Below are 125916 nucleotides of genomic sequence, written 5' to 3' on the forward strand. Positions count from 1 at the left end.
AGGGTTAATTCTTCACAATTTATAAATAAAAGTACCTGGACCGGAGCTTTGCTCGGTATATTTTGGAAATTATATTTAAGTACGAATTACATACTAATAAAATGATGAAATATGAATATAATTATCGAATTAAGATAATTATATATTCAATTCTCACAATTCTATGTGTAAGTTGATGAAATACGAATAAAATGACATTTTCTAGAAATGATTCCCAGCTCGATTCGATCGATTTATCGCCCCCGAAACCCTCTAAATTCATGAAAATCGTTGGAGCCGATTCCGAGATTCCAATTATATATATACAAGAATTGCTTGTTTAAAGTTATAAGATAAGATATCACATTTGATTTGACAATTCTAATAATATATTAATCATCTTAGTATTAGTACTAATAAGAACGGTATTTAGATAACATAGTGTTAGTGTGTTTCTACAAATCCTATAACAAAATTTATAATAGAATACGAGCCCATAGAAGCTCCATCCACAGAGATCATAAATGTTTACTTTCCATATTTTGTAGATGTTTACCTAAGCCGCTGCCTGTCTGGGGTGGAAAGTGGTGCAGCTATGGACAGCTTTGGTTTCTTTTGATAATAGATTCGCTTTAAATTAAAAATTTCGAAGCGCCTTTATTCTCTTTCAACAGTGTTTCCAGATCCATAATAATCAAAGTTATTAGTTAGTTACTAAAAAATATCAATATTATATTTAATATGAAAGAAGAGATTGTAATTATAGTACTGATCAAAATATGAGAGTAAAAAATTACTATAAGCTTATTGAAATCTTTAAAATACTATAGTGGTTTGGACTCTGCATTTAAATAAGTTGTAATTGCTACTAACATACAAAAAAGGTCCATAAATAGTTTTTAGTTTATTCATTAATACGGTAAACGATAATACCACTTGTGAGGTCGTGTTCAAAGTATTAAAGCAATTGCGAAATTAAAATGGATTAATGGTTTAAATCGTGCATAATTCAGATAAATTGAATTGAAATCATACCTTAAAGTGATTTCGAGTTAATAGATGAAATGAGTGAAATGGAATATGAATTTAAAGTGCCTTCCCACTAACCAGAATCGTAATTCAGTTATAAATGAACTATGAAAACTTGCGGTTGCTCAATAATTTAAGTTCGGGAGGATGTTCTTATGTATATATAACAGTTATTTTTACTGCCTTAAAAATGACAACTGAGAACATGCGATACATTTTATAGCGTAGTATGTTTAGATGGGACTTTATATTACATACCTTTATATATATGTAATCAGTTTTAAATCGTTTTTTTTATAAATCTGAATACACTCTGACTAATGTGTCAATTGGATTTTTGATCAATGTTCGAACTATTCGATAAAAGAAAGTTATATATTTGTATTATTTATAATTTCACTAGTCTAATCGATATAGCAGAAATACTGTTCTATCTCGATAGCAATGCTATTCCGAAATCTTAGATTTGAATGGAAGACAAACGAATTCCGCGCAATGTATCAAGACGCAAAAACAAGGTCAGATCTTAAATAATTCAAATTTAGTAAAACAACAACTCTTGGCCTCCGAAGATAAAGCTATAAAAACAAAGTATTCATCTTGTTTAGCATAAACAAAAGTAAGTCATACCATGTTACTATTAATATTTTCATATTTATGAAATATATCGGATAAATATTTTGTAAATAACATTTCATTTCAAAATTTGTCACACCATTTGTTTTATACATGTATTTTGTAGTTTTGAAATCTTCGTAAAATTATGTGCACAGAACATATACGTTATATACTTAGCATCTACTACTACTAACAAACCGGCCACTATATTTTCTGAATTAATAATCTTTACTAATAATAGTTTAACTATTACTTCGGCCGGTATGGTTAAGCGCTGGTATGGTAAAGAAAAGATAAATCAATAGGTGCTTTAACTTTTTTTTCATTTGATTTGGCTTTCTTTTCTATGTTCAACATTACCTGTACCCTTATGTACAACCACTAAGGTGCTTAATCATGTTATTCCAAGACCTTAAGTAGCCTAGAAAAACTTGTTTCTAAATTTTAATTTTAATCCTAGCATCACTTAAACAAAGAATACCGAGAAGAACTTTCTTAAAAACAATCATTAGGTCTGCTTGGACTGTCCCGATTAGGTTTAAAGTTGAGGTATTTTTTATATAAGTACTGAAATACTTAATCAAAGTATAGGATTTAGAAAATTTAATTGTATTATTATTATATTAAAATACCTTGATGACTTCATGGATCTATCAGGATATCACAAAAATTTAAATTCTTTCAGTCAATCTGTTTTGTATAATAATGTTAAAGTAAGTGCGAGAAAGTCGAAGCGGAAACTTCAGGTTCTAGTCTGAGGGATCTATATATAAAGTTTATCGTTCATAGTTATCGTCCAGAAAATTGTACGATTTCCTCAAATCCACATAAACTGGAGTATTCTATATAATGAGTATCTATAGTAACGGTCAGAAATTCTGTAGTTAGATTTTGAACTTTACTTTTCAATTCCATTTAAACAAGAGAATAACTCAAGAAAAGTTGTTAAGAATTTTGTCTAGCTACGTAACACACTATGAGGCATTTCATTTGCTTGCCTCGTTCAAAGGGAATAAGTAACATTTACGCAAAATAGCTGCTAGGGTTTTGTGCAAGTAACACAAAGGTTAAGGAAGGTGGACGTCAATAGTAATATAATAAAGAGAAATGCTTTAGTAGACTTAGTATTTGGTAGTAAATTAAGTGCAGTCCTTTGTGCCAGTGAAATACGTTTATCAATTTTAGTGTCTCTGATAAACAGTATTTGAATTCAGTATTTTATAGTATTGTCTTTTATTAACATAACTTTTACACATTTAAAGAAAAACACTTTTTTACGGATTATAGTTATGTATTATTGTATTTAAACTTATAATTACTTAGACATAATTTTAAATTTAAACCGACGTTTCGCGTGCTTTACAGCGTGCGTGGTCACGGTGACTGAAGACAAAGGTGTTTAATGACAAAAAGTATTACAGCTGTAGAAAATGTTGTGTTATCTGTATTTATTTCCCCGGAGTTGGTATCGACTAAAAGATGTAGGGTTTTTGCAGAAATTGCTCACGGTGTCCTCCATTTTCGCGGATTGTTTATTTTGAGATTTTAATTTGGATATTATTGGATCCCAGGTGTTTGATAATTTTAGCCGTCCTCTTTATAGAAATTGGCGTGTTTTTTGATTTCAATGGCTTCGCGTACCAATCTTGGGAAGAATCTTTTTTCTTTCGCAAGTACTTTCGGTTGGTCAAAGCATGTAGTGATTAGGCCTATCTAGTGTGTGTTCACAGACTGCTGATTTTGTGTGTCGTCTATGTCTTATGTCCGCAATGTGTTCCTTGAGTCTGCTGGACATATTGCGTTTAGTTTGCCCTATGTAAGACAGGCCACAGTCGCAATCCAGTTTGTATATACCTGCATCTTGCAATGGGGTGTTACTTTTGATTGGTCTTAGGAATTGCTGAATCTTCTTGTGCGGCTTGAAAATTGTATTAATGGAAGCTCGTTTTAGGACCCGGCTAATTTTATCTGTAACTTCCTTCACATATGGCAGGTAAGCTGGCTGGCGAGGAACTGTTTGTGTCTTGTTTTTGTTTCTGTGATGCAGCCGGGGGATGCGCAACTTGTTTCGGTGTAGCACCTGTTTGACATGCTGTAGTTCCTCCTTGAGGTGGGCCGCATCACAAAGACGTTGGGCTCTCTGAAACAAACATTTACCGACAGAGAGCAGTTGTGATGGGTGGTGGTGGGATTCACCATTGAGGTACCTATCTGTGTGGGTTGCCTTTCTGTGTATTGTGTGACCTAGTGTGCCATCTGCTTTGCGTATAATTAAAATGTCCAAAAAGGGCAGACAGTTGTTTTTTTCTTTTTCAACAGTAAATTTAATGTTCTTGTGTATTGAATTTAAATGCAAAAACCCTACATCTTTTAGTCGATACCAACTCCGGGGAAATAAATACAGATAACACAACATTTTCTACAGCTGTAATACTTTTTGACATTTAACACCTTTGTCTTCAGTCACCGTGACCACGCACGCTGTAAAGCACGCGAAACGTCGGTTTAAATTTAAAATTATGTCTAAATAATTATAAGTTTAAATACAATAATACATAACTATAATCCGTAAAAAAGTGTTTTTCTTTCAGTATTTTATTTTAAATCAAATCAAAAATCATTTATTCATGTAGGTAACACAATGTTAAGGCCGGCAACGCACTCGCGAGCCCTCTGGCATTGAGAGTGTCCATGGGCGGCGGTATCACTTAACATCAGGTGAGCCTCCTGCCCGTTTGCCCCCTGTTCTATATAAAAAAAAACAATGTACCTACACTTATGAACGTCAAAAAAGAAACATACATTGAATGCTAATTTTATATTTACTGCCAGATCTCAAATCAAGGTTAGTACGGAAGAGAAGTGGCAATAAACTCTCCGCCACTCTTTTTAATTAAGTTTTTTCATTTGACATCGTTTGTAAGGAGCTGCAACCATTACATCATGTTCCATATGACACTTTACTTTAACTAATAAAGAATTATAAAATAAATTAAAAACAAAGATTTGTCCTCTATCAGCAGGAGGCATGGTGTAATAGGAGCATGCACTTAAATTCTCGTGGGAACATCACGCAAATACATAGTCGAAACAACTAATATCACCGCATACATGAATTCAAGTACGACAATGATTATAATTCTATTGTCTCCGTTTATTATGGATTTTATGAATAATAGCTAATTGGTTTGAATGCCGAATATTCAGGAATAAAATGTATTATGCTGGAAATTTATCTCCGATAGGACTTTTATTTAGACAAAAAAATCTACTGCTGATCTACATGCCCTTAAAGAAAAGTATAAATTTGGGCTTCCTCACCATAGATTATATTAAAGAAATATATTAGGTACTTTTAATTTTCAATTTCACTATTTCAAGCCATCTATTCTATTATAATTTGTGGTAGTATAATGGTGATGAAGATTTATTTTTAAATTTGAGTCCCCGCTTTGTCTGATAGACTTTAATATGAGCTCATGTAATCCTAGAATCATCTGTAACACCTAGAATCATCGTGATAAAAATTCTAGAGATAAATAATATTAGTTTAATAAAAACAGCTTTAAAAGTATAAATTATTTACATAACCCGATGTTTCTCGCACAATAGTAGTCAGCAGACTGTCCGCCAGTGACTTGGTGGCGACTTATATATAACAATCTTGTTTCATCCATTTAAATTATATAAGTTACTCACGTAACCCAAGTATATTTTAAATTATTAACACATATTGCGTTATTTTTGTTGTTGTTTATATCATATCATCGCGTTTTCTTGATGGAATACGAAATGATAAATGTATTATTAAATTTATAATTTAAAGTAGAAAAGCATTAGCTACAAATTCGTATAGCACAGTATTAATACAATTCAATTTAAAACCTCAATCATTTATATCTTAAATTTTTATTTTCTATCGACATATGGAATTCATTAAAAAATAATAAATAAATATTAATATTTATATATTTATAATTAATTTATTAGACGAGAAATTAATCATTTAAAAAACAACATAATACAATAATGTTCTCCGATGAAGATTGATAAAGTTAATGAAGCCAACAATAATGTCTGAGTAGGCAGCGCAGGGCAACGCTTCCACTGGTTGATCGCAAGCGTGGTCGCGAGGTCGTGGCGCGTTGCTCCGAAAGTGGCGCTGCAAGTTGTCGGCGGGTAAAGTTTGTGCGGCATAGTGCGAGGCACCCGCCTCCCGACACCCGCCACCCATACCGATCGAAGGCGCGGCGCGCGCACCACCCCATGCTCAATATATATCACGTATCGTACGGTCGACCCTCACAACGCAAGAAGAACGCGTGCGAACGCCTATAACGCCGCTCGCCTGGGGCGCCGCTCTCTCTCTTTCTCTCTTTTTCTCTGTTCGTCTGTTTCTCGCTGATGCGGTCGCACTGAGGCCGATGCAGGCTCCGCCATGCCGCGCTGCCTCATGGCCAAGAAGTGGAAGGTGGCTCCGGCGGGGGAACTGGTTGAGTCTGATGAGGAGATCGACGTGGTCGGCGAGGGGCGCGGCCGGAGCCCCGCACCCGCCGCCACCGCGCCGGGCCCTTCACCTCGCGATCCAGAACCGACGCTACTCTACAACGGTAAGCACACCTTCATTATTTTTATTGTCAATCCCCTGAGGCGCCGCACAACCATAGGACCAGCCATATAAGCTGTGAAGAAACTTTGAACCTGATTAAGTATGGTAATGTTACGAAGCTCTCTTAGACGAAACAAAAGACGCGGATGCCTGTCCTGCCTACTGGAGAAAGTAAATAACAAATGGTATTGATTTCATAGTAGTTAAAAAGTTTTATTGATTATCATCCATCAACCATCGTTCAAGCTTGGCGAGTGCTATTTGGTTGCGAATTTCATACGTATCTTTTTTTAATCAATTGCTAACGCTTCGCGCGCGATATCATTTGTAACCTTAAAAATAACAAATATAAGTAGCCTCCCAATTCACTAAATCTATCCGAGTTTAGACAAACAACCGATCATAAGGATTTAATATCCTCATCGACATATTGGCCTTCTATATATAACATTTTGGAGTAAATCGATTTTAATCATAGTTCAAAGTCAGTCACTTATCAATCAATTTGACTTCAGTAACAATTACGAACTAACGTACCTATATATTATGTGTGACTTAAAACTTAAATATGTAAACGCGTTTTTACTTTTTTTCACATTAAATATGGATACTAAACACGCTTCTCGTGACGTCGCTAAAAATATATAGTAAAAAAGGTTTTAATTTTCGACAAATAACGAATAAGGCAGGGTCGTTATCAAAAAGCTATAGGGCAATAGTAGTTTTGTTTAGAATCGTAGCAAATACGTTACGTCGAACTATGTATTACCCATCCTTCGTAGATCCCCTTTAGATGAGTCGTAGTTGTATTTAAATCACCGTAGTTCGTTTCTCTAGGCTACGTCTCTTTAGTCGTAGCATTTTCGCTACCACCATTAGTTTATATTAAAATATGTATTCTATGATACATAACAAATTTTTTATGAAGCGCCAAATACAGCTATACGCATATAATACTTTATTTAGATAAACTATTTAGGCTAATTTTGCTCACTAGTAAATTTGTTAAATGGAGCTACAATCGAGTATTTTTCTTACTAGTAACTTTTGACGTAAGTGGTTATTTTAACGCTACATATTATTTGTTTTTTTACCAACCAATCAACAGTTAACCATTTCAAACTGTCAGATATATTGGTTAATCGGTTTTTGTTTCTTTTTATGTTTTTTTTATAGGAAACCCTATGTTACCTTTTGAGCAGTGTTGGCCTAGTGGCATCAGCGCGCGACTGTAATCTCTAAGGTTGCAACTTCGCCACTGACTTTGTCGGTGTAAGCAACTAACATTCGCTCATAGGGTACAGGAAAACATCGATTTAGTCAATAAGTTAATGGTGTGTCAGATACAGAAGGTTGATCACCTACTTGATAATTCATCTCTATTAGAAATCATCACGGTATAGATACGGAAATCTGATGCTCAGACCCAAAAGTTGTAGCGCCACTGGTACCGGTACATCATATGGTAATTAAAATAATTCTTCGATTAGTAACTCATATTAATAATATAATATAGTTTATGTGTAAGACGATAGGCAATCGATAATTAAACACACAATCGACGTAGTCTGTACTCACGTGTTAAATACAAAAAAATCATCGATTTGTAAATCTAAGCCATAATCACCACAAAACAATTTTCCTCAAAATTTATAAATAAAAATCTAAAAGCTTATTTTACTTCAGATCTGTATACGTGATATATTAGAAAAAGTATTTTTTCTTATTAAGCATAACTAAGACATATAACTATCGTATAATGAGGGGAAAAATTAAATAGTTTCCATACCATTTGAATTGATTTTATCTATTTATTATGGAATGAAGGGTTAATTTCTAGCCTTCTAATAAAATGAATGAATCGTTTGAAGATCTCTTGAAGTATTATAGCTAAATCAATACTAAACGCTTTGCGTTACAGCATTCATTGCTAAAACGTGCCTGAATAGAGACTAGCAATATTGCAGATACCGTTCCATTCCATCTACCTAAGTCGGATTAGTGAGTGTGCACGGTTTCAATGTTAAAATGGTTACTATGTAGCGGATTGAATAAGTTTCACTTCTGTAATAAAATGTGTATTACTCATTATATAATAACTAGCGACATCTCCGGCTTCGATTGTTTTAAAATATTTTGTAATATATTTAGTCATGATATTAGGGATAATTTAGCACCCAATGGTGAAAGAAGTTGTAGTTTTGGAATTTGAAAGTTCACTAGTTGTTTTTGCTGCCACCATGGAAACCAAATTAAAATTCCTTATAATAATAATTTAAATATGTTTTCACTTAATAGTTAATATATAGTTTTGTACATAAAAGTGCATTTTATAATGCCTAATGTCTTGCCATGTATAGTTGTAACATGGGTAGTTGCAACTCAAAGGTTCTTTTAGTAATGTATTTAATTAAAATGATTTATACTGACGTACTCATTTCAGTTCTGACACCAGAGCTTGTTTTGAGGTAAACTTATTTCATGTTCGCATTTGTATATGTACTTTAATTAAGAAGAGTTGAATATTAGTAAACTCGTAGTGTTGAATTCTTTGTGTTGTTTGGATCGTGTTATGAATTATATTATTTACGTTATTTCAATATTTGTAGAAAATCACCTCCACAATAAGTAAATGGTTAACTAGCTTACTTATATATCAACATTAATTGAAAGTTTCACCCTGAGTCGATTATATTTCTTCAGTAGAAGAATATAAATTAACGATAAGGCACATTTCATATTTCCCCGTGTCATCTTATTATTAATTTTTTTCCGTGACATGAGACCGAGAAGTTTTATTTTAGTTCGCTCCCATAAGTTTAAACTGTAAATGAAGCACTTCAGACACAAATGGACGTAAACTTGAAGCGAATGTACTTTATTGCTTTAAAATCTCTATTATATTTTTAAAATGCATCTTTCAAGATTAACAACGTCTAATAATTTAGATATGTAATATTTTATATGCGTGTTAATTGTAAACGTAATTTCAACAAACGATATAATTGAACAAAACACATTTTTTTCTTTAATTAATTGATAAATCAATTCAGTATCCCTATGTATAGCAACATGTTATAACTGTTAATACAAACCTAAACGATGTAGGGTATTGCTATTTTAGATTGATAGTTTTAAACTGTCAATCTCAAATAGCAAATATATTTTTCATTTTGAAAATAAAGTTATAAATGGGGAAATTGCAATACTGTGTTTTTTTGCTGCATAACATTTAGACAGGTGCAAGCAAGTGGAATAAAACTGGATAATTTGTATACACTATTCTTGGACTGTTGCAAGGTCACGGGATTTTCCTTGCACAATTTGTAAAGCCAAATGAGTATGCTCTCCTGTTTTCATTACCTGTATGGTAATACTTGTGACCATTCTGTTCCACCAAATTTACAATACCTTATTTAGGCAGGGTTATATCTGTCTTCAAATATAACCTTAGTCCTTTATTCACAAAATCTAAAAGTAAAGTGCATAATTTTAACTAAATTACTCATATATCTTTTATTACCGCAACGTATACAGGATTTGATAGAAAGAGAATAAATAATTCTCTAAAAGGCTAAAATAAATTTTAATTACATGATTAATATCCTCTTTCTGATATATACGCAAATTATTGGTAAATGTATGAACGTATAATAGCCATTAATTAAGATCCGTTCGATTCCACTCGGTTAACGTAATTTATATCGAATTCATATTAATTTATCGTTTTAACACACAATGTCAATGCAAAATTTCTAAATCGATGCATTCAGTACAAATATCCCATAGTATTTGAAGAAACAAACGTAAAATACTTAGTTTATCCTGCAAAACTATATACATAATATACATTTGACAACTTGACGCGAGAATGTGATGGCTGAGATTATTATTATTAAACGAAAATAGCGTGTAGATATTATAAGTAGTAATTTAGTTTTACATATAAAAATAAGTATTTTGTCGATAGTAAGTTATTTGCGATCACTTGAATGGTGAAGAAAAACTTCGTGAGAGATTGTCTTAGACATAAAATTTTCCTGAAACCTACAAGGAAAAAGATTCGTTATTTATTTTATATATTATAGTTTAGATTTTTAATTCGTGCTTATAATGTATCTATGTCGTCTGACATGATTCTCTTTATATATATGACTTGATTCCAATATAATGAATCGCTATCCCTCGCCTTTTAAACATGAAGCTAATATTCTAACATATAATAATATTTGTTATTATACAAATAACTAGAAAATTGCAGTCGTCAAAACGAGCTAGTAGAGTTATTGTCATTTAAATTTAAAATATGAGTTAAATCTATGTTATAGCGCTCTAGTTAGTTATGACCATATATATAATATGATTATGAGTAATAAAAATCACAATTTACAATTTGTACGAAATGCTTGTATTTTATCTTTGCGCATTCCCAATTGTAGGCCAATTTAATATTGAAAAAATAACAATTTTTCTCCCATTCATTAGCTGATTCGAAAGAAGACACGTAAATTACGATCACGAATGTTCTGAAGGTATTATTATTATAGACGAATTCCTTTTGGCAAATTGAGAATTATATTTGGAATTCAAATCAAAGTCACAATGGTAACAACACACAAGTATTGTTTGTGCCAAAACTATTCCATATGTTTCTAAAGTATTGCCACAAGCAGATGTTATTTTGTCCCCTTACTGTTTACTTCCGCTTACTCATACATATATTTAAATTACACCTTAATAAAATATTTAGAAGTTCCATTCTGATATATATTTTAAAATATCTAAAATTATAATTATTTGTCAAAATCATAAATGTATTCGAATTAAGTTTGATTTTAAGTCAATATGTGAAAAACAAATTTTTGTTGAATATAAATTACATATTAGTTATACTCAGTTATAAAATGCAAATCACATGATCTTGCTCTGAAAATAATATTGCCTGGAAGAGATCGCTAACTAGCAATAAGGCATTCAACGTATACCAAAGAGTGTGGTTTCTGTCGTGTATGATAGTGTTTTAAGTCACATAAATGTTTCAGGTTATATATTTCTTTGTCATGTGTAAGACGATCTTGAAGTTTATCTACTCATTCGAAGGTGATGTGGGAATTCATTGAACCAGGTAAAAATCTTCAATCTACTGGCATTTTACTCTGTTTTTCCTCTCTCAGTCTATCGTATGTAAAGTTAGCTTCAGAAATATCTCATCTTAATTATTGTACTTTGAATGTAGCTTCTTCAGAAGTTGTAAAGTTTCACTCGGTGTTACTGAAGCGGACTCTACACATCTCTGACGTATTGTTCATACTTTGAATTTGACTTTAGTTTCTCTTAATATCGCTTTGTAGATCCCTTCATCAGTGTTTTATGCACACCATCCATAGTTTGTAATAATTTCTATTGCATTTTCCTTTGACTTTTTCAACGTTCAACTGTTACCTTATTTGATTCCTTATTACAGTGTTTATATGCATGAAGAAAATACTATACTTATATCGCATAGTATATTATCAAAGTTGCCCTGTAATTTTATATACTGAGTGGTTTCTAAACCTGAATGGTTACTTAATTACTAACTAAAAGTTAGTGAGTAAGTTGGTGTTAACGTAAAGCGGTGAAAATAAATAATTTTCTACTTACATTATTTTGAGGGATATGATGAAGATTTGTTGTATTGTATACGTTCTGAAATATATAATAATTTTGTTACAAATAAAAAATGATTATTCATTTAAGTACTATGCTTATATTGTTAACTAGTACTTCATAATGAATTATTTTGCCAACTACGTATGTGTCGCATAATATTGATTATACTTTATACCAAATCTTGTAACGTTTCAGAGTACTTGGAGTCATATAGCTAGAGTATTTTTTTAGGTTAGCAACCTTCGTTGTGCCCTTCAGCATGGCGTCTTACTAACTTATAGCTTTGTATTTATTTCTCCCGCCCGTTGACCCAGAAAACTGCACAGCGAACCTTTCCGCACATGACAAAAGTGATTGTATATTTTTTATTCAATTAAGACTTTGTTTAACTTGACTTTGTTATCACTGCTTGAATAAAAAATAATAAAAATTTATTTCGCAATTTATATAGTGGCAAACGTATGCTAACAAGTTTTAAAATTACAATAGGTACAATTATATACTAGATTATGTCTAACTGGACGACTAGACAAATTCACCGTGCCATATATGTGCATAGAAATAAAAAAGTTTTGAAACAATATAAAGTTTGATAAATCTGTATAATAATAGTATATATTTTATTATTTAGTAACTAATGTAAAACTTCAATCAATAATGAAATTATGAAGTGAATCGTTTCATTTATCATCAAAAATATACGCTTTTTATTAATCTGTAGATCGGTGGCTCATAAGAATTTCGATGTTCAACTTGTAATGGCCTATGTAACTAGATATAAAGAGTAAGTTGGCGAACTCGTTACGATAAACAGTAATCCCGTGTCCCACTTTCCACACAGATTTTGTGCTATTTCATGAAAATACTAATAAGATTGAACGAAATTCATGAATTTATATAGTTACATAAAATAATAATTTTGCATTTATTTTTTGGGCAATAACTTGAACTTTAATTTTGAACAAGAACTGCTCTTATTAGCCTAGTAGCTAATCGTGTGAGTCTGTCATCGTTAGAAATGTGAATATGCACCGGAGTACTTTTCTTTGAATTTATGCCGTAGTATTGTTTGGTGATATTAATGTAATGGAACCGAATAAACCCAAAAATAAACGTATCCAGGCTGATCCTAATAGATAACTGCCTACTCGCCTATAAAGAAATAGCAATTAAATGTGTATGACTGTAATTTAGTTTACTGCTACATGCTAATCCAATTTAATATTGTACTGTATCGAAAAATACAGTCTCTGAATTAGATCACGGGTATGTAAGGTAATATTAAATAGCATAATTTTGTGACTAAAAGATCTTTACAATATAAAGCATTCACTATCTTAAGTGAGCCAAAATTTAAATGAAGCTTATACATCGATGTATTTCCTAGAAGCGTAAGCGTCCCAATCCCATATGAAACGTCAACAAGTACTCTGTGCTCCCTCGCCCTCTGAGATGAAGGGGAGAGTGGGGTCAGGAGGGGATTGGGAGGGTAGCGGGGGAGTGAGGGGTCGAGATTCAACTGGTGCAATGCGGCGTACCCCTTCGCTCATCCCACTGTCCCGGTTTGTTTTTGCTATTGTATTTGCGGCGCACAGTTGGCACGCTAAGCGTTGATTTTGTTACATTTCTTTTGTACCAGCACCTTAAATGAGGGTCGGCTGGCTATTATTCCGTTTACTTTTTCAGTAGCGACAGTTTATTAGGACACTATTTAGACCGGCATAGATCGGATAAGGTTCCCATCTCTTGCAGCGTCTTAACTATAACTTTCCGTAGCCACTGAATAATCTTGCCAGTATTAGACACAAGTTTACAAAGGAGGGTCACATATTTTCATTTTAATTAATTATTAACAAATGAAACATACAGTGTGTTTTCTGTATTTTTCATTTGATATAAATAAAATTCATAAATGTTTTAACCAATAGCAAAATTAATGTAAATAAGTGTTTTAATAATCATTTTTATTTAATTATTGTGTGTGTGTGTGAAAGAGGATTGGTGCAACCTTTAAAGTTGTCATGAATATGTCTAGCTATAAAGTATGGCTTCATATAAATTTATCCAATGAAATTTATGCAAAATATATTTATTCTATAATAATAAATTATATTTTTAACTCCATGCATCATGAAGATAAAAATATAATAGCTATTCTATAGCAAACATTACTAAAGCACTGCGGACTTAATGCGGTATCGTTATAATGCGTTTCATGGCCCTGTTTGAAATTTGGCACCCATTCAATAGTGTTATAAAAATGAATATACTTGATAGGTATACACAAGGTATATCGGACTTAATATAAATAAAAATAAATCACAAAGAAATGCGTTAAACATAAAGCAACTTTTCTATTTCAATTGCAGTGAGCACCAACTGTTAGGATTCAATACTAGAAATAAAAAATCATCTTCTGAAACATTAATTTGAATATATAACTATTTTATGAACTATAACTAAAAATAATTTTATTTTTACCTATTCATAGTTATGAAAAGAACAAATTTGTTCTCAATATTTGAAAGTATGTTGAATATAAGCTAGATAGAAATAGTGTCGATGTCACATACATTAATGGATGACTAAATATTCATGGATGTTGAGTAAATCGAATTATACCTCTCTTGAAACCTTAACCTGTTGAATTCTCAGAGCACTTATTGTTCCAAGCACTAACTTCAATGTACATCAAGGTATTGTTAAATATTAAAATTGGGTAAATGTAAAACGAAATTGATTTAACAAGATACTGACTGCTTGATTGTGGTGAACGTTTTCAGCAAATTGAATTCGTATAGCGGTATTTTTATATCAGCCATTGATTGAAAGCCTCGAGTAGCAGACAGGCAGAAATTTTTAATTACAATCGTATTTGGATAGTATTTCAATTAATATCCACCGGCGAAATTTTAATTTCAAAGGGATTTTTTCTGTAATAGTTTATTTTTATAGAACTCACAGTTAAATTAATTAAAATGAAAGTCTGGACGCACTGTTCAGAAATAAATTTATATATATCACAAACATACTGCTACGAGATACAATCCGCGCTACGTCTTACCAAAATGCTTACGAAATAGCGTGTCCTTCACTTTTGACAAAAACAAAAGGGGGTGTAATTCCTCAGAGTCCCCCCTCTTCGTTGTCGCTCTAACTAATCCCAACTTGCCTCCAACTTTCATTTACTTTATTTGAAAAGCGACAGGCTCTTTTACACATAAAGTACGACATTTACTATATTTTTTTTTTTCATTTAAACCCTAATTTTTGCCAAAAATAATATGGCCTTGCCTAATGAACATTTTAAGGTAATTGTTCAATTTGTCTAACGATTATTATTGTAAATATTCAATGGTGAATTAAAAGTATTGATAAAAATGCCAACTGGTAGTAGTTGTTTTCGTTTCAATCCATTTTTTTGTAAGCGTTACATTATAAATTAGACTCGTAAAGCGGATCCGTATAAAATAAATATTCCAGAACAACAGTATGGCAGCCAAATAGCCATTTCATTAATTATTAAAGTAGCTACTAACGGTTAGGCTTGTAGCTATTAAAAAATTAAAAATACAGTCGGAAACGAAACCGCCACTGGTTGATATAGGCGCTCTACAGGTTGCCTTCGTAAATTATTAACGGACACAGAATAACTCTTGTAAACTGGGGAGCTCCCACTCCCCCACTACGCCTTCCACCCTCTAGTTATATACCTGATTTGAATGCACCTAAGGGTTTGTGAAAGGCCCTATTGACGGTCTCTAAGAGTGGCGAGTATTATTACGAAGTATGACTGCCCGGTTCCATATACACTAATAAAATCTTTGTAATCATAATTATATAATTTTAACATATAACATTATATTGTATAATATCGTATTGGTGAATAATAGTGAAGTGAAAGTTTAATAATATCTTTATTTCAGGTTACACAGAGGAGCAGCCTTCCACACAGTTCACCGCACAGCTTCCAAGCGAGGTGAGCCCGGCTCCCCCCGGCCCATCTCAGCCGGCGTCTCAGCCTCTCTCCTACGCTCTTCTACAAATCTCGACCTCCGACTCGACCGAAACTCCTTTCATTCAGGTACATCTCCAATCTTCACCTGTCTCCCCTCCTCCGCCACCGGCGAGCGGCAAATCTACATCCTTGTGCTACACGAGCAGCGGCACCCTACTTTCACTTCCACCTAAAAAGAAGGACATCTATCGACCCTACTGCTTAGGAGATCGTGCCTATTTACAACGCCCGGAGGAAGATCTCAACGCAGCCCATGCCATCCTTGATCTTAGTCAACATGCAGTTTTCCTTACCACGCCGCCGCGCACTGAGCCCTCGCCTCCTGAACTTCCCCCACCGCCCCCGGAACCAGAACCAGAATCTTCACAAGAACAATCCGAACGCCCCCGAGAAACAGTTGCCTATACATATGATGCTTTCTTCGTCAGTGATGGTCGATCGAAGCGAAGAAATTTTGCAAATGCTCCAGTAGAAAGTGCTCAGCAACCGACCGACCATAAATCTAAATATACATGCAGTGAATGCGGTAAACGTTACGCCACTTCTTCAAATCTCTCGCGACATAAACAGACCCACCGCAGTCTCGATTCTGTTTCGGCAAAGCGGTGTGGAGAATGCGGCAAGGCATATGTGTCTATGCCCGCTCTGGCTATGCATGTGTTGACACATCAGCTATCACACGTATGCGGCGTCTGCGGCAAGTTATTTTCCCGACCGTGGTTACTGCAGGGTCATTTGCGTTCTCACACTGGCGAGAAACCTTATGGATGTGCCCATTGCGGAAAAGCGTTTGCAGATAGATCCAATTTGCGCGCTCACATGCAGACCCACTCCTCTGATAAAAACTTCGAATGTTCTCGATGCCATAAAACCTTTGCACTCAAAAGCTACCTCAACAAACATCAAGAATCAGCCTGTGTTCGTGATGATGACTCACCGTCGCCTGATGCCCCCGCCTCAATGACAGAATAGGCCGGTATCGCTATAGTAACTAGGGACCGTCATACCACCATTTTGGTTTACTCGTTAACGTAAAGTATTAATATGAATTTAGTTCATTAGCATAAAATAATATAATAAATTAATATTAAATAGGCCTCTAAACCGGTACGTTCTAAAGGCGCCCGGCCCATGAGTGCCGCAATCGAGCAACGTTTCGCAAACAACGAATAACGTACGACCCCGTAGTGACGCAAGCGTGGCATTAGCCTGCAGCGACAGACGTCCTGTTAAAGATTAACATAAACATGTATATATACTTGTCGATAAATATACCCGTATATACATAGAAATAATGAATACGAATGAAATTAATATCTTTTGTAGGTGATTTTTACAACCGGAACGTAGGTTAGAGAGTATCACGGTGTAAGTTTATTATGGGGGTGCGCGTAAGCTCGTCTGTGGATGGAGACGGAGCACCTGGGTGCGCTACGTCGCGTCGGTGAGGAACTTACCGAATCTTTCCGTCCGAAGCTCCGCAAACGTCGCCGCGTCCGCCCGTGTCGATGTTACAGCGCCAACCGGCTCCATCACTCGAACCGTCCAAACCCTACGATTTTATGAGAACTGCACTCATATCTGATTTTACTAGTCATTTACAGACACAGCAAAAAAAAATGAATTGTAATAAAGAATAAATAAATCTCCGAAAGTGTTAACATTAATTTAAAAGTGATCAAAAATCTTGCGTAGACTTGTAGCGTTATCGTAGAATCGTAGACAGTTGGACGGAGTTATGTTTCTAGCTTGGCCTGTAGATTATGGCCGCGTCGATCGCCCCGTCACAGTGCCTTATCGGCGACCACGCGCCGAACCCGTCCCGCCATCGTCGCCCTTCAAGCCCCTGTGCCTCATTCAAATTTAACTCGATATATAATTTAAGGAAATATTTCATGAAGGGGACTTCAAACAATTCATAATACGTTTTTCTTAGATAAGCAATTCAATAATAGGAAAGTAACCGTTTTATTACCGCACACTGATTCAAAATCAAAATTATTAAATCAAAAAATAGCCACGGGTTAATAAATGATGGGAAATACGTATCGGGCGAGTGGCGGGCGCATTGAGCGACGTCGTTATTAGGGACGGGCAGCGCCGCATTACGCAGTGAGCAGCCTTTAGATTGAGAGTGTGTTATAGCAAGAAGTAAAGTGTAACTGGCAATAACATAACTTAGATTATAATAGCTATAGACTAGTTTAAGAGACGGGCACGAGGTGCTCGGTGAGAAATGGGTATTCGAAAAGCAATAATAATGTAGGCACTAAATAAGTCGCGCACCGCAGTCAATCGACGCAGCTGACTTTATTCTAATCCTGTAGCAATCTGTAGCTGTCCTAGACGGAGTGCAGCGTCGGCCTCATGGTGCATCTTCTATACGTCAATGCGTTTCTAAGCGACCAATTTGCAAAAAAGACTATTAGTGGTATGCACATAGATTAATCGAAGTAGATTAGGTCGTAAAAAGGATCATCCGCGAGGCCGCCGCTTTTTAATTACCTATCATTAATATTTAGGTAGTGCCTCGCATGTCAATTTGTTCTTAATGAATTTCTTTAATCCTGTCAATTATGAGATTATCTCGGTAAAATTACTATGTTCCCTGGCATGCATCCTTCGGATCAAAACTTCGTCAATTCCTCGTTTTATTATAATTTCTATAGTTGGAAATAAATTTTAGGCGTTGTTATTGGATGGTTAAGTGCTTTTAAAATAAAGTTTAAGTTGCAGTTAAATATATAAAAGTACCGACCCTTATTTTTCTAAAAACCGACTTATTTTGTAAAAACATTCAAGCTCTAATGCAGTAATAAATTTTCTCAGCTAAAATGGTTTAACAACAAAATCTCGTCATTAATATTCGCATTAAGTTCAGTTACTCCTATAGATAAACTTAATTAGCTATTAAACAAAGGTTGCGCGTAATAAGCAATATATTGTAAATCGATAAGCAATATTAGGTTAGAATATACGTAGTTCATAAAACGTAAGTCATACATGATATATATTGTTCATATTAAGTAGTTTTCTAGACGTTTTTGGTGCTTTGGAGTACAGTATTGAACGAATCTTACATCGAATTTTAAAATAATTCAGGATTCAATAATTGTGATATTCTGTTTGAAAATTTTGTTTACAATGCGTTATTATAGGTTATAGATTTTATAGTTCTCTTTTCGTTATTTGGATCTCGATTATTTTTCTTCCATTGTTACTATTGTCTGAGTGTGTACTCCTATGCGTTTTCTCTTTATTTAACATTTTAGATCTAGGCTACTACATTTTTTAGCATAAAGCAATTTTATCGCTTTCAAAAAAGAATCAAAAACGAGAAAATATTTTGTTCAAATATTTATACTAACGTTATTGTAGTTGTAGCTATTTTATAATAAGCGATCGTTTAAAAAAATCTAATATAGTGAAGGTAAAGTAATATATACAAAACATATACTAATATTTAAATGTAAATATTTCCATATGTACCAAATTACCTTCTTTACAATTTTTGTAGGTGTAGGTGTCAAATATTTGGAATAATATATTTATGTAGTAAAAGTAGATACTTGTAAGGTTGAGCGACTTAACATCTTCTGCAACTGCAAAATGATAATGCACACCAAATTAAAATTTTATTCTAGCGCTTTACGATTAGATTTTATTAAATCTATCTATTTCTTTAGGTAGTTAAATACTACAAAGATTCCATTTCAAATATTTTTTTATTTCAAAAACTTAGTGATAAAAAGCCGTAAATTGTAGCATCGCCCGAGTGGTTGTGCGGCTTTTTTAATGCTTCACCCAATATCGATTATTTTATATTGACGATAGAAATATACATCGAAGCTACGTCAGATTTTTATGGTCTATTTATAGCTATACAATGTATGCAACGAAAAATATTATGTTCAATATAACTACGCCGTGATAACAGTGTTCTCGTTCTTATAAATGCATTTAAGTGATACTATACACTGTCCAAAAGTAATAAACAAGCAATAAATATCGAAAGCAATGAAAAAAACGAATAGGCTAAGGTAACTAATAAGCAATATTTTAAAAAAACGAAAAGCAATATTGTCTAGTGTAACTTTAGTTTAGGGGGAGTGATACAATGAACTCATGCATGCAAACTTGTTGCCATATAATTAGACTGCAACCAGTGATACCCGTAGTGTTGTGTACGTCATTCGCAAAGCAATACTTTTCACTTTAAACGTTAGTTAATACTATTTATTATACACGAATATAGTGAATATACATCTAGATTAGCTTTGTAGATTCGAAAGAGAGAACACCAATCAAAATAAGGATAGATATTATGTATAACGAATTGTGAGAATAGCTTTTTGATAGATTGGCAGTATGTTAAATAAAAACACACAGTACAAATAAAGTAAAGTCCGAACAAAAGACATCTATGATATAGCTAAAGAACATACATTGAAAATAATCTTATACAAAATTAGAATTAATTATTGATTTATACAACTACATAAATCGATAAAGACAATATTAGTGTGTTTTTGTTAAGCATACGGCTCTATTAAGAATTAGTTTCAAAATTTAGTATGGATAAATATAATGGTGGTCCCGAAGTATAAACTGCAAATTGGAATGGATGACTAAAATTTTGATGTATGTAAGTAGGGACCTTACATTTCATTCTTCAATATTCAGTAAGGCAATCGCTAGTTTTAACTATAAGTGTAATAAATTTCTGTACCAACAAAGAGTTATGAAAATACCTGTTTAATAATAAAACAGCATGAATATTGTAACGTTATTGAGTGAGAATACACTTGCAGTTTATGTCGAGACCAAAAATGAAAATTCCTATTTAGTACCGAAATACATCCAATATTCTAGATTTTAATTGTTATACACAATTTAATTTATCCATACTTAGGGATTCTATGAGAAAAAATTCTTATATACCTACACAAAATTAAAATTATAAAATAAGGTAATACGAAAGCAATAAAGTGACAACGATAGCTAATAATCGAAATTTTACAACGAATTGTTTGTTCAGGTTTTTAATAAATGAAACAAAAATTAAAATGTGGGACTCCACCCCCTTATTCAAAAAAAAAGTCTAAATTAAAACTAACCGGGTGTCCTCTTTGTTACATTGACGACGCGGTCTTTCAGCGTTCAATGTTGTTGACACAAGGAGACAAGAAGGTCAAACATATATTTGCTTTTTATGAATAAGGAGGTGAACGTTTAACTTTCAGTAGATTTCTTCATGAATATTATTTTGTTAAGTTTAACGATTAATGTTTAAAAGTTCATTTTTTTTTATCGTTTTAAAAAAACTATGTAAAACTTAGACACTTTAGATTTAGAGTATTTAATTACCATTTTTACCACTAGTTTTAGAACGTGTCACGTGAAATGAGTAGTGCGTGAGAGTAGTAGATCTAGATGCATATATTTATAATCGTAAAGCAAAGGGGCAATAAGAGGCATTTTAATGGCCTTAATTTTTACAAACAGCACCAATAATCCCACAAATTCGCCCATAAATCATAATAAATCGACCAGTGTGAAAGTTCTACAAATATAAGGTTGTGTCTACTTGCAAATGAAAAAAAGTCAAATCAGCCAAGAGTCTAAGCCCACTAACTAATCTAAGTAAAGTTCCAGTCGTTGCTGGCAAACCTGAAACTTCCTGCAGTTATTGTCCTAGATATTAGCCAAATCAATTATAATCGTATAGATGTAGAATGTCAATTTTTTGAATTCAATTAATCCTTCCTAATAAGCAATTACCAAAAGTACCTACATATTAGAAATAACATTGCATGTATTTATTTAAGTACATTAAAATACATATAGCTTGTTGTATAAAGTAAAATGTGAAATATTAGACGATTAAAAAGTCCTTGTATTATAACATAATAAGAATAAGCAAACTAATGTAACTCGAACACTACATTTTGGATCTTTTAATAAAACAACATATTTGGATTTTTTTATGTAATAATTATATTTTTAAGTTGTATGTCAATGTGTTCACTATGTTTGGCGATAGTAACGAATTTCCAACTGTGTAGCTTTCCGCTCAGCGAAGATATATCGGTTTCAACATGCAAATTCCTATTAAACTACGGGCATAGAACTTCATAAGATGTATTGCAGGAAAACAATTGTATCAGACGCACTCAGAGTCGTGTATAACTAACGCCTCATTTTGGCTACATTAAATTGAAGAATCTTATTAGCTTACAAATCGATGAACTAAATAAAATCTTTAAAGTTCGACGACTCTCAGTGGCGATAATGTTTAAACTTTTGTAAACTAGATTATTACGTTTAAATAATGTGTAGTCATTATAACATACTATCTAGGGTCCACTACGTTTTAGTTAGTTAACGTAGGTACCGTTTAATAGTATTTTAATCTGTATAATTTCATCACTTATTTATTAAGTTCGCAGGGCTTTCGATTTCCATTTTAACGTAAAGATTTAAATTTTGCACAAATGGTTTTTACGCAATTTTGTGATATCTAAATTGATTTAGCCTCACTGCGTTAACACATAGGCATGCAGAAAGTACAAAATAGAATTATCATTACATAATTGTTTGTATCATGGTTATTAGGAACATGTGTTGAGCACGCTTATGTTAATTTTACATTTTTAGTAGTATATTTTTTTAATTGCTTTAGTTCTTTAAATACACTGTACTTAAATATACGTCTTTTATTTATTTTTGGTATCCGAAATATCTTTAATATATACGAATAATACTTTCAAAGGTTGTTAGGTTGCCATAAAAATACTATATAAATATTCAGCAAAATGTAATAATGATTTGACAGGTGAAAAGTGATCTGGTCTGTAGGCGCCTTTGTGAAAATCTGTGATCATTAAATCCAGAGTATATAAATATATGAGATTTTTGTGTGGATGACACTGTAACAGAAAAATGGTAAATAATGTCGTTGTGTTGAGGTTGAAACACAATTAATACACAATAAAAGTTAATACACAATTAAATACAGACTGTGTATGCCGTAGGTACTGGATACGGAAGAATAATTGTTTCGTGTTGGAAGGTCAATCAGAGGCGTTCTCTTGAGGACCTTTAAAATTTTACTTTGAAATAAATGTAGTAATGTATCGGTCCGGTTAGGGCGTTAGAAGACTTTCTAACAGAGTTTATGAAGTGTGTGTTAGGTGTTTTAGCGCTAAAATTTTAACATTTTTGGCTTGAATAGGATACAATTCAATTATCAGGTGTGGTTCAAATCCATTGCAACTTTTGGAAAAACTCAAATACCCTGGCAATTTGACGAGCACTTAAATTTGTCAGTCCAGAACTTTTGTACATATATCATATTACCCTTGCTCACGCTGCAATAGATATTAGCATATATAATAATTAAAACGAATATAGTTTTCGATTTGGCGTGGCTAATTTTTATTACAACAATTTTCACAATGTCATTGTTAACCAAGGATATGAAAAGAAAAATCAATTTTATTAGCAGCGCTTTATTGGATTGCGTATTACAAACAAGATAAACTTTAATCACTAATTATATTGTATAGCGGATGATTTAATGTTTATTATTAAGTTTGTACGAAATAAATAGTAAATAACGTGATTATGATTGTTACATTTTAAAGTAAGATTATGTCATTGGGGTTACATAAATAAAACTCTACAAAAAAATATAAGAAAATTGTTTTCACAATACTCTTGGTAAAGAAACTCGAGGCTTAGCATGACCACTAATACACTATTAAATATCAAATCCCCGTTAATTCACCGACTTTATAGCAATAAATCAAGATCTATATTACCAAATGTATTGTTTAATTTCATCCAATGATCAGCTACAATGAGCCGCATTGACAATTTCGAATTACATCTTATCTCTAACTAATACCCATCTAATTATTGATTGTGAAAGCTAATTAATATAAACGGCATCAGCTCGTAATTCGCAAACAATATAGGCTTATTTAATTATCCTAAGTCGTTTCGTGTGACTAGGTTTGATAGCAGAATATGCCATGTAATGAAAGTCGACATTTTTAAATCTAAGTGTAAACTATTAACTAAATACAAAAAACCGTAATTTAACAACTATGTGTATACAGAAAAATTCAAAATAAAATAGAAACTTTTTAAATATATTCTACACAATGTAGAGAGTGATGTCTGGAGAATATTTGATTAACAAATTGTATTTGAATAAAGAAAATCAAGTGTAAATATGACAATATAAATAATTCTTTTTTTTTTAAGTGTAAGTATCAACCAAAATTTGATCGTCCAATCAGAATTATACTTATAATAAGAAAACAAATCGTTAAAATAACTAAATTTAACTACAAGTATATTGTAACAGAACACCGAAAAACGGCCTTAAATGTTTAAATTATACTAAAATCATACTACACCTAACTAAATTTTGCACCATTGGACATAACCGATAAGTAAACACTCGACACATCAGCAAACTTGTATTTAAAGTACTAAGACGGAATCAGCTTTAGGGTTTTGTGCTATTTGTTATATACCTGGAGAGAAAGTACCCTATATACTAGAGGAAATACTCTTAAGACATGATATATAAAGAAATTACTCAATAAACGTTTAGTTAAATAAAGCTAACTATATGATTTTTTTTCTTCTCTATTTATATATCTATATTATCTCCAGTATCAGGGCACCTCTCTACGAGACGTCAAAACTTTACTTTTAACTGCAATGCCTTACAAGTGTTTAACAAAACGAAACTTCTAAATCACACACTATTAATGAAGCATTGGTACATATCACTCGGTATTACTTATATAATAAATATCGTAATGCAGATGAGACCACAGCCCGTTATCAACATGAGAAATTCGTATGCTAATATGATTCGGGTCGTGCCTAAATCTTAACTTACCTATACTACACCTACTATAATGATTTATTTGGTGGTTATTACTTGTACATTATTTCTAAATGAGATTAATTTCAATACGTTTCACGAAATATAAATCATAACACTTTGTACATGGTGTACATTTAAATAATTTGGGGATATAATACAAAACTTAGCCAGCCGAGGTTGCGCACCGCGCTATAATATGGCATCTCATTTCTTGTATTATCTATAAAGCAGATGTACCAGTAGCAGTAAGTACTAATTTTCAATACCTAACGTACATTAAGTACGCCCTTAGCTGGCTTATTATAATTTAAATAGGGGCAACATGTATGTGTATACGAAAACATTCCATACCTCAGCACCACAATGCGCAAAAATATCTCAATAACAGAAAATATTATAGTCAAACAAACGAAATTGTATAATATAATTCAATAGTCAAGAAAGAAGACCGCGTACATAGTGTACGCAGTCCACTATTCGTTTTTGAAATATTTCAAGATGGCACTATCATTGAGATTTTTCATCCCAACAGATACACTTAAATTCATAAACAAAAAACATTAAATCCATATTATCCACACACGTACCCCTTTATAAGTCTTACACTAACTTAAAAGCGAATTCAACGCATTGAAGCACAAACGATAACTATATAACACTATATAATAAAACCGTGTCCATGAGCCGTGCACTAATGAGTCAGAAATGTGCGTGCGCTGAGGGGCCGAAAGGATTCTCGAAAGATGTATTAACTTTATCCTGGATCCATGTCAAAAATGATTATAATATCTTCCAAATTTGACCTTATTCTATCATCATCACGTGAGTGGTGAGTAAACGCATTTATAAACCATCACTACGTTAACAAAATTCCTTCATGTCAAATATTGCACACCTTTAAATCCATTCAAATGTCAAATGTCAAATTATTGGGGAACCTAAAAAGTTAGTAGAGAAAAAAAAGGATTCCTTATTAGTTTAATGTTATCTAATGAATCGAAATCTTATTTTAGTGTACCGAAGTGATAATTCTGTTGTACACAAAATCAACGTATGATTCGAGGTCGACTTAGAGCTGGCAAAAAGTTAATAAGTATATTACAACTTTCACGGATTACAAATATTTTTACGTTGTACATCAGAACTATCACCCTCCCCAATTAATCCGCTCCGAACAAACCCATCAGCTTACGCATTGTAGGAAATCGCCGGTTTATCGGACGTACAAACGTATACGTAATCCGACTCGGAATCAACGCGTGCACGGCTGGCCGTACGTTAGGCGGTCTCTACTTGCCATACGATAAGGTGACTTTTTGTCGCTCGCTCGACGAACGAACCATGCCCACCCGAAGCTCCATCCTCAGCAACTACCACGCTGTCTTCCATTTCTGAATCAGCTGGACAAATAATACAAATTAAATAAAGTATTACCATAACCTCTTTACCGACCACGCGCCCAAATATAGGATTTTTATTATTAGGTTTGAGCTGTTTCAGAAATGGGTTTCATGGACATCAAGCAGGAACAGATATTTGATCCTACCACTTCTTGCGAATAATTTCAATAATAAACATTTAACTCTAATTTGGGCGCGTTTTCGTCATATAATTAAAACATACACAACAAGATCTTAGAAAATGGCATCTTTATGTTTAAAATTGGCCTCATATCAATAATAACACTCACAATTTTATACATTTTTTTTACGTAATACAAATCGTAGGAACGTAAAGGAACGATTTCATTTTAATATAAAGTTTAAATATGTTCTTTTACATTCCAATATTTAACATAGCAATATACATAATAGCGTCTACGATTAGTAACTTGTAACATTGTTGAACATTTAATTTTGTTGCGATCACCAGCGCATTATCTTGTGACAATTTTTGTAAGGAATTAATGCACTAATGACATTCAAGACACGCATTTTTAAATAAATGTTAGCAAAATCGATATATGTTAATGTTATAATTGTTAAGCATTAGCAGATGAAAGTGACCGAAGATATAACGCATTCAATTTTCATATAATTTTTTAGTTTAATTATCATTTTGTATCATACATTTTTACGCTCCATATTGAATGGTATGTTAAGTTTTATTTATCAGGACATATATATTATGATATGGCACCAGAGGTTCGTTCCCGGGCTGTGCACCAATGGACTTTATTTCTATGTGCGCATTTAACATTTGCTCGAACGGTTAAAGAAAACATCGCGAGGAAACCAACATGTCTTAGACCTAAAAAAGTCGACGACGTGTGTCAGGCACTGGAGGCTGATCACCTACTTGCCATTAAAAATTGATCATGAAACAGAATCAGAAATCTGAGGCTAAGACCTAAAGAGGTTGAAGTGCCACTAATTTTTTTGTATAAAAGCTCGAGTTTTGTTTGTGTGGTATTATATACTTATTTAAATTTTTGTATTAATAACTTATTTTTTCCATTGTGCATTACGTAATTCAAATAGAAATTAACAAAATGTTTTATGACTAATTTAAAATATAAAGTAATGTTATATCATTCGGTCCGTTTCAATTAATTTGCCCAGCCTTACGTAATTACTGTTAAAATGTCAATGTGATCTCTACATGCCTTCGGTGTTTAAAATTTAGCATAATAATGTTATGTCCCAAGCGCCATGCTTTTTTGAATAACGTACCGATTTAAAAACAATTTATATGCTATGAATCAGGTATAATCTGCCAAACAATGAGGTGGGAGGCTGTATCTCGAACGTCATCGGCATGCTCTTCTAATGAGAAAAAATTTGGAGTAATAAGATGTAATTTATCACTGATTCGAGTGAATTTGTCCCGACGCCGGTAGATGAGGCACTATTACTGCGACATTTCACGAAAAATAAGATGTACAATTTTTTTTTCTGTCACAATGAGAAGCAAACTAAGCATTGTTAACAGCGTAATTTATATATTTAAAAGCACGGCTTGTGTCGTTCAAAGTTCTTGTTTCTGCAGATACTACTTTAGCAAGCACAATCTAATATTGCATAGTTAAGCATATTAATAAATTTTAATATTGAAAATGTTTTAATTTTCATTTAGACTGTGTGTAAAATCAATTACTAAGCTACATAACGCTTTAAAAAAATTACATCTGAGATCTATTATTTTCTTTAAATCACTATAATTATTCTAACAACGTACGCTATTTACGCCTGACAGCATTAAAACCGCCAAATTGGCTGACCATTACTCATTTGCTAGATTCATACACTCACCTATTCTAAAATCAATATATCCTTCCCCACCCGAAATGACAAGTATCGGTGGGGTCGTAGGACAATTTTCAGGGGAGTCCGGGCTTATCGGCGATCCAGCCTTGGGAACAGCCACGAAGAATGTCACAGCATCTCTATGCCCGTGAAAGCTGAGCTGGGCGTGCTTCATCGAACACAGCGGAATAACCCCCCCGGGACTAGAGTGGTGCCCGGTATCGGATAGGGGAACAGATATCACCACGCCGTTACTTGTGCCGATCCACAGGCGACCGGAACTGATAAGTAGGGCGGTTATTCTCACGAGGGAGAAACCCAACTTGCCAGTACCGAGCATTTTGCTGACGTAGGGCTCGATATCGACGTCAATGAGATGTTGGTATGTATGAGCGTGGTATAAGCGCAAAGTTGAATCCATCTTGATGGTGACCTGAAAAGGATTTGTTACGAATACAAATGAATCGTGAAAATACTAACTCAACAAAATTAACTAGGGCACTGTGATTGTCGGATTATGGAAGTACACTTATTGGTAGTAAGAGAGTGAGAATTTCTTAACACGTGAAATCTTTTAGTATTTAGAGTAATACACAAAATAGCTTTAAAACTATTACCAATAAACTTTAAAAACTATTAAGTTTTCCGCATATAGAAGACATTTGTCTAACACTTCGTCGCATAAAAAATATAGCAATAATTCATTTGTTTGATTTATATAATTTATGAAATTCTAAATAGAACGATACTAAAATATCTTTAATATAGTTAGTAGTAAATATTGTCTATGTTTTAGCAAATTTTGACATACATCAAGATAACACATTAAATTAAAAAAGGAGCCGTTACATAAACACTTAATCATTACAAATGATTTAGTGTAAGTTTTTTAAGTAACATCATTTATATACGAGATGTATCTTCATAAAAATATTTTTTAGTGGGCTAGATGTAGTAAAAATTGTACAAGAAACATTACCCATACTCCATCTCCATCAGCGCACATCTGTCGTAGCTGACTCTCTTGTCGCGGGTGTGCTTCGAGCGTATGTAGCAACGTACACGCACGCGGGTCGATAACGAGCACCTTGTTACGATAACCACACCATACAGTCCCACTTCCCACGGCACTTAGACAACGAACTGAAACATACATGTTTGATTTACACGAGAACTACTTAAAAATCGTAATTGATATTAATTTTCTATTGACCATTTACAACTGCAATACTAATATATATTATATTATTGACTATATTTTTAATATATATCGTGCAAAATAAGTGTTAGGCTCTCGTCTTAACACCAAATTTTTAGGCTTTTTTAAATATTGATATGTTTTAAGTTAATCTTTTTAGTATCTGTTTCAATGTTTTTGTAATTAAAAAATATAAAACATAACTATTTTTAAAGTTTTTTTAATATTACGTTTAAAACACTTGCAGATACCTCAATCAGTATTACATCTATGTATATAGTATATTTGATTATGAATGATCATCAAATTACCTGAACACTTGGGATCGCCTAGCGTCATGAGACAATATTGTGAGAAGTCCCATTGTCCATCTGCAAGGCGTGAGAAAATAGCGACTGTACCATCAGCCAACGCTACAATACATCTCGACCAACACGCTACGATTGCTAGGATTGCATCGTTCAATTTCACTCTGAAACAATTTCCGTATTGGTTTTTGGTGGGTGTATCTGGATGAGTAGACATTTAATTTTACTAGAACCGATAACTTTTATCTTTTATCTAGTAGTACTTAGTAATCAGGAATCGAGTTATTTCATTCAATTATTAATTTAAAGAAAAATAAAATAAAATCACAATTTCTCCATCTAAGTGTATTCATTCTTCACCAATTATTGTATTGGTTTATAATGTTAAGGATTAAAAATAATATATTAAATAAAAGAAGAAATAAGTAGAGAACAGATTATTACGAATACTTTTTGACATTTGAATAATTTGTATTTAATATTTTTGTTAGTCAGTTTTTCATGTAACGATTAATTATTTTGGAATCATATAATTTAGATTTAGTTTGCCGTATATTGTACCTCGGCAGATGTAGATTTTCTCTACAGGTACGTATAAATCATTGCAATAACAGCTCGAGACGTTATATACGTTATATATATAGTTAACACGAACAAAAAGTAAAACGATGTTTACAAAAAGCTATATTTCCCTTTAGTTCCAAACAAGTTACCTAGTTTTTATAGAAATATTTATTACTTATTTGACTAAATAGTTAACTATGCACATGAAAATTTTAAAATTATTTGAGTAACTAGTTAAACAACACAAAAATGAATGTTTACATGCGTTTTCTATATGAACACGTTTCAAATATTTTCTGTACATATTATATATAAACCAACTAAAACTTTATGAAGTTCAAATATATTAATAAATATAAAATAAATAGGTACTCTTTTCAAGAATATTACTCACTTTTGATCATATCAATTATTAGATACATATATTTTTGTAGTTAAATAGATAGATGACTATGACGATTTTGTAATTGTAAATTGTTTTGTACACTCACCTCGCGAGACACTTTCCATACTCAGACACTGCGGAATGCACATACAAATTGCCACTCTTAGTACCCAACCACATAGTAGGTAAGGCTGTCGTTACACGGTCGTCTATAACTCTTCCAGCATTCGACTGTTCAGCGAACGCATCTACACCGCGTTCTGGTGATGTGCGTCTCTCAGTATCTGTATTGAGTGATATATATGAATTTTAATATAAATAATAACAAGAGAACATCGGACAAAAAAAAATTTAGTAAACCGAATATGTGGGTTTACTTGCATATTGCTGCACAAGATTTTTCAACCCGGCAGTTTTATAACTATTTTGTAAACATAGATAAATAAAATTAATTTTACAAAAAAATCTTATCTATAATAAAATTAAGACAAAACATAGAATTTAACAAAGGTTATTTTTTGTGCACACCAGTGTTAATTAAAGTAAATTGTTTGTCCTATAATCCAGTGATTATGAACTATACTTAGATTAAGTATTTTCCTACTATATGTATATATTAAAATAGCATTACAAATTTAAGTGAAATATTAAAAAGAAACACCTTTTCATAAAAACATTTCTATTTTACTGTGGCTTAGACGAATAAAGCCAAATATATATGGACTAATATCGTAAGATAAATCACATTAAATTAGGTATATAAACTCATGAAATTTTCAACTTTAAAGTCCTGGAAGAACCCCTTCTAAACCAGTTGGTTAATTAATAATTTGTATAAATTTTTACTAAGTAAAATTATTACCTTTACTATTAATTGGCGTAGAGCTTAATGGCGGACTTTCTGACAGGACTTTGTCGAGGTCTTCTTCAACGTTGTCTATTGCTGATTCTTTCGGAGTATTAATAGGACCAGTCTCTTTGATTGGAGTACTGGGAGGTGTGAGGATGTTTGCTTGTACCTGAAAAATAACATTAACATTTAATATGACGCAAAATATCGAAAGATAAATATTTTTTTACTAAAAGGAATTACAATTTTCTTAGATAAAACCTTTTCTCAATGATTAAGTTCTGGGTGCACGGATAACGTCGAGAGATCCAGTGTCTTAAACTTAAAATCGTGAGAGGCAAATAAACTTCACATTTAGAAGATATAAGAATGCCACAAACTGATTTCCCATTCTAGATTTCATTTCATACTATTATTATATAATATTGCATATACGAAAGTTTTTCTTATATACGTTAACGATAATGAACTGAATATTAATAATAAGCTTTGTAAGAAGTTATTATAAATATGAAAGATTTGTTATGTGGTTTTTGTTTATTTTTATTTATTGACAATTTTAAAGAGATTTTTTACAAAACATAATTTACAGTTTTAAACTGTATCCACCATCTATGTATGATAATTAATTATAATCAGATAATTATTTACCATTCGAGTGCTTCCCACTATTATTTCCTTTCCATCACCATCGCTGGGCCCATTCACATTGCCAAATATGGCAATTCCATTGATTTGACTCTCTGTCGAATCACTCTTACTAACACCACAGAACAAAGATCCCTGAAGACAACACACGTCATATCAATATTAAAGCAAAAGTCATATACATCAAGTATTTATTAAAAAATATGTTTTAGCCTTAGTCCCGAAGTGGTTATAGAGTTCTGACATACAACTCTTACAATACTAATAATAATTTAATTAACTTACGGAATATCGTTTGGTTTCATTCTTATTCATCCTTTCTTTATACTCCAGGAAATCTTCTTCAACAGCGCCAGGCACAGACGCGATACACAAAACATGTTTGTCACTCACAGGGAACGATTCTATCACCTCAGCTGGCTTATTCGCGTCAATAATCTGGTACAAAATTGTTTAGAAATATAAATCATACGTGTCATTGTTACGTTAACGGTAATTAACATGCATTTGCATAGTTTATTAAAAAATAAATATTATTGAGTGAAAATTACGCTCATTGCTCAATAATAATAATGAGAGCGGAGAGTTTATTGCCAGTTCTTCTCTTCCGTTCTACGCACTTGATTTGAGAACTGGCAGTAAATGTAAATTTAGATTCATTTAATATTTCCTTTTTTTTGACGTTCATAAGTGTACATTATGTTACCTATATGAATAAATGAATTTTGACTCTGACTTTGTAAATACATTTAATTGATAGATATAGCTTGCTTATGAGTGCTCCGAGTAACGTTAAAATACTTTTAGGAACACATATTCTTCGAGCATTCGAAGGGTTAAGTTTATCATATATATTGTATTGTCTGTGACGTACATCTTATTTAAAAATACTAAAAAGTCAAATTAATAAAAGCTCAATTAATTTTAAATATAAGTAACTCACCATAACAACACCCTTATTCTGTGTACTAGAACATATCCAGACGAGGGATGACAAGTTATTCTCGGGGTTATTGGGAATGTGAGTTGATGGATCAGCAGGAACTTGCTCCACTTCTGGTGAGCCCGCGGATTGCGCCTTGCTTATTTCGTATGCTGAAAATATGATTATTACAAATCACCTGATTCGACGGGAAATCCAGAATTTATTATATATTTTAGGCTTTTTGATATATATTATATTTAAATCTCATTATTATACTTAATTTCTGTGTATAAAGTAAGCAGGCGGGTGCAATATATAATGTAAAAAGTGTTTTCCCCTTCCGGCGAATTTTAATCTGTATTGAGGTTTACAGAGTTAAAAAAGTGCCAACCATTGATATTCTTAATTATTGATAATCATTTATATTCTTCATTTGATATTTATAGATGCTCTAAAATATTGGACTTATTACACTCCCTAAATTAAATGAAAATAAAATACGCATCGGGCGACTTTATCGCTAACACCTTTTCTTCCAGATAAGGAATAAGAAATACCTATTAAGAGTAAAGTTCAAAAGGTGCATCGCATATAAAAACATTAAGTTTTACAGTATGTTTCTATAGTTATATTATAAACATGTGTGTAATTTAAATATTTCAAAACAATACAAAATTGAGAATGTAAACACTTAAATGTAAATCTATTAATTATATTTATTTAGCTTCATTATATATTTATTGCATTTCGACTGCTAGTTAATTAGTAATGAATCTTTTTAACGAAATTAACTAGAAATGTAATTTAAACTTGTAAATTATGATAACATTGTTTTTGTTTAATGGTCTAATTCTATTAATAGACCATTAAACATTATAGATATTTAGTACTTAATAAGATATTTGTAAGTATACAAATATTTAGCACAGCTGATGTATTTTTGCTATTATTGTTTACAATAAAGTATCTCTGTGATACGCTACTAATTTTATAACTGATAATTTATCCTTTTAAATTAAATCCTTTTAAATAACTGATAATTTATCCTTTAATTCTTACGTTACTTACAAGCTGAAACGGTAATTGCTTCGAGGGACATGAAGCTTATTCCTATCTGTTTTGGGTTTGGTATGTCAAGACCAAAATATTTGTTATTTTTAAAAATAGCTACACTCGAGTTCTATAATCATTAAACATTTTCACCAAAGTTTTTTGTAATTTGTATTATATTGATTGGTCTTGAATATATTGTAAGACTTAGAAAACAGTTATATTGTTTGTAGAAAACACTTTTTTAACGGATTGAAGTTATGTATTATTGTAAACTTATAATTATTTAAACATAATTTTAAATGCGCGTGCTTTACAGCGTGCGTGGTCACGGTGACTGAAGACAAAAGGTGTTGAATGTCAAAAAAGTATCACAGCTGTAGAAAATGTTGTATCATCTGTATTATCGGTATTATACCAAGAAATAAATACAGATAACACAAAATTTTCTACAGCTAAGCCCCTATACTTAATACTTATATATAAATGATTTATACATATACCTAAACACATTGCAGTGTTGTCGATGTTTCCTGGATTGAAGCGTTTTCCACCAGTCAAATTAACAGCCGCAGCGCATAACAGTGACATACGAGGCTCTGTTTCCGCTAGGGGTCTAAAATTTATTAAAATTTTGGTTACAATAAAATACATAAAACTCTGTATCACCATATACACCATATACTAAAATATCAAATATATACCACCTAACGCTTAGTTAAATTAAGGATAGACTTTAAGAAATACATTTTTTTTGTTTTGAAAGTATTTTATTAAACTCTTCCTTCTTTAGTTTCTAAGTAAAGTTGTACACTGTAGTGTATTCCTTCAGGTTAAGCGTCTTAGTAGATTCTTGGTGTTTTTGTAATGGTTTGGTTTCTATGTAAATCGAATATATAATAAGTGACAAATAGAAACTTGTGCACAAAGCTTGAAAAAGGCCAAATGACGCCAACTTCGTATTCATTTTAATTTCAGTAAATAACAAAATATATAAAAGATTAGTAAATTGATATAGAATTCTGGAATCTTTTTTTTATAGAACAGGGGGCAAACGGGCAGGAGGCTCACCTGATGTTAAGTGTTACCGCCGCCCGACACTCTCAATGCCAGAGGGCAATTGTTTTACATAGCAGCAAATAGCTATTTTACATTTACCTACTTATTTCACAGAATACATGCATATTAGTACAAATATTAAATTTTAAAATCACAGCGGTTTGTAGTAGTATAATAATAATAATGCATATGAGAATATTTCTTTAACAACGTAGATTACTAGAGAGAAGAGAAACGGTTTACCCAACGATTTGACTAAGTTGTAAACAAGATAGCATACCTGCAAAATACAGGCACAGGTACTGGAACTCCTCCTGACGAGAGTGATACATTAGGCCCCTTCTGCCCTTGATCAGTTTTCCCGGGCAAGCTCCAACCATATGCCTGGGTTCTACCATCTTCTTTTCGAACGTGAGCTCTTACCTACAATTAAGAAAATACAATAAAATTCTGATTATAGAATTTCTGTCAGTTTTAACTCCATGGTGACTGATTAAAACATTGACGGAAGTGAATGAATTTGATACGGAATTGAAACATGTGGAATCGAATACAATTATTATGAAAAAATACTTTCTGGTACTTTACTTTTTAACTTTATTTCTTTTCGTTTTCGTTCGACTCGAATAAATGTAATAAGACGTATATTAATTGCGCATAACTGCCACGTCTTTTTTTGGATCCGCACGGAATTCCAGACTATTTGATAGAATAACAGGATAAGCTCAGCTAATATATTAAAATATTGTATAACTAAATGACATGATGAAAATGAGAACAATCAAACGATGTTAAAATTAAAAAAAAATACAGACCTGGCGAAATTGTTCAGTTCTCTCTTGCCGCCTGTGATGATGATCAGACAGCTGGGTTTCAAGAAAATCCGCTTGAGTTCTCGAATGTCTTATCGCTGGCTGAGGAGCTGCCACCGCTTTTAAATGCGGCGTCGATAAAGGGCGCTGTGGACGCTCAGATGTACTGAAACAATATGTCGACAAAATTAGTCAATGTAATACAATAATATTGTTAATTTTTTTTAACTAAACAACAAACGAAACAAAAGTCCATGTCTTCAAATATTGTATATAAGAGTATAATACATATATTATATTTGTATCATAAATATATAATGCTATTTATAATAAATTCTTGGATTTTACTGTAAATTAATTTATTTTACCTTGCTTAATTACATACCACCTAATAACGCGGTTTTGCGTTTCGAGAATAACTTCGTTTTTTATAGTCAACCAAGAACGTATAATCACATTACACGCTTTCATTTGAGTGTCTAAATATTATTAACATTCATATAAAACAAATGAAACATTCGACCTTCAAACGTCGCCAGAGCTGGAATAATTGCATTGCAAAACCAAGAAGCGTAGAAATATTATTAGTAATATGTGTTTTGCAATTGGGTTAATTAGAGTTATTTTCGAATAGCTAAAACATTACATTGAATAATATTCTTGCTTGCCTCATTTGGGGTTTTGAACTTTGAAACATTACAATTGCGTAAGACATTTCATTCGCAAACAGCAAGTAACTTTAAAATTGCCAGTTTAAAATTATATTAATGGTTTGTTGAGCTTGTGTGAACTATCGCACGTTGTAAAACTGACATAAAAATATAAGTATATTATATAACTTCGCAGCGCTTACTTCTTTTAAATATCAATTTAACTGATCACCTTTACAATAATAATTTCAATACTGGGCTTCATAAAATACATGAGTCAATCATTTTTGAGTGACGTATGTGGATTGTATATATTTACTCGCACGCTCAGCAGTTTTATCAATACACAATTGTATCTTATTTAGTTATTTAATTCGTTTAGATCCGAGGTCCTGGGATCGATACCAAAACAAATAGTATTTCTATTTTGTAGGCACAAAAAACTGCTTCCTCATACTTGGGATTACTTTTATTTTTTTTAAATTTAAACCAATATACATCCCGCAATCACCTTAAGACATAAAATTGACTTCGCATACGATGTGTATAAACAATCGCAATAGCAAAAAATGAACTCTCGTAACATTTGCACAGTAAAGAAAAGTTAATAGAAAATAAATCCAAAACTCGCGATTCTCATTTAACACGCTAAGCTAACAATAATCAATTAAGTGTTAACAATATTAAATCGGTTTAATTGTCAACCTATAGCTATTGCACTAAAAATATATTTCAAAATTAATAATTGCATCATTATTCAATATTTAACAATAATAGAAGCTGTACGAAGAATACAAGTGGTATTTACCTAAATAGTTTGCTGAAAAATGTCCAAATGCTTTGCTTGCTCTTCTTATCCATGGTAGATTCGACACGACTTGCCCTAACAATTTCTGTCCATCGTACGGCATCTTGCAACTCCATATAGCGTTCCTGAATACAACCATTTTGTAGTTAAATTGCTTCAATTTCTTGGATAGCTTTTGTTAATAAATATTCCATAGTTTGTATGATTCCAAGTTTCCATTCCAAACAATGGTTAACCAATCGGATGATAACATCAATGTATCGTTATATAGATTTATGCTCGTAGTAAGATTAAAATTACCTATACGACAAATTACGTAACGATGCGTTTTAATACCTACGTACCTTATATTGATTGCGTTCCATTAGAACTCTAGCCATTTCCACGCGAGTGAATTTCTTTCTTTGGGCCATTGGAACATCAGCTTCATCCTCATTCTCCGCACCACCAGCATTTGAGGTCATTGCTTCCTATTAATTAAAAGTAAATAACACCCTTACAATCAGTCTACTGTCCATTAGTTATTCTGTTTACGTTTTATTTAAGTTACAATAACAAGTGTGGAAACGGCTGGAAAGACCTGGACGAGATTGATATACAATAAGGAAAAGTGGAGAAAAATGGGGGAGGCCTTTGCCCGTGGGCACACAGAATCAGTTATCGTAAATTAACAAAAACAATAACTGTAATGTATATATCTTATTCTGTTATAAATATTGTCATATTAGACTATAAATAAATTTAAAAAACAATTGTAAGCACGACTGGATAAAATAAAACTCACCTTTGGCTAGTGAACTCTTTAGACTTAAGTTCACTTTTGTGGCTAGAATATAATTAGTATACATATAACTTGAGCAATTTTTTTCGTCGTATTATAATAAAAAAAAAATCAGTGGCGCTACAACCTCTTTAGGTCCTGGCCTCAGATTTCAGAATCTGTTTCCTGATCATTTTTAAATCTAATAGGCAATAGGTGATCAGCCTCCAGTGCCTGATACACGTCGTCGACTTTTTGGATCTAAGACATGTCAGTTTCCTCAGGATGTTTTCCTTCACCGTTCGAGCAAATGTTAAATACGCACATAGAAAGAAAGTCCATTGGTGCACAGCCGGGGATCGAACATACGACCTTAGGCATGAGAGTCGCAGGCTGAAGCCACTAGGCCAACACTGCTCTTTATAATATCATTCTATAACGTCATAACGTCATAACGGATATTGCACTTACTTTCAAATGTCTCAATTCATCTTCAAGCTGGGTGACGCGTTCTCTAAGCTTTTCTCTAGCGGCACTAAGATTCGCTACTTCCTCCCTTAGTATTTCTTGCTCACCGGTTAGTTCGTCAACCTTTACGATTAAATCATCTTTCACGACATTCAAAGCGTTCCTGTGGAACAAAAGAATACTATAACACTCTATTGAACTTTCTATATAAGTTTTATTGTAGGTCGTCAAGGATCAAATTTTAAAGGGGCATTTGCGTTTCACTACTTTTGTCAGTAAAGCTTCCGATTGAAAAAGGAACGTGGTGAGTATTCAAAATAACACAGACGATATATTGGTGTAGTTTCGGCGTTCATTTGAGTTGTTTTTCTTGAAAAACGAAGAGTACAAAATTTAAAATACATTAGACGTTAAAGCTCCCATTCGAGCTTTCATAAGTATTATCTTTAGTGCATTCATAATTCCTTAAATGGTAAGAAAAATAACATATATTATATTAGAAAATATTTTATATGTTATATATGATTGCAATAATACCTTGTTTTATACTTACTTGGTAGCTAGAAGTTCGTTGTTCTCCAAGATAAGATTTTCGACCTCCTTCCCCATACCTATGATGATATAATAATAATTACATTGAATAATGTCTGGACAAATATACAAAGAGAAATAACATCATACTGTATTTATAAAGAGGTCAAATAATAACCATACGGATATTTTAAAAAATTTACACACTTTTTTAATAAAACTATTTCGCCTCAGTTCAAACTCAAAACAAATAATTTAAAATGAGTATTAACGCGGTTATTTCCCATCATTATATTATGTAACTAAAGGTTTGTGGATATGTTATATCAAAAAAATAGGGGTTATTTTAACCAAAAGGCCTGTGAAAGTCTAAAAATATAATCAAAAACTGAGTTTTTCTTTAGAATAACATAGTGCGAGTTTGGGCAACATGAACAAGTATTCAAATTAAACGCCATATTTCTAAACAGATAAAAATTTACTTACCAAAGTAATTATCATTAACTGCAATGTGTTTGGCGTAACGTATTGTTATAAGGCATGAAAAGAACAAAGATAATTAGAAACACGCCTAAAACCACAGCATATTAAATGGCTGACAATCCATTTTAGATATATAAATTTAATCAAGCACATGCTGCTATTTATTCGAACAATCTATGAAAAGTCAGGACATAAAAGACGCAAATAAATACACTTGAATAATGGATGAAAGAAAACTAGTATTTAAAGAGTAAAATATTACCTGAGGAAGCATATTCACCAGGATGCACCCAGCTTCCTATGAAACAAAACATATAGATATAAAATGAAGGTAGAAATTATTAAATACCTATTGTCAAATATATATTTTTATTTATATAAATTATGTTTTCGTACAACGTAATTTAACGTAAATGCAGTAGTCATAGTAGATGAAATCTCATACAATATATGACTATCTACAATTACAAAAATAAAAAGATAAACCTTTGGATCTCCTAAAAAACCGATTTAATAATCATTATTATTGCAGTGGTTGCCTGGAATAAATCTCTCGAAAGCGATAAGGCCGCCAGTTGCCCTCCTTGTCATTTAATTATGTTCATTTTTTCATATTGTAATGTAACGAAGTGTTAATAAATAAATAAATAAATAATGAATAAAGATAGAAATTGCATAATGGACTACCTGTTATGTCACCGTCATCTCCCTCCACAATACTAGTATCTGTATCATGGAAGGCTAGTTCTTGATACAGAGTATTGGCGCTTCGCTTTTCGCTCTTAGTTTGCGATTTTCCTGTACTAGGCAGCGGTGCAACTGGTGATGTAGCCTGAAAAGAAGACATCATGGAGCGAAATTGTTTCCGTCTCTTAACATTATTATATTAAGTTTTTTACATAAAACTTTGTAAAATTATTTAACTAAATTGATTAACATCTTAACGTATATCGTCTGTAACTACTGTATTTCGAATTATTTAATTTTATTCGCTAAATAGTTTTTGGGTCAGTGAGTAGGCGTCACAATTAATAATCATAGACCTATTTATTTCATTTTCTTTATGCATTATTCTTTTCTTTTTGAAGACACAAAAATCATTCACTTATATTAAGAATGTTCATGTCTGGCTACGTTGTTACATTTATTTAATGATTTTTCTTTTACATTCATCGGAACTATCACTATGGAATATAAATGGGAACTCTTTTGAATATAACCTTTTCTTGACTGGAAAAAATTAAATTAAGAAAACTAGTCATTATTATTGTTAAGTGTCAGTGCCATAAGAAATAAAATGAAATGTTTGATTTACGACAACTTAATCTTCGTTGCAATTATTATAATTTTAGGAATGTGTAAGCAAGCCGTAAGCTTAAAATGTTATCAGTGTTCAACAACATATAATCCCGGGTGCCTTTCAAATAATTTAAAAGCCACATATTTGAAAGAATGTAATACAAGTAGAAGCAATGTCATTCCAGTGTGTCGTTTACTATCTCAGGTGCAATATTTTACAGAAGATCGTGATGTAACCGTCCTGAGAGAATGTGCTTATATATACACGGAACCATTAAAGTGTGTACTATCGAAGTTTAGTAACTCGCACTTTTCCTCATCATGTGAATGCAATGAAGACGGCTGCAATGGTGCAAGTAGCCTGCATGTAGATTTGTTTTTGTATATCACGGTTATATGGGCAATAAAGTAGATTTCGCGTGAATTAATGTTTACTTTAGAAGTCTAAAGATGACACAAAAATTTAGATGCAAAATTTATTTTAAGTATATTACATATAAATATATTAACAGCGGCTAAAACAGCGGCGGAATCTGCTATAATATTTATTGTTTACGGTTATTAAGTACCTAATACATAGAATTCAGCCGGGAACTTTGATTTTCGTACATAACCGGTATTTTGTTCTAAACGATGTCGTCATAAACGGTTTTGACTGTATGTTAACTGCCTTTTGGGTACATAGTTCCTTACCTGACTTTGTTGAGTAATAGGATCAGTCTGATGAGCTCTTTCTACTGTTCTTACAGCTGCTAACTCAGACCCTGTAATAAATGTATGCAATTTTATTATGGGTTAAGAAGGAATAATTTTCATTTTAGTATTATTTTAAGTTAGCTGCTAAAACCTTTTTAAATCAATACAGTACATAGAAACCATCATAAGTAAGAATATACTAAACATAACTTACCTAACATAATTCAAGTAGTTAAATTGTGAATGTAAATAAATTTCTAGAAAATAAATCTAAGTACTCTAACCACCTATACTATTACACCTTAATAGTATTAACATAATTACCAATTGGTGGTGAAGATGGAGATGATGAAAGGCTTACAGGGCTTCCAGGTATACTTTCCGTCTGTTCCACAACATTTACAGAGCCCTCAAGTGAAGCAAAACCAAATGATATAGGACCTGTTGGATTAATTAACAAAACTAGTACTTTGCAAATAAACAATATCTTTAAGAAAATAAATTTATCAAAGCACAACTATTAATAACATTATAAATAAAATGTGTTCATTTGATTAAAGTATGTACATGTTTTTTCTTAGGAAATTGAATAATAAATATTTCAAAAATTTTATTTTGAAATTTCATTGGTAATTTACCTTGATATAAGTATATCAGTGTGCAATTTTAGAGTAACTACTTTGAAATAGAAAATAGCACACAATTACATTTATTTAAAATATCAAGGGGCATGTGGAATATTTTTTCAATTTTTAAACTATAACTAACATATTTACATTGTTATTTGCACTAAATGGCTAATGATTTATTGTGCTTATGTGCAATATAAATTGAGCTGTTTCAAAAATACTTGTTTAGTTGCAGGCAATTGATAACTCACCACTAGATCTTCCAACTGGATTTAGGCCAAGCCTACCCCGGACTTCACTTCTGTCACTGGCGGAGCTTAACAATAATTTAGTGCGTTCCATGTAATCCATATGTGTCTTAAATAACTCTGTGTAACGTTCATGAAGTTTTGCATATTCCTATTAAAAACATATATAAAGTTAGTAAGCATTAGGATTCATGGTGATTAAAATACAAGATCCATTCTATACCTTCTTTAGCTCATTTTCACGCTCTTCTAAACGGCTTGCATGATCAAGTGAGTTCTTATGCTTCAACTCAAGCATTCGGACAATACTATCCAATGCCTCCAGTCTGCTTGTAAGGTCTTTTCTCTCTCCTTCATAATGGTCTTCAGCCTCCAACAACTGGTAAATAATAATGTATACTGGATATGTATTCATAAATAAGTCTGCACAAAAATACTTTTTGTTTACTAAAGAGACAATTACAAACATTTAATGAAACATTTCATGTTATTACAGCAGTAAGTGTGTTTCATAATTCATATTTGAATGGCAATTTAGAATAGTTGTGTGCAAACATTTTACTGTAATTGACAATAAGAGTTTTTATAAAACCTTGATTAACATAAGCTTTGAATGTTATGAAATTTTTATTTAGGACATCCAAGTTGATTTACTTATTACACAAGACATAATATGGCATGTTACTGGCTTACCTTGAAATTAAGATAACAGAATGGAGAACACATTTTTTAATTTGATGTCTACCTAATTATAGATACTAAGTTAATTAAACAACTAAAATAATGGTGTGCTATATCATAAATTCAAAATAAATGGTGACCTTGTTTATTGTAACAAAGGAAGCTAAGTGAATGTCTAAGTAATAATTTTAAAATGCTCACCTTCTGTTCCGCATGCTTCCTCGCCGCCTTCTCGCGTTCATACTGCGTGACCAGTTGCTCATTATCTTCCCGCAGAAGCTCTAACTCCACTTCATGCTCTTGATTGGTTTGATAAGCGGAGTCTAAACATTCTAGTACGTTGACCACCAAGGGCATCAATGTCTTCACGACGTCTTCATCATATCGAGCTATCATACGTTCAAATTCTTGGTAAATACTACCAGCTAACGTCTGCACCTTCTCTGACATCACTACGTGAGAGTCTTCATGAGTGCCATATATTGTTTCAGACGTGACATAGTCGCTGTTCGCTGACTCGTCGAAATTCATAGTTGAAGATGAAATTTCCTTAATATTTTAATACAATTCTACTACGATGTGCCTTTTACAGGCAATTAATAAATATTACGCGACATTTTACAGTTTTACACTTCACTGTTTAGAACAAAATTAATAATATATAACCAACTCATTGTTTGTTATTTGAAAAGAAAATATGTAAATATTATATGTAAAGAAGAAGATAGAAAAATAAAAATACGATTAGACCATTTGATTGATTGACGTATTTACAGTGAAAATTTCGATTAGCTATTGACGTTGGAACTGTTTCCGGTTTATAGACAAAAAAGTTCATTTCCGGCACACAGATGCGATATATAACAGAACAAATAAGTTTCTTTTACTGTTCCGAAATTACAAGAATCTTATACATAATTAATAAGAAGCTGTCCTCACCACCAATAGATAGCGAACTCAGTTTCCCTTGTAAGATTACTATGCATTTTATTAAAAAAAAACAGAAATTCAACCTTTTATAATGGTGTATCAAGTAGACTAGAATGTAAATTAAATATACATATAAAAGTGAAACAGGTTATATTTTACAAAGATGGAAGCAAATACAAATATACTTTCATGTTTGTATTTAATTCCAAAGTAAACAGTTAACACAGAATGACATCATGTCTCCGGATAGACATAATATGCTTAACTATAATATATTTATACATTTATACTAAAATATAATAAAAATACAGATTAGCTTATCTATGTTTAGTTTCATGTACTGTGTGGAATGGAATATATGTGTGCTCGCCAACGTCATTTGACAGTTTGTCATCTCGTCCTTGCAAGACGTGTCAATTAAATTGTTTTGAAAATTGAAATTTATATTGCTTTTAAATTATAAATAAATGTCCCGATTCCCGAATATAAATCGATTATTTTAAAATTTAAGCAGCATTCATTCAAAAGGAAGGCTGCAGAGTGCAGAATTGTCATTTGTAACAAGTTTCGCATCAACTTTATTATGTTGTAGTTGTGTCTGTAATTATTGATTTAGTTAAATAGTGTATTGGTGTATCTAGGACATCGTATAAACTAGATGTTTTAAAAATGACAGCAACCGCTCTCAACTTTTTCTCAGAACGTAAATCCGTATTTTGGGCGTATGTGTTTTGGTTGTTTGGTGGAATTTTCGGCTTGCACCATTTTTATTTGCGGCGCGATAGACATGCATTTATTTGGTGGTCATCTCTTGGAGGATTTGGAGTTGGTTGGCTGGGAGAAGTGTTTCGGATTCCACGCTACGTAAGAGATGCCAACGATGACCCTCAGTCTATTCGAGATTTAATTGGCAGAATGCGTCAATACAAAAAGGTGAGTTAAGGTTAATAACTTTAAAAAACTGCTGAGTTATCTAGGGTAAATTATTTTTCTGCCAAAAATATTACAGAACTATCTATATATTAAATCAGATAATTGAATAGTTGATGTTTTGTGCTTTACAGATATGTATGATAATTAAATATGAGATATTATAAATTATTATTTGATATTAAATATAGCTACTTATATATAATATCAAATAATAATATATAAATAGGAACGTAAATAAAATTATAAAATTAACTGTTATTATAACTTATTAACATGCTCTTATTTTTTAATAGCCTCCTTTTTCTATGAATCGATTCACTGGAATGATGATGGTTGGATACTCTTGGGGACAGATGATGATGCTAGCAATACCTCCTGAAGAGTTTTGGGGCATAAATTGGAAATATTTTAACTGCCTGGTGCCTATTGTAGTAGCTCTTGGTAAGTAATTTCTCTATATACTAAGACATTTTTCAGATCATTAAAATTTAATATATACTTTTATAATATATAAATTTAATAAATATAATCACTTTAAAATTATTTTAAGTCTTATTATCATTTTATATTCAGTTGTTTAAATACTATATCCTATTTGTATAAATACAGCTGGGAATACTTAGCAGTTATAATTGTGCATTATGTGAGTCCAGTATTCATTAAATTTGACCTATAAGTTTTTATTTCCTTTGTTTATGTAAAACTAAATAGAATCTGTTTCTTTTCTTACTTTGAATAATTAAGTAAATTATAGTAATTTTATTGTTACAGGTGTATGGACCGTTGGCAATATTGGTCGTGAACAGGGTGGCTTGAAATGGCCCTTGATTGCAGCATTGGCTACATATCCCCTTCGCTATTACATCTATGATGATACAGTCTGGTTTACAATTATGATTGTGGCTGCAGCATTGGCTTTTGATACATTTAGCAAAGAATGGCGCAGAACACCTCATAAGAAAACACATTTTGTCAAGTTAGTTTTGTCAATCCCTCATTTTAACATAAGATAATACATACTATTGAAAAATATTTAGATTTTAGATATAGAAGAATATTATAATTCACCTTTTGTTTAAGGCGGGTGGCAATTTTAAGTTTGTGTGCCGGTTTGTATATATCGCTATGGTGTGGCTATTTATACTTCCATGGAACCATAACCGATAGTGATGGTGATGAAATACCCATATATGAAGCTCTACATCATTTCTATACAAGCCCATGGTAAGTTTTTATAAATACATTTCATCATCCATAACCAAAATATATATAAATAGATGCTTTTTAGGGGCATGGGCCTATAAAGCATAACGGAGTTTAATTAAATGTGAAACTCAGAACTCTAAACAAAAATTTGGTCAAACAGAAGCCCTATTAGACTTCAGTTTATATAATGGTTGTACTGTAAACTTAACTTTCTTGTGTGTAATGTAACACTATTAACAATATTTTTTTTAATAGGTGGCTTGATTTAAAACAAAGCCTCTTGGATACCTACCAATACGCCCAGCATCATGGCTGGTATGAGGTTTGGAAGCAAATAATTGATTTGTCTGATCCACATGGGGAACAAAATGCCTACAAAGTATGTACTAGTACTAATACTTTATTTATCTATTGTATAAAAACAATTAGCGAAGCGAAGTATGTTTTGCCTTGGCAGTCATAATTATTTACATGATCTAAAAATTTACAATTTCACCTCTGGGGGCCTTGAAATTTATGCAAAATCTGTGTTTTAAACAGGTTTAGTTCTAAGATAAACCTTTTTAGGGTACTGCTAACTAGAACTCTAATTACACATTCACATAAAAAAAATAAAAGATTTAATTTCTGCGAGCACAGGAGATACAGGAGACTCGCTCATATTAGATTAACCCATAGACACCCAACGTGAACGAATTATTTCATTTTAGGTACTAGGCTTGGGTTTTGACGCAAGTCAGCAAGAGATAACGTCAACATGGCGGAAATTATCTCGCGAGAATCATCCCGATAAAGTGAAGGATGATAAACTGCGGCGCGCGGCCCAAGAGCGGTTCATGGAAATTCAAGAAGCTTACGAAATACTCTCAAATAGTAAACACAGAAGAAACAGACGGAACAAGAAAGACAATTCTGATTACCATGAAGATCGGAATAAGTGACGACACTAAATCTCAGTAATTTAGTATAGCTTCAACTAATTTTCATATAAAAGTTTACTCGAATATAATATAGTCGGGATTGTCTTGTCAGTCGATTAAATTGTTAAAAATAACGACAAGCATAAGGTCATAATGTTAACGTCTACGTTCTTTGGATTCCAAGGACTCCAACACCTGAATTCTGAAGTCACATAGCATATTGATACTTAAATCAAACATTTATCTGATAAAACAGCGTATTGTCTTAAATTTCTGAGAAGAAACATAAATACACCGGACATATATGCGTTTCATATAACAGAAAACAGTGATCATTTTTCTTGACGATTACTTACAATTGTTCAGTTGACAATGCGATTGCTTTCTGAAAATGAAATGAAAATGTCAAGTCAAAATAAAATAAAATTTAAATTGGTGTGGTCATCCAATGTACAATTAGTGCAGTATTAGACCGAAACATCAGCTCCATCATCATCATTACTTCAAAATCCCTTCTTCTTCAAAATTCTAATTGCACCATTTGATATTGTTTCATGAACGCAATTCAAAGTTCGAACGCACTATATCACAATAATCGTCTTATTCTAGTGATTAATATTATTATTACATCTTAATTTTATCATTGTATGCATTTTGTTAGTTCTATTTGTGTCAAACATCAAATTACATCGTAAGTGTTTTTCGATTTAACATCAAACTTCATTGAAATGTAGAAAGCAGTCAAAGGTTGAGTTTCCTCATTTTCTTTCTATATAACAACTCTACGTCGTCGTGTCGGCTTTATATTATGTGTAGGGTTTACATGATAATATATGAAAGTCGTTTTTTGAATACACATAACTTCTATATGTATTTTAGTTGATTAGCTAATGTAACTAGATCTGAATTTATCACCTGCGTATCGAATAATTGACGTCGAATATTTTAAGTACCTAAAGTTAGTTTGAGACTGGGTTAGTAATTATACATTAATATGTACGATGGACCTATAGTAATGATCGATAAGCTCTAGTAGTCGAGTATATCAAAGTAATATATATGTCTTTTAGTGTTTATTTTTGTGAATTTACATTAATTTTCTTTAAAAAGAGGAAGTTGGAGGCCCACCTACTTATAGTGCCACCGCCGCTCAAATACACTGACATAGTCAGAAGCCTGCAAAAAGTTACTTGTAACGTCAGTTGTATAAAATAGGAACATTATATATAGAGCTAGAAAGAAATAGAAGCCAAGCTCTTCCTAATCTGTCTTCTATTATATCTTCCATTTTTATACTTTATATTTTTAATAATTAATAAGTTAATCGTTGTTAATAAGTAAAACCACATAAATGTACTTATCTATTTTTTTGATTATTAGTAACATTGTACTTAATATTTTTGTATGAAATATTGTTTGTTAAACGTGAAACGTTTAACTAACAAAATTATATTGCTCAAGTTTATAGTAGGTTAACTTTACTAATTAAACGAAGATATACGCCCAAATATGAATGATAATAAACATTCTATAAATCAAATTGATCGAATTTAAAAAACATTCCTAAATTAATATACATTACAACCTAATAAAAAAAAACTAATATGTCAGTAACACGCCCATTAAAATCAGTTCTAAGTTGAATATCAAGTCGAAGAAAATCTCATTAAAAATCAACTACTTTTAGGTTGTGCTAAATATGATTACCGATAAGTTTATATAATACGTACGTCTGAATTATGTTTTTATTGTTTAGACTATTTTATTTCCATGCATTTAAAAACCAAAAATATTTAATAACGAAATACCTTATTGTTAAAATAATTTATGACATTCATTATAGATTACTTTTAAGGGATGAGGTCTCTTTATATTTTTAAAGAGTTATTTATATGTGAACTCACGTTGGTTGTAAGAACGTACTTAATCTTAAATATTTATAATAATATTTTACTTTGTACCTTTAATGATCGTTTAAAGTATCTCCTATCCGTCCATATTGTATATCTATGTTTTATACTATTTTTATTATAACAAATATTATATTTTTCTGCTTATTTAATAGTTAATGTAACTTTATTTTTTTTAAATAAATATTTTACTATTCATTTATGTTTTGTTTATATGTTGCAACGGCCGTAGCATCTAAGTAAGCAATGTTGCGGTGTATCTGTCGGTGATTACCAATATTATATAAAACTTACTGTAATTGCTTCTGCATGTGCACAACACAACCAACGTTAAAATTGAATTTTATTTAACAAAACAAGTTATATTATTTTATATAATATAATTATTGGCGTATTTGTGAGAAAGTAAATATGCAATGCCAACGCACTAAATATTTACATAGATCAACATTTATCTTGGAACAGTCAAACTGATGCAGTGTCTAGAATCACGTACATATTATGTTAAACCCTCCGTGACATACGCAATCAAATCTCTTTCTCATTTGGACAATCGATTTTGTCCTATTGTATTCGTGTATGAGGTGACAGACAAAGAAAGATTATACTTTTTATTATTTATTAAGGTATACAGTATCCACGTTTTAAAATACATTTATGAATCGGCCATGTAAACTATTGTTTTATCTGTAACTGAAATCAATTTCATTCTCTAGAATTGCTGTGAAGTAGGCAAACTTGCATATTTTTGAACACAGAAATATTATATAAATCTATGTGAACATAATGGCACATTTAATTTACATATTTAAATGGGATTTATTTGTGACTCTAGGGTTCAGTCACGAATTATTTTTATTTCATAATATATTTTTACAACCTATATCTACAAGTTACATGGCAATCGAGGTTTGGTTTAATACCTTATAAATAGCTAATAAAATATATTGTGAGCTTAGTTTGTGCTGTAGACAATGCTCATCAATTCTTATCGCAATGTTATTTATATTCAGCCATAAATACATATTTTAAAATTCTCTGTATAAAATCTTTATTTCTTGTGCTATAAACATATTTACAAACTTAAGAGCTACCAGGATTCTAAATTTAAAACATGTAATATATAACAGTGGCACGGTACCTGCGTACAATTTTATATCTAGGTATACATTTTCATAAAATTTTGTGCAAGCTTGGCATGTAAACAATAAACATTGTTGATTACAAAGTGCATATGATAAATGGTGATTAAAAAAAAGCGGCCAAAACGAAGCTGCACCAAGACGTCATAAAATCGCATTGCCTAGCACGACTGCTGATCGTGTAGCTCAGAATTAAGATACAAATTCATTAGCAATTCACGAAGCAATACACTATTTCTATGACAAAACACTTATTGAATGAAATTACTTGATTAACTTATCTACAATCACCATATTTTAATCATAATAATTGCATTGTAATCTAAACTTTATTGTTTAGTAATGAAAATATCAAATAACAATAATAATATTAATTTGAATTACATTGTCTTTAATGGCAATCTTCACCGCAAACCGATTCCATGACTTAAGTAACAAATTTACACTAAATATTAATCTAATTATCACAGCTTTTATTAAAATATTTTTGCTTAAACCTATACTTTGAAACATAAACATAGCCTTTCTTAACCTATTATTAATAAATAATATTGTTTTGTTTCCTATTAGCATACCTAATAAAATTATTTATCTACAAATTACAGTTCATAACAGTTAACAACAAAGATTTATTCTCGGTTAAGTTAAATAGGTAAGACTTGACGAATTATTAATCAGGCCTATCTAATCACGTCCCTTTTTCACTCGGTTTTTTAACCCAAGGGCGATTGAAAGTATCGTTTCGGTTATGAAGAATTACATGTTCATTCAATATTCTTACAACTTAACAATTTTAAGGTCACAACATGTGTATTTCCAATAACTTAGGTGACGTATTGTTTGTAAAACACACTTTTTTAATCGCTTTGCTCACACCTAATAATCCATGCATATATTAGAGTCCTTTGATGTTATTGTATGGCACTTTGATTGGTCTCTTCAATATAGATGTAATGTCGTTGTACCTTCTTGTTTCGCGATTTATTCGAAACCAGTATTGCAGTTAGTATTTGAAGTCTTCTACATAGAAGAACTTTATCCCTAAAAGCAAGAATAGCATTGTTCAAAACTATTGTAAAATATTATTACAATCAACCTGTGGTTTTCGTAACTTCTAATAGCGACCACAATCACAGTATTGAGTTTGCTCCGCGTGATCATATTAGATTATACATTATATCAAATGAAATCAAAAATAATTTATTCATATAGGTAACATAATGTACACTTATGAACGTTAAAAAAAAGAAAGAAATATACATTAAATATCTATATAGATATCGTCACTATTGGATGATACCGAATGAGGGCGCAACTTACATTTTAAGGGGTTACAGTTTACCTGAATATCCCATTTTTTATTTATTTTGCGCAACCTTTTTATTGTATTCTATTAAGTGTTCATTTAAAAATGGAATTAGGTATAATCGTTTGTTAAGAGCTGTACTCGTGAAGTGTCCGCCACAGAAGACTGATCAACTTGTATATAAAAAATAATTATTAATAAAATAGTTTGTGTGATTTGATAATTTTAAATCACGTTTTGTATGTTATAATTTTATGATCATAAAATAATTTGATTTGTACTTTAATTAATATAATAAACTCACCTCAAAATAACAGAATCACATCGTTCTTGTGATAATAATCACACTTGTTTTATCCAACTTATATCGTCAGAGTTTGATTCCCCTGGATTCTAGACCTTTTAGATGCAATAACTTCGTTTATTAGATAAAGTTGAGTTTTTTGTAACAGCACATGAATGCTAATTATTATAATTTGCAGTTTCATGAATTGTTTTGCGTCCTTTAAATATGAAATTGATATGAGTGTGGATATACACTATTTAAGCATCTCAAATTCCCAATACAAAATGTAACCTAAGCGAAATAGGATGGTAAACGCATCAAACAATTCATGGATTATCGCTGCCAAAGTATATCTTATCTCCAAACGTTATTTTTGTGTAGATTTATTCCATAATTTGAACTGGCGCCATTTGTTCCGGGGTTTACTCATCTTTAATAATGTTTTATAAATTTGCTTACTGGTAAACCACTGTCTGACTTATGTTTGTACATTTTGGGTAAAGATGTAGTGAATTCGTCTCTTGTCACGGAGGTTCTTGGCGGCAATAACAAAACGTTTGTGTATTAAATACAATTTCAACTTGATGCTGTATGTATCTCCGGCGTAACTCTATTCAGCGGTACATTTCTATGCTGTATTTTGCGGTAACTGTAAACATAAGGGTTTATCATTTTAAAACTAAACTAATTTATCCCTAGCTTAAGAATTTTCAACTTTTATACTACGTTTAGAATTAAGTCATATAATAAAGTTACATAATCCAAACGTAAATGGTTTTATTAGTAAATAAATTTTAAACTCACTTAATAACAGATACCCATTAACATAAATGGGGTAGGATTAACATTCTGATCCATATTGTGTTGTTCATTTGTGGATGATTAACACCGCTGTTCGGTTTTAGCTCAACATTATGATGAACTTCCATATTTATCCGCATCTCGTAGCACTTTCATCACATAGGAAAATAGTTTCGTAATAATGACTTGCAAAGTACGCTTCTTTTATTTATACTAGTTTATTTTGATCACAAAATGATGTGATTATATCCGTCAAATTCGTAATTTGTCTTGCACCATAGCCGTGAAGAAGATTGGCGGTAGCTGATCATTTCATCTTCTTGATTGTTATTAATTCCCACCACGATAAAACGAAAAAAGTCGTTTTACTTGTGATATTCTATGTTCATTTATTACTATCATATTGTGGCGATATAACATACTACTAATATAAAAATAAAAATTTCATAAAATTCAACAATTAACACTAGCCATTGATAAATGGCACGCTGTGCGCTTGCACGCATTAAGTAGATATATTTGTAAGAGATCACTCTATTAAAAAGTAAAACCTAAATTTTATAAATAATTCTACGCTTTATACAGTTGTTTCATTACGGCGCAATGGTTGGAGCTCCCGTTGCAAGTCATTATAGTATTCGTGATCGGACATTGACTCTTCTTCGACAGATCTTTGGGGTTGATATTTGCTAGTGGTAGGCTGCGGTGTTGAATCACTGCCACTACACTCGCTTGTACACTCTAGAGGCAAAGATTCCGTGGGTATTCCAATAGTCTGTGCTGGAACACTTTGGTCTGACATTAAATATTCCGGATTGTCCACACATCTCTTTGATGGCACAAAACCACCATAACACAAATCCTTTATATCCTGTCCTTCCGCACTTTCGCCTATTAAGTCCATGTAGGTGGAAGCGTTTTGAGTGTGTTGCGGAGATGGCATTAAATAATCATCCTCGTCAAGTGGCAAATTAAGCTTTAGATTTCCAACTTGTGCCTCTTTTATTTTCGACATACTGTCGAATTTGTTTTCTTCGTCAGGTCTAGATTTCATGGGATCACTACAATATCTGGAACTAGAGCTCTCAGAAGCACAAACTCCGTTATTATAATAATGACGAGTATCCGAATCATCTGATTTACTGTTTGTGTTGTTATATCTTAATAAATCTTGGTCCCAAGTTTCAGGTTTGTTGGCACTGTCATTAGTCGCACCTTCTATTCTGGGCCCATTATTTGTCCATGATGTCGAGGCACCTGGTTTTAAGGATCCTGTATGAGTTTCTACACCAGCCGTAACAACAGAAGCAGTTGTAGTGGTGCATGGCAAATTTTTAAACTTTGGTTGTAAGTATTCATCGGCTTCTACCAGAGGCTCTGGTCCGTCCATTGCTGATGAAAGGTTCTTTATTAATTCTTTCTCGTCCTGTAATCAAAAGTTTACATAAATATGTGCATAATATTTTTTTACGTTAGATTAACTGAATGTTTTATGATATACGATTTTAAAAGTTTTGGATTAGGAGGTTAAAACTTTAACTGACCTGGGTAGAATATGATGGTAGACGCATAAACTTGTCACCGGGAATGACAAGGTACCGTCCAGGATCCCTAGCCATATCGGCGAATGTGTCTGCCAATTGTTTAAAAGTGGGACGGCTATCAGCATCCAACATCCAGCATGATACCATAACACAGTAGATGTCAAGAGTGCAGATTGCTGGTTGAGGAAGTTTTAACCCATTTTCAATTAGTTCAGGTACATTTCGGGCTGATATATTGGCATAGGGTCTTGCACCATAGCTTAGAATTTCCCATATAGTAACACCAAAAGCCCACACGTCACTTTTATGTGTGAAAATTCTGTGCTGTACGCATTCTAATGCTAACCATTTAATAGGCATCTTACCACCCGCAGCTTTATACTCGTCTTCATTAATGTCTAGTAATTTAGCTAATCCAAAATCTGTTATTTTTACACAGTTTGGTGTTTGCACTAAGACATTTCGTGCCGCAAGATCTCTATGAACCAGCCGCTTTTCTTCTAAGTAAGCCATTCCACGAGCTATTTGGGTGCACCAATTCAAGAAGGCTTTCGATCCAATTTTTTCTTTATGTGTTCGTACGTAATCCAATAAGCATCCTAAAGGCATTAACTGTGTAATGAGCATCATTTGGTTTGTCATACACACCGCTAGTAATTGCAGTAAGTTGGGATGTTCAACACTAGCCATTATGTATGCTTCTTCCAAAAACTCTTTACTTGTGTTTGCTCCTGTTCCTTCCTTTAAGATTTTTATCGCGACTGGAATTTTTACATTTTCACCTTCTGGAACCCAGACACCTTTATAGACTTTTCCAAAGGCACCGAATCCCAGCATACCACCTCGTCGCAATTCCGCTTCTTTAACTATTCTTAGTTTTGCAAGGTTTGGTTTCACATTAGTTGGTCGAAGAGGTTCGTTATCTTCACAGCCTGTCAAAACCATAGTCATTTTTACCGCTTCTTTTTTTGCTTTTGCTTTCTGTCGACATGTATATCCTATAATGGCTAGGATTACTAAAAGAATAAATGCCAAAACTAATATTATTACTAAAACGGTTGGAATTTTCGCGGTTGACATCGCTGGCGGGCCGTTTGCTAGCGCTGAACAGTATGGCTCTTCAATGGGGTTTTGGTGCAGTTCGTCGAAATAAATTTTATGTGGAATGTCTTCGGGACATGTAGCAGTGCAATTAAACGGTCCAGTATTAATGTCAGTTAAGAATATTTTTAGATTATCACATTTTATGCAATCTGTCGATGTAAGTCCGGTGCAACCACGGCATTCTGGGTGACAGGGTGAACAAATTCTGTCTACTTCGTCAGTGAAATGATCCGGAGGGCATTCATCTTCACATTGATCCCCACGTTTAAAACCATTACAAACTTGGCAAACTTGTTCGTGTATTCCAAAACCTGTGCATTTCCTGCACAATGGATGACATTTTCGGCACACTACTTTAACTTTCCCTTCTAATAGTATTACATTTCCAACCCATTCGTTATAGTAACCGTCGGGACATGGTTCATTTTCTTTAAGACAGCTTTCGACTGTAGCTTCCACGCTGATGATAGCTTTTTTGCATGAATTGCAACCACCAATTCCGACGGTGTTTTCTGGTCCTGTACACCCATTAAAACAGTTACCATGACAGGGTTGGCAAGTGCCATTTTCTGATGGGTATCTCGAGTCTGGACATTCTGCTACACAGTATGGTCCATCGCGTACGTGTTTACATTTTGAGCAGTTGGCACGACTGGGACCTGAGCATCCATCAAGGCATTCAGAATGACACTGCTTGCAAATTTTTGTACCCGATTGGTAAAGCCTGAAAATTGAGAAACCTTAATTGAGTTGTTGTTTTAAATAATAATGTTGAGCAATCATTAATATCATTTTTATAACGCTTTAAGGAATTAAGTAAATACTTAGCGTATTATTAAGAATAAACATATTTTTACCATCCGAGGGCAAAGAATTTCTAATGCCAAATATACAATCGCATTGCAATATATACAGATGTATATATTATTATTATTTTTTTTTTGTTTATAGATATAAAGTAGTATTTATTTTCCTATACCTAATAACGTTAAAACAAATTAACATAATAGTATCATAAATACTGACCCAGGATGAACACTGCAGTTTTGGATACAGATATCGCCAAATTTGTAGTTTTCACAGGAAAGACATTGGTCAGGCCCTGGCCCCCAGCAACCATCCGAAGAACATTGTGGGTCACAAACCATGTTTGCTTTTTCTGAAAGACATGCTTATTGTACATACCTAAAGACGGTGTTATGTTGGTTGGGTGGAAATTACATTTGTAATATCGCCAGCATTAGTGGTTAGGGTGTTAATAGGAAAAAGTTATTTTTAAAATAATAATAAAAAATATAAATTCGCTTAATCTTGTATAAGTATTTCGCAACGCCTTAAATATATGATAAATTAAATTTACTGACTTTACTTTGAGGATCCTCAAACCAATCTAAAGTGTGATCGCTAATTATACATACCACAGTTCTGAGTGTCTCCATTTTTCTGAATTATTTGCTTGTGGTCTTTTGATTTCACCAACTTGTTCCAAGCAATTTTATCAGCAAAACATAAGTGCCTATTTTCCATTATAGCAATTGCTCCCGAATTTACTTTTTTTAATGACTTCAATCCAAGTGATTTCAAAGAAGTCTTAACAATATATAGAGATGCAAATAGATTTTCTACTACTTGCCGACCTCCAATCACTTCTAAATTTCTAAAATAGGAGAGGCTGGTGAAATTTGGATGATGCGCTTGTACATTCAGATATCCTGTCACTTCCCGTACTGTGCTGAAAATCTCTAACGCATCGGGTTCCATTTTCGCATATCGTTCTCCAAATGAATAATCCGGATTAACATGCTGGAAACCAGTAAATGTCATTTCTAGAATTTCTATAGAACCGTCTATAATGGTACAGTCTTTAAAACTTTCTATATTTCCTGAATGTATCGGTCTCTCAGCACGACAAGTCTTCGGGCAAGTTACATTGCAAGGAATACATTCGCCGTTAACTGCTGTTTTGTTCGGCGGGCAACTTCTAACGCATGCACCATTATCTTTCAAAAGGTGCTCTGGGCAGTTCCTTACGCATGTAGCACCATAAGCGTATTTTCCGTTAGGGTTTGGTTCCCAAGAATATGTTGTAGGATTGTACTTTTGCATCTGTGGACATTCTTGAGAGCACGTTCCTTCATCGTAGAAATTTCTGCAGGCAAGACACTGGCTGGGTAAAGGACCGGTACAACCGCCGGCACAGAAAGTATTACAGCAATCTCGAGGATTCGGGCCAAAACATCTACCTTGATCGCATTGAGGACTGCAGTTTATTTTAGAAAATTTTTGACAGTTGTGAGGGCCATCTCCCCAGCAACCCAACTCGCAACTAGGGTGGCATGGTGGACATTCCCTCTCTGGAACTTTAAATTTATAAACAAATACATATGAGGCATTTACTCCTGTAATAATTTCATCCCAATTTATGGTTTTAACGTGGCATAAGTTGTAGTTATTATAAATTCCAACACTGCCCCTTAGAACGTCTCTTAGAGCTGGAAGTTCAAGTGTGAAAGCTGAAGACATCGTTACCAAAAGCGCAAATTCCTCGTCTCTTACATTCAATTTGAAAAGTGTTCTTCCTCTAATAATTTGCAGTTGTGGCAAAATAATGTGTGCCACCTTAACATATGATATAAGCACATAGCCGGTAACTTCTCGTATGTGTTGGAGAAAAGACAAATCCATTGTTTCATTTTCCAACCACGTAAGTTCAAGGTTGCCGTCAACGTAAGTACAGTTCGTGAATCTGTCTCGCAGGTTTCTGTAGTGAGTGTCGCGATTCGAGGGTACTGACATCCGACCATTTGTGCCGATACATACTGGAAAGAGAAAAAATTCATAAATGTTTGTTAAAAGATAAATTATATGTGGATTTAATTATTAAAGGTAGTATTGAGGTTTTATAAATCAACAACCTTATATTCGTAGGTTGACCCACTAAAGCAACGAACTATAAGTAGTTTTACTTAATTTGATTTGTGTCCAACGTGTTGGCATCCGTCTTGCGTATGTAGAGATACATGTTCTACAACTTTCCATTATGAAATTGGTGCAATAACAACTTTAAATAACTTATGCATGCAAGAAATCTGAATCACCTGGATTGAGATTTGTCTTACAAATGCGTATCCTATTTACAACGTGACATCTTGTATTACGTAGTTAATGGTAAACAGCCCGAAAACATCTCCTGATTTTTCTGTATATTTAATAGAATTGGTATCTTTTCCATGTATTTTTCTCTAAATTTGATTTTTTTATTTAATAAACGTTACTCTTGAGTTTTTCAAATGACTAATTATTGGATTAACTTACATATATATTAATCCAAATTTTAACTACTATCCGTAAATCTATAGAGACTCACGATAGAAACCATTGTTACCGCGTTTGGGTCGTATCTACCTGGCTGTCGAATAATGTTATTGACTAGCCACTACACGGGTAACTCGATATTATTAACTAAAACTCAGGTAGGTGAAATTTCGAAACTTACAGTAAAAATACGAAACAACCAAAAACCATTTCAATTCATACAACCAATGTTATATTGCAAAATATATTCTAATGGCTGACACTAATGTGTTAATTTACGTTACCTACTTTCTCAAGGTCTGGTTATAGCTAATAAGTGTTATGTGTAAAACAATAAAAAAATATATTATACAATATAATATATATACAAGCAGGAATGAGCCCAGGAGAAATCTACGATAGGTGAGTAAAAGTCTGCTAAACAAAAATTTAAAAATGTGAATAAACTTAGTTAAACTTTAAAGTTTCGTCATAATCTGCTTTGTAAACATATAAACTTGGCAAGGTGCCTCCCACGTCCACAACCGATTTCAAATGTCACTGGATCGTACGAACGCGTTTGTTTTATGAATATCGGTTTTGGTCAATTGACGTGTGGGTAGAAATCCGGTGTCCGGTCGACCCAGATGCATGAACCCATGCCGAGATGACATAGGTGATAGTAGTGACACCGCACTGTTGCGCATCGCGCTTGCGCCTAACACTGCTATTTTACGAGAACAACCAATTAGTATTTGTTCGCTAATTAACAAAATAAATATATTGTATTATTATATTGAGCTCAATTTCCGATCAATCCTAATTCCCCCGGTTAACGAGGCGATGTCAAACAATATTGCAATATCCTTTCCTTATTGCAATTGTGCATTTTCTTGACCAATCGCTCAACTTGAGTACATACAAAAGCTTAGCATGTAAAGCTCAACGACTGGTTTGACTGAGGCAAATGTTTTTATCCAGTTACGTGCATTCTGAAGCACTGGAACCAGTTTTGATCCACTAACATTTCATTCGGGGAGTTGAACCTTTCACTACAATTTCTCATTGTGTATAATATCTCGTCTTACGGTTTTGTTTAAACATAAAAGGTGAAGACTTTCAAATTAAGAATCTATATTTACAATTACCTGTCAATATCTTTACATTTGAAATGTCATAAAACTTGAAGTAAGCATGTACTTAGATTTCGAATTTAATGTGTATTAGTATAAATCATATTTATTATAATTGTAACATTTAAAAAGATTACGTTTAATGCAATTGCACTCTTTATTAGTATACTGTTTCTAAATATATTATAAATGCACAAATTAATAAATATTTTAAGAGAATTTTTTTGATGTTGTATTAATATTAATTAAGAAGTGACATTTTAAATTAGTATATAAACATATATGGTAATGTACACTTGGAGACTACTAAATAATGGAAATTTAATGTGTATAACCAGATATGTAAATAAGATATTACCTCGTACCATTTTCATTGATGGATTTTTAAGTGCATAAAACACGTAAAAATAAATGTAGAAATACCAAAATGTTGAAACACTAAATATTATACAAACTGTTTAGAATAGATATCTTTCGTGTGTATAATGAAAAAGGTACCCATGTAATGTAATCTGTGAATCGATTAGTGTAAATATGGATCTGTTTTTAAGGATAAACGGTCAAGTAATTTAAAATTATACAGAAAATACTTTCATTTACGTAAACAGAAGTGAATTATACACAAAATATTATTTGAATGTCATTTTCTTATTGTTGACAAAGTAAAAACTTGCGCACATGCTGTAAGTAAATGACGTAGACGTATAAATTTCAGTTTGTATGAATATAAATTAATCAATTTTAAATGTCATATAGTATGTAGGCTAAAGTATGTTAGAGAGAGATGTAGTAGATGAATTTTTGATCTGCGTTTATTTAATTGTTTATTTGCTTTTAAATAGACTTAAATATGTAAAGCTCATCATGAGAAACATTAGCTTCCATTTATTTTTTTGCATTAGTTTTAAGATTTTTTTAAATAAAAAGTCTTATTCTCGATCTCCGAGTGTGTTAATTATAGTTGTTAGTTAGTCGTTCATACCATTATACTTGTTTGTAATATTTTTTTCTATATTAGGTATTCAAAATGATCAAAATAGTATTAAAGTCTTTAAAATGAGTTGTTATTCAACCTCCAAGTTGACATAATGCTTGTTTTTGAAATACATTTAAATATAACCTTAATTAATTTCTGGTACTATATAATAAGTAGTAATAATAATAATCCAATGACGCTACAGCCCCATACGGGTTTTAACATCCAATTGTGTCTTAGTTACCATATATTATACAGATAAAGTACATGGCCATTATCCTACATAATTTCGATAGCTGCATTTTTAAGTATGTTAAGTAATTAATAATTTATTGAAAAAACAACACAATGTTGAAGATTTTATGTTATTAAGACAACCCACACATAACCTAGTATTGTAACAAATGGAATTGATGATACCTACGCATTTGGTATAGCAAGTTTGAAATTTCTATAGAAACTTTACCTAATCAGCCCACGCTTGTAGGTTTCGTATTGCTTATGCCAGCTAAGCGACCTTTATGTCGAACTAAATTTTTTAACTAACTGAAATAATCGAAGTACGCTTACAATTCTCATTTTTAGTGAACTAAGAAAGATTTAACGTATCTAGTTGATTGAATATTTCATTGAATTATTTTTTTTACTTAAGTAAATTATTCAATTAAATATTTACGTGCTTAAAAACTTCCGTAGTAAATTACATTTTAATATATAAATGTCTTCGGCCAGGTCAAGACCTTTCGATCATTTACAACAACGAAATACAAATGAGGAAGAATTACCATTGTGTTTATTATTAATATACGATTACATTGCAATTTTTTTCACATTGATAGTAATTAGGTTTTAATGATTATCAATTATAATTATTAGCAAAAACGTAATAATTATAATTAAGAAATTACATAACTGTTGGGTATGATAAGTTAAGTATAAACTTAACCATTAAATAAGCTTTATCAGACGATTGCGTGTCTAACCGTTATTTTGTATTTAATTATTTGTTCTACTATAAAAACATACAGTTTTCTCATAATTCCTCTGTATCTTAGGTAACCTATTAAAATTTATTGCGAAGAGAAATAATTATGTTATTGATGGAAACGTACGCAACATTTAATTTTAATTAGACGATCACGATAAGACATATCATGATTTTATTTAGTAAATATATGGCAATATTTTTATAGTTAATTTACTACTTGTACAAAATTGGTACAATCCAGTTAAATAGCAATACATCCCTAGATGAATTCTGAGCTAAAAACTCGATTACAACTAACCTATGGTTATCTGATTCAGTGAACGCTTTCCCTTAGTTCGTTATAGTACCATAACTACTGCCTTCTATATACGGCGTTGGCGGGCCCAAGATAAGCTTTGTTTATTTTATTCACTCGTTTAAGCTAATATTGATAAAATTGGATATTAAATCAATCTTAATAGGAATTCTTTGTGTATTGAACTAGAAAATCTTTATATACACTGTAATTAAAAATAAATCTATTCCCTAACACAATTTAATAAATGCTTACGTTTATATTGAATTATAGAATCACAGTGAAATCATTGTAGTCATCTGTATATAAACTGTAGGAAAGAATCTAATGTTTCCTATTATAAGAGACGCGATTAACTTACACGCTTAAGTAGAAACGCAAAACGTATGGGTGCGTAGGCGACACTTACTTTTGCCCTTAACGAATTCCGAATGTTTATGTCGTGCAGGAACAACGTGGTGAAGGCGATGGGCGCGGGCGGCGCTGGCGTAAGCAGCGAGGGCGCCGAGGCACAAACACCACAACAAGGTACGCACACCAATCATGCTGCGACATCACTCGCGATGCACTTAACACAACCGAACGCGGCAAACTTCCATCGTGTACTGGCCCGCCCGGGCCCCGTTTTCCAAAGTCCACGGTGCGCGGACGCACCTGAGGCGGTTAAAAGTTTAGAGAAGTTAACGTAATTTTTGAATACAGCCATGATAGTTTAAATTATTTAAAATTTTAACTTAATTTTGCTTTAGTTTGTTTATAAATTTTTTAGAACATTGAATAGAAAATTCAAATATTCGTTTATACTTTTGTATTAATTTAAATTTTCAAAGGTTTCACTTCATATTTATATTTCTTTTATCATTATTACATGTTTTATTATGCAATATATAATAAGTAACATAATGAGTGCCTTAATTTGGATCTTATTATTGTAGGATACATTAGCAAAATGAACTGGTACTGTCTTAATAATTGTATTATATTAATATAATAAATTCATATATAATTTGCTCTATCTATTTCTGTTAAAGTCTGTGGCTACGGTTGTGAGTTCAACCTTTTTACAATCGCAGATAAACGTGAGGAAGGCCGCAGGTATGCGCTAGAGTCGCTACTCTTAGATAAAAAGTCTCAGATAAAAGTTCTATCCATACGTATCATAAAAATAGGAACTACTTATAAAATTCGAATATTTAAAAGCTAAAAATATTATTTAATTAATGAATTAACTAATTAGAATGAAATAATGACTATCAAATATTTAGACATTCTTTAACCACATGAATTAAATAGGATATTGAGGATATATAGGACATATGTTTATGTGTGTTATAGATATAAAAGAGATAATCTAGATATATGTCTTAAAAGAGCGCGCGCGTTGAACTCTTTCCAAAAGTAAAATGATCATCTCGGTGGTCCCTATGTTGTAAGTTATTCGGCTCCTATCGTAGAGTATTTACTGTTTAATTTAATATTTTATATGTTTCATACAATATGTTTATAGTGTTTAATAAATTATGATATGATTAATAAAAGACGAACGATTGAGGTAGAGTAGTCTAGGGATGTAAACAGAAGCAAGGTAACGCAGGTATAAGAAGGTTGGCCAGGGAATAATGGTGAAGTACAGATCAACATCAGTGTTAATAATAGCAAAAAAGTATTTTAATTACATTCGGTCTTATCTATACGAATTTATGTCTATAGAAATTAGTAAAATTAAATCAAAATATTATAAGTAACGAAACGAATATCTTCAGATTAAAATTATTTTCAATAATAACTGATATATCTACTTTAATGTAATAAATTAGAACAAAACATTCGCATTAATATAATTTAAAATACAAATCCCTTAACTTCTATTTTGTTCCCTTTGGAGTATAGGCTCTCGGGCCCTGGGGGTAACTGTGCTCAGGCGCTAATTAAACATTTAACTAGGTGCCTAGTAGATAGTTGGTACCTGTGACCCCAGAGATGGTACTTTCTTCGCTTCGGAAATCGCAATACAGCGTGCCAGCGTTAAAAGCCACAGGGAAGTAAACTTTGTAAACAAAAAAGCAAACTTTGTAAATAGGTTATAATTATATTTATTAATTTTCAAATAAGTGTCAAAAGTGTTAATAATATAATTGTTCGATAAAAATAAAAATCGAAAGACATTTCAAATTTCAATTTATTAGGTGCAAAACAACACAACGATAAGATACTACATTAAAAGAATTAAACAGACAAGAGCTTATTATTTTGTATTTGTGGAGACGAATCCCTACCTCTGTTGAAATGAACAATGAGACCACTTGACTCTTTTGTGTTGGCACAATGACGGTTTGATTTCTTCTATTGTCGAGCAGGTACCGGCCACTGCTTGCGTGCGGGCAGGTAGAATTGCTATGTACCAAACTTTGCGTGCCTAGCAACTATACCTGTTTCGACGTATGAAGTATAAAGTATTCACTTGATTTTAACTTTGACGTTGTCTGTCTTGATAAAGGCACTTTTGTTCCATAACATAATCATCGTTAGTATAAGGGGCATGCCTTGACCGTGTTAAAAGGATTATCCAATATTAATCACGTCCTTTAGCTTCTGTAAGAGCCTCGTTCGCCACAGAACATAGATATCATGTATCCTACATATTGAGATACATTTTGAATTATCTGGTACCTCTAAAATTAGTTCAGTAGAAGTAGCTTTGTGTTTTTGTTCCACGTGAAATAGTTTTATTTACCATTTAGTAAGTATTATTTTGAAAATACAGAAATTTGGTAAAATATTCTTAACCATAGAGTAGGAAAAAATATAAGTGTATTTATTTATCAACATGCCTTTTATAATCACAGTTAAATTATAAAATATGTGATCCTAAACCTTATAAATACAATAAAAGATTCTTAATATTCCATTGGAATTCCAAAACCCAAATTTGAACCCCACTGTGTTGGGTTAAATGATGTGTCTTATCTTATAATCATTAAACTTAACATTATACTCGTAAAACTTAAGATTGAATTTCGGGTGAGAAATATTAAGTTTGCGAGATAATTATAAAACTAACGTCAGATATAAAATGTTATGTCGGCATCTGCAGCCCCCAACCGTTCATTGTAATCATGTCCATAAGTCAGATACGGATATTTATCGACTTCAATCGATCATAAGCAACAGGTAGCTTACGATATTTAAAAATATTTGTGCGTTAATAATTCAAATGTTAAGACATCTTTAAGGTCAGTGCTTTGTATTGTATCATGACCTACGTTTATAATAATACAAAATGTATGTAAATAATTATACATTTTACATAATGCACATTGCATACTTTCTATGCATTTTAAGATAAACCAAGTTCATCCTTTGATATTACACGAACAAAGTATATTGTTATAAAATGTAGAAGAAATACTGCCTGTAGATATGCATCAGTTGCATGACGTTTTGACGAGCAATTCACATGGTAATGCCAAACATTCGTGGAATGATCGCTTTTAGCTTTAAACCCTGAATCAATGCAGACAGTGGGCCCGATGAATAGAAAGTGCCTCATCTAATTATTATGAAGGTTTAAAAATATATTGTCTTGTTTAACGTATAATTAAATACTGGTTTTTAAAACATTACAGATTTTTCTGGCACTTTGCTGTTAATTATACACATTTCTCCACACATTTTTTAAATATTTCGGATCGAATGAAATGCGATCGCGTGACATGTATAAGGGTATATTATATGCATTATTTAAATTAAAATGATCTCAACAGATGCACTTTTGACATACTCGTCGCACAAAGGGCTGGCTTGTATTCACACGCTCGCAACAAAAGATGTTTTTTGCGAGTGAAGATTCCGAACGGAATCTAAACGCGAATCACATTGTGGGAGCAAGCCTTATTTTAATCAGGCGATTTTTTGCTCGAATCCGTGAGCTGTCTCCTTTGAAATTAACTTTACTCGAAGAAAACGTATGAAATTAAGCACCAAACAATATTGATTATAGTTAAATTTTATAAAAGCAAGAGTTTTTAAATGTGAAAAATCGCCTCTGAGTTCTTAATAACAATAAACAGTGTTATAAATCTTCCTAAACAAAACCCGCATTCTCTTACACCACTCGACGACGAAATGGGCGATTAAAATCAAAAATAAACTACAACTCAGCTCGCTTTTGTCTTACTCGTGTCTACAACAGGCTTTTATCGCTTCACGAAAAAATCTTGAAGGCACTCTACCTTTGAGCGCGCAGGTAATGCCTGCCATTTTGCTCTACCTTTTTATTGTTTTGGATTTAATCGTAATTTGTATGTTTAAAGTCATGCCCCATGTTTGTTTATATATGTTTACTAATTGTTTTTATGAGCTTTACCTCATTTGATTTTCTGAAACTAAAATTGCTCTTTACATATTAAATGTTGTTGTAGTACATACTATAAAGAATGCTAAAACTATATATGAAATCGTGCAAACGCTTTCAGATCTAAAAGCCCTGTCGAGATAGAATCATAACATATGACCGAGACTCTAGAGCCAGGTTATCGCAACGAAGACACGAACTACGTTCAAGTAGAACTCTAAATATAAGACATTAAAACCAAGAATTATTTTATAATAATCCAACCTTTTGAATTATTTTCAAACCATGCATAAAATCTACGTGGAGCCAAATAAATGATGTATATCTCTTGTTCATACTTCTTTAGGTATTGGTTGCTTTGTCCTTATCGAACACGTAGAACTCTTCCCAATAAATTAACGCGACATAGTCTTTAACTGCATAGTACCTGTATACGTATGAATAAAGTCTGTAAGCTAGAATATAAAAGTCAAAGTCAAAAATCATTTATTCATATAGGTAATACAATGTACACATATCACAGTTCTCAAATCAAGGGTGTAGAACGGAAGAGAAGATCTGGCAATAAACTCTCCGCCAATCTTTTTAATCGCCAAGTTTTTTTTCACAAAGTTTGTAAGGAGCTGCAACCTTTACATCATGTTACATAATATGACATTTTAAGTAATAAATAATATAAATTAAAAACAAAGATTTGTTTGAGATTGTTAAAGATCTTTTATCAGCAGGAGGCATGGTGAAATAGGAGCACGCACTCGTGAAAACCGCTCGCAAATATATAGTCGAAATAACCAACATCACCGCAAACACGGATTCAAGTTCGATCAGTCACCACAAGTAGCACCCGTTCACGAGTACGACGCATGGCCAGCCATCGGCCTTCTCGCCATATTTTAGGGAGAGAGACAACCCGAAGCATGGACGCCGCCAACACATCAATACGGCGAAATATACTTTCCTAGGTTTAAACACATTTTAGATATGTAGACCTACCAAAATTAGACTTCGATGGAAGCAATATAATTTTTCTGCAAACTGCTCTGTGAAAACTAAAGTTACTGAAGTATTAGCTGCATCTTGAAATTAATTGTTTACAAATTATGTCACAAATAGATTAATAAATTATAAAAAAAATAAGAGGGTTAATATTAAACTGATTGATACAAAAAATTGTAAAGATCTATAAAATGACAAGATTAAAATGTAGTGCTTTCCAATTGAACTTTTGGTCATCTGTATGATTTCACAAATACTACATATTAAAAGGGGTAAAACATCAGAGCGTTATCTGTTTAAAAAAATATTTTACTGTGATGAAATGTACATAAATATGTATTCCAAGAGCATTAATTGTTTATATTTGACTGTTGTATAAATAAAGGTTACTATCTTGGTCAAATAGAGTGGTATTTAGTCATTTTATTTACCCAGAACCAACCAACTAGTGCACGATAAGAGCAAATAAGATGACTGCTTGATAAAAAATACACATTTTCAATTCTATTAAACTCCTTGGTTACATAAGTGTTTGTTACAACATAGTTTAACCTAAACATAGATTTATATAGCTTTAGTGTATAAATGAAATGAAATCAAAAATCATTTATATCATCATTTATTTATGTAGGTAACATAATGTACATCTATGAACGTCAAAAAAAGGAAATATACATTAAATGCCTCTAATTTTACATTTACTGCCAGTTCAAGAGCGTAGAAAAGAACTGGCAATAAACTCTCCACCACTCTTTTTAATCGCCAATTTCTTTTGCACAACGTTTGTAAGGAGCTGCAATCATTACACCATGTTCCATATGATATCTTGAGTAATAAATTATAATAAAATAAAATAAAATAAAAACAAAGATTTGTCCTCTATCAGCAGGAGGCATGGTGAAATAGGAGCAAGCACTAACATATTCGTACGAACAACACGCAAATACATAGTAGAAACAACTTATACCACCGCATACACGAATTCAAGTACGACCAGTCACCGCAAGAAGCACCCGTCCACGAGTATGACGCATGGCTAGCCATCGGCCCCCGCGCCATATTTTAGGGAGAAAGACAGCCCGACGCATGGACCCCTATAGAAACTAACAAAACATATGAGAAGTTTCTTAATAATTATATAACATCACACTTATAAATTAAATTCAATAAATACGTAAACATGTTTTCGCATTGTTGATCATACCGACAATCAGCATTCTAAATATATATTCAATGACAAAAAGGCTATTCTTAACTAATCTTTTTGTATACAAGTAATAATTGTTAATATTAACTAACGTTAAATAATATTCATACAGATAATATTATCATGACAGATGAATGTGTGTATATGACAAGATTTCACATTGACGCTAATATTGCCATACACGATGGTTCACCTCAGTCTCAGCGATATTTCTAAGAGATTAACAAATGAAGAGTTAGATAAAATTTTTAAATTAAAAACAAATAGCCAAGACAGTGTTGTTAATTATCAAGTCATGCGTGTGGGACCTGCGGGAGAAGGTTTGCTTAGTGCAGTTTATAGAATCAATGTTAAAGGTGAAAAATATAATACTAGTTTTGTCGCTAAAGGACTTGTCCTCGATTTGAGACTCCGAAAAACTTTGAATTGTGAAATCTTTTTCCAAAGAGAGGTTGAATTCTTCACCAAAATTTTACCAATACTCACGGATTTACAAATGTCGCTAAATGCGAAAGAATGCCTCCAAAACTATATTCCGCTTTGCTATCATTCCTATTGCGACGGCTATAATGATTTTTTAGTCATGGAAGATATGTCTGAAAGTGGATATACATCATTGCCTCACGCACCAACAGATTTTCAGAAAGAAGGGACCTTAAAAGTGTTGGCTCATCTGCACGCGTTATCAATGGCCTTACGCATAAAAAAACCAGAACTATTTTACAAACTAGCCAAAGAATTACCTGAATGCTATTTCATTGATAGAAGAAAGACTTGGTATTCCAAGTGGCTTCAAAGGGCCATAGATATCGACAAGGCTGTGGTAGCCGAGTTTAAAAATAAAATTGACAACGTGTATCATGAAAAGTTTATGCAATTCATCAATAATGATGTTTATCAACAATTACAAAATATTTCTAGCACTTGGGGTGACAATACAGTGTTCAATCACGGAGACTGTTGGTACGCAAATTTTATGAGTTCAAAGGAAGGCGTAGTAGCTCTCGATTTCCAGTTATATAGATTTGCGTCCCCAGCTGTAGATCTAACATACTTTATGATGACGTGTGCTAATGTCAGCCCACTTGTTGAAGATTATAAAAATACTTTAAATGTGTATTATTCATATCTGCGGTATTATATGGAGGACATGAATCTGAACGTAGACGATGTATTTCCCAGACATGCTCTGGACTCCGAAATGCATAAATATGGAAAGATTGGTTTTTTAGTCGCTTTATCATCAATACCATTAATCATAAGTGAAAGGTGTGATGTTATGCAATCCTTTGAGGAAAAATTTAATGATCATGATATTATCCCGCTAGAAGAACTTTGGGTACTTACACCTTTTAAGACAGACGAAGAAAAAATGCGATTAATAAATGCTTTGCAACTATCTGTAGATGTAGGGTTAATATAATTGCAAGCAATCTTTGATTTTTGAGTTTACTCAATTTTTTTCGTACTAATTTGTTATTATTTTATTATGTCATTAATTTTTTGTTATTGAACTTTAGTATTAGTTTTAATAAAATTATACAAATGTATTCCATTACCATGTAAAAATATAAAGTCGATGCAAGTCACGTCGGCTTCCTAAAAACAGCGGTCTAAAGTTAATATAATTCTAAGACATTCCGTACGCAAAAATTGGTAGCAAATATGTAGCAACATAGAATATAAATGTGATGATTTCTTTTATTTGTACATATATAATGAGGTTGTTTAGCTATAGACGAAATTCTTTTAATCGATAAAGGTGACATTTGATATAATGTATATTTTTCGAAAACGTTTAAAATAATGTCTTACTAATCGGTCGTACGAAAATTATTTTATAAACTACATCCACAACTTTATTTCAAATTACTTGTTTGTGCGCAAGGTAATATAACGTGGTATATTAACTCCCTTTCTGTCTAATTGTATTTACACTGCGAAAAGACATAGAGTTCTAGAGGTGGTGCAATTATTGTTTGGTACTAATTCTTTGTCCGAGGTAGCTGTTAGCTCTTCGTTCTCCTGTGATGTCGACTAACCCTTTTTGCTATTTCCTTAAAAAGCCTTATATAGAAACCCACGAACCAAGGGTCTAGACACCGTATGCTTTGGTAAGTATTAAGTGAGTAGTAAATGCTTACCAAAACATACGAAAACAACTTTTACTTGTACAGTTCCACTAAAATCACTCAAAGAACGTTGACGCATGTTAATATAAAGAAACAATAAAGGGCAAATGGTAGAGGGCAAGCTAAAGCGAGGAGACCCGTGTCTTAACACAATGACGTTTCGGGGCAGTAGCCGCTAATGTTTACATTAATAATTTATTATACAAAGAACTGTTTGGGCCACAAGAGGTAATTTGTATAATTATGTGAAGGTTCTATATCACAGAACTATAGATACTATCAACCATGTATGAGTACTTTGTTTTGCTATGTTTTTTGTCGAAAAGAGTTTATAAAAAGCTGTCTGAACAAAAGTATTTCACTCTCCAATTTCAATTATGTTTTAGAAGCTGATTCTTTCTGATCTCAGTAACAAACAATACGTCGATCTGTATATCTAATGTTCAAAATGAATTCATTAGTTCGTTTAGTTAATACCTGACGAATATTAGAGCCGAAATAATCACATATGTTCAACTAAGTAATTCATAAAAACCCATTTGATTCGCTCTTAAACGATAATGCTTCTAAAAATTAATGACAAACGTTTTAAAAGGCTTATGAAAAAAAATGTCGTTTTAAATGTATGCTAATTATTTAAATTTAACATGAGCCATTAAAAGTTAACATACGGCGACACCATACTTTGATGTTCAATAAAAAAGGAATCATGAGAGTATTTGAAGGAACTTTGTTGTTAGAGACCACTTCTAAAGTCAGATAAGGTCCTCGTAACATGAAAAAAGTCGAACCCATTTTGTAAACAGGTTGTAAACGATCTTGTTAGATGTTTTAAAGCTTTAGCTAAAAAGAAAACATCAAAACTCTGGTCATAATTACATACGATTTCAGCCAAGTATTAATAAAATATACCGCGTATAATTCTGAGATTTTGAATTAGTATCAATTGTATTTTTTTAATAACTTAAATATAGAATAAAATGTAAGTAAATGCCTAGTAGCCGGTATTAAAAATGCTACACTTCAACATTTTGTGCAGAAATGTATTTATTAATAAAATTCTTGTTTTATGTCTATATAAACGCAAATACTTGCTCATTGATGAGGAATATTGTGAAAAAATTGGCATCACTTAAAAATCGTCAAAACATCTATCACATAATTTGATAAAAATAGTGACAAGACATAAAATTTTAAATTACTGATTGTTTGAAATTACTTGTAATATTTGAGTTTAAATTCTGCATCAGTAGCATATATCTCGATAAATTTTAATACACACATCCAAAATTTTGTGGCATTTGAATTTAGAAACATTCCACTGAATAAGTTTTAATAAAATTCTATAACATTTATTCATTAATTTTGCATCCGTATGAAATCATTTAATTAACACATAATTACGACGACTGGTTCTTTAAATGTATTTTTAATATAGTAAACAACTAATTCAAGGTTCTAAACATATCTATGAAAACACGTCTTTTGACATGTTTGTTGTAACTTAATAAACGCATATACCACATAATATATATTAGCACTTATTTCTAGAATATTCGAGTTAATATAATATATAATACAATAAGATGTATTAAACCATTACTGTTTTGTATTGGGGTATGATTTTTTTATATATTATAACAGCTGCATTATTCAATGCTGTTTAATTAATTTAATTAAAATAACTGCCTTTCATATTGAGGATTTCCGTCAATATGTAGTTACATTCCATTCGCTGTATGTAAAAACAAACAACGTATTGCCAGCATCGCGTCATGATCCTGAGCATAAGAATGCTAATTGCAAGTTATCCTTGAAGTCAATAACTAAGAATAAAAGATTTTTTTTTCATTTATTTATTAGCCGGATAGTAAAAGATCTTTTTTTTGATTGTGTTGCACTAGTACACGTGTCATCCTTCTATCCTTACCCCAACGTGTGTGAACGGATGATTCTACATGTCCTAAGTAAGGCTTGCTCGAAAGGAAAAACATTTTACATTGCAAGGAAAGTATGAGGAGGTGTCTTATATGGCAGATACGGAAAGTACATGTATATTGTATACTAAATAAAAATAATCAATGTTACAAAGCTGCTCCGTTTTTTTTTGTATCTCTGACGAACGAAACAATTCAGGTAATGTCCCATCGCTCGTGCATTATACAATAGTGAAGTAGGTGTTGAATAGTAGGTGTTTTGTGTTGTGAAAGATAATTCACATATCCCACGTTTTGTATTGCCCAATTATTTAACTGTGTGCTAAATTTCCGAAATATAAATGGAATTACTTATAAAGAATGTCAAAAATTTAAAATATAACAGCACTGTTAAACACGAAGAAATCATCCAATTAACAGTCAAATATCTGAAGTGAAGTGGAGAGATCATTTAGGCCTTTGGGCACACGCATTAAAGTAACGAAACTTGTCTGACTGGTCGTTAAAATTCCCCGTAATTCGTCGCGGAGAAGGCGGGTTTAACACCATGTTTTACACATTTATGTCTTGTGTGTAGCGCCGAAACTTAAAATTATCTGCATGTGCATGCGAGGTTGGTTGCGTCAAGTGTGTTAACCTTCTACGCCAAAAAAAAAAATCATGAAATTATGGAAGGTCGATCATTTAATATTTTAAGAAAAAAGTACTTAAAACTCTATGTAACCTCTTTACATGAGTTCAGGAACAAAGTATTAGTTTACAATTATTTTAAATAAATGGAACTTTGATTTATGTAACTTTATTTTTATAGCATAGTTTTGATACATAAAAGTAAAAGCTCCATTCACTTTACTTGCGAAATAAAAATCTTGAAAAGGATTGCGTAGGTTGGTTGATAAAAAATTACCAATCAATACTTATAACATGCAAAACGTATTTAAATTCGTTTTGCAAGCATTCTATGCTCACTAGGCACGACATTACAAATCATAAATAAAGTCTACGATATATTTTTAGAATTCCAAGTGCAGATAGAGCCTTAAAAAATAAACAGAGAGATCGGTTTGTCCCTGATTAGTGAAAAACGTCTGCCTAGTAATACACAATTTACTAATTTTTATTATGAATTATTAATAATTATTTAGTTATTTATGGTTTTATATTATTCACTGATTTCATTGTATACTGTCAATTGCGATGAAAACGAATTTATGTAATTTATTAAAAAAAATATAACAATAATTATTTGTAAGTAAATTTTGATATTTCAATTAAAACATTGATGTTAGCAACAAATAACAAGTAACAAATTGCAGTTTAAATGTTACTTCTCTAAAAATACATGTTCTATATTAATATTACTTACGTTGTACCGTTTTGGGTGGAAATATAAAAAGCTTTGTGTCTTAAATTCAGCCATTTAAATCATTGATAATAACAAAAATTAACTGACCTTGACGATTCCGGAGTCCTATTTCGATGAAGTTTATTTGCATTTGAACGGGTCGTTTTACAAGGTTGGCCCTGATAAATTTTATCCTCAAGGATACTTCTGGACAAGGTACGCATTGTCCCCGATTTAATGTAAATAAAAGTTACCTATGCTTAGTAAAATATGGGACACAATTTGTTTATCTTAGATTAAATTTGAAACGGTTTCTTGGCAAAATACTACGCTTGGAGATCGATTTGGTATATTTTATGTTACCAAATTAAGTCCCCGATGTTATCGCGTTTATAATATTAATTTTTTTATTCAGTCAGTAAATTTTTATTAAATACATATACTATGGTATCGTTAAGGTTTGTAACTTATGTATTCCCAAGCTTAAATAACAATGATCTTGATGCCTTTAGTTGAAAATTATTAAAAACGATATTCTGATCTGTATTTATTTAGTAGAAAAAAACATATTGTAATGAAGACAAATAAATTAGAGGAAAAAAGATGCAGAAATCTAACTATGAAATATTATGGATATCATACTGATACCCGTATACACTGAGGAAAAAGTAGTAAGTTTCAATAGAATATAATAATTTTCTTTAAAAAGTCAAATTACAAAAAAAAATTCTTATTATCTAAATAAATGTTGATAATCGAATGGTGTATATTCAAAATTGTGACAACAACATCTCGACCTATGATTAAACTTCGACACAGTTACATAAAGTTTTCTCTCTCCTCCGCATCTCTCATAATGTATTAATGAAAAAATACACCTACAAGTGCAATGTCATATAATTGAACAAAAACAAAAAACACCTTCTTTCTTATATGCCATCTATTAAAAACAACTATTCAACTTTGCCGTATAAAATTGCCCAATAACATGTAGGTGGATAATATGTTCAATCGTAGGGGCAATCCTTGCCTTTGGATAGTAAGGTATTTTTAAATATTAAGTCAAGACTATACAGCCTATTTTTGAGTAACAACGCTTAATGTACCGTTTTGAATATGGCTTTAGTCCGTCAGTAACGCGATGTTGCAATCGGCGCGTGCCTTGGCTTGCCATTGGAAAACTAGAACCTGATTGAATTTGAAACTTTAGCGCTGGGGTCTATTGGGTTTATTTTAATATGAAATGAAGTTTATTAAGGTTGTTGTAAAAGTTTTTAACTGCGGTTGCAGTGTGGGAAGAAAGCTGACGTCATAGTTTAAAATTAATATCTACTTACATGAAGAACCTTATGACACGAGCTTACTAGATAATGAAGATGGGAAGGAGTGTGTTTGTTAACTATGACATCACATAGTATTTTTAGTTACTTATCTACAACAACTATACGTGACGAGAAGGATTAGCAATGAAATGCTATATTTACTATTTTTTAATATGATTTTTGTGTTTAGGCAGTAATTTAATACATAGTAAACTCTAACATATAGCTTTTATGGTTTTAGAAGTTGTGCATGATTAAATACTTACACCAACGTACAAAATGAAGTTGAAGGCGATCCACTTAACTATTTGTCCTGCTCTCTAGTTATGTGTTTCATATATCCGTCTCTTTCTAGCCAAAACGCAGCCTCCGAGCCGGAGTCGTATTCTGAGAAGTCTGAGCGCCGAGATATTATACTTTATAGAATTATATTATTAATATATTTGTTATGATTCTTTATTTAATCAGACGTTCTTTTTGAACAATATTATAGAGACATATGAATTTAAGTAGGAAGACCAATCAAACTTTTCACAGACACACATATATTAGAACAAAGAAATTACAAACAAGTAAGGAAAATAACGGAAATATTTGATGTCCGTCAGTGCTTTGGATAGATGAGGGTAGGTACAGGACAGATAACAGATAAGATCTTATGCATTGTGATGTGAGCGCCAATCATAAAATAACTACAAAGATTTTAAGCCTTATCTATCGAAATCTTAATTTTTCTTAATTTACAGTAATCCTCTTTAATGTCTGACCTAAAATCTAATTGTAGCGAACACTTCAAGCAAGCTGGACGATAGCTAAAGATTACACAAAGTCGTTGACACTGATAACAATGTTTGTGAATAGATAATGTGACCACGTAATTAATAAAGTAGTTTTAATAAGTGTAAAATGTGAGGTTTATCCATAAAATACGAATTTAAAAAATGCAAAATGTTTAATTTTAACGATTCGAATGTAGATGCATTAGAACATTTTAGGTGGAAGCAAACTCTAGCTGCAATGCGAATGTATCATCACTACATTCCTTTTATTTTTAATTATTTCTTTTGTTATCCTAAGCCTAACATATGTTAATAGATAACAAAAAATAATTATACCTTAAATATAGCAAAAGAATTCTTAATATATATAAAAGGTTTCAATTTTTTTTTTCAGAGGAAAAAAATCATTTTTTTTTTATAGAACAGGGGGCAAACTTTATTTGCCTAGAATTAAACATTAATAAGTAGCAAAGTAAGGATACAGATGCTAAAATTTCGAAGGTGTTAAAATATATAAATGATTAAATACATTTAATTAAGTAATACATTATTCGTGTGTGTGATCGTGTAAAATCGATGCAGGTGATTTAGTGCTACAGATATTTTGTTTATATAACTAGTGTTTATGTAACTATAAGTTTTTCCTCTGAAACAAACTTGAAATAAATTATTATTATTATTAAATTCTGGTTAAGTATATTCCGCAATAGCTTATTTTTGTTTTGTTTAACTAGAATTAAAATGAAAGTGAGGGCGATTTGTACTCTACAATATAAAAAATACGTGTTCTTGTGAAATTTTATGAGATATACTTGTTTGAATATTATTATTTTATTTCTCTTGACAAAATGTTGGAAGACCGGAATTTTTAAAATTAGTCGCATCATCAAGCAAGTGTGAAAACCAGTTTGTTATCTAAGTCATAAAATTATGAAGTAAAATTTCCCAGAAACCGCCCAAAATAGAGATATATGGCAAGATATAATGGGTATGTTAGTTTACAACATATTTTTTACAATACGTAGGGGGACATATGCAGGGGACATTGTAGCCTATAAACTACCCGTTCAGGTAGATCTGTCGCTAAGAAGCTAGGCACCAGGGCAGTGTTAAATCTTCCCTTTGCTATAAAGGGTCTTTATTTGCTTTATGCTCTGCCGCCGGGCCCGGGCGACAACTCCTCCCTTAAAATTCTCATGATATTAATTAAAGAGTTTATTAATTGTGCTATTCATTTACTGACATATTTTACAATTCTATGACAGAATATTTCCAGTGTCGAAGTGGCAACGTAAGGATACAGATGCTAAAATTTCGAAGGTGTTAAAATATATTGATTTTTTTTTATGTTTATGTGGAGTCCTGGAATAGAAGTCTTCATAAGAGCACGTTTTCTTAGACTATTATCATAACTTTATTTGCCTAGAATTAAACATTAATAAGTAAATAACTGACGACTAGTTGGGAGAATAAAAAGCAATATAAATATATCTATAAAACCCATCTTCCTTCGGATTAATTAAATTGTAAGGAATATTAAAACAATCAATCAAATTAATCTTCAATTGCTATGAGTTGCCTATAAAGAATCGTTATAAATCAAGCCAAGTTCGTAGAATTGTTTAAAAACTTTAGAAGTGCGGCTCACTCAATAGTCCTGTTAAATATGGAGAAGATGCCGCGAGGGCCGTTGCATATTTCTGTAAATGCATTTATATTCGCTGTGGTAATAATTCTTATTGGTGATTAGAACGCGTACAACCCATGCGCGCACGCATTGCTTTTATATATTATTATTACTACAACACTTAAAAACTATACCATTAATACCCGGTAGTGTTGTAAATGTAAAATATTCCAATACCTATAGTACCTGCCTGCCGTGAAGTAAATCACGTTATGCACACAGTACATACCACATGCAATACCTGTTGAAAAAGGCATTTACTAAGCCTTGGACTAATGACACATAGCATAGCTATATCTCGCTTTTAAGCCATTTATTAAGTTTTGCATATTTTATTTTATCAAAACATTTAGAACAACGTCAAAAAATCGCCAAACTGTATAGCAGTTTGTTGGCGATCATAGCGCTGTGTTTTTCAACAATCGTATGAGTTTTACAATTAATTACGTTATGTATACAAATTTCTAATTTCTTTTATTTATGTTATTAATTTATTTAATATATTTAATGTAATTTTTTTTTGAAGATTAAGTCTACAAAACAGATTAATGATATGTTATCTGAGGGAACTATTATAGTAAACAGCTACAAGCGCGTTAATAGAAATAATGTATTTGTAATTCATATTGATTTCATAAGGAGAAAATTCTAAGAACAGAACGTTACACGAAACCAGTTTCAAGTAACGCAATAAACGCTTATACCAACTCCTTGTTCTCTAATGTGTTTACAATATTTTAATAAGCATTAAGTTATTTGCTGTTATGGCTTTTTTTTATAGAACAGGGGGCAAACGGGCAGGAGGCTCACCTGATGGTAAGTGATACCGCCGCCCATGGACATTCTAAATGCCAGAGGGCTCGCGAGTGCGTTGCCGGCCTTTTAAGAATTGGTACGCTCTTTTCTTGAAGGACCCTAAGTCGAATTGGTTCGGAAATACTTCAGTTGGCAGCTGGTTCCACAAAGTGGTGGTGCGCGGCAAAACGAGCAGCGAGCAACTGCTCTTATTCCACGAGTTTTTAGAAATAGAATATTAATGTTTCTTAGACTAGAGAAACATTTCTTCTGTCAACAGCTGCTGACTTATAGTGTGGATATTTGGTGTGTTCTGTACAATATGCAAGATACCATTAATTACGATACAACCGTAATGTAACGTGCAAAGGATTTTTTTATAAAACTGTCAGAATATAGTGTTTTCCAGTGCCCATGGGCACTCTCAATTCCAGACGGCTTGCGAATGCTCTGATGGCCTTTGAGAATTGCTACGCTATTCGATAAAAATGTTTACGAGCGAGATTACCCAAACTTTAGTTCGTTTCATATCCTAAAAATATATGTAAATTGAATATTTTAGCCGGGAGCAATATTTACTTGTTGATATAAGATAGCGACTAGTTTAATATCGATATTCCCCGACAACAATTTTTATCTGAATGTACACAGCAAATAGCTTGGCACTATAAATAAAATATTAACCGTTTGATAATCTCGTTTGCGTATTTGAATTATTCCAGTATGTAAAGAACACTATCGGGAATTTATTTCCAAGGTATTTGTGAGTCTTAGCTTATTGGTAAAGGATCTCAATGGCGTCGCACATTCAAACCTCAGCTTTGCATTAATGGTTTTTCTTTCTAAGTACACTTGCGTACACAACAGATATTTTATCGCGCAATATTTTGTTTTCTGCAATTGATTATCATAGTACTAATTGAGACTGTATTCTGAGAGGTAAGCATTCTCCTGTAAATATACAAACTGGATGAAAATGGACCAATTCGACTTAAGGTCCTTCAAGAAAAGAGCGTACCAAATCTTAAAAGGCCGGCAATGCACTCGCGAGCTGGCATTGAGAGTGTCCATGGGTATCACTTAACATCAGGTGAGACCACTGCCCGTTTGCCCCCTGTTCTATAAAAAAAATGGAAATATTGAAAGCGAAAACCACTTACAAAACATATTTGCGAAGGTAATATTAAATTCGATAAACATATTGTGGAGGTTGTATTCGAAGAAATTGATTGTTGTGTCTCGATTTTCATTACTTCCTAGAATTTTATTAAGGAAATACATATAACTAATTCATAAATTGTTAAATATTTTTCTACTTAAAATTAAATATCCCATGATTTATCTCTTATAGTTTTTAGTATAAGTAATTTTTTGCACGTAAAGTTTAGAGATATCTCGTAATATGTACAAGCACAGTATATCTAAGACAAGGCCTGTAAAACCAAAGAAGTTCATGGCTGTTCTGTATTTGGAATATCTTGGCCTAGCAACAGCAATGAGGGCCTTGTTTTCAAGTGGTTTGGTAGAAGGGCTTATTGGGTTCGATTCCCAGTCGGAATGTAAGTTGTAAAAATTTTTGTCCACCTTCAGTCGATGTCCTACATATGTCGTAAATTTTATTACCAAATACTTCACACGTTCATAGTCTCTTAAGGTATAGACTAATTATTGCATTTGTTGCATTAATATGGTTTAACAGTAATTGAAAGCGAACGACATTTAATGATAATTCTATAATGCATAATCGGAAAAAGGATTTTACTATTAAGTATAGCGAATAATATTTTATTGATTGTTATAATGATTTATGACTTATGCCGGCAGGAAATATTTACTTACTTCATCGGGAAGATAGTGTACAAAGTAACTAAAATCCTTATTAGACCTATCACATATTAAAACAATGGCCATGTTATTTATATATTTAATGTATTAACTGTTTATAGGTAAAGAATACTTTTTTATGTATAGTTTTTTAATGTTCTTTTAGTATACAGTTTTTATTTGTTCCATTACTTTTGTCTAATTAATTGTAGTAACCACTTCTTGCGTTAATTTAATATTTTTCTCACAGTGATTGCCTGCAGGAGATCTTTCAAAATAGAGAGAGATGGAACCAATTGGAGAAGGCCTATATACCCAATATATAGGTATATAATATATTTCATTTATTTTCCAGGAATAAATGACGCTTTATTAAATGTACTGTATTGCTGTATTTAATAAAAATAGTACACTTACTATATATGTATTGCAGGAAAATTGTGAAATAAAAAAACAAGAAATGTTTTTTAATATTTAGTTCAAATTGGACATGGCAAAATGCGTCTAAAAAAACTTGCATTGCAGTGTTTGATCGATATCATGAATGTTACCATAAATACTTTGTAAATACTTTACAAAACTCATGACACAAACTCAACAATTTTTCTTTATTGTGACAGCTATTGACATAAATAATAAATTAAGTTTACACGCGGACCTCGACAAGTTGACCAACATGTTGTTTATCGAGTCGGGGGCATTGTATCTATACGAACGGACTCGTGCCCCAGCTAACTAAGCCGGCACGCTCGCGTCAAATGACTATGGAATTTCACTGGTACACAAGAAACATAGATGCAGCCATGTATTTAGTATAAGTTGCCTAATTGAAGGTACATGATCAGCCGTCTTCTGCAGCCGTCGATTTCAAACAATGCTCTTATCTTAACAACAATGACGATAGATGTAAAAATTTAGTACTTAAAAAAATCTTGCCTTAAAAATCATTTAAATACAGCAATAACGTTATATTTCTATGAACTTGATGATATACTATGTAAGTAAAGATGCTGTCGAGGACCAGCGTGAGGTCTAAAAACAGGCATGCTCTGAGATGATGCGATAGTGTGGGCACGACAGCCAACCACGATCCTGCTATCTACTATCTGACGTTGGACCGCAAGCTTCTCTTTAGTCTGTAGCCGACTTACAAAAAGTCAGCTTGTTTTTTATGTGTAGCGCCCACTGCTTTTGTTCTCTGAGTTTCTATACATAGATTTTCCTTGTCTCTTGGGTCAATAACGAATAATTAAAATGATTAAAAAAAACTTATATAAAATGATTACTCTAGAAATAGGTCCAATCCCATAATGTAATGTGATTCTTAAGCAATTGAAAACGAATAATTTCTAGTACAAAATTCCTAGCAACTACTCTAGCACTTAGTGATTTAATAAGAAAAAGTGTCCGACACGTTTTACAGCGCAGAGGAACAATCAAAAGCTATTAAACAATCATGTATTTCGTTTTTTTTTCCTTGGCCACCGCACGGCTACAAATTGGTAAGGACCTCTTCCCAAGCTCACGCTTTTTTCCTTTTTGATATATAGCTTGTTTTATGAAGGCTTTCGAGCCGTATATGAAGGTCGCCCGCTGATCGAAAATTACCGGACAATAATGCTTGTTCAATTCTAACCTCATAATGCACTTTTACATGTACTTTATTATAGGTATTACGCAGTTGTATGTGCGAAGAATATTCTATACAAGTAAATGCCGGTCTATGGAAGAAGTATTAAATTAATTATTGTGATTTCGTATGTCCTTGATTTTCATAAGATAATTATTGCAATTATTTCGGTGCAAGTTTTTTCGTTTCGGAGGCCAAGACACATTTTGGGTCGTTGAGCCAAATGGTATAAGTGTAATTATTAAAATTATACACATTAATACTCTCAAAATAATAAAAACGAAGATTTGTTTGGCACTGCTTGAGCAATAACCAAACAATTGGACAAATATAACCTTCGTTTTTCATTATTATTGGGTGTAACTTTATTGTATTGAACCTGTTACCAATAATACATAGTCCACACGTATAAGAGTAGACTATAAAAATGTGCATAGATACTATCTGTATTAAGTACGTGAAAATATATTGTTTACAATCAGGTACTAAAACAGATTGATTTAAAAAAATAACCGTCTAGAAAATTCGCGCCAACCAGCAAGAAAACATACGCCATCTTGGAAATCAGGTTACAGCGCAGGCGCCCTCGACACGTTTAGATGAAATAAAACCTACGTGGTATATACGTTAGCACAAAACTTTGATCGGTCGTTCAACCATGTCGTTCTAATCTCTCTTTCCTCCACCATTCCTATCTCACTCACACGTACCGTTAAAGTGGTATGTCTGAGTTATGGCATTCCAATGTTGCCACCTCCACTTCGGAGGCTGTGCATTGGACTTACCAAACGAAAACAACGTAGCTACACATGGCTTTGCTTGTTTCATTTTCCTATACGATGCTTTCACACCTCGCAAGGTTCGCTTTTAGATTTGAAAATAACATTCCAAATATCATAACTCTTCAATTGGAATGCGGCGAGAAATTGTATTGGTGATTGGCGTAAAACATAGGCATTCGTCACACGTAATATAGAATATATTTTAGGTATCTTTCTATGTTGTTTAACATTATACCGTCGATAAATATTCTAAAGTATAAACTGACACATATTATACCAAAATTTTCCTTCTGGCAGTGCTTTTATTATCATAATGTGCTTTCGACAGAATCAACATTATTTTACATATGCTAAACGTATATAGTATGGGTTATTGTTTAGGAGTATGCATTTCTTTAGTCAAGTCTTGAATATCGCCACTAGACCAGACTGGGTAGGTAAGGACCACCTGACACCTCAACTATGTTGGCTTATGTCTATTCCAGAAATTGTTTTCAGTTAATATGCAAACTTATTTTTATTTAGACATTGTTATTCATACAATAAGATCTTCCGCAATGGATTGGAATGTTGTAATAAAAATAATGTTCGTCAATTAATTCCTTCGTTGTAACTTTATTAATAGGCAACAACATGCACATTTCTGATAATAATAATCAATTTAGCTTTTACTCGCGGCTGATTGCGTAGAGTACGTTTACAATACATGCAGCGCCATCTAGTTTCGAATGGTGTAACGACATTAAGTTTTACTACACAACTCTATCATGATGTTACACTTCTTTTAGAATAGCATAACATGTTAGATTTTGCTTTGATCTTTCTAGAACCTTTTTTTAAAGTACTAAATGGCTTAAGAAATATTGTTTACTCAATAATTTTCAGTCTCAAATCGAAGGAGCACAAGTCACCATATGCGGCGCGAATGGCCGATGACGCGATCGCTTGTCGCCTTTCACAACCGATATAGTGAACCTTATTTGGCTACATTGAAAAACTTTTAATTATACAAATTGTATGAAAAATTTACATTTGATTTTAGATAAAAAATTCGTAGAAGCAGAAGATAAATAGTAGTTGGTTAAGTGGCCTTTGTAGGCTTTAAAAATTATATAATCAGACTAATCATATTAATATACCTGTTGTTTTTTTAATTTTATCAACCGTCAAGGGAAAATTGCCTGGCCTATATTGCGCTGATAAGCCGCAAACGGCACTAATGTGAAAAGAGACATCTATTGTGTTCACGATACTATTATGATGATAGTACAGCGCGTGCTACGTAAGGAGTTCCACGATCCAACGAGACCTGAAACAGGAGAGCCTGGATGTCTTCATCGGCACGCTGGCGAGACGCATGTTCCTCTACTACTCCCGACCACAGCCGAGCCTTCCAGCGCGAGCTAGTGCGCGCGGAGGACTCTGATGTCTCATAAAGTTTCTTTTCGACACAACTAATTTTAAACAAAAGGGCTGGGACTCTCCCGCCGGAAAATCGGCGAGCACGAAGGACTTCGTCCTCAGGTCCCTCGTTGGGCTTCCTTCGGGTCAACCGGAGGTCCCACCCGGTGTGGTTTGACCGCGAGTCTGGTGCGCGCCCTACTGCCGTCGGGGGGGGGTCTCCCCAGGCCCACAGACACACAACAGCGAGTGCTACGAGAGCGAAGACGCTCCACAGCACCTACAAGGTCCAGGGCCGCTCCAGGCCCGCAACAAAGACCGCCGATGAGCGGGGTGCGAAACTGATACCGCTTCCGGCGCCACCCACGGGTGCAGCACGGAAGACAGAACTCAGATCTGAAGGGTAACTGACCGGCATCTGTCGATAGCTCTTCGGAAAATCGACCTATGATCTGGAACTGACACGACAGTTACAAATTAATCTAGTTCACTAAATTAATAATAGATGGCGTTTAAATTATAAATGTTCTAACTTTAAGATTATTACGTTAGTTCTACATAAGTGCGTATTAATATTCACAGATTTATTTAGGTTTATAAAAATAAATGATAAAATAAATAAGCGATAATACAAAATCAAAGACGGTACGGCGTGATAACGCCCTCTATGAGATACATTACACAGCAACGTTTCAATATTAAGATAGTCAACGTCAGGTTTTTACTGTTTACAGAATAGATGGCGCTGGTGGTCAACTTCATACTTAATAATTTATTAACTTTTGCATTAATATTATGCTTCCATGAGTTTTGGCTAAGTGAATTACTATTTTAGTTTTGTAAAAAATTTAATTACATTATAATTAGTTTATCTAATTTTATTCGGCTTTTTCACACGCGTTAATTAGGTCAAATCGTTAAATAACCTTCATCTATGAATCAAACACATAATTTTATTGGAACCAATACTTAGTCTTGATTAGCGCGTTCAACAAACTTTTCAGCTTTATAATATAAGAGTAGATTATTTAATAAGCTAAGTTTATGCTGAGCCAATTTATATGTTCCGTTATAAACGGGCAACATAATCGATTTGATAGATTAATTCAGACATATAAAATTATCAACGACAATATAAGGCGCATTATTCCTCTGATTCAGGAACCTAACACGAATTTCATGCATCCGATTAAATGTTTAAACGCGTATTTTATTTCAGTATAAGGTTACATATATAAAGTGGCATGATTTGATGCGGTAGGCCCGTAAGAGCAGCCTGCAAGTAATCAAATATCTATCAAGTGAGGCATGAAATTGTACATTGACGCAGCACGCGGACATTGCTCCGCGACGTGGGATTCTATCTCTTCTATTTAATTGGATGACGCCTTGGTTAAGTACGACCAACAGTCTTGGGATTGATACTCTAGCATGCCCTTGGATTTTGGGATACTGTCATACTTCATTAACCATTTTTAAAGGCAGTTTTCTGTTTGCTGACGTGAAATTAATAACTCTTTACAAACAAAGCTACGAAGTGTATTTATTACGTATTTTTTATAGGAAATTTACAAATGAAAATGCTAATACTCGTGTATTAATACTAGTCTCCAAATCTCTACACAATTATAACATTATAATAATTAAAGAAATATTAAACAAAGCGTTTTGATGTTTTAGTTGTTTGTAGGCAAACAGAAAATAGAGTTAGGTAAAGTTAACTTATAAGTGAGATTTTTGTATAGACAATGATTTTTAATGAGTTATTAAGAAAACGTGGTGAAATTATGTATAAGTAAATAATACGCGTGATAAATCAACCAATGTTTATTATAAAATATTATATAGTACAAGTTTATATAATGCCTACGTCATTATATTAACTGCACATTGACTGTCTTGGTTTACCCAATAATTGGTAAATAAAAAGAAGTTTATGTAAAATAAATAATTTTAAAGGTTTCTACTGAAGCAAAATAAACAGGAAAAAACAATTAAATATATATTTAAAGATCAAAATGACGAAAAAATAATATTAACAGACGCCATTAAAAAAATTCTTAGAATTTTAGAAGAAAAAATTGTTAAATGTGCTTAGAATCTCTATAAAAACATTAAAATTAGTGAGAATTATTCTTATGACCTCCAGACGTATGCATTAGGTTATGTACCCCGAATCGGTACTTAGTGTATCTTTGAGTGTTATTACATTTACTGAAGCGTAATTATTTTTGAATTCCAAATAATTATAAAAAATATAATTAATAGCTAAATTCTAATACCGCAAATTATTGCCGATGAGAAGGATTATCTCTTTCAATTGATGATGAAGAGAGGGTTAGATTAAACCTATAATTATTAAAAAAGACTATCAGCCCCCGGGAAGTTGGTCTCAACGAAATATGATGTTTTCTGCTTAGCCTGACTATTTAGTAGCTACATATGTAACATTTCGCTATGCTGTATTGAAACTTCACTTTTCCCAAAATCTAAACCCAAGTACTCAATAGAACTTAAACTTTTTCTAATATATCATGTAAAATAAATATATATTCATATTTTTCTTTGAAGAAAAATCTTCCTCAGAGTTCAAGGAATTAATTAAAAAAAAAACTCGACTCGGCCCAGTCGTCTTCGAGCTTTGCGTTAACAACGTATTCTGGCGATTTATTTTGATTTATATACAACAGTCATACAACACAATTTTATACAGAGACGAATTATCTTTAAATAACTGAAGTAATAAAAGTGTTTTATTCTACTCTATTTTTACATTCAAATTTATACATTAAATTTCACAAATTGCTATCATGGCTCATTTGTTACAAAGCATAATCGTACTAACTTTGAGTACCAACGGCGTAATTAAACATTAGACTCTAGATCATTGTTTGAAAGTTTTTATCCCAGACAGGTTTTCACACAAATTTCTTATACTTTTTTAGAACAATTTTCCCCTGACAGATTATCTACACAGACATCAGTAATTCCAGGATACGATAGAAATTTAATGTTGAAGTGAGGTTTTGATAGCGATCGGTAGTTTTAACATATCTTTCCTGTTGGTTTTTCAAGGATCAATCAACACCCACATTTTATGTCCATTGAATGATATTTCAAAAGATCCAATAATATTGTTCTTTATAACCTCATCTTCCATGTTGCGTGACTTTGTAGTCGTCGGCTGAATCCGGTTTTACATTAATACTGATATGCACATGAATGAACAGGCTTAGTATGCTAACATAAGGATTATATGAAAAGCTTTTTGCACCAAACCTGTTTTAAAAGCAGGCGGTGTACGTGGAGATGGAAAATTAAGCTCAACCACAATGTGTTATGGGGAATAAACCACTGCATAGATAAATATGTATAGAAGAATGTAGGATTCGTATAGTACTATAAAAACGGTGCTACGTCATTAAACATTACTTACTATATTATGAATATGTGATGTCATGTATATGTAATTTATATCATTTGTTTTATATTATTATTGAATTTATAAAAAAATGATATAAACAATATAGCTTACAATATCATCAGATTAGAGGCTTGCAATCTAGTCTTCGGTTTTAATCCATGAGGTCAAAGGCTCGACCCTCAGCAATGCTCTAATGGAGTTAATGTTTATACACGTAACACTTTCTCGTACGGAGGAAAAAATCGAGAGGTAATTGGCATGTATTTGAAAAGTTGACGGCGTGTGTCAGGCACTGAAGGCCACTACTTGCTTTATAGATAGTAAATTATCGCGGAAAAGATACAGAAGTCGGAGCTCCAATCTTAAAAAGTTGTAGTGCCACTATTTTTTAAGAAAAAAAAACTGCGTGCGTACAAAGTACACAATATGACAGAAGTGATACGTCTTCGTAATTAATTATTACAAAGGTAAAATCCCCAATAGTTGTTCATGTACCAGCATATGATCACTCCATGTATTTGTATATACTATTTTATATTCATACTGTTTACACACTGTATACGTGCTTTCGAAAATATAAATTTTAAAAATCATTATGCACAAGACGTTATTCGATAGAATTTCCATCTAAATTTCTAATATCTAACTACTAAACAAATACATTAATCAATAGCGTGTATTTAATCTCCCTTGCTCACTCTCTCTCAATCGGTCCCAATCGCTCTCTCCCTTTTTATTCGACAAAAATGCTGCACATCTTCGTGAACGTCCGTAAAAATTTTACCTTCAAGTTTCACTTCCAAAATCTTATAAATGCAATAATCATTACACCACGCAAGATATTATTAAAAAAGTTTCTTCTCAGTTCATCAGAAATCTCATAGTTACGACTATATTTGGTTTCAACATTAAAACGAACTCCCATCAAAATGCTCGATACCAAATTCGTTAAAGGAATGCAGTTGTCTGCCGTCGGATATAGCAGGAAAAATGCAGGATCAGGCAATTCGGAGCTTCTAGTAGTAAAAAATATAAAGAAAAAGTTCGGATATCCTTGGCAAGCAACATGTGTTAAGCAGATTTTTTGCATCAAACTTTTTAATTTCATTTCGATAAGCACAGCATCTGGTGTGGATAGAATGACCCAAAATCTTTTGGGGATTCATCTTTCATATTTGAAATTTTGAATTTTAACTAATGTTTTTTTTTATAATAACCATTACATTTGCGTACTATTAGATTTCTAAAATCTATTAGGTTTCCACTTTATAGTTGCGTTAACACTATAAAATAATAATTTTTACAACATTCAATAAAAAACTAACAATTTATTATTTAATTTGAAATAAATAATGTTACCTCAATACTACGAGTATTTTAATTTATCGAAGCTTTAGAAAAAGGAAAAACGTTGAGGACATAGGTTACCTTTGCTGAAAGTGTTGAGGGCCTTACCTGAAAAAGAAATGCCTTATTAAATATGGTGTAAATATTTGTATGAATAACGACTAACTTTGCTGACATCACCATTATTTTTCCAATCGGGAATTTCACCAGGATGATAATAAAAATTAACGACTTTTAACTATATAATATATTTTGAGATAAAGGTTATTGCACCAATTGCACCAATTGCACCAATCGAAACCCAGGATACATACAGCCATTCAATGATTACGAGAACGTAATTGATACACAAATCATGTCGTCATTTTCCAAATACGGAGATACACCTTACTGATTTTACTACGATGTTACAAATGCGTAGGAGGCGTGGGTTAGCTGTGCACCTTGCCATGTGGGCTGATTGCGGGTCAAATATTGCAATTTCACTTTTTTTGACCTTCAACTTTTTCTCAATTACGTCAGACTCGTAATCCCTCTGTCTGTAATATCTGTTGGTAATCTTTGTATACTGGCAGTGTTAACCATTTGCGCCTAATCCAACTCTTAGGTCGTGAAGTCTAACCCATGATTGCTGTATGACATGCTTGCCTATAAATAATGATCGTAGCGCAAATGTTTGCTATTTGACTTTTCTTAGTAATGCAGTAAGTCAGTGTTATTCAAAGTCAAAAGACAAAACTTGACAAGACTTGAGTTGTTCATAAGAAGTTAACAGTACTAAAAATATTTGGGTTAGAAATAATGTTTGCTTAGGCCCGGGTGCTCTACAGCATCAGGTCAGGAAAGGTTTTAATTGTGGGAAACTTGGTTGTTATATACTTAAAGATGTTTTGAGAAATTTGTGTTATATATCTCCTTTCTGGTTTATATTAAGTTTTGCCATAAACATACGTATATTTTTAAAATATATGTTATACTTTTATATATTTTTGGTTAGTTCACCGGGTAATCTAGCTTTTAATAAATATATCTTTTGTATAAAGACGAGTTATTTTCCATTTCCACAAGTAATGCACTAAATATAATTATTCATTGATAGTAAAACATTCCATAGAATGAAGTATTATGTCAAAACGGATGTTTGTTGTTTGTCAGGAATGCCTTTGTTTTGGAGAATTTAAAATGTGAACATTTATCTCTATTGATCTTAATTAACGAGGTATTGCATCTATAATTGCATCATTATTTTGTAAGACCTTTATAGGTTTTTGTATTACCTTCATGTGGATCAAACCCTTTTCAGCGACTGATTAATTAATTATATTTTATTGGCAAATGTCAGGCACAATCGATCACCCTTTTTAACAGGGACACGTTAAATTTTAGGCGTAGGATATAACGATTCTTTGCGATACTAGCAAATATTATTGTGCACATGGAAGGCCAAACCATTGACGCATAGTTGAACTTAAAAAGCAGTGTTCATGAAGTTTAGTAAAATATATACAACTTTATAGATAATATTTAGAATAATATTACGGTAGTTGGCATGGTATTGATATTCAATTCAAATATTATGTTTTATTTTAATAACAAGTCTTAAAGTAAACACTTACTTTATAATGTAGTAATTTGGTTACATAAAAACATAGATCATATATATCATATAACAAATAAAGCGAGATAATATTTGAAAAATGTATATATAATACATATCTATAATCCGTTAAAAAAGTGTTTTTCTTTAAATGTATATATTTTTTGTTGGCGACTTTATGAACAGCGCCATTCAATGTAAACTTTTTTTAATAGAACAGGGGGCAAACGGGCAAGAGGCTCACCTGATTTTAAGTGATACCGCCGCCCATGGACACTCTCAATGCCAGAGGGCTCGCGAGTGCGTTGCCGGCCTTTTAAGAATTGGTACGCTCTTACTACTTACTCTTTGATATACTTTTACAAATTACTTTTCTTTGTTTCAATATTTATTTCTGTTCCTTGTCTCAAACATTGTCTAATCGTATTATTACAAAGATTTATTAAAACGGATAAATTAATAATTAAATAAAAGCAAAAATGTTGTCTTTAAAAAGTTACAAGGCATGTAGGTGTATTGCTTGAAAATTTCGCAAATTATATATTAGAAACATCTTTGTTTATAGACATATAATTTCTCAAAATTGTTACCTCCTAACTAGCAAGTAAGTCGAAGCTACACAAAAAGTTCGGAGACCGTTGATTTTTTACATGCATTCTTTCATTTGTAACGGTTGAAGAACGAGGCTTATGTCTGATCGCGATGAGTGAGCGGGATAGATATATTTCTCAATTGTGTGTAACATTTTAAGATTTATAACATACCTTTATGAAATTATTTTTGAGAATTCATTGACATATTATTAAAGTTTGTACAGTTTGTTTGGGAAAAGATCATGTAAGTATATTATATGTATATGATGAAATATATCATCAGCCATTTGCAATAAACTTTTTTATTTTACTTATAAAAACTTCGTTTTAGACTGGTGTCTTTTGGTGTGGACTTTTCAGTTCTAATACGGTCTTATTCGACTACAAGGTCTAGTTTATAAATTTATCTTACTGATACGATAAGAATAAAAATATGATTAAGAGACAATCACAAACTATAGAGCTGTTTTGACTTTCAACAATTGATTGACGCACAAGGTTTGAATTTCGAATGTTATTTACATCTGTAATGAATGAAACAAGAGTCATTTTCCCTCCCAAACTTCAATAAAACGACGCTTATGTATGTATTGTGGATGTTGACATATTTGAACATTGTAATTCGATTGTAACAATGAGCGTATGTTTTGAAAATCGTATCACATTGGAAGTCGTTTGGCCTCTATTTTACCAAACGCGTTTGGCATATGAATACCCTTCACTGAGTCTTGTTCTTTATCGATCTTAGCACGTTTATTATGATTCTGAAGTAAGATTGTTTTAACAGATACGTGCGAGTATGTATGAAGCTATTAAAAATTACATTTGGACGATGCTTCAAACGTCATTTCAGTCATTCTTATTACATAGTCAAAAAAGTTGTTATATCATTTGTTGAAAGTTTCATTGATTCATAAATATTTGGTATCGAACATTTTGGTAAAGATTAATAATGATATTTTCAATAATCCTATAAGGAAAATTACTGAGAACAATGAGAACAAAGAGAATCGTCCATTCTTACTTGCGAAGAATAAATATCATAGGTCACGTCTACTATGATAGCATTATTATGATATGCCATTTGTATAATTCTTGATTAAAACACTATAAAAAGCTAATACTAAATGCATTACAAAAATATAGATAAAACATAAAACTTTATAAACGCATATACATGTATACCTATGTATACATATATATGGCCAATTAGTAGATATATGAGCGGCCTTTACCTAAAATTAGAGACCTTACCTCTACAACTATTCTACATAAACTGATATATTTGATATTTTACAGGTTAGTTTTAACCGGATGGAACTTTCATGTAACCCAAAAAACGGATCCTACCTACTTGCCTTTTAGAATCCGAAAAACCAGTCGCACTTTTGGTAGCAGCAGGTCTACATTGATGCACAACCGAAATAAAAACCCCACCTTCGGGATCATCCGGCTTCAAGGCGAGAACGGCTCTATTAAAATCTCATTTATAAGTATAAGAAAGTTTCATATTTGAAATGGCGTTAATATATTTTTCTCGATGTCAGAACGGTGCTTTAATATTGCAATTACATACGGTACATGAAACTCTTTAACCGTTATCCTGGGCAAAAACTGAAAGCAAGAACGGTATCACCCTACTTGGCAGACCTCGAGCCACGACCCTAGAAAACTAGTTGGCAGATAATCTCGTGTAGTAATAAACTGTTAGGAATTTTATGTAGGTCTTCGATAAGATGTACACATCCTTAGATTAGCATTTTTGCGGTAAAGCGATTTATAGCTGTCTTTTATATGGTTTGGAACGATTTCAATAGTATTATGAATTTAGTTGCGAGAGTTCAGTTTTTAGTTAGGTATTGATATAAGCCTCCGTTAATCCTAGAATCATTCATTAATTTATAAAAATAACATATTGATTTACATCTTCATTGTAATTCATAGTAGATAAAAAAGCAAATCATATTACTATTTAAATATAATTGTAGTTAATTCTTATATAATAAATAACCTTAAAATGTAATAATTAAAATATATTAATAAAAGGAGTCCCTTTAGGCAAGGTTCTGGCGGCGTTTCCCCTTTGAATAGCAAGACTAATTATTTCTTTGTCCGAGCCAGCTTATCCTGTGATGTCGTCTAACCTTTTTAATAATTCCCTAAAAAGCCTTATAGCGTTAGGATCCCTCGGACCAAGGGTCACGACACCGAATAGGACAAAATCATATTCGGATCCTAGACAGATTGTGTGTTGTGTGCCTGTATTTGCAGGCTTCAGATTTTTCAGCCGCATCACAAGCCGCACCACCTTTGTTGTTGGTTCCATGAAGATGGGAAGGGACCAGTGTGTCTGAACCGGTGGCATACCATACCAGCACCCGGCCCACCTTCCATGGAATCAAACTCTTGCACTTCCATTCGGCTCAAGTAGACTTGGCACGTTGACGGTGGCCGACGTATGATTAGCCCAGTCATATTAGGGCTTTCACCTCGGAATGAAAGATAATAAGCTGCTAATTGGTATGAACCTTTGTTTTGTCATTCTAAATGTTGTCTCAAAAGTCACAATCGTTATCGTGTCCGCGTCTTAAGATATTCAAGGTCAAAGGTCACAAAAATCGGTTTTTCGCGAATATCTGGCTTCCTATCGGTTGAATGAGATTTGCATTTATTATAAAAGTTGTAGGCTATAAAATTCCCTACAACTTTTGTTTAAACTTTTTTTTCATACGACCAACCGTTTTGAAGGTAGAGCGCGAAGTGCACATCGTACAGTCATATACGGCCTAATGCAAGGTCAAGCGTGAGTTATGGTTATCAGTACGTTATAAAGTCAATTATTTACTTGGAAATTATAATTATTAAACAATGCCTATTATTTATGTACTAACTATTAATTATTTATATTTAATTAAAGTAAGTAACTTGATTATTTATATATAATTATTCATATTTAACTATTTAAGTATAAAATATTATTAATTCTGGATTATATATTTTAGTTTTATTTTAAGTTAAAATGATAGTAAGAGTATATATTTTACACATATTTTTATTTATTATTAAATACGGCATAATATACATTTATCAAAATGTGAGTTCAAATATCAAAAGTATCTTTGTTGATTTTAATTGTAATGAAATTGGAAATGGAAGCTAATTATCTTCTTCTTCTTGTCGCTCAAAAATGTTCGATTCATTGTCATCATCCTCATTATCTGTCATGTTCATCTCCAAACCTTCCAGAATATCGGGATCATATGTATTTTCTTCATCGGGATTACTTGGATACAGTGAAGCGTTGAGGCAAGCTTGTCCGTTGCACTGGCCGCAAGCTAAAGAACATTGTAGCCCTGATTTTCTGCATCCACAGCGGGAACCACAACCATTTTTGCAATTGCAAAATATTACGTTTAGTAGTTCGGCTGGTGCTGGAGGTAATAATGTTCGTATGGGCTATAGGATTTCATTTTCAAGCATCCAGCCCCATTCTTGAGGTTCTAAGTCCTTTCCTAACCACGTTTGAATCTGGTAGTAGACACGTTTTATGTGTTGATGAGCTGCTACACTTGTTGGTGGAAGTGTTGACAGTTGTACAGGTTTATTTAGTTTTGTAAATTTGATGAATTGCGTGTAGCGGAAATGATCAATGTTGTCCTCAGATTTTGGAGCATTATATAATGCCAACAAGATGCGCACTCCATTTTCTAATAATGTTTGTTTTGGGCAGTTTTCTTGTTGAAATACTTCCACCAGTTTATCTAAATCAGGAATTTTTTCCAATGCTCTAGTAACAGTTTTTTTCCCTTTTTTAAATAGCACAGAAGTCGTGTCACAGCCACTGAATGCGTGTAAAAATAAAATGTGCTTTTTAGTACGAGGATATTGGTCAAAACTTTTAGTAGAATATATTTGTGTTTTGACATTGCCTTTGCCAACTTTTTTCAAAAAAATTTCCTGATGATGTGACTGAGTACGTCCAATTAAAATAACGAGCAAATCGATATCTTCTCCTATGATGACAGCAGTCTTTTGATGTTCTGATAAGGCAATAGCTGTGTCAATGATGAGAACATCAGCATCATCTCTGGCTTGTTTTGTTGTGATATTAACAGTTTTAAATTTTTCAACAAGCATGTCGATAAATTTTTTTTTATTAGACCGATTTGATAAAAAAATTTCTTGACTGATTGGCACAACCATTGTTTCGTCTAAACAAACTTCATATGATTTTGAAAGTGCAGCAGTTCTTCTTCGTTGTTACAGTGCTTTAATATTTTTACTATAGTCCGAATATCCGTCAAATACAACAACAATTGCTGAGCCATAATGTGTTGTGTAAATATTTAATGTACTTATTTAAAATAATAGAGAAAGTATCGTCTTTGCTCCATACGACGCGATGCAGAAGAAATCCACCATCGATGATGTATGTTACATTATTTTCTTCGCGCTCTACCTTCAAAACGGTTGGTCGTATGAAAAAAAAGTTTGAACAAAAGTTGTAGAGAATTTTATAGCCTACAACTTTTATAATAAATGCAAATCTCATTCAACCGATAGGAAGCCAGATATTCGCGAAAAACCGATTTTTGTGACCTTTGACCTTGAATATCTTAAGACGCGGACACGATAACGATTGTGACTTTTGAGACAACATTTAGAATGACAAAACAAAGGTTCATACCAATTAGCAGCTTATTATCTTTCATTCCGAGGTTGACCCCTTTTCTTACCTAATATGACTGGGCTAGATATCGTTGAGTGTGGCATGTCTCGAAAAGCGGCCAGTACTTTAATTTATAAGCACGGGGTTAAACGTATATGAATAAATTCAAAATGTTAATAAAAAAATCAATGGCACTACACAACACAACACTTTTTAGTTCTGGGCCTCAGATTTATGTATCTGTTTCATGATCATTTGTCAATCTAATTGGAAAGTAGGTGATCAGCCTCCTGTGCCTGAAGGAAGTCCAATGGCTCACGGTGATCGAACCTTCGACCTCAGGGATGATAGTCGCACGCCACTATGTCATCGCTCCTCTATACAATAATTAAAGCTTATATTTAAACAAACAGTTTGAATTTGGAATCCACATATGAACGCATATAAATGTGATGATTTCATTGAATTATTTTAGTTTGTGAATTTATTCTGTCTGAGACAAAGTAAATAAGCAATAGGTACACTTTCACTGACACAAACCTGTCTTTACGCAATAGTTCGACACGTCTTTGTTACCGAATTTTAGACTTGCGACCCGTTAAATTCACACTTCACGGTCTAACATTTCTTAAGTAATATTGGTTTAATGAAAGTTCAAGTTGTATAAAACTTAAAAGAAATTTGAATTTCAAATCTTATACATCCGATAAGATACAATTCAGTTGTTATATATATTTAAATCATAACAGATAAAACATAGGTAATATTGTCGTAAATTTTTATACATTTTACTTGTTTTTAAATTAATATGCCAGTGCTAATGGCCTCTCACTGTAGTGTGTACACGTAGTACATTGCAACTGTTTAAAGCATATAAACAATCGTATTGAAAACCGATGAAAAACAAAGTGAGAGCTTGAGAACTAAGACGATCCGTTTGATAACGGCTTGTTAATTGTAATTCCTTCACAGGAATTATTACGGCGCCTGAGTCGTTCAGCGGTCTAATGTGTTTATTTGTTATCTAATGCGCTGTTATATGCGTTACCCGTCTGTAGATTTTGGGCTATAAATTTAGGTGCTTGCCTATAAGGCATATTTTATTAGGTCCATTATTGGGTGCACTACAAGGCATGTATGCATGAACTTAAAGATTGTACATTTTCTATGATTTTAAGTTTTGTAGTGGATCTGTCATTAGTGCACTTTCTGATTATGTACCTCTACGTACGTTCTGTAAATCAAGTGAATACTACATTCATCGTTTCAAACTGCATTGACAAAAATCAAAGGTCCCAGCTGAATTTTATTTTATAAGGTACTTAATAACAACGTCGTCGGCTGTGATAACTATCGGTTTTTACGACCAAAGTAGTCCCTTCGATGTCGTTATAACAGATTTTGTCTTTATACTTATTTTAAAGAGAAATTCGTTCGGTGAATCGCCGTTCCATATAGAATTCAATAATTATTGTTTCTTAGTAACGTACTGCGTGTATAAGATTTCAGTGTCGCATTTCAGTATCGTGTTAATTCTTGTTTACCATTGTTCGATGTATTACTAGTAGTATAAGGTGTCATGTTATGTTGTGTTAAATTGTTTGAGATTACCAACATCATTTAGGTATGATATATATATATATATATATTTTCCAATTAACACTTTATTAAGCATAAATGTTGATACAAAATCATATGTAAACGCAATTACTCGTCCGCCCAAACATCTGCCTTTGGACTGTGACTCTAGACTAGACTCGTAAAGTATACTGTTCTCTTCTCTTCCTTAATCATTAGAAGGTTAAGTTACTTAAGTTTATACCCTCTATATCTTATGATAAGTGTTCATGATAATACTTGCTTTTTAAGTACCTACTATCATATTTTCTTTGGAGTACTACAAATTTATAAAAAAGAAACGGATTTATAATTACATTGAATTAATAATTATAACTATGTATTTAAATAGTGATAATAGAAATAGTTTAAATAGAAGTGCAAAAATACATATTACAAATACAATAAGAATGTATTTAAAAGAATTTCAAAGTAAACTTTATGCGAAAGGTGACAAATAAGGTGATGATCTTTAAATAGGTAAATAATCTAAATGCAAGCCGTATTGGGACTTTAGCCCTATGTTGAAGCATTCTATAAGCGATCCATACAAGCGATTACGAACGTGAATTGAATTACATATACCCGTTTCAGAGACGATCGTGTTTAGCCATAAAATTTACATTCGCTATAAACGTATTCCGTTTCTTATTTCAATGGAATAAAGTTCTATCTAAATACTATTTTTGATAGCAAGTAGGCCTTATGATCTGACCAATAAGAGCAAAGGTACGTGATTCCAGTTGAAGTGAAGTATTTCGCTTGACTTTACTAGTTTTGAATGCTATCTGGTGGTGCTCTGTTGAGACTGGGAGGCTCTGTGCATACTGATTAGCGCATACTTCATATAGAATTATGCAGGAGTTGTTAAAAATATACATTATACAATACACATATATAACAAAAATATATTATGACCTGACCTGCTTGGTTAAAATAAACCGTGATAAATCCAAAAACTTTAATTTAAAAATTAAACTAGAGTTATGTCTAGACCAAGACAGTGTACTTATTATTCAGTCGAAAACTACTTGTTACAGTCTTAGCGAGTTTTGCAAGGTTTCAGTGGCATTTATTCTTAATTTAAAATCATAAGTATCCCGCCGAGTTTTGATATCCTCAAAACAGTGAGGTCGCTCCGAGAAGCCTGCGAAGTGCCCAGGAAGCTTCTGTGCTTCTGGAAGGAGTTAGGCTGGCTTAGTTAGCCAGGACTTCACGCACAACGGACCTGCTAAGAGTCTAAGTGCGGAAAAGGAGTCTCTACATACATACATACATACATACCCGCCGAGTTTTCGGTAAATTAACATAAATTCAGAACCTCGTTAATGGGTACAAAATATCAGCTTTACGGTTACACAACATTTATGTACAGGTTTTAATAGCGATATTAAAAACGGGTTACGAAAAATTAACCCTCAATTGGAATTTAAATTAAGAATCAAATGTACACGATAAAAGATATCGCATTACATCGGTGAGCGGTCAGTGGCCAGTAGCGAATATGTTATGTGTATGTTTAATTTGAATAATAATAAGCGACGAACTCTTCTATACGGGATGTTGATTCCAGCATCTGGGCCGGATGTTTATAGAGGTTTAAAAAGTCAGGTGTGGTCATCTCTTTGCAATGTGATGTAGTTTTAAAATTAATCCAGCAATTAGGGGGCGTCCATAAATTACGTGAGGTGTTTTTTTTAATTTACTGTAGCTCCCCCCCCTGGTGATGTCGTGAGATTTTATTCAACCCCCTCCCCTATTCCCCAATCTTAGGTGAGATTTTTCAAAATGCGGGTTACGTAAACGCGTTGGATTGTTTTTGTGAAAATATTTTTTTTTCAATCAGAAAAAAAATGCGTGGTATTTGCCAAGACCCCCCCCTCTCTCTCCATCGTAATATTAAATAAGATTTGACTCGACCCCCCTCTCCCCCCCCCCCCCCTAAACACCTCTAGTAAGCAAAAATTAAGCACCTATTCATGGAAATCAGATTACAATAATGCAAGAGTTCTGTGGCTATAAAATTCCTGTGATCAGCAGTATCATCGCGTATTAAATGATTTCCAATACTTAGGTCGTATACCGGCTGTACGTCAATGGCTTTTTAATTCACCTGCAGTTTTATTGAGACCGGTATTTACGGAACTTTAATTACCTATGAAGGAATACAACAGTGCTTAGTTGTATACGGAAACTACAACGTTTTTAATGACGTAGACCCTTCGCTGGTCCGAGAATTGAAAGAATCTCTGGCATAATGAACTTCCCTTTTAGTCCAGTAAGTGATATAAGCACAGTTTAATACTATGATAGAATTGCGTGCGCATACTGAGTCTCATAAGATTACAGTGCGTTGCCTCCTATTCAAGACGTCTTCCGTAGGACGTGAATGAAAGTTCACTGTTGCACTCGATTCATTTCTAAAGCTCTCCATATATTTAAATTGATAAGATTAATTCTTCCGCTATTTAAAAAAATAACAAGTTTCATGAAGTAGGTATCGGTGTCAGAGGAAATAACATGAATTAAGGTTTAATTAAGCGACATTTAATCTGATTTGTCTTTTAGCAATATGCTTTAGTTTATAATACAGTTTTTTTATACGATTTTTTATGTACTATTCTCACACTACTTTGCGCCGATTATAAAACTACATATACCTTAAACAGCCCAATATCGCAAATCTCATGATAAATTGATAGACATCAATATAACATTATTTAATTATTATGAATTTCAAATCGTAATGACACCGATACTCAGTAACGGAATTTATCGGTATTATATTTTTGTACGTGAATAACAAATTGTGTATATTCAAGTCGTAAACACGTACGATATTTCTGCTATTACAAATATCAAACCTTTATACGAAAACATATATACCCAAAATACGTTCCATGAATTAAGTTGTATGAGATACAAAACAACATTCTCTCACATTCAGAGTCCCGCTAAACTTATTACCATTGCTACTAAACAAGTATATTTACACCTGTTTGCTATTAAGTTCTATCGTCATTCCAATGACACATATACATATATAATATTAAAATAAGCGCATAAATTTACTATACACGGTAATTGTTATACATAGAATCGCGAGATTGCAATTTTATATTTAATTTTCAAGTTGCGAATAAAATGTAATTTAAGCGAGTAAACAGTTACAGCGAAAAATAATTAAATTTAAATTATTTCACATATCTAATGAAAAGGGAAAAGTCCTTATGCTGGCATTTATCCAGTTGGTACAACGTAGTTAGACATAGTATATTAAATACCTATGATTATTAATGTATTTTTATAAATTATTGAGTTGGCAATATTTTTGTTATAATGCTTCGATAGACCTTCAACAAGTTAGAATTTTTTATTTTATTTTATAGAACAGGGGCGGGGCATACGGGCAGGAGGCTCACCTGATGTTAAGTGATACCGCCGCCCATGGACACTCTCAATGCCAGAGGGCTCGCGAGTGCGTTGCCGGCTTTTTAAGAATTGGTACGGTGAAAAAACTAAAAAAACAAAAATATAATATGAGTTTTGAATTAAAACTCACACGAAATATTTTAATTGTATTTTTAGAACCGTGAAATAAAACTTAGTGCTGTAGAATCCTCTGATAATATTATATATAATATGCTTTTACGAAGCAAAAACGCCGAGCGCCGCTGAAAATGGTAGTGAATCCAAGATGGCGTGTTTGTTTCCCACGGCGCGCCATACTGGCAATGGGAACCCACCGCGCACATGTTCGTCTCGATACACGACACAAAATTTAACTTTTTTCATACACTAAAGAAAAAAATTAAACTATAGAAGATTTACCAGAGAAAATTCCAAATTTGAACATTTATACTCTGTGATATGCGCGTAAGAAAAATTTGAATTACGTGTCAGTTGGAAGGTAAAATTTTGATGATATTCATTTTAACTATATATGATAAAAATAAGACCTGGTTGGCATTGGTGTAACTGTTTAATTACTATAACATACATATGCAATAACGACAACGACAATAAAGCACATTATTGAATGTCATTAGAATTATTGCATCGATAGCTCTATTTCGATAATTGCCTTCAAATGAGTTATCTATTTAATTTTACATTACCTCTGAAAATATACTTGTATACATGGATCCACATCCAAAGACAAAACTACACAATACGTTACAAATCACAAACTCGCTGTGTTATAAAATTTCTAAGTAATTTTCTAGTTTCATTCATGTTTGACATTTTCGAGTCTCATAGATAGTATAAGTAAATAATTATTTCTTATGTTGCGACGATTTAATGGGCGCGGTTCGGGCATCGAACCAGTACCGTTAAACTATTCTGCAGTAACCTGTTTTTGATTATACATTTTCGTGAATGAAATATAACAAAAAATAATTATATACATGATTACTTTTTGGTAAATAGTGTGTCAATAAACTCGCACGAAAAAAGGGCCATACAATCTCTTAGTTGGAAAGCAACGTTCATTTTGAATAAAGTGAACATTCTTCCGCCGACAAAAACTATTGAAAAAAATATTCGAACCACAAGTTTCCCACAAGTCGGATATTAAAAAACTAAATTTTCAAGAGATCTCAACGCGTTCAAAGCTCATTTAGAAAAAGTTCCAAACACGTGGTTACCCGCATATGTTTCAAAACTTAATAACTGGCATCTCGTCGCCTCAGTGCTTGTTTAGCCAACAGACCAATTTTGACGAAAATGAACTTTGAATGTAGTATTCATAAGAACCAAATTCTACACAGTTTAGATGAAGAACGACTCAGGTAACTATACAAATAAATGAGCAATACACGATTTAAAAAACCAATATCCACTTTATGAACTTTACTCTGCGTGCTTGTATGGCTTACCACCAACAAGTGACCAACATCCAGTATCGAAATTCGCAGCGCGTGCTTGTATGCCGTATATCCGAAAATGAACCAATCACAGGCACGCTCGCTCGTGACGTCACCTCTCGATGTTCCGCCATATTGTTTAGTTACAACTTTTTTCGACCCGAGCCCGTAACGTCAGAGCTGCGTTTTTTAGTTTTTCACTGAATTTTTGAAAGAAAATAAGATACAAACTGTCAGAATCTTCGAGGATTATGTCCTGGACCAAATGTAAGGAACAATACAACCGCAGTACTGCACACAAGGAAATGTAAGTAGCCGGTGCTATATTTTTAGGTTATGTCGTGTTTGTTATATAGGGTGGCTTAGAATCATACTTTAAGTTATGCATGTCATGCTTGCTCTGGTTCAGGGTCAATATTGAAATCTCGAATAAAATGTCAGCTGTTTCATATTTTTGATTAGGTTTAAATATTTTTTTAGATTTTCTGGTTAATCCCATGCTGAAAGTTGCCCCAATATTTTAACAGATTATTTATTTGTATTGATTGATATAATAAAAATATTACATTTTTCGCTTAAAAGCTAAGCTTGTTATTGAGATTATTCACTCCATTCAAAATACAATTAAAAAAAGCTTAAAATTAATATTGTATAAAAAATTAAATATAAAGTATAGTAACTATAAAAAAACTATCGTGATAAATATGACTACACTAAATAATACGTAAATAAAAACCTAAACTATACCTAATTCTAATAATAAAATTTATTTATCAGGGTTGACAGAGTGAAGAAAAAGTTATTCGGAAACTTGACAACTGCAGTGGAAAATTACATCGTTTATCAAGGAACTTCAGAACTTGAACTGGAAAATTCAGTCATAGTCATTGATAATAATGCTGATAGTACTACTGACGCTACTGATGTCGTGGAAGCCGTGGAACAAAAAATCTCAAGAAAGAGAAAAAGGTGCCCTGGAAAGTGGCAGAGAATTGCGAGGAAAAATAAAAGAGAGGCTGGTGAAGAATATGTAAATATTAAAGGAAAAAATTGTCCAGCAAAACGGGTCCAAGCTGGATGTGACCAAAAGTGCCCATACAACTGCTCAGCTAATTTTTCTGAACAAGAAAGAGAGGACTTGAAGACGGCGTTTTATTCATTAAACGATGCTTCGAAAAATAAATATTACAACAAATTTACATGTAGGGTACACTCGCAAAGGAAAAGAACGACAGCAGAAGAAAGCAGAAGAAAGTTCTCATTCGAATACTTTTTGTTGAAAAATGAGCAAAAAACGAAGGTGTGCCAGAAGTTTTTTTGTGGTACTTTGGATATATCGGCAAAAAGAATATATTATTTTCACAAAAAACTTCACAACAACCCACTGAAATTGATTCCCACACCATCCAAAGGAAAATATATAAAAAAACAGACAGCTGAAAACAAAATAGAAGAAGTAATTCAGCACATAAAGTCCTTTCCCACACAGGAATCACATTTTTGTAGAGCTAACACAAAACGTCAGTATCTCGATAGTGGTCTCACAATCGCAAAAATGTATTCACTTTATGTGGAGACAAATAAAGAACCAGTGAAAGAAAATGTTTACCGGAGAGTGTTTAACGAAAAATTTAATTTGGCATTTCATCACCCAAAAAAAGACGCTTGTGATGCTTGTTCTGAATTCAAAGCACTGAAAATTCCTAGTGCTGAACAAGCAACCAAACATAGTGAGCATATAAAAAGAAAACAGGAGGGCAACGAAGAAAGGGAAAAGGACAGAAAAATAAATGAGGCAATAGCAGTTATCACATTTGACTTACAGAACATTTTTTCTCTTCCGAAAGCCAACGTGCCCTGTTTTTTTTACACGAGTAAATTGACTGTCTTCAATTTGACAGCCCATTGCAATTTAAACAAATCTGCAACAAACGCAATGTGGGATGAGACTAAAAACGGAAGGAGCGGCGATGACCTTGCAAGTGCGTTAATTAAAATTCTTATATCTTAGTGGAGAGTTTACCTGTCACAGTAACCAAGCTCGTCTTGTGGTCAGACTCATGCGTGCCCCAAAACAGAAATTCACATATGAGTATTGCAATAATGACATTTTTACAGTCACCAGAAGCAAAACAGGTAACCGAAATAACACAAAAATTTTCTGAGCCGGGTCACGGTAATGTTCAGGAAGTCGATGCAGTACACAGCCTAATTGAACGAAACCTTCGGCATCAAGAAATATATAGCCCAATATCATTATTGAGGGCATTTTTGAAAATAAAATCCAAGGCTTTAACATTTAAGTTCCTCCAGATGCTGGATGACGACTTCCACTCTTACCATGAAGAAGCTATTAAGTATGGATTTAACCAAGTACCTTTTTCAAGAGTAAAGGCCATAACTTACAATAAATCAAATTGGAATATCTTGCAATACAAAACCAGTTTCCGAGGGCCCACAACATCAGTAGACATAAATAAACAAAAAATTCAAATCCTAAGTGATCTAAACGTGAAGGCTCCTACAAGCACTGTTACACAAAAAAAAATTCAAGACATACGTAGCTCATACAAATATATGCCGGATGAGGATAAGAAATTTATGGAGAACATACTACAAAAAGCTTTGAAGAAGAAAATCGTTGAAGAAAAACAGGGAACAGAAGAAAAATCAGGTAAAGAAGGTAATAAAAGAAAAGCAAGAAATACACGAAAAATTGGTAAGACAGGAAATACAGGAGTTACTGGAAATACAGAAAAAGCAGGAAAGGCAAAAAAAGATGGAAAGACAGGAAAAGCAGGAAATAAAGGCCAGGGGCGCTGACTCTGAAGAAAATAGTGGAGGGGCCCTACTACTACCTCAACTACCTCAAAAGTATTATAAAAGTTAATTATGTAACAATAAGCATTCAACGTTAACCTAACATGTGAGCAAAGTACCTACCTCATTTTCTTTTTAAATAAAAAAATTTAGATTAAAATATTTCGTTTTTTAATAGTAAAATATTCAGGTACCTATCATGTTGCGTCAGAAAATTTCATTTTGGAAATAAATTAAATTAATTGATAAATATAAAAAAAAATGCCGAGTAGCTAATTTTAGTTAATTTAAATTTGTAAATTTGATTACATGTCACAAATATTTTTTATTCAGGCCTGTCAAAATTAGTTTTCTAAAGATTCTAAAAAATTATAATAGTTTTAATTTCACACCCTGTATTGTAAAAATAGGCTATAGGGCAAACAAGCACAAATTACCTTTGTTTGCTGTTTAGCTAACATCCCAAGGTATATGGTCTATATCTAATAGCATAATTATAGTTTCACTTCTTTGTCCAATATCCATTTTAAAACCGGTTTTTCGCATGTAAAATCCAAAGCTTTTTTTAATGTTTATAGATATTAAGAGGCCAGATGTACAATATTTTTGGAAACTACCGTAATATTACTGCTTTGTTTGTGCATAACATGGAAAAACAAAAAAACATTTCTCCTGTAAAATTACCCAAATGGTCTGTTGGCCAAACAAGCATTGGGGCGACGATCTGTTTATCTGAGCGGGTCTTAATTTCAACTTGATGGGAAAGAAAACATTACTTTTCGAACACTGTTAACAAACTTAAGACTCAAGACGAAGCTCTCCTAAGTACTATACAACTTATTAAGAGAGTTCCTTTCGGCACGACGATCACGAGGGCGATGGTGTCTTTTAAATAATTCAGGTTACAATATTAGGGTCAGCACCAATTGACCTTATGCAGCTGCTGGCCGAACGAACCGTATTCAATGTTGTTACACATAAAACAATTATATGTACTATTATTTAATGTTTAAATTTTATTATAGTTATTGCACTCTGAAAATTGCAATTTTAAAATATGATACATTCGACGCTTTATAGACGAAATATTCACGTTATTAGTTTGACATTGCATTGCAAATAGCGGTTTCATTATAATAATGAGTTTTGCACATTAATATGTTTATACTGGTGTCAAATAAATAAAAATAAATCAGCGGCGCTACAACCATTTTTAGGTCTTGGCCTCAGATTTCTGAATCTGTTTTATGTCCATATTTAAATCTAATAGGCAAGTAGGTGATCAGTCTCCAGTGCTTGACGCACGTCGTCGACTTTTTGGGTCTATCGGTTTCCTCAGGATGTTTTCCTTCAACGTTCGAGCAAATGTTAAATGCGCACATAGAAAGAAAGTCCATTGGTGCACAGCCGGGGATCGAACCTACGACCTCAGGTATGAGAGTCGCACGCTGAAGTCACAATGCCAACACTGCTCACTGCTGTCAAATAGCAAATACAAATATGCGGTTTTGCACCTTGTTCTGCTACCATTACGCTAAGTCTTAACAAAAATGGAATATACAAATGCATTTCTTCTTCTAACACTTTAGATTGAATAAGACTTAAAAATTGTAATCGCATGTCATGCCTCTAATGGTATATGAAATGTATTATAATTATTAAATCATGTTTTAATCGGGTTTTAAATATGTTGTTTTACTCAATTAAAAATATATAAGCAACTCCTTACTACTTTAAAGGCTGATAGCAAAAACGAGTTTTCATTTAAATAAAATGATAATGAATTCATTGAAAAGTAAATTACGCATTTACATTTGAAATTTCCTGTCGACAACCGGTATTTTTGATTAATGAATGGAGTTAATTCTGTAAGTTTTAGAAAGAATTTAATGTATTGCAAAACACAAAGTGTAAGATAAGAAATGAGCTTCTTGCTAGCAACGCCTTGACGTTATACGTGTTGTGGCAGAATAAAATGTTAATGCTAGAAGATACTTAACTAACAAGTTATATCCGATGGCGATTTCTTGAATGCTAAAACGCAAATACCAATAATGTATGTGTCAATGTTTGAATCATCAACTCTATCAATTGAAGTCACTCCGGAGTCAACGTGTCACGTTCTTTAATTGAGACAAAGTACCTCTATTTAATAGTGGTACACCATCTGCTTCTTTATCTTACGGACTTTTTTAACTGACATAATTGTTTACGGTTTTACAGTTCTTGCGTTTATTCAACGTATCTCTGGAGCTCCTGATGCAAGAATACACAAATTTATTTGATTAAATTTTATTATGACTTCTATACATTAGACACAACAATATTTCTGTATTACAGACTACAGTCTGGCACTTGTGGCGCTTGTGAACGAAGCATTCATAACTCTTACGTACTTTATAGCTTTTTATTGCTTGCCAACGCTCGGCGCACTACATCGGTAAAAGAACTACAATACACAATTTGGAATGTGACAAGCTCGTATGGCAAATATGACATACCTACACGAAGAGGTATCACACAAATATCGAACAAAACAATTATTAAACAATACAATTAAAATTACATAAAAGCTAAACAAAAATCTATTTTAAAATGTGAAGGGAGGAACTATGCATATCCAGACCTAGCTATTTATCAGAATACTATTTATCAGAATGCTCAATCGGGACATCGATGTGTTTTGACCAAAACGCGTTCTTCGGAAAGGAGGGACAAATGGAATGCCCCATTGAAAAGCATCCCTTGGGTACGGGAGATCAATCAATATCCTATGACAACATCTAAACATAAATCCTTTATTTCCTACAAAGGTTTCGTTGCTGGCCAGTATTGTGATTGACACACGCGATTCCACGTAGTACGATGAATTCTTTTTAAGTCTCCAAATGACCGTTAATTTATTTCAATCTTCATTTATATTATATACAACATTTAAGACCTTTTGTAAAATCAAATATTCAGTTTACCTTTCCGTTAGGAGAAATTTTCACATAAATAAAATTAATAAGTTAATTTTATATATTAAAACTGAATACTATTCTACTTAATTGATCTAAAAATGCATGTATTATATGCCTATACTGAATTTTATGTGAAGGAGATGGAGATGAGAACTCATAGAGCCAGAGTACTAAGCTGTACATATAATAGCTGCCTATAGATACCGATTAAGCTATATACAAATTACTATACATATGTTACATTTATTTGTTTAACACATCATCGTGGGCTTACTATGTGCTATATTAGTATAAACATCAATTTATTCAATTTTAAACCAATACAATATATTATTACAGTTATACCTATATGTTACTAACCGACATAATTATTTGTGATTATTATGACCTTCACTGCGGCATTTTATCTTTCAAGTAGCAGTGGCATTACGAGCATTGTTTGTTAAAAGTCCGCAATTGAGTTTTCAGTATTATATGCGCAGACGCAACGTGTATTGTCATGCTTGCGTGCCTCACCGCGAGATGGCCTCACTAACTATTCAATTTTATTATTTTCGACGAAAAACTTGATATTTTACATTGTTCAATTTGATTTGACTTAAGCGAGTATTGTTCTGTTATAACCAGTGCCGTAAAACTCAAAGCTTAGTTAATAAAGTAAAAAGTTCTTCATACGATTATTATTAGACCTTGCTCTTAATGTACAGTACATTGTAAGTATAATTTGACAAGAAGTGAATAGTATAAATAGTACATAACATTTGCAAAACTAAATGAGAGTTTTTTTTTTAAATAAAAGTGTTTATTTACATTTGAACTAGTTGTCTAGAGACAGTGTATGGTTCACTGACCAAGACGATATCGATACTAAAACCGCTATTCAACTAAATTGTGTATATTATCAGCCTAAGACTTTTTAGAAGGTATTTCTAAAACATAATATTGTATTGTATACAGTGCATATTTGTGGGGTCACCATTATCCTCAGAGCAGATCTGATATGAAAATTGCATTACTGATTTGTCCTGAGGATAAGGAAATAAAAAGGACATTTAAAAGGAATTTCAGTCCATCCTAAGTTAAATAGCTTAGTATTGTTATGGTTTTCGGCTTGTCAACTGTTTCGTCTGGACTTAGGTCTACAAGTATTTAGTAAAATTTCAAATTATCTTCGTTTTTCAATTTTTCAAACTTACTGTACACTTTGAATCCTCTATAATTTTGAGTCAAATAAGATAGGTCAGAGATATGTATTTATTAATTTGTACTACACTTTTTTGTTCAAACAAATATTGTTGGTTTCTATACATTTTTAATTCATGACAGTTTATTCGAGTCTATGATTGCTGATAAAACTGCATATGTTTTGATGAATAAATGATAATCTCACACGCGGGCTATGAGTGTTTACTGTTTACGCTCTGGGAGATTGTAATTATAATAATGACTTCACATGCTTATTACATTATTTTGTTTGCACTAGTTACTTGTTATTTGAGGCTATTAGTGGTATTTCTACACATATGGCATAGCAATAAAGGACTGACTGTACATCATTATAACTGCTTTGTTATACCAAAAATTAATAAAATAAAACGGAATTCTATTTTTAAAATCCATAGATTCTTTCTTACAATAATTGTTTAAAAACATAAAGTAAGCGCCAATCACATTTGTGTTTATAGTGCACTGTTACAATGTAATATTACTCCAAACAATATCACTTATAATAAGTTTCTTCGATGTTTACATTTTAAAAGTAAACTAAGGAAAGAATAAACCTTCCTTTCTGCTTATAAAAATTACGAATTACGTGACGACCTTAGTGTATTATTGCCTTATAATTAATTTTGACCTCATTAATATTTCAAAGACACGCTGGTGTAAAGGTAACTCAGTATAATAGCTTTTTATGCAGTTAATTAATTCATTGATTTCTGCCATCAGGCAGCGCCCAGGCGATGCATCAGCCCTGTTGATAGTACTCGAAATCTAAGAAGATTATCAGTTCATAAAATTGTTGACAAAAAGTTTAAAACATCGTTAGTTGCGTAACAAAAACATTCAGTCGCCATGTGATTAGTATGAGTATGGCAGATATTAAGATATGCGATATCATGGGTTTGAGCCTTGAGGGACGTCACAGTCGGTTGCGTTGAGTGCGTCACGGGCTGACGAACTCCCTTTTTAATCGTCTTCGGGAGACCTCGTTGTTCTTCGGACGTCTTCGAATCGTACCTCCTAATTCTGTAGGTGCGCGTGCGCTGAGTCAACTAATTCTCTATCATTATGATTAATGAACGCGATGATATCTTGTTGTTACAACACATCACTCGGGTGATCACTTACGTTTTTGCATATAAAGAAAACGATGCAATATCATGTACTTATACTTGTTTTGTAGCTACCGTTCGTAGTATGAAATTTTTTGCCACGTAAGTGTTGAGGATATTTTCATGACTCCACGAATGAATACTGAAAGGGACCTCAGATTCAGAGTCAGTACCTAGTATTGTCTTTCTGAATGTCAAATACGTAATGGATACTGGAGTCTATTTTTATTGTTTTGTTGCTACTAACTAATAAATATTGTTAATGATATTGACATCAAATTAAGCAAAGTTTGTTAGAAGAGAAAGTTAGAAAATGGACATTATCTATATTTGAATTTGATTATCGCTTATAAATTATAGCTAGCGTTCAATTAAGCATAGTTAAGACAAAACAAAGTTAAAAATCATGATTAGGTTTTTTATTAAACAAGATATAATAAGATTTGCAAACACCAGATGTAAACTTTTTCGCTCGTACAACTTACAACTTAATGTAGGGTTTCCCTTGGTATAACTAAAACTAGCCCTGTCATTTATCTAACTAACCACAAGTGTCCGAATTGAAAATGTATATGTGTCAAGTAAAAAACATTAGACATAGAAATAACATGTCTTACTAACAATGGACACACACAGAAACCCAAAAAATAACAATTATTAAAAGAAAAAAAATAAACTAAAAAATGAAACATAAAAAAATGAGCGATAACAATGTTTTTTAAATAACAAGGTATGTTTTAAGTATATAATGCGTTTGTGCTGTGGCTGTAATTGGCTTTCGCATAATGCTGAGGAGCAGAGTGTTCCACATTCTGCCAGAGACGATCATCATCTCATTACAATATTTTCTTTGGGTCTTATTAGGAATAGAAATGAGATTACATCAGATCATAATTATATGAACTGTTCTATAAAACCTAACAATTCACATCTGAACTTATTTGACATTTAGAATACTGTACCATAGACATATTTCTTTAAATGAACGATAAAACTTTTTAAATAAAATCTAAAGGGTGTTATGTAAATCAGAACTTAAGATAACTGAGAACATGACATAGTTTCCACGAAGTGGATATTGTAAGTTTACCTCGTAAGATGATACCGTTAAACATTGAACATTCTCTAAGCCGTCTTGTGCCTCATTGAACATGCACAGTACTTTTAAATCCGGCCAAAGGTGATGTTGATCAAGGAAATTACTAAACCAAATGACCTGAACTGTGAATAGGGACACTTCAGTATGTACCAATTTTATTGGTAACGGGCTTTTTGTAATTGCGTTAAAATAAATTTGATTTAATTTATATAAAAAATGGTGAAGGGACCGATCGCTGGCCATGCGTCATACTCGTGAACGGGTGCTACTTGTGGTGAGTGGTCGTACTTGAATTCGTGTATGCGGTGATATCATTTGTTTATACTACGTAAGTTTATACTATGTAAGTGCGTGCTCCTATTCCACCATGCCTCCTGCTGATAGTCATGTGGAACATGGTGTAATTGTTGCAGCTCCTTACAAACATTGTGTAAAAAAACTTGCCGATTAAAAAGAGTGGCGGAGAGTTTATTGCCAGTTATTCTCTTACGTTCTACTCCCTTGATTTGAGAACTGGCAGTAAATGTAAAGTTAGAATCATTTAATGTATTGTATATTATATAGTATATGTACATTATGTTACCTATATGAATAAATGATTTTTGATTTGATTTAATTTGATAAAGAGCTGAAAGCCCAGATTTTATTACGACATTTTGAAACTTACAAAATCTATTTAAATCATTTCGTTGATTTAAAACAGAAAACATTAAATACTGTTTATACATTTACCTTTTACAAGTACCTTTTGTACTTCTAAGTCTATAAAAACAGAAAATACCTATCTACGAACGTTATTTATGAACGTTATTTATCACAGTTGTACATATTTATTGTTTCCCGGACTTAAAGTTTTAATGACATAATTGCTCATAACCAATCTGTGACTTTATTGAATAGTCTTCAAGGCGTGTGATTAAAATAACATATACTTGCACATTGTGGTATAATTCGAAAAATTTATTCATTTCAGTAAACTACATCGTCTCGCCAATATCGTCGCATTTATCACATTAAATTTATATCTCTCAATAAAATGCCTATTTTTCAAAAAAACGACAACAAAACAGATCAGAAATGTGTTTGTCTGTCCAATGCACCAACAATTTAGACACAATTTCTAATAATAACTTTCCAAGGGCAGAAAAGTACTGAGTAGGTTAGAAAAGTGAATTTCCTAATACCGGAGGTAATTTTGCTTGCAATATATAATTTTTCCACTAATTCACATATATCTCTCTGCGATTACCAAAACCGTCGTGTCATGACTAAATATATCATCTCCGTCCCAGGACAGTAATTTGTCGTCTAATACGTACAGAGATATTAGACGACAAATATAATACATCTGTTTAATCATTAGACATTGTTCATTAACTTGACTGTAATCTTAGACATAACAACTTTATTTTGACGAAATGAAATATTATTACTGCAATAGACTTTGTATTATTTATATAGACAAAGTGCGATATTAATGTGAATGATTTAAAAACTTTTATACAGTTATCATAAACAAATTTGACAAGGGTTTAGATAATTTGTGTAGTGATACGACAAATTAAATGTGTTACATAGGTCAACTGATTTACATTAAAGTGACGGACGTTGTTGCATTTTAAAGAAAAAACTTGGCGATTAAAAATAGTGGCGGATGGCCAGTTCTTCTATTCCAGCTGGGGTCGAATCTCAGGAATGACATTCGAAAATGCTACTCGGCCAACACTACTCGCTCGCTTAATAGCTAGTAGTATATTGTATTCATAAATAATATATTATATAGATTTTTCTATGTGTGTGTACGCTTTAATAGTTTAATTAATGCGATAATGTTCAGTGTGCGACCGTATGTTCCTTTGGGTCGACTAAGCTTGATGGAATGTGTTCCTTCTGTCGTTATCATTTTTGAGGAGCGCCTCTCCGATACTTCCAATTTGTGTATTTAGCTCAATATCTGAACTGGGACTGTTTAGCAATAATTAAAGATAGAATATGTTGTTGGATAAAACTTTAAGTTAATTTTAATAGTTCGGTTTATTTTGTTTTTTAATAATTTCAGCTTACGAAATATAATTATATTTTCATAAAAGTTCTGAATGATGAATACAAATGTTAGCAGGATTTTATCTAACCACAGGACCGCAGTTTCGATCATAAGGAAAAAGTGTGTAGTACGCCCAGTATATATATGGGAAACGTCCTATTTGTTTCAAATAAAGAGTATTTTTTACGACTAAGCATTCTATTGCTTTATCTAGATATATGTGTGTGTATTAATTAATTGTAATTAATTTAAATTATGCCTAAACGTTACAAAACACTATATAGTATAAAACGGTTGTGAAATTTGGACAAATCCAAATAACATAATAATTCAAGAAATACAAAGAGCGTTGTTCAAGAAGTACATTTAATTAATTAAGAATACTATATCTTGTTCACGGGTAACACAAGGTCGTTGTAACCAGATTGAAATCATAATATAACATTTACCCACTATATACAATAGTAAAACATGATAAAGATGTTGTTAAGAAGTCGTAATTAAGTATCAGAATTACCTTCGTTGCTCGTTGCGATTGATCCTTAGAAGTAAATAAATAATATAAGAAATAAATAAATAAAATAAATAAATAAATAAACCATCACCATGGCGGTCTTAGTTTATGTTTATAACCCTCTATAAGATTTGGTCTCACAGATCTGAATATATTTGTCAACAGTTTTCTTTATAGAAAGATATTAGAAAGATATATTAGTATATCTTATAAGATAGCCAGCCTCTTAAAACACATCGACTATTGTTTCTCTTGAGCTTTCACGCAATATTAGCACTAAAAATATGACAGAGCTTCAAGTCAGGGTTATTAAACCACAGATCTATAGAAGTTAAGCAATATTTTTTAACCTTAAATATTTTTTGTCAAAGTATTATTTCTCGAGGCAATGCTTGTAAACTATGTATTTTATGTTGTATAAGGCGCTGTTAAAATTATGTTTGACTTTTTAATGCTCCGCCATCGCCGGATATATGATTTTGTGAACACACATAAAAAAATCGTCAGTCAATCGGTCTAGCTAGGAAGAGATTTATGAACAATAATAATAAAAACTTTTTATGGTAAAAGGGTTGTGAAAAATTCATATATCGCTAGTCCCTACACTAGCGAAGCTCTGCGTTGTGGGTAACTGAAAACTATTATTCTGTGGTATGTGGTACATGTTTAAAACAGTTAAAAAAAAAAATAGTTTTAGTTTACAACGCACGGATGATTTTATATAAAGATTGTATTGCAATTATTGGAGTTCTAATTTAATTTCGTGTTTCCTTAGTTTGGAATACGGAAACAGAGGTATGTTAGGCTTACAATACAAACCTTACAAAATTTTGACAGCGTTTAGAAAATGTCGTAGCCCAATTGTTAAGATTTAGAACATGATCAACACGTCAACATGTTTTATCAGATTAAATTCTTAAATATGATTATTCAACTCTACTATTCCTTTGTAGTATAAACAGGAAACAGTTTCATGCATATAAGATAAAATATATTAATTACGGATATACAAGATTAGCTTGTTTTTTGAACGTATGTAGATAACGGATAAAAAAAGAGTGTGTGTACTTATATACACGCGTTAGAAGTTATAATTCTTTGGCGTATGAAATGTTAAAATAATAACTAAAATGCAGTAGTGATTAACGATAAATTTTAAAATTAATCAAAAAGATTTTATTTATATAAATAAATTATTAGTAAATACTATCACCGTCGTATATTAAATTGATTGACGCCAAAATAATATTTATTTATTCACACTTTTAATTGTACTGTTACTGTCGTGTGTTGGTGTGCGCGCGCATCGTAAAAATTCACTCTCATCATTTTTCTCCATCGCGCCAAAAGAAGTATAACTTCCAAAATCACATAATATGAGTAGAATTAATGGTAAATAGTTCGCCGTAGCATAAATTCGCATTGCGGTTAATTTTATTTATATTCATATGCTAATTGATCGAACGAAAACGGTTTGGAATACATAAAAACATTTCAATGTAACTTATTTAATACACCTTTTACTAAAACTTTTAACTACAATATTATGATACTAAGTATTTTGATAACCTTCAAATGTTTATTTAATGTTTAATTTATTCTTTTTACTCAAGCTTTACTGAACAAAGTAAGGAATTTATTCTAAAATAGCTCATATTTAGGCTTACAGGTTTATGATAAAACTAATAGTTCAAGAAAATTAAAATCTCTCAATCGTCATACAATTAACTTTGATAAAGATGACGCGTTTAACTCATTGGTACCTAGTAATTGTGAACTAGTGAAATCATCAGCGTGTGGAACACATTTAAGATATAAATTCTTAATAGTTCAATGGAAAACCGACCTTAACATTATTAAGAAAGAGTTCAATTCAGTTTAAAACTGTGATCATATTATATTAAAGTTTTTGTAAGCAGTGGTATTGTAAAGTACAAACAGCAAAAACACGCTGGCTACGAAATGTCGTTCTTTTAATAACTTTTTGCTCGATGTTCTGAAATGGGAAGGTGGTAATTTAAAACGAATGAAATGAAAATACTTCACATCAGAACTGTAAAATATAATTGAATACAATAAAGATTTTACTTTCAAAGGTAAATCTATTTTTTTTTTAAATTTTAAAGCACATTTACATTATGTGTGGCTATTACTTTTTCAAGGCCAACCGTGGCGCAATTCATATCCAATAAACAAATATTTTTAGTTTTATTTAGTTCAAATGCTTCACCAATACCTTTTACAGTTTTATTACATACAATCTCTTTAATTTTTTCTGGATCTTTCGGTCTATCTACTATTATACTAATAAGTAAGCTAAACACACTTAAAATAAATGAGATCGATTCAGTTCACAGCCATATAGGGGTAAACAAGTAGTTTGAACCCACGGGATACGCTAGGAACACAAAAACTGGCAAACGGTACTCAAGGGATGTTCATTAGGGGTGTCTTTTTTACGGCCTATAGGTACTCGTGTTAGCTTCCGTTTCATTGTAATAGCGGAAGTGGGGTATGTACAGGACAATTTTTACAAGTAGTATGTGGAAGTTATGAGATAATATTACAGACAAACGTTTTTGTGGTACTTCTGAACCTAAGAATTTATAATGCATATCATAAAGAGGTAGACTGAGGCCAAAAAGAAGGTGGGCTGTGACTTGATAGAAATAGCATGACTAAGACATAGATAGATACATGGAATAGACTATTGGTAAAGATAGAGAATTCTGGAAAAGATAGGAGGAGGTCATCACGCAAGTGGGGTCCATGTCCACAGACGACTTATATACTACAGTCATAATATATATACTAACATAGATAACATAGTAAATACAAACAAGACCACTAATGACATTTGAAATAGAACTTAAGGACATGAAATAAAGGCTTTATCATTATAAAGAGGTAGAAATTTATCTCTTCTTAACTTACTTATAAACGAAGAAAGCTACATATGACTGACAGAGACAACAGTAACAAATTTAAGTATGATAATTTATGTATTCACTCGAATAATATGGCATGGATTGCTTTATATTTAACAACAAAGTTAATAATATAATTCATACTAAATTAGGTAATACATAGTTCGGTTTGTAAATCCTATACCTAATCAAAATACTCGGCAACAAACCGCGTTCTGGTCAACCGCATTCACAAATAAGTAATTCTACATTTATTTTTGTATCGCATTACAGTATGCGTTCATTTCACACAATTCTTAATTGTTATTATAAATGTTTGGTGTAACTATTACAGAGAAGACTCTGTTGAGGACACCAGTAATGCTTGTAGATTTGGGTGTTTGAAAATACGTAATGTTCTGTCACACTATACGAGAGTCTAGATTGGTATATTTCAGATAGACTACCTTAGTATATACACTTAGTATGGTGAAGCAAAATAATGCATTATGGAACATTGTCTTCACGAAATATATTTTTTTTTAAATTTCATAATACATTCAAATATTGTGCCGTGCTTATACTACGTAATTTAATTATTATCTATTTTCATACTTACATTAATATTTTGTAAAGTTTGAGAATATTAGAAATATTTCAAAATATAACGGGCACATCAATTATACGAATATGAAATACAGGCAAAGAGCTTAATCTCGACTTAATTGGACATCGAACGGAAGAGAAATCGAGAAAAACGAGTGTCCAAGTAAACGAGACTAGTATCAGACATCCAGACCTATGATTTCTCAAGAAATCGGAATTCTTTCATTTGAAAGTACATAATATGAGACTTCAATCTTATTCAATTATTATTTTGTTTTTTATTCTGAAATCTAATTACAATCGAGATTTTATATTTTCATATAACTTTGTTTTCTTATTCTGGTTTCTTAACAAATTAACTGTATTATGTTCAGAGAGCAATGATGAATTGCTCCAATTAAAATTATGGTCTTTAGATTAATGTTTTTACAGATGCCACGCCACCCGTAGTATTAGTTAAAGGCGAATGAGAACACATATATATATATAAATATGTGTGTCATATTGCAGAAACTTTAGCAGTAGAGGACATCTGGTTAATGTTTACTTTTAGCCTTAATATATATATAATCTTTTTCATGTTTCTGTCTTCTTTTCTTCTGTTTCACGCTTAGCTAATTGGATGCTTTATCTCAAAATATATCATAATAAATTGCCAAATTGATTGTAATTTAAAAACTTGCAATCAATCTGGTAATTTTGTTCAGCACATATTCTTCGCGCACTTAAGGTTATCTAGAATTTAACTTTGTTGTTGGTTTAAAGTCTTAGCGTTGTATCTTTGAAATGGTTGCATTATCCACAAACAGAGTGTTATCTTGAGAAACTTTTCCTTGTAATCTGTTGCTGATAATGTCATAATATACGCTGTTAATGATAAAACAAAAATGACTCGTATTAAGTGTAATCGCAAGAGGCTCTATATCGATAAGGCATAAGAACCCAAAAAGATCGGAGGCTGACTTACCTCTCTCCTGGAACTCCGCTTTGCAGCTAACAGCCGCCAGCACTACCAGAAAGATCACTTTAAACATATTGTCATAAGATACACTTAGCAAGGACACATTCTAGCAAAGTGCACAGTCTGTGAAACACCACATAAGTCCGAATCACTTGGCACCGCAACGCGCGTCAGTTTCGCTCGCAAGCACAACTTGTGTGACGATTAAACTCTATGGAGTCCAAGGCGCGTACGCACGGCGTCAGGATCAAAGATTAATTTAATGTACAGAAATGACTAATAATGGGCGTCTATTGAGGCGAGGAGTTTTGTGAGTATTAATTTACACTAATATCAAAATAATTTACGTTTAAATTATATATTTTGTTATTTTACATAATGTTTCAGTAAATTATCTAATAAAAAGATCACTTTTAGCTTACAAAATATTTGTATTCCTATAATAGTTGTAAAGAACTATTCTGTTACTTTTTATAGTTTCTTATATGTCTATAGCACTATTATAGTGTCAGAACAAAGCAATTAAATATATTCCGTGGGTGTGTACTCTTCCATGGTGTATCTGTTTTTTATAATCATTGACGGACAGTAGCGGTTTTAGGCTGTATTGTGAACCGGTGCGGCGGCGTTAGCGCAGGTAAGCCTTCGGGTGGGGGAGGGGTATGAAGTACGGTGCGGGGGCAAGGGACGCACTTGCATCTCTGCCGGGATAAAAGGAGGCATTCATTCGCATGGTATACTGGCTATTCTATTACAAAGGATCTTAGGATAATGTCTGCGAAACATGTGGCTGCGCCTGTAATCTCAAACACATCGATTTTAACTAAACAATATTAAAGAAAAATATTGATGATAATGGTGAAAAGTTTTACGAAGATTCAACCGCGTAACTCTAATGAAGTAAACCAGTTTTTAAAAATCCTTTATTGTAAGGAGTATTTTATAAGTAGTTGTAATAAACCTATCACGTCGGTTTTGTTTTTTATGTCATCATTTCTTTCCTATTTAAAACACTTATGAGAAAACGAAGAGACTCTCGTGACTCCTGCACTTCACACATTTTGGTCCAAACTATCAGTGTTAAAGTTCAGATTCGAGAATAACGCGTGATTTCCATTTTTGAAATATTTACAGTTTTTTTTAAATAAATTATCATCCTTTCTTCTTTGTAGATAGGACGTTTATATATTCTTAATTTAAGTATGGGTTGTTGCGAGTAACTTACAGTTTTCTGCCAGGATAGTTCGATTTTGGCTCAACCATCTAGCAACACATTAAGAAGTTATTAAATTATTTAAAAAAATCTTTATATGCTTAGCAATATGTTCAATATGATTGGAGATTCAGATTGAGCCCTCCCTAGTAAGTCAGAGACTTGTGACAGGGAAGTTTCGCTCTTCTTTAAATTTACAAAGTTTCAACAAGGATTATTATTATTATTTTTATAGATGGGGCAAACGGGCAGGAGGCTCACCTGACGTTAAGTGATACCGCCGCCCATGGACATAGGGCTCGCGAGTGCGTTGCCGGCCTTTTAAGAATTGGTACGCTCTTTTCTTGAAGGGCCCTAAGTCGAAATGGCTCGAAAATACTTCAGTGGGAAGCTGGTTCAACAAAGTGGTGGTGCGCGGCAAAAACTGCGTTGAAAAACGCTAGCGGGTTGGCTCTTATGTATCACAAAACTAATGAAGTTTTAATTAATATAAATATTATTAATATTTTTAATAGAATAAAAAAGTATAATAAAATCTACTGATATGGTTATCTTCGTGTGATACGAATATACTTTATATATTTGAGTCAAAACTTAAATACGTACAAAATTTTTAAAAAGGACCAAAGAGATTGCACCTCATACATGGAGTATGCTATTATATATTCTATGAAATAAAATTTTCTAAGGGGAACTCATATATGACAAATATGTAAAATAGTATTCTTTCTAAAATTACAAAAGACATCAAATATTCCGCAGTTAGGTTTTCATTAGAAAATTCAACTGTCATTTGTATATTTTTCTTATATTTACTTATTATTTAAGTTTCTCACCATTTAAACCTTTAAACCTAAAAACTTAATATTTCAAGATGATAATCATTATTTTTTAATATACTTGTATATAAAAGTTAATGTTTATGATTATAGAAAACTTTAACTATAAGGTAATTAGCAAAATCAATAGTTTTCGTGCTTGACTCACCGATCAACTTTAATTATTAATTAAAGAGCTAATAAAGATAGATATAGTGCAGTACATATTCTAATTGTAATAAAAGTTTATTATTATCATTCAGCATCTTTGAGTGTATGGAGATTAGAGGCAAGTGGAGATTAGCATTTATATTACAAATAAAAGCGCCTGTCAATAACTGATAAGCAAGTAGTGCTTATGAAATTATTGTGTGACATATAGCGTAAGTAGACAACAATTGTACATCTAAGCTAATCAGTATTATTTATTTTATTAATTAATTTCAGAAATACACACAATTACCCTTACAGCCTATGCCAATATGATAAAAAAAATACAATAAAGTACATAAAAATTAAACGTATAGTAAATAGTTGTACCCCACCATTTCCAAGACATATAATGTTGGGTACATTAGGGGATAGTAGAGATAGACGCCATATAGTTTGAAATAGAGGTGTCGTGCAAATTTATTCTGTAACCTCTCCAACATAAGGCAGTATTTAGCTTCTTGCGGAGTCCAAACAGACGTGTTCACTCAAACAGACTTCTAACCAGAGCATTGTACAATGTTGTTGCCCTCCACAAATCCCATCCTTGCGTAAGCTTTCTTGCAAATGTCCACTACATGATCTCGGAAATTCAGTTGGGCATCTACTCGCATTCCTCAGTCTCTTACCGACGTTTCCCGCTTGAGTATCACTCCTGACACGTTGTACTCATGATGACGAGGCAATTTGGGGCGACTAAATGTCACCATGGCACATTTGTTTATACATATTTAATTGGAGCTTATTTTTATTGCTCCCCTCACATACTCCATCTATATCTCCTTGCAAGCGTTCACTGTCATCCACTCCTTGGATTGACAGGAGTAATTTTAGCTCATCTGCAAAAAAAGGCTTCTAGCATTTCTTATTACTTCTGGTAAATAGTTTACCATTATTGCAAACAGCAATGGCCATAGATAGCTGCCCTGACTCACGCCTGATTTAGTGTAGTATGGTTCCGACTGACATCCAATCAAAGAAAATCCATAAAAACATTATGTAGGATTTTTTCATTTACTCTAACATAATATATAATTTAATTAGGTTGTAAGAAACAGAAATATGATATACGTACATTTTGCATAACTATGCACAATCATAGTTCTGTACAAAATGTACACATAAATTTTTTGCTTGTATACATAGCTTTGTGGAAAACACACATTCGAAATTTTAAAATCAATTTAATTACCATGTATTGGGGATAACTTTCCGTCAACAATTTCTCAATATTGTATACCAACTTTGGTAGTGTATAACTACTATAAAGTTTATTATAAACTATTTCGATATGAATTAAAAAAAAAAACTTTTACTTTATTTTAGAAAGAATTTGAAAGACGTATATATATTCTTACTATGATTGTATGTATGAAGTATCTAAATAAAGTAGTCGAAGTATATCTAATATATATCTTTTTAAAACTCAATGTGCCAATAGTAAATATGAAAAACAATAAGAAATATAGGCCAGCAATTGGCGGAACAGGACAGGGATAGGGATGGAGACATATCCCTAGAACTTCATCGTTTCGGAACCCCAGACACTTTTGTTATCTTCAGTCTCTCTCTTTAGTCGGCAGCTCATTTCTGAGCGTCGTGGTCAGCAACGAAACATTTAGCGCGGACTATCTGCTTCCACCGGTTTCTGTCCAGCGCTTCTCTTATAACATTGTATAGCTTTGAAGACGATGAGTCTCTTGATCGGTCCATCTGGTTGGTGAACGGCCACGTGATCTTTTGTATCTGTTATCTTCAGTAGTCGCTGTTAAAGGACGTCCCTTACGCGGATCATCATTGAGATTTCCACGTCCACTATTAAACTCGTTAAACCAATTGTTAATAGTGGTACGTGTCGGGGCTTCATTAAGAAATGCTAATCGCAGCCTATCATATCTTTGTCGTTGAGTATAGCCAAACCGAAAGTCATAATAAATCATTGACCGAAAATTTTCTCGCGTTAGGTTTATTTTCACATGTAACGAGAGTTTTATATTTGCCGCCAATTCACAAAAACAAGTAACAAAATAATGGAATTAGTTATAAAGAGTTTTAAAATTGAAATTCAAAAATTAGCAGTATTTCTAACGGGCCAGTTCTAAGCAATTTTAGTGTTACCCACGTACACAAAAATCTACCGATGTCAAATTGCATCCATAAATCCAAATTATTTAAATATTCAAGCTACTTAAATAACCAAAAAAACAGCTATATATATAAAAAGTTATTTTTCATAACCTGGAATTCATTAGGAATGAACAATATATCTATTCTTGTTAAACAAAGTTATTAATATCGGCGTGAGTCAACTACGTAATATAGAACAAGTGTGAATCGGCGCTTGGCACGATCTTATAATAAGTATCCTCTTCCTTGCCAGGTTTTCTCGGTAATGTTATCCAGGCTTGGTCAGGGTGGCATCTATTGAGACTTGCCTTACCAGGAGATTATATAGTGCACTTAGTATGTCCATAGTCAGACAAGTGCTCTATCTAATCTCTCATCTCATACTACGACGAATGTCTATCAACCGAAAATCGAAAATGGGATCTGGGAATAGAACCTGGGATTCTGATTTTTTCAGTCGGTCATTATAAGCACTAGACAAATGAGGCAGTCAAATTTTATTACTTGTTGCTTCTAAAAAAATACAAAAGAAAATTCTATTTAATTTACGTATATTGTAGATACATTTCATGAACTAAAATAGTTCTGTTTTATCACATTTATTAGAATATTACTCACATACTCCTTAAATTTATTATAAACGGCTACAATCAGTACGATGACGTCATAGTAGGTTTTGAGCCTTAAATCGATAATTTATATCTATTATAGCTTGTACTTGGTGACCGCTGAGTGAAAATCCAACATGTCGCCATCAGCCACTATGGCCTGCTGCCTATTCCCTGGTTAAAGGTTTACTCCATGTGGAATGGTCAAACAATAACAGTATTGCATGTTCTTTCTCAGCAACCTTTAAATTACAAATTTAATTATAAAAAAAATCACTTGTGTAGATTACAAAAATAATGATGTATTTAATAATATAAATGAATTTTCGTTTTTCCTTCTTATCGTAGTCTCATATGTTATGTATGGGAAAATAATAAAAAAATAATACAGTAAAATGAGTATTGTCATTGAGTACTTACAGTATCTACTACGTATCTTATAACAAAAACATACACAATTACACCAACCTGCTGAACGAACAGGAATAAAAAAGCAAAGCGTTCCATGAGCTGTCATGGTCAGCCTTCACGATAACCTTCGTTGTGATGTGAAAAGTAATTCCAATACAAAGATTTAGGGAGTACGGCTGGGAGCTCCCATTTAGTGCTCTACCACCACACATGTGAAAGATCGGGGACGCCACTCCTGGCAACCTAAGTAATAAACTAAACTAACATAAGAATCATTTATCCGGTAATCGAACCTGAATAAGAGGTGTGGATTAAAAAAATGCTTGGTTAGTTGAGCAGAGTCGACTGAATACTGTGTAGAATACACACACCATTACTTCACTATAACACCTTTTTAGTAGGTGAAATTGTATATTAATTATTAACTAATAGTAATAATTAATTATTATTCATCAATAAGAGTAGTCGCTGTATTATTTAAAGTTCTTCGCTGATGTGTTTCCTTTCGACCAATTTACCAGAGTTTAACGACGACAAAGAATAGTAAGAACGTAGATGTGTCTTCTATAGAGTAGAGGTGACAACTTCTATCTACTTATCTTCAAGTTAGTTTTCTAGTCAGTTCCGGTAGTTTTGTGATTCACTTTTATACTTTTAACTAGCAAATTCTCGAATTTAATAGTATGTGATGTTTTTTCGAGATCTACATTTAATTTCTTCTGTTATTTTTTAATTTACCTAGTTAAGAATAGAATATAAAATGAGAATTTACTATTTATAAAAATATATTTTTATTTTTTGGCATAGTTGTGTGCAATACAAATCCCTAAGTCGAAAGAATTCAAAACATAATCTATCGTAGAGATAATGGTTACTAATAGAGACACAACCTACAAATAAATGTGCTGCTATTGCATTATTTGATATTATTTCTTATAATTGTCTAGTACAATATAACTCGTGTTGGAAAGTGTATGCAGGACATTATCGGTTGACATACGGAACAATATAATTCTCAATACTATGGAATAATATGAAAGAATAATAGTAATATGTATGTGAAATTTCAGATACGTGTTATATTACGCTGCTGATTTAAGAAGATGCGTTCCCTTATCCGTGGATCAACGTAATGCGTTGCATCAATGTGTTGGGAAATACCGCGCGTATAATGAAGTAACTCAATCTTGACCTATTTACTTGAGGAGTGACCTAATTGGGCGTTTAACTGCGTTTATAGTGATAAAAGTATTCTACTTGCGTAGAAGGCCGTGGGTCAATCCGAATACTTAATAGCCAGACCTAGACTTAGCCCAAAAAGAGAAGTGTCTGTTACTGTTGAATATCCTTTTTTTTAAATGAGGTGAAAATGCGCATACGCTGGTCCGCGCTAAAGATGTCAACCATAACGCGGGGACTGTGGGGCTGGGTCTATACTCTAATCCCTCTGCTATTCAGAGGGCGAGCGAGACCCCACCCACTAAAAACACCTCAGATCTTCACATGCTCTTGAGATTGGCCCTCGGGGTTCGTCAGGCATTCTACCCAAGGACTGTTGAATATCCTAGGTATCCCAGTTCAACTGTTTATATCAATCGTTTTTAAAACCTAAATGAACTTCCGAACCTCCGTTTTGGAATGGAATATCTGAGATTCACAGTCTATGCAAGGCCGATGTCATGCGGCCACGCATTCGTACATTGCGAAACATTTCAGTTGTGGAACACTCAAATGTGAGGATACCGCCCGTTTTTAATGTCTACTTAGTAGAAAATCGTCAGGAAAAATTATATTTATGAATATTATAATGTGTTTAAATTTAAAAAATTCATATAATTACTTTTTATATAGAGAACGAAACTATTTAATGGCAATACTCTTGATATTTTACTTTTTGTGACTGTAAATTCTACTAATATGTAATAATCTGCAATTGCAATGTGCAGTTCTCAAGTGCGTTCGTTACAAATATCCCAATCATCACACACTTTATATATTATTTATATAGTCTATAATGATTGATGTATTAGATAGATGTTATAGTATATAAAGATATAATATTTCGTTTTCTTACAAGCAGTTACCCGTGAATTAATTAA

General features: G+C 32.5%; 5 protein-coding genes across 8 annotated transcripts; 3 read left to right on the plus strand and 2 right to left on the minus strand.

The window, feature by feature from the left end:
* The first annotated feature begins 5682 nt into the window (after positions 1-5682).
* LOC110998167 (transcriptional repressor scratch 2-like) lies at positions 5683-22628 on the plus strand. Its single transcript, XM_022266659.2, has 2 exons — positions 5683-6236; positions 15814-22628. The coding sequence occupies exons 1-2, from the start codon at positions 6065-6067 to the stop codon at positions 16875-16877; spliced, it is 1236 nt and encodes a 411-aa protein (XP_022122351.1). The 5' UTR covers positions 5683-6064; the 3' UTR covers positions 16878-22628.
* Positions 22629-23400: 772 nt separating this feature from the next.
* Positions 23401-43897, minus strand: LOC110998136 (JNK-interacting protein 3). Of its 3 annotated transcripts, XM_022266606.2 has the most exons (25): positions 43312-43897; positions 42653-42808; positions 42433-42580; positions 41877-41993; positions 41550-41620; positions 40245-40389; positions 39820-39855; positions 39561-39578; positions 39097-39154; positions 38547-38706; positions 37660-37785; positions 37316-37440; positions 35861-36023; positions 35326-35468; positions 34490-34602; positions 32955-33106; positions 32297-32449; positions 32015-32146; positions 31376-31532; positions 30620-30797; positions 29568-29728; positions 29038-29201; positions 28065-28491; positions 27486-27578; positions 26101-26213 (listed from the first exon to the last, which is right to left on the minus strand). In XM_022266606.2, exons 1-24 carry the CDS (start codon positions 43639-43641, stop codon positions 27508-27510), a joined length of 3504 nt encoding a protein of 1167 aa, XP_022122298.2. In that variant the 5' UTR covers positions 43642-43897; the 3' UTR covers positions 26101-26213; positions 27486-27507. The 3 variants fall into 3 exon arrangements, with proteins under 3 accessions (XP_022122296.2, XP_022122297.2, XP_022122298.2); XM_022266604.2 differs by lacking the exon at positions 27486-27578 and having other exon boundaries at positions 23401-26213; positions 43312-43896; XM_022266605.2 differs by lacking the exons at positions 27486-27578; positions 39561-39578 and having other exon boundaries at positions 23401-26213; positions 43312-43896.
* A 536-nt stretch (positions 43898-44433) lies between these two features.
* LOC110998164 (dnaJ homolog subfamily C member 22) lies at positions 44434-49162 on the plus strand. The gene is made up of 6 exons (XM_022266656.2): positions 44434-44973; positions 45267-45414; positions 45745-45949; positions 46054-46197; positions 46435-46558; positions 46890-49162. Exons 1-6 carry the CDS (start codon positions 44710-44712, stop codon positions 47118-47120), a joined length of 1116 nt encoding a protein of 371 aa, XP_022122348.1. The 5' UTR covers positions 44434-44709; the 3' UTR covers positions 47121-49162.
* Positions 49163-49622: 460 nt separating this feature from the next.
* LOC110998172 (epidermal growth factor receptor) lies at positions 49623-118611 on the minus strand. Of its 2 annotated transcripts, none has more exons than XM_022266664.2 (7): positions 118437-118611; positions 56611-58011; positions 56219-56351; positions 54089-55916; positions 52548-53970; positions 51762-52392; positions 49623-51192 (listed from the first exon to the last, which is right to left on the minus strand). In XM_022266664.2, the coding sequence occupies exons 1-5, from the start codon at positions 118501-118503 to the stop codon at positions 53122-53124; spliced, it is 4278 nt and encodes a 1425-aa protein (XP_022122356.2). In that variant the 5' UTR covers positions 118504-118611; the 3' UTR covers positions 49623-51192; positions 51762-52392; positions 52548-53121. The 2 variants fall into 2 exon arrangements, with proteins under 2 accessions (XP_022122356.2, XP_022122355.2); XM_022266663.2 differs by lacking the exon at positions 118437-118611 and adding an exon at positions 62288-62470.
* On the plus strand, positions 68611-72587 carry LOC110998173. The gene has a single exon (XM_022266665.2). The coding sequence runs from the start codon at positions 68620-68622 to the stop codon at positions 69856-69858; it is 1239 nt and encodes a 412-aa protein (XP_022122357.2). The 5' UTR covers positions 68611-68619; the 3' UTR covers positions 69859-72587.
* Positions 118612-125916: the final 7305 nt, after the last annotated feature.

The sequence above is a fragment of the Pieris rapae genome, chromosome Z (genome assembly GCF_905147795.1).
Source record: "Pieris rapae chromosome Z, ilPieRapa1.1, whole genome shotgun sequence".
In the NCBI taxonomy this organism is placed as follows: Eukaryota; Metazoa; Arthropoda; class Insecta; order Lepidoptera; family Pieridae; genus Pieris; species Pieris rapae.

Coding starts and splice junctions, on each gene's coding strand:
- LOC110998167 (XM_022266659.2), top strand. CDS start 6,065: ATGCCGCGCTGCCTCATGGCCAAGAAGTGGAAGGTGGCTCCGGCGGGG. Junction 6,237..15,813: donor ACCGACGCTACTCTACAACG/GTAAGCACACCT, acceptor TCTTTATTTCAG/GTTACACAGAGGAGCAGCCT.
- LOC110998136 (XM_022266604.2), bottom strand. CDS start 43,641: ATGAATTTCGACGAGTCAGCGAACAGCGACTATGTCACGTCTGAAACA. Junction 41,994..42,432: donor TCCAGTTGGAAGATCTAGTG/GTGAGTTATCAA, acceptor TTAATCCAACAG/GTCCTATATCATTTGGTTTT. Junction 41,621..41,876: donor TCCATCTTCACCACCAATTG/GTAATTATGTTA, acceptor CATTTATTACAG/GGTCTGAGTTAGCAGCTGTA.
- LOC110998164 (XM_022266656.2), top strand. CDS start 44,710: ATGACAGCAACCGCTCTCAACTTTTTCTCAGAACGTAAATCCGTATTT. Junction 44,974..45,266: donor GAATGCGTCAATACAAAAAG/GTGAGTTAAGGT, acceptor ATTTTTTAATAG/CCTCCTTTTTCTATGAATCG. Junction 45,415..45,744: donor GCCTATTGTAGTAGCTCTTG/GTAAGTAATTTC, acceptor TTATTGTTACAG/GTGTATGGACCGTTGGCAAT.
- LOC110998172 (XM_022266663.2), bottom strand. CDS start 62,423: ATGATTGGTGTGCGTACCTTGTTGTGGTGTTTGTGCCTCGGCGCCCTC. Junction 58,012..62,287: donor GGAATTCGTTAAGGGCAAAA/GTAAGTGTCGCC, acceptor TTCTCTTTCCAG/TATGTATCGGCACAAATGGT. Junction 56,352..56,610: donor TGGAGACACTCAGAACTGTG/GTATGTATAATT, acceptor CATGTCTTTCAG/AAAAAGCAAACATGGTTTGT.
- LOC110998173 (XM_022266665.2), top strand. CDS start 68,620: ATGGTTCACCTCAGTCTCAGCGATATTTCTAAGAGATTAACAAATGAA.